The sequence below is a fragment of the Onychomys torridus genome, chromosome 6 (assembly GCF_903995425.1).
Source record: "Onychomys torridus chromosome 6, mOncTor1.1, whole genome shotgun sequence".
NCBI classification, from domain to species: domain Eukaryota; kingdom Metazoa; phylum Chordata; class Mammalia; order Rodentia; family Cricetidae; genus Onychomys; species Onychomys torridus.
In genome coordinates, this window is record NC_050448.1 from 9,711,352 (window position 1) to 9,855,530 (window position 144,179).

Genomic DNA, 144,179 nt, shown 5'->3' on the forward strand with positions numbered 1-144,179 from the left:
CCCTTGCCTACTTGCCCTCACTCTGGTTGGCAAGTCCATTCCTTTGCTGGCATTAGAGCCTACTTCTCCAGGATTTTGGCCTATACTGAAGATCAGCCTGTGGACTGAACAACTACTGGATTCTTGGACTCTCTGTTGGTAAACATCATTGTTGGACCACAGCTTGTAAGCCACTCTAATAAATCTCCTTCTCCCCCTTCCTGTACACAACCCCCCCACTCTGTGTGTGTGTATGTATGTGTATGTGTGTGTTTCAATCTATGAAATCTGTTCCTCTAGAGAACCCTGACTAATACAGATTTTGGTACCAGGGTTGTTCATTGGGTGTTCAAAGCTTGGTGAGCTGTTCTGTGGGCCTTGGAAGATAAGAATGTAATGTATGAGAAATGCAGAGGGTGGAGGCCTCCTGGTTTGTGAAGTTCCAGAGGGAAGTTTGAGAGTCACTGTTGCATATTTTGAATTAAGAATCTATAGTTCTGGTCAGCTGGGGCTGAAGAGTCAGCTGTGACTAACAAGAGATCAGAACCATGAAATGAAACTTTCACTTCATTCATCGAAGTGGGACAGTTGATGGCAGTCACCTGGGGCCGAGAAATTAGCAGGATGAAGAAAAGACCAGCATCATTAGGGTGAAATCGTCTGGAAAGTGTTTCCTCAGAGTCAGCACACAGAAGCTGTGTTCAGAGGTGACCAGGTTTGTACCTCATGCAGGCCGCTGAACTTGGTAGTGTAAGAGTCACTCAGGTGGTGCTGGTTTTGAAGACATGCTGGGGTCATGGAGAGCAAGCAGGTCAGGCTTGGCACCATGAACAGAGGCAAGGAGAGGCTTGGTGAAAGTGCAGCCCACTTGCCACAGAAGACACTAGCATTTTGGAGATGCCTGTACCATGAGATGACCCCCCAAAACAGCAGCCTTCTTGGAGCCAGCTAGGTACTAGAAGACAAGCTGTGTGTGCTGCAGAAGGTGGAGCAGGAGACTTGACCCAAAGCCCTTGGGGGAGCTCAGTAGATTGTGAGTGGATCCTCGACATTGGACATTGGGTAATTCACACAGCTGGAATTTGGTTTTGGTTTGATTTGATTGTGACTGTGGCCTGGTTCTTCCTTCTTGATGTAAGGAAGCATTTATTTTTTATTTTATAAGAGCCCACTGTTGAGAGACATGAGATTATAAAAGACTTTGGATTTTAAAGAGACTGAATTTTTAAGTGTTTAAAATTTTAAAGCCTGTGGGACTTTTTAAGTTTGTAAAATGTTTTATACTGTGATGTCTTTATTTATGTGTGACCTTGGGGATGAAAAAGAAAGGAAAGGTTGTGGTTTAACAGCATTTTGTTTCTGCGTCAAATTGACGAGGGCCTCAGTTGTACTGGCTGTTTTATGTCAGCTTGACACACGCTAGAGTCCTGACTTCCTTTTATGGTGAACTGTGATGGAAGTGTAAGCCAAACGAACTCTTTCCTCCCCAATGTGCTTCGGGCATGGTCTTTAATCACAGCAACTGTAACCCTGACTTTATTTCAGGAAATATGAGACATTGTTCACGATCAGTATGCTTCTTTTTCTGTCAAGAGTAGTAGAGATTTACTTACTTCATGGATCTGTGAAATAAAGTCATATATATGTATGGATGTCTACAAAATCCACTCAGCAGATTAAGACTACTTCGGATACTTATCTTTAATATTTTACAGTTGTACTCAGTTTTTGGCCTTCTTTTTTTTTTGAGACACGGTCTCCGGTTTCATATATCCCAGACTAGCCTTAAACTTTCTATATAACAGCCTAGGATGACTCTGAATTTTTATTTTTCCTGCCTACCCTCTCCACGCCCCACCACACGCGGGTGATGTGGTGCTGCTGGGGACTGAACCTAGGACTTCATGCACGCTCTCTCAACTTCTACATTTCCAGCGCTAAGCAGAACTTTCTCATTTTTGTCGCAGGCCCCGGCCTCAGACAAAGATTCAGAATAGAAACAGGGTGGCCGGGAAGGAACGCTCCCAAGTAGGGAGACGGGGGCCACTTGGCGGGGCTGAGCTGGCGGGAGACAGCTGGCCTCACGTGACCTCAGGCCCCCTGGGCAGCTCGGACCCCGCCCCTCCGCGCTTGCAGGGAGGGGGAGGCGCATGCGCACCCCGCGTTAGTGATGGAGGAGAGAAGATGGCGGAAGCGGAGTGAGTGACTTGCTGGTGACTGATGTCGTAACCGGGGGGCGAGTGAGGGCAGCGACACGTCCCCCTGAGGGAGCTCTCAGGGTCCCGAGGCTGACAGCGCAGGGCCGAGGAGAGGCGGGAGCCGCGGCGTGGTGGAGGAGCCCGGGCAGGGGAGGAGGAGGATGGCAGGTCCCGTCAGCTCCCCTCGGGAGTGCGTGTGGCGCGGTCCGGCCCCGCGGCCCTACCCGCACGGCCACCCCGGGACCCGGGCCTCCGGGGCCTCCCGGGACGCCAGCCCTGGGGCGCTCTTCCGGGGCTGTCACTCCGGCGGCGGGCCCAGCCGAGGTGTGTCGGGCTGGGCGGGCGCCGCCAGGCCTGGGCTCTGGCTCCTGCGGCCCGTCGCCGTCCGTCCGTCCGTCCGTCCGTCTGTCGGGCTGTGCGGCGGGAGCTGCGGGAACCGCGGGGAGGCGTCCGGGCCGCAGCTGCGGCTGGCCGAGGCCCCGGGCCTTTCCTTGCATTGCCCCTCCGGGCTCGGGCTGCAGCGGGCTCGGGCTGCAGCGGGCTCGGGCTGCAGCGGCGTGCCTCCCTCCCTGCAGGGCCGCATTCTTGTGCGACGCTGTGTTGGTATGCTGGGTTAGCGACTTGAAACTTACTGGTTCCCGGGTAGGCCTCTGGCATACCAGAGCTGAACGGTGCTGGTATTTCCATGTCAAGCCCATGCGCTTACCAAAAGAGTTCTTTTGTACCAAGCCTCGAAATGTCTGCGATGATTTTTGGCCAGTTGCACTCACCAGTGTTTAGAATTGATGTCTAGGTTCACTGTGACCATTTTTGGTAGGTCAGAACTCCTTGCCGTCGTCGCATTTGGGCTTGAGAGCACAGCTGAGCAGAATAAGACTTTGAAAGACCAGGGTTTGAGATGGTGTCTTGAATGTCATTAGCACATGGTGCAGAAGTGTTAAGACAGAGGGTAGTTTGGTCAAGATTTTATTTACCTTACTGCTGATTGTGTGCAGTATTGAACAGGTACCATATGACGCTGTGGTTTGGTGATTGGAAGGCAATTAAAAAACAAGCAGTGAAGTGTAAAAATGTTTGATTCACCTTACAGTAAAAGGAGTTAGAGAGAAATCATTCCCTTCCGTTTTTCCTTTCACCTTTTTCCCTTGTAAATTGGGTATAATTCGGATATGGTGGGCTGGAGAATGTGGAGTCTCATTGAGGCCAGCCTGGGCTACATAGTGAAACCCTGTTTTGTTTTAGAAAGAACAGCAATGTTCTCATTACATTCTTGCCAACGATGGGAATGTCAGTTAGTTCAAACTTTATTTCTCAGGAGAAAAAGACAGATAAAGGAAGAGAAACTAGTAAAACTTCGAGTGGTTTCTGACCCTGGAGGACAATACTGTGCTTTTCGTTTGTAACAGCATGGAAGCCTTTGCAATTGACCTCAGAAGTTTGAGTTTATTAACATAAAGATTTCTTACTAGGTGAGACTTTGTGCCGCAACATAAATGACATGAGATTGTAATATTAGAGGGAAGAGATGAGAAAGTTTGATACAAAAATGTACTTTACTTGCTGTATATAGGAAAGTGAGTCAGCTATATTCCACCACCACCCCAAATTTTAGAGCAATTCTCCATGAAAAAAGATTTTTGTAAGGATGTAAGAAGTTGCTTTTATTTGCTGCTTCATTTCCCTAACTTGTTATTAAGCTAAACTCTGTTACTAGAATTAGTAAGGTCAATGTTGTAGACTAATAAAAAAATTAACTTAAAATTTTTATGTGTATGGGTATTTTGCGTTCATATATGTCTCTGCATTACTCCATGGTGTGTGCCTGGCTCCTCAGAGGCCAGAAGAAGGCATCTGATTCTGGGACTCAGTTTCTGAGGGTTATGAGCCTCTGTGTGGGTGCTGGGCATCAAACCCAGACCCTTTTCAAGAACAGCCAGTGGTCTTAACTATTGAACCATCTCTTCATCCTCACTATTTTTAATTTTAATTTTTTTTTTGTTTGTTTTGTTTTTTGAGACAGGGCTACTCTGTGCAGTTTTGGAGCCTGTCCTGGAACTCACTCTGTAGACTGGGCTGACTTCAAACTCACAGAGATCCTCCTGCCTCTTGAGTGCTGGGGTTAGAGGTGTGCATCACCACCGCCTGGCTTAAATTTTTATTTTTAAATTACTTTTTTTTTTTTTTTTTGAAACAGGGTCTTGTAGCCTAGGCTGGCTTCTTACTTATGTAGCTAAGGATGACATCTTTCTCAAAGTGCTGGAATTACATGTGTGTGAGCCACCATACCAGGTTTAATAAGACTTTATTTTTAAATAACCACGTGGCACCTACAGTTAAACTAGTGAATATAAGTCCTTAAGAATCTTCACTAAAGAATAACTTTGAGGGGTAGAGAGATGGCCAGCAGTTAGCAAAGGACCCAGGTTCAATTCCCAGCACCTACACTATGGCTCAGAACTCTTAACTCCCCATATGCATGTATAGGAGTACACAGGCACAAAGATACATATGTTCTTTCCTCCAGACACCCAAGAAGACAGAAATAAGTAAAGAACTCTGATATTGCTTGGTTTCAAATCTGTCTTTTTTGAGGTAGGGTTTCTCTGTGTTGCCTTGGCTGTTCTGGATCTCAGTTTGAAGACCAGACTGTCCTTGAACTCACAGAGATCCACCTGCCTCTTTGCCTCCTGATTATTGGGATCAAAGGTGTGCATTACCACCGTTGGGCTTCAAATTATCTTTTATATTGAAAAAACATTTCACATAATATATTTTGATTAGGGTTTTTTCCTTCCTCAATTCCTCCCAGATTCTCCCTATCTCTCTACCTATCCAACTTTCTGTTCTTTTCCTCTCAGTCTTTTTTAAAGAAACAAACATAAAAACAAAAACAAAACCCCAGAAACAACTGGATGGTGGTGGCTCACGCCTTTAATCTCAGCACATGGGAGGCAGAGGCAGGTGAATCTCTGTGAATTCCAGGACAGCCTGAGCTACACAGAGAAACCCTGCCTCAGGGGATGGGGGAGAAGAAAAAAGAAAAAGAAAACTCCAGAAACACCCCCTCAACCCATAAAAGCAAAAATCAAAATAAATAAGCAAAAGACCAAGTCTAGACAAAAAATTGCCAAAACGAAGCAAAATGAAGCAGAAAGTCCACCACGTTCTTTCTGCATTGGCTAACTACTCCTGGGCCTGGGACCTGCCCTGTAGTGTGCTTGGTAGATAGATCCAGTGAGACTCCATGGAGAAAATTTGTTTTCCATTGCCAATGGGTGTCAATTCAGATAGCGTATGGGTTAGGACTAGGACCCAGTGTCCACTCCTCTATGGAATCTGTCCTTTTTCACTAATGCAAACGGAAACTTCAGTGGAGGTTTTGTCTCTGTTGTTGTTCTGCGTCATTTGAATTCAGTTTAGCAGATACTACCCATCAACTGTTCTGTGTGTGGGGAACTATGTTTCCCTCCTATTTGGTGATTGTGTGCTAGCTTTATTGTATTAAGGCCTCCCTAGACATTTAGGCTCTGAACCAATTCTGTCTTTGTCGTGAGTATTCATTAAGGCTCCCGAGATAGTGCTTTTTACCAGTACTGGTCCTTTGTGTTGTCTACTAGATTTAAGGATCACAGTGCAACTATGGATATCGAACCAAACTCTGGAACATCTTCTGTGTCAACCACAGCCAGTAGCACCACCACCACCACCATCACCACTTCCTCCTCTCGAATGCAGCAACCGCAGATCTCTGTCTACAGTGGTTCAGACCGACATGCTGTTCAGGTACTTCAGCTATATGCTAGGGGGGTGGGGGGTGGGAGGGAGTGGGGTGGGGGTGTGGGGGGCTGTTAAGACTGAAGATGGCAGGCCGCTGTGCCGATGTCAGCTGTATGTGTTGATTCCTATGCTAAGACAGTAGAATTGTAAAAGTTCAGGCTGGGGAAGTAGCTCAGTGGTTGAGGACTTGCTAGTCTGTGTTTGATCTTTAGCACTGCCAAAAATCAAGTTAAAAAAAAAACATTAAGCTTTTAAAAACCAATGAGGTTATTTAATAATTGTACTGTTGAGAGGGCTTACATTTGTCTACATGATGCTTGTAAGATTATGTGTCAGAAAAATTATAATTGAATGTCTCTAAGTGCTGCTGTAAGAGTGAAAATATGACTTATGAGATATTTAGGATAGCTGCTTTTCTGTTTTAATTTTATATTTGAGCCACCATGCCACTTACAGAGAGCTTCTCACATTCAGGTGGTATGAGAGCACTAAGCAGGAGGCCTCTACAGCCTTTTGTGGTACAGAGGGAAGAGAATGTTTAGAAAAATTTTTACATAGTCACTTAATTGAGAAAGTAAAATCGGCCTAGTTGAACTTTAGACCAACAGAGACAATAAAGTATTGTTTAAAAAGACGTGAGTATTGCACCCTGATGGGTTTTCGGTGTGCCCTTGGATCCCAGGAAACAGGAAAATGCGGATGACACTGTGTACTTTTATCAGTTACTGTGAGAGTTAAACAACATCTAGAACTGTGGGGACATTACAGATTTCTAATGAATGACAGTGGCGTCTGTCTATTGAACAGTTTTTATGTGCCAAGTGTAATAAATGCTTTCCTTGTGTGGATTATCTTGTTTAATCCCCACAGACCTCTATACAGGAAGCATTTTACAAATGGGAAGACAAAAATAGGCTAAATAATTCCAAATTCACATTGCTGATAGGTTTTCTACCTTCGGCTCTGCCATTGACTGCTCTGCCTTCTCTGGCCAGGTTCTCGAGGCTTCTGTGTCTCTTGTCTTCATTTTATAGGCTCTTCAGTTGCATTCCTTAAGGCGTTTTAGTTTTGGGGTCAAATGCTCTTTAATAATTGCGTTCTTCCAGTTTGTGCTGTCCTCCTGCCTGAGCTCTTATTCCAAGGTAGATAGAGAACTGTTGGAGACCTAGGCAGCTCAGCAGAAAGTCAACCTTGAACGCACAGTGTGCTTGTAATGCCGCCTTTTTTCTCTGTGGTGAGAGATATATGCAGGGATATTAGAGTGAAGAGCATCCAGATGGTATGATATTTGACCATGCTATTTTTTTCATTCTCACTTAAGCTGGGTATTTATTTATAATGAAATGTTACTAGAGACATTGCTGATGTGTCTCACAGGAAGTCAAACTCTAGCTGTTACAGATCGTTGGATTACCTCATCTAAAGTGTTTTCAAAGCCACTTACATAGTTCTCTTAACTTTCAAGCTTTCTTTTTAGTCATGTGGATTTTCTTCACCCTGCTTCCGTAGAGAAGCAAAGTAAGAATATTGTGCTTTAATTTGTCATTACAGTGTCTGGTGAAGAGACTATGCTGACATAGGGCGTTACTATTCTGAGGAGATTGGGCATCAAGTTGATTATTCACTTGTTATTGAGTGTGAGTTTTTAGAAATTTGATATGGAATTAGAATATCATATATGGATTTACCTGACCAGAGAGAAATATTATAGTTGTGAGTCATTTAGTGTTTTGTTCATAGTTTTCTGCTATGAGGACTCAACTAGGAGTCTGTGAGAAGAGTTCAGAGCAGGAACAGTCTGTAGTTGGAGAGAGATAGGAACACACACAAGTGAACAGTAACTGGTGGAGATCCGAGTGAAGGGATTCATGGCTTTATGTCAGCTCTCCCTGCTTACCCTGAGGCAGTCCTGTGAGACTGCTGGAGTGCTGAGACAGAGCTCCGCTGTTCAGAGTCACGTGGGCTGACGAGGCAGTCTGACTTACCTTTGAACAGAGGAGTTTCCTGTAGTCTTTTTAGAGTACTTGACCTCTGTGTAGGCTCAGACTTTACCCTTGTTAACAAGTACTATAATTAATGGTTTCTCTGAGTTTATTTTTTTAACAAATTTACTCAATTTTATTAAAAACATTGGATATATTTGTGTAAGAGTGTTGTGCCTGCGTGTATGTATGTCCACCAAGTGCATGAAGTACCCAGGAAGGCCTAGAGCCGGAGCTATGGATGGTTGAGAGCCACATGGGTGCTGGGCACTGAATCTGGGTCCTTTGGAAGAACAAGTATTCTCAACAGCTGAGCCATTGCTCCAGCCCTGTACACATTTTTTATGTGTGTTTTGGCCTGCATGTATATACATGTACCTTGTGCGTGCCACTTACCCACCAGAAGGTGGTGTCAGATGCTCTGCAACCACAGTTATAGGCAGTTGTGAACTGCCACTTGGTGCTGGGACCAAACTTGTCCTTAACTGAGCCAACCTTCCAGCTCCAGGAGTTTTTCAAATATTCTTCCACCAGAGTCCCAGGAGCTGGTGAGCTGGTGCAGCAGATAAAGGCATTTGTCTCTAAGCTGGACCTCATGAGTCTGACTCTCGGAGCCCACGTGGTGGAAGGAGGGAGGCAGCTCCTGCAAGTTGTCCTCAGACCTTCACACACATGCCTGGTACACCCATACACAAAGAAATGCACTTTTTAAAAAAGATTAAGACTGTTCCTATGTAGAAATATAAAATTGGATATTTTTTTATAAATTTAAAAATTATTTTCAAAGAGAAATACCTTTTTAATTTTATACATTTTTTTTGTTTTGTTTTGTTTTGTTTTTTGTTTTTTTGAGACTAGGTTTCTCTGTGTAGCTTTGGAGCCTTTCCTGGAACTCACTCTGTAGCCCAGGCTGGCTTAATTTTATACAATGTTTAATATAATTGTAGACTTTGAGACATGTGTAGGAAAGTGTAAATCAGACACTAAAGGTCATCACTAACAACATATTCACCTTTATTATCTCCTTGAGTATTTTAAGACCAAGTGGTATCCTACTCAAATGATTTTCTTTACCTTGTGATGTGTTGGTACTTCATATTATTCTATAATACAGAAGTCACTAGCTATACCTGTAGCAATTGATATTAAAATTAAAATTCAAGTTCAGTTTAAAGTTAAAGCCTACTTTACTCCAGCCATCTTTGTGTCCTCCTGGACGTGCAGCTGGTGGTCATTGCGTGTATCTGTCATGTGTCACTGTTGCTAACGACTGCCTGGTGAAAGCACTCAGCACTCCCGAGACTTAGCAAGTTGTGTACAGAAAGGCTGTGAAGTTGAGACTTACTGCTAGTCTAGGGAGGGTGCTTGCCTGGTCAGCAGCAGTATGCTTTCGGACTAAAAGTAGTAGAGTTCTATATCCCTTTACTAGTGAGGTTTTGGACTACTAATGAGAGTTAAGGTTTCACATATTTGTCCCATTCTACTCTAAGTGAATGATCTGGGTAATTTAACCTAGTGACATGTAACAATAGGTAAATGTGTCAGTAAGCTCAATGACATTGACTATTAAAGTGGTAAAAACTTAAACTGCCACTTTTTATCCTAAAGTTTATGGTTAAGCTGATGGTTGATCTGGAGTTAACAATGGTAGAGCCTGTGCTCAGCATGTATAAAACCTCTGAACTAGAGGGGAAAGACAGAGGTTGAGATGCTGGTTTGACATAGGGTCCTTACCTTATCACAGGTAATTCAACAGGCATTGCATCGCCCCCCCAGCTCGGCTGCTCAGTACCTCCAGCAGATGTATGCGGCTCAGCAACAGCACTTGATGCTGCACACGGCCGCCCTTCAGCAGCAGCATCTAAGCAGCTCCCAGCTCCAGAGCCTTGCTGCTGTTCAGGTGAGAAACTAAGCGGACCACTTATGAGGCCACAGTTTATGCTAGACACAGTGTAACTGAAAATAAGTAGGCAGGTGTTCTGCCGGGCATTCTTAGGTGGCCTGTGATGCTTTCCCCTGGAGGAGATAGGTTGGTAGGCTGACAAATACAAGTTCACTGGAGGAGAATGGGTGGGTTTGTGTGTTGTCTAGTTGCTCTTGACCGAAGCCAGATAAATGTTCTCTCCATTGTGTACTTTTGTCTCTAAAACTTTAGGACGTTGACTCCCTAAGGTTACATGAATTACATTTTTCTTTAGCCAAAAGCACGTTTGTTTTTTTTCTTATGTAGGTAGTTTATATTCATTAGAGAAACATCAAGTGGAGTAAAATTATAAGAGGAAGATGTAGAGGTGCTCATTCCTTCTACACCTATGTCACTCCTGCTCTGCAGAGGTGGTCATGTGACAGTATACAGGTGTGTGCGTGTGTGCGCGTGCGTGCGTGTGTGCATGTGTGCATGTGTGTGTGCGCCTTTCTAAAAAATGAAATCAGTCCTGTCAGTAACTTAATTTTATGATTAAATGTTTGTTTTTTAGAAAACATTTTCATTAATATTGTAGTTTAAAAATTTTGTGAGATTTAGTTGTTAATCTTAAATCTTACCAGAAAATAATCTTAATTCACAGAACCTGAAAAAAAATGTATTTCTGTTATCCATAGGTACCAGCTCTTGCTTCTTTTTAATAGTGTGCTTTTGAATTTTTTTTTTCTTTTCTTTTTTTTGGTTCTTCGAGACAGGGTTTCTCTGTAGCTTTGGAGGCTGTCCTGGAACTCGCTTTGTAGACCAGGCTGGCCTCGAACTCAGAGATCCACCTGCCTCTGCCTCCTGAGTGCTGGGATACAGGCATGCGCCACCACCACCCCCCGGCTTTTTTTCTTTTTTTTTAAAGACAGGGTCTTCTTACTATGTAGTCCGGCTGGCCAAGAAGTCACAATCTAGACCAGGTTGGCCTCAGTCTCACAGAGATCCACCTGCTTCTGCCTCTGAAATGCTGTTATTAGAGATGTGTACCACTAAGCCAGGCTTCAATAGTAGATTTTTTTTTTTTTCCCAAGACAGGGTTTTTCTGTGTAGCAAGTTTTGGAACTTGCTCTGTAGACCAGGCTGGCCTAGAACTCACAGAGATCCATCTACCTCTGCCTCCCGAGTGCTGGGATTAAAGGTATGTGCCACAACCACCAGCTTCAATAGAATTTAAAATAATACTTTAAATAACAGTTATATTTATGATTTAAGAAAATTGAAACCCACAGACTGTTAATATATCTTGAGTTTGAGTTTTTCTCTTCTCTTCTCTTCTCTTCTCTTCTCTTCTCTTCTCTTCTCTTCTCTTCCTTTTCTTCCCTTCCCTTCCCTTCCCTTCCCTTCCTCTTCCTCTTCCTCTTCCTCTTCCTCTTCCTCTTCCTCTTCCTCTTCCTCTTCTCTTTCTTTCTTGACAGGATTTCTCTGGCTGTCCTGGAACTTAACTCTGTAGACCAGGCTGGCCTCGAAATTGGAGATCCACCTGTCTCTTCCTCCTGAGTGTTGGGATTAAAGGCATGCACAAAACTGCCTGGCTTCACTTTCTTTTTTAACAAAATTATTAGTGGTTTTGGTGTGTTGTGTGTGATTACACATGAGTGTGTGATTGTGTGTACCCAAATGTCCGAAGTATGTACCCATGTGTGCACATGGGGAGGCCAGAGCAGGATGCTCTCTCTCTGTAGTTCTCCCATCTGATTGCCTTGAAACAGGGTCTCTCAGGAATCTCACTGTTTCAGCGAGGCTACAGCCTGCAGGATCTCCCTGCCTTTGTTCTTTAGTGCTGGGCTTAAAGGAATCTTTCCCATACCTGGCTTTTTGTGTGAATGCTAGGGGTTCACACTCAGTGTCCTTGGGCTCACAGAGCAAGTGCTCTTACCCACAGAGCCATCTCTGCAGCTGTTAGTGTCTTTGTGATGGAGTAGGGAGCTCAACTAAAGATAACAGAGGAGTGAAATTGATGGTGGCTGTTCTCACAGTCTGAAAAGTGATTGACCACAGTCATGTTGTTTGTTTTAGTTTTGGTTTTTGGTTTTTCAACACAGGGTTTCTCTGTGTAGCCCTGGCTGTCCTGGAACTCACTCTGTACACAGGCTGGCCTTGAACTCACAGAGCTCCACCTGCCTCTGCCTCCCCAGTGCTGGGATTAAAGGCGTGCACCACCACCATCTGGCATATTTTTTGTTTTGAGTGAATCAGCTTATTAAGTAGATAGTAATCGAAAGTAAAAGGTTAGATAAATAGATACAAAGAAAAACATTATCAAATCAGGTGCTCAAAATAGCCAGCAGGGCAAGCCCCACTGAGGCAGTCAGTTGTCGTTCCTAACAGAGTGTCCTGGATGGAGAAGAGTGTCCTTCAGGTGAGGTTCCCAATCAACAGCACAAGCAACAGCAGAGAAGTAATGTCATCAGGTCAGGGGTTTACAAACAGCCAGCCAAAAGAAGCCCAACTAGCTGGAGTTCCCAGTAGACATGCCCAGCTGGAGCAGGGTGTCCTGTTGGGTGAGGCTTCCAAGTAAAAGAATGCGTAGCAGTGTATAGAGATAACATCATTACATTGGTGCTTGCAACCTCCAGCAAAAACCAAAAGAGAAGTGAGGAAGTCGTCCAGAGTTTCCAGATGAGCTTTGTCTGCATAGCTGAGCTCCACCCACACCCCTCCCCTACTTCCAAACTTCCAGCTTTCCTTTCCCTTTTGCTCTATTATTTACTTACTTAAAGATTTTATTATTTATTTATGTGTATGTGTGTGTTTGTATGCACACCTGTGTGCTAGTGCCTGTGGAGGCCAGAAGAGGTCATTGGATCCCCTGGAGTTGCAGTTACAGGCAATTGTGAGCCACTTTTGATGGATGCTAGGACTCCAACTCTGCTCCATCTGCAGGAGTAGCTCTCTTCACTACTGAGCCGTCTTTCCAGCCCAGTGCAGGGCTTTTATTTCATGGGTAGACATAAGAACACTGGATGGGTTTTACTCTGGGGCTGTTTTGCTTCCTTCTCCCCTCATGTCACAGAGTTAGTGAGTCCAGCCCACCCCAGACAAGGGGTCTCAGTAGACACAGACATAATGGACATGCTTGGGGCTGAAGTTTGTGGGGGCAATTCCACTTCTAGTACCAGCTACTCAGTGAGCTCAGACAACGTACACCAGTCTACCAACGCAGTGCACATCATGAGAGTGCAGAGAGGCCTTTGAGATGGCTTAGAGGGTAAAACACCTGCTGCTAAGCTTGGCAACAAGTTTGATGGACTGCGTTTCACACCTGGACCTAGAGGGTGGACGCTGTGTTCTGTGAAGCACATGCATACAAAAACACAAAGTAAATACATACAGAAGTGTGGAAAGAAGACTAGCCAGTGCGGCCTTTGTTTTCACTTTTCAGCTTTGCTTTTTCTTTAAAAAAATGGCCAGGGTCAAGCCATGTTTAATGGAAAATGATTTGTTTCATACATAGACTTGAGCATTTTTATTGTAGTTTTATATTATTGTGGCTCAAGGAAGTGTTTATTTTTTTCCCCCTCAAGGAAGTTTTTAACTTTATGTTTTACAGACATATTACAATAGTTTTATTATTTTAGGCAAGTTTGTCCAGTGGAAGACCACCTACATCCCCCACAGGAAGTGTCACACAACAGTCAAGTATGTCCCAGACATCTGTAAGTATCCTGAAATTTCTCCTGGATTTAAAATGGTTAGTTGTTCTTTTCCAAAAGGAAACTTGTTATTTATGAAGCTGCTATTTAATTAACGAGTACCTGGAGATGGGAGTAAGAAAGTTGGAGATATAACTTTTGAAAATTGGGTTTTTTTTTTTTTTTTTTTTTTTTTAAAGTCTTATTTTGCTGGGCATTGGTGGTGCACACCTTTAATTCCAGCACTCTGAAGGCAGAGGCAGGTGGATCTTTGTGAATTTAAGGCCAGCATGAACTATATAGTAAGTTCTAGGACAGCCAGGGTTACACAGAGAAACCTTGTCTTGAAAAAAAAACAAACAAACGAAAAAGTGTTTTTTTTTTTATTATGATTTTATGTGTGAGGTACTTACAGAAACTATAATTCCAAGTAAATGTACTTTTAAATGATGTAATTAGTGCTACTTGTCCCAAGCCAGACAGCACTGTACCATGGAGTATGCCAAAACTGAGTGGCTGGCTGGGTAAAAGAAGTATGAAGGGGTGGAGGTCAGGTACAAATAACATCATGTGTATTTTGTTCACTGTTCTGAGTAGCTAGCTGTTCCACACGTGATTTGACCAGAAGCACATTACAGTAGCAGAGACACTTAACAAAACTCAGTTCAACAGTAGAGAGACATGTAGTTGGATTTTTTGTCACCAGTTCCCAAATAATGACATGGAGACTTTAATTATGAAAGCTCAGCCTTCGCTTAGGCTTGTCCCACTAGCTTTTATAACTTAAATGAATCCCTTTATATTAATCTACATTTTGCTATGTGGCTTTAACCTTTCTTCCATTCTGTGTGTCCAACTTGTTCCCTAGTGTCTTTCCTGTGCCGAGATTCATCTACTTCCTCTTTCTTCCTCGAAGTCCCACCTATACCTCCTGCCCAGCTATTGGCGGTTCAGCTCTTTATTAAACCAGCCACAGCAATAATCTATCCTTACACAGTGTACAAATATCCCACAGCAGAGACAGGTTGTGGTAACAGAAGTCTCTAGGAAGTAATAATGAGCAATGAATTATTAGGTGGCAGTCTATTCATGTTCTCCTGGTGTCCTCCATCTGTTCTGACTCCTACAATCTTTTCTCCCCTCTTCTCCTTGGTTTCCCAAGATGGGGGTGGAGGCACAACCCGATGGAGACCTCCAATTTAGACACTCCGCATAATGTCTGATGGTAGGTCTCTGCACCCACTCCCATCTGCTACCGGAGAAAGGCTCTATGAAGACTGGACAAGGCACCATTCTATGAGTATAGCAGGAATCATTTCATTGCTTTTTTTTTGGATCAGTCATGTTTGGTTCTTCCCTAGATCTCTGGGCTAGCCAGTCTCCAATTCCTGGCCAGCTAGGCACTGTAGGGTGGGGGCATGCTCTTGTGGCACGGGCCTCAAGTTAAACCAGACATTGGTTGGTCACTCCTGTAAATTCTGAGCCATCATTGCCCCAGTACATCTTGCAGGCATGGCAGGTTGTAGGTGGAGGGTTTTGTGACTGGCTTGGTGTCCAGGTTTTTCTTTCCATAGCCTGCAGAATACCTTCCCATACCAAATAGACTAGAATGTAGGGTGAAGGCTCCATGCAGGCACCAGCTTGACCTCCTATACTCATGAGATGGGAGGTTGTTGTCCTCAGCAACACCCTCCCCGCATCGTTTTTTGGAGATCAGCCCTGTGTCCTAGCGTCTACCTGGGTTGTGGGGGATCGCCATGGGGCCTCATCAGCCTACAACTCAACTGAGAATGCAGTCCAGTTCCACTGGAAGCCTTGCTTGGTTACAGAAGACGGCCAGTTCAGACTGCACATCCTTCATTACTAGGAGTCCTCATTAGCTTCCAGGAAGTTTCCACTGCACTGTGTTTCCACACTGTTCCCTCAAATATCCCCCAATTTCAGCTGTCTCTCCCCACACTCTCTCCTTGATCCCTCCTGCTCCTGTCCCCACCTACCTACCCCCAGTGCACCCTCAAAACCTATTCTATTTCCTCTTCCCAGAGAGATCCATGTGTCTCTCCAGAGCCCTCTTCCTTACCTAACCTCCTTGGGTCTCTGGATTGTAGCTTGATTATCACTTATTTAACAGCTAATGTCCTTTTATAAGTGAGTACATACCATGTTGTCATCTCACTCGGGATGATATTTTTTCTAGTTCCATCATTTGCCTCCAAATTTCATAATGTCATTTTTTTAACAGCTTAATACTCCATTGTGTAAATTTACCCATTTTTCTTTATTTATTCTTCAGTTGAGGGACATCTAGGTTATTTTTAGTTTCTGGCTATTTTGAATAAAGCCACAATGAACATAGTTGAGCAAGTGTTCTTGTGGTAAGGTGGAATGTCATTTGGGAATAGCTGGGTCTTGAGATAGATTGATTCCCAATTCTCTGAGGAAGCAGACTGATTCCCAATTCTCTGAGGAACCACCATATTGGCTTCCATAATGGCTGTACAAGTTTGCACTCCCACCTGCAATGGAGGAGTGTTCCCCCTGCTCCACATTCTCACCAACATGAGCTGTAACTTGTGTTATTGATCTTAGCCATTCTGACAGGTGTAAGATGTGTGGGAGACCAGCTCCCACGTTTATTTACCCCGGGGACTCTTGAGGAGTGAGGGACAAGAGACTTAGGTAGAAATAAAGAGAAACAGAAAACACAGGATAGCCTCAGGTGGGCCTGGATCCTTATCCACTGGCCCAGAACTTTATTCCAAAGGGCTATTTATAACAATGCCAAGGGGAGGGGCAAAGGACCTCCCCCTTGCTAGTTACAGTCAAGTGTAGACCCTTAAAACACCAGGTACTCAGGCCAGTGGTCCAATCAATCTGGTATGCAGTCCTGCATACCAGCCGCTAGGAAACCTAGTGGGCTCCAACAAAGATGCAATCTCAAAGTAGTTTTGATTTGCATTTCCCTGATGGCTAAGGATGTTGAACATTTCTTTGTTTCTCAGCCCTTTGAGATTCCTCTTTTGAGAATTCTGTGTTTAGATCAGTACTCCATTTTTAGTTGGATTATTTGGTTTTTTGATATCTAGTTTCTTGAGTTTTTTATATATTTTGGATATTAGTTCTCTATCAGTTGTGGAGTTGATAAAAAAAAGTTTTCCATTCTGTAGGCTGCCGTTTTGTCCTTTTGACAGTGTCCTTTGCCTTACAGAAGCTTTTCAGTTTCATGAGGACCCATTTATTAATTGTTGATTTTAGTACCTGTGCTATTAGTGTTAAGTGCAGGAAATTGTTTCTGTGATAGTGTATTCAAGGTGATTCCCTACTTTCTCTTCTATCAGGTTCAATGTGTGGTTTTTTTCCAAGACAGGATTTTTCTGTGTAGCCCTGGCTGTTCCTGGAACTTGCTCTATAGACCAGGCTGGCCTTGAACTCATAGAGATCTGCCTGCCTCTGCCTCCCAATGTGTGTCTGGCTTTTATTATGCTGAGGTCTTTTTTTTTTTTTTTTTTTTTTTTGGTTTTTCCAAGACAGGGTTTCTCTGTATAGCTTTGTAGCCTATCCTGGAACTCACATTGTAAATCAGGCTGGCTTTGAACTCACCGAGATCCACCTGCCTCTGCCTCCCAAGTGCTGGGATTAAAGGCATGTGCCACCATCTCCCAGCCTATGCTGAAGTTTTTGGTCATGTTTTTCATCTCTTCCAACTCCTTGTAGACACTATCTGCATCCTTAGCCACTCAACTTTATGTTCTCTCTTTACAAAAAAAAAAAAAAAGCAGAAAAAAACCAACCGTTTGGGGTTGACAAACACCAAAAAATAAAACAAACAAACAAAAAACCCCCCAAAAAACCCCAAACCCCAAAACAAACCCACAAAATGAAAATCAAGCAAACAAAAGACCAAAAATTAAAAAACAAACAAAAAAACAAAAACAAAACAAAAAAAAAAAACCAAAGCAAAATGAAACAAAAAGTCCATAGAAATACTACTGAGTTCCTTTTATGTATGCTGGCTACTCCTGGGCGTGGGGATCTGATGGCTCTGTAGGCACTGCATATACCTGCAATCCTTTCTACCTCCTACATATATACATAATTAAAAAGCAATCTTTTTTTTTAAAAGAAGATTTGGCTTTTGAGAATACCCAGTTATGAAACCTTGAGTGAATGGACATGGGTGTTCATGTTAAACTCTGTAACTGGCCAGTGATGTAACTTAGGGCAAGCAAGCCTTTTAACTTGCCTGCACTCGAAGCTTTTGCAATGTTGTCTATTTAGATTTTCTAGTTTTTCTTCATCCAGATATCCCGAAATTTAGATTAAAGAAAGAAGATTCAGTAAACTGAGATGAACTGAATTGTGTCTTCCCAGAATTCATGTTGAAAACCCAATCCATGTTTCTGTACTAGAAATAGACTCTGTAGTGAATTGATTTAAATGAGGTCTTTAGGGTGGAGCTCTCATCTGAGAGAGTTGCTGTCTGGCAATGAGGAAGGTTGCCAGTGCTCTCTCTGGCGTGGGAGGGTTGAGAAGGTAGCAGGCTGCCAGCTAAGAAGAGAGCCCCTACCGGAAACTTGACGGGCCAGCACTTTGGTTTGGACTCCCATACTCCCACAACAACGAAAAACAAATTTCTTTTTAAAGTTTGTGGTGCTGGGAACTAAATATAGGCCTTCATACATGCCTTATACTGCTCTACCACTGAGCACAATCTCTGTCCTACATTTCTGTTGGTCAAGTTGTCGGGTTATGGTGTTCTCTTATTGTAGACTTAGACCAGGCTTTGGATCTTAAAGTTAGCCAGATAGATCGGTTTTTAAATTTTCAATAATATTGTTTTTGGAGAGAGGATTTCATTAAATAGTTTGAGTACCAGTGATTTAGATGTTAATTCATGATTCTTTCAGGGTTTCTTTTTTTTTTTTTTTTTCCCCGGAGCTAAGGACCGAACCCAGGGCCTTGTACTTGCTAGGCAAGCACTCTGTCACTGAGCTAAATCCCCAGCCCCTCATTCAGGGTTTCTTAAATAGTTTGTCTTAGTGTTCTATTGCTTTGAAGAGACACTATAACCTTGACAACTCTTGTAAAGGAAAACATTTAATTGGGGTTGCTTTACAGTTCAGAGGTTTAGTCCATTATCGTCATGATGGGAAGCATGGTGGTGTGCAGGCATACATGGTGCTAAAGAGGTGGCTGAGAGTTCTACATCTGCATCCACAGGGAACAGGAAGAGAACAAGACACACTAGGCCTGGCTTGAGCTTCTGAGACCTCAAAACCTACCTCCAGTGACACACTTCCTCCAACAAGGCTATACCTCTCAATAGTGCCAATCCTTGTGAGCCTATGGGGCATTTTCATTCAAACTACCACAGTTTACATGTATGATAAAAAAATATGTGTCTATTTCATTGATGGGTGAATGGTAGGAATAATGAGCATAAGCTAGAATATACACTAGATAATTGTAATATAGGCTTTTTATTGTTGCAAGTAGGTTATCTGCAAACAGAATCCTTTTAGGATACAGTCCCATTGTCTGAAATTGGGCAATAGAAGAGGGTCTGATTCTGACCTAGTAATGAGATTTTCAGATGGTGCTTATGGGAAGGCAGCCAATTATCTATTGTTCAGCATTTGATTGGTGCTAGCTGTCTTGGGTATGCACACGAGTTACAGACCCTTCTTTCATGGACAGCAATATTCATTTGAAGAATTATACCTAGACATAGAAAGTATTTAAGTATATAATCAAGTGATAATTGGCTTCCTTTTCTTAACTAGCATGGTGATGAACAGGAAAGATTTGAGGGAATTGTAATACATACATTTGTCTTATATGGGATATTAGTTTTTAGAAAAAAGTTTTCAGAGCTCATTCTGAAACAGCTCAGTTTCAGGTGTCCATTATTATGTTGGATTCTGTGTTAGTCTTCTACACTTAGGAGAAGAATCTGTTCCAGTACTTTGGGGTGTGTGTGCATTCATTCTTGCACATGGAAGACTGAAGTCCACAGAGGGTGTCTGTTGTGATCATATTTCATTTTCATTTTGGAGACAGGGTTGCTATTGAACCTGGAGCTCCTTGCCTGCTTCACAGTAGCCATCAGGCAAGTCCCAGGGATCCTTCTGTCTCTGCCTGTCCAGTGCTGAGATTATAGATGTGTGCCACCTTTTATGTTGGTGCTGGGACCAAACTCAGGTACCAGTCCTTGTGTGAGAAGCACTTTACTGATTGAATTATCTCTCCAGCCTGTGTTTAGTACTTTTTAATGCTGATGTGCTGTCAGGCACAGTATTGAGTACCAAAAATTCAAAAAAACAAAACAAAACAAAACAAAACAAAAACAAAAAACAAACAAACAAAAAACCAAAAAACAAAGATTTTTAGAGCACACTAAAGATACAGACAAGTAGATAGTCAAAGGTCATTATGATGAGCATTATGTTTGGTGGGATGTCTTCTGACATCTTACTTGTAGTGAGCACATTGGTAATAAACTTGAATCCTCAGTATGCCTGAAAATTTCTATTTCATACCTTTTGTAATTATTTTAACAAGAGTGTTGTATTAAGTACTTTTTTTTTTGGGAGCTGAGGATCGAATCCTGGGCCTTGCACTTGGTAGGCAAGCACTCTACCACTGAGCTAAATCCCCAACCCTGTATTAAGTACTTTTTAAAGGAAATTTTAAAACAAGGATGATTGTTTTCAGAATTTTAGTTATTAAGCCTGAAAGTGCAACTTGATCATAGAGTACTTGGCCTGGCATGCAAGGACTGAAAACAAATACCAACTTTATCTACAAACAGAAACAGAAGTAGCAAAGTTCAGACCTGGGGGTAGGCAGGGAAAAGTCCAGGGAGCCGGGACACAGTAGAGGGACAAGTTACCCACTACTGGCCCTAGCAAGATAGATTATGTGAGCCACCTAACAAAGAGTTTCAGGTAGCTGCTTTGAGAAAACTGAAAACTTTGAATACAGAAAACCAACAAATCCAACACAAATCCTGGAACTGAATAATACATTGAAGAAGAGGGAGGGAGGGAGGGAGGGAGAGGAGAGAGAAAAGAAAGAGAGAAAAGAAAGAGAGAAAGAAAAGAAAGAGAAAGAAAAGAAAGAGAGAAAGAAAAGAAAAGAAAGAAAAGAAAGAGAAGAAAGAAAGAAAACCCAAAACCAGCATCAAGAGCAAAAACTAACCAAGCAAAACAGGAATCTATGGACTTCACTGACAGATAACTTGAAAATGTAGTCTGGGCTGATAGCCTGTGGTTTCCAGAAATGGCTTAGCCCTGGACTGTAACCTCTGATCGTTGTGACTGATGCAGCACTGGCCCCAAGTGCTGGCTCCCATCTCTGCTCCTGAGGTTTGTATGCAATTCAAGTCTTTGCAGGCAACTAAATGCCAGTCCACATCACAGAGTTTAAGTCCTATCTAGGGCAAGGGCAGGTTGAAAGATTTAGTCAGTGGGTACCAGCCTAGAATTAGGAGTTGGGAGAGTCTGCTGGGGCTGGGGGAGGGGTAACACAGTAAATATAAAGGGTTCCTTCTCTTCAACAACATCTCTTCTTACTGTGCTGTGACCATCTCCTGTGTGTCTCACCTGGGTCTCATGAAGGGAGTTTCATGTGCAGATACTTCAAGTTGATGTTTTCTCTGGTGGAAGATTTCTGGAGATCCCTGCTTCACCATTTTGTTCCATCAAATGTTAATGTATTGGATTGTGTTAAGGGGCTATGCAGGAAGTGTTTTGGATTTCATGCCCACACATAGTAAACAACTGAAATTTTGATTCTCATAGGTGTCTCCCTCCATCCTTCCAGTATGTCAGGGCATGGATAGCAGCTTCCTAGCTGCTTCTCAGAATATATGAGTGGATCTTTTCACATATTGATCATCCTTTCTCAGGATCTTGTCTCAAATAGGAATTTCACTTCCAGCTTTACCATATAATAGGTTGACGTGTATATTCCATTTTTTGTAGGCTTAATGAACCTAGAGGTACCTTGGTGTCAGCTGTTGCTTACATGTCTGGGTTTGCATTTTTTACGGACTTCTGAGCATTTCCCTTCCCTGCTCCCTTGTATATTTTAACTCCATTCTCATTTCATATCAATTGAGCATTTCCAAGAGTGTCTTTGAGCACATGAATGTGTATTTTCTTCCTGAATCAGAAGTCTAATAAACTATTCGTTAATTTTGTTTTCTACTTTTGGTCCACAAAAAGGATTTAAGTTGGGGTTGAGTTATGTTATTCTCTGAAACTATTTAAAAATGGATGATATAGGCCGGGTGGTGGTGGTGGCGCACGCCTGTAATCCCAGCACTTGGGAGGCAGAGGCAGGCGGATCTCTGAGATGGAGGCCAGCCTGGGCTACAGAGTGAGTTCCAGGACAGCCAGGGCTACACACAGAGAAACTGTTTCCAGGGTTGGGAGGAAAAAAAAAAGAATGGATGATACAAGAGCATGATAGGACTTGGAAAGATGAAAAAGGATGTGTGTATTTCTCTCTTCCCTGTTTCTCCACCTTCCCCTTTCCATTTTCCTTTCTTAGATCCAAGCAAGTTGACAGGTTCTAATGTATTTTCCAGGGATTTATTAGATTGAACACTAATCTTTTCTTTCTCATGCTAGGATCTTGTTATGTAGCTCAGGCTGGCCAGGAGCTTGAAGTGTAGCTTAGCTCAGACTCACCACGAGCTGACAGTCCTCTCCTGCCTCAGCCTTTCTAGTGCTGGAATTACAAGCTTGTGCCACCCATTCAGCTACATGCTACTTTTTTTCTTTTTTCTTTTTTGTTTAGGCCAGATCTCATGTACCCCAGGTTGGCCTGGAGCTTACTTGGTAGCCCAGGGCTGGTCTTTAACCCACAAGCCTCCTACCTTATCCTTGTGAGTGCTGGATTACACGAGTCACTATATCTGCTTCTAATGAATTCTTAAGCGTGACTTTAAACTTGAAAATGTTTATACATTAATTTCGTAGCCAGTATTCAGGATTTTTCCATCTGTTTAACAGATAGCAATTGTATTTTCTTCTGTTTTCAGAGCTTTTAAGTTAAAACATTATAGTAATTATATGTTACCTGCATTTTAAAAAAATATATATATAAATGGATTATTTGTGTTTTAACTTTTGTTTACTTCAGGAGCTTCTAAAAGTGTGACAGTGTGACAAAACAATGTCTTAAAATTAGAATTTTAAAGTCACTTTGTGGAATATTAAAGCAATTGGACATTAGTCCTGATTGTGGGCAGGTGGAAACAATGGCATTTTTAAGATGCTAGAAGTCTTACTGAAGGGTGGATATGTCTGAAAGTTGTTCCAGTTAGTAAGCAGTCTGTGCTATGTGCTTATATGCAGACAGTTGTCCAAAGTGAAGGGGGATTCTGTCAAAGGTCAGAGACTGTCCTTGAGGTTTCTTCCATGGATTGCCTTGCTTCAGCTTGGTAAAGTCAAGAATATGGAGGCAAAACACGGAACATGACCTGTTATGTTTTCTTCTTTAGATCAACCTCTCTACTTCTCCTACACCTGCTCAGTTAATGAATCGTTCCCAGGCTTCCAGTTCTACCAGTGGCAGTATTACCCAACAGACGATGTTACTAGGGAGTACCTCCCCTACATTAACAGCCAGCCAAGCTCAAATGTATCTCCGAGCTCAGATGGTAAGATACAAGACGGCAGCTTTTCAGTGTCTAAGGCACTGGAGACTTCAAATGTTTCTGGATTTGATGCAATAAAGCATTTTTAGTACTTAAGCAGTATTTAACGTGTGTGTGTGTGTGTGTGTGTGTGTGTGTGTGTGTGTGTGTGTGTGTGTTTGTGTGTGCTCAACCTTTGAACACTAATAAAAATGCATAAAAGTTCCACCTTGAATTAATAAGCCTTCTTGGTAACAATATTTTTTAATACTGTTACTGATTTTAAAAACTTTTTTCATATTTTGACATCTTTACAATTGAAAAGCTTTTTCTAACTGTTGCCATCTTACAGTTTTAGTACTTACAGTGATATAGAAATCATTTATTCTGTTGACATTGATGATTTGAGGAAATAGTGGAAACATTAAAAACTTAGTTTTTAACTATAAGTAAGAATTTATGTCCAAGGACCTTCTGAAATCTGGATTGGATCGTTTTCCAAATAATTCATAGCTTTGGTTATTACTGTCTCAAATTCTGTAAGGTGGCATTCTTATGTGTACTTCAACTTTTTTTTTATTAATATAGGAATGTTAATTGATAATTCTATAATTAGGTACCTACTGACTTCCTGATTTAATTGTTGAACTTTAAGGCTTGTAGACATTGGCTGACATAATTTTGTACAGTTAGGCAAATGTTTTAGTACATATATGTAATTATATATGTTTAATTAGTTAATTTTGCAGGACCAGGAATTGAAACCAGGGCTTCATGAACACTAGATAAGCATCCTCTCAATACTCACCATCTTCAGCTTCCTTAATATGCAGATTTTGACCAATGAACTGAATCTGTACTGATCCCTATTGTTCATTGAAAATTGGAAAGAAAGTTATCAGTCATATTTCTGGCAGGAAGTGAGGATGTGACACAGGCTTTAGTCACAAATTGTAAACATCACCTTTTTTTTCTCTTATTACTTCTTCCCATGAAATTGTCCTTAAATGATTTGAACCATTTGAAATATTTTTGTTTTGTTTTGTTTTTGATGATTTTGACCTTGAAAATGGACGATTCATATGGCTCAAACAGGAGTGTCTTCCTTTTTGGGTGGGGTGCTTTCAGGCTGCATGCACCGGAAGTAAGACATTTGTTGGTGAATTTACTTAGAGTCAGTTAATGAGTAAAGAATTAAATGTAAAAGGTCTAGAGGAAAATAAGGGCTCAGGACAGGTGGGGAGGCGGTGGTAAACAGGAGCAGGGGTAGTGGGTATGATTACTCTGTGTGTGCATGCCTGAAAATCACAGTGAAACCCAGTACTGTATAGTTAACACATACCAGTAAAGTTTAAGACGAGAAAAGTCCCCTAATTGATCATTTTAGTTTAAATAGCAGGAAGGTAGTGAGTACTTTTTGAAATGACTTTAAAATAGTATATTTACACACTCCTTAACCTATCATTATTTACTAAATCCAGTTAGATTGAGTAGATTATATTGTCTTAGAAATTAATGGTACTTGTTTAACATTGAAAGTTTGAAACAAGATAGTGATGTATAGATTGCTTTTCTCTTTTGTTGTTGTTTTGCTCTGTTTTAACATTTGAGCATTTACATTTAGAACAAATAGCCCTTTACAAACAGGGTTTAACATCAAGAGCAACCTTACTTTGTTCTACAATCGGTCCCTTGTGGCTGAGAAACATTGTAGTGTAGTATGTGGCACTGTTACTGTGTGGACTGAAGAGACTTTTTGGTATTTCTTTTCCTGTTTCTATATTAATCTGTATGCTAACATAGTTTTATTTTCATTTTCCATCTTAGGAATCATGAGATAGTAGCTTCCATTTGGGACAAAATTTGGTTTGAGGATCTCATCTCACCAAACACATTCTTTTCTTAGAGTAGATTCCCCCTGCCCTCAGAATTGTGAGCTATTTCAAAGCTGTTGATGACTTTTTTGAGCTCTGTGATCACAACTTTGTTGTCGTGTGAAGCCTTTTGCTTAGAAGGTAGTCCTAACTGGCATTGTCTCTCTGTCACAAAGTTGAGTCTCTTGCCTGCTTGCTACACACTGTGTGTGGGACATGTTCTTTAGTCTTAGGGTGTTATTTTTGGTTTTCTGTCTGTACAGCTGATTTTCACACCCGCTACCACTGTGGCTGCTGTGCAGTCTGACATTCCTGTTGTCTCGTCGTCACCGTCACCTTCCTGTCAGTCTGCAGCTGCTCAGGTGAGACTGTCTGTCCCAGTGTGGTGCTGGAGGTCTGGGTCTCAGTGGAAAGATGGCCACTGCATTCTTCAGAGTGCATTGCTGTGTCTTTCAGGTGAAATTCATAAAACACTGAGAACTTCAAGAGCATGCTTGTTTTGTAGAAATGATAATTTAATTAAACATAGATTTAGATTATTAGATGTTCATTCATCAAGGTTAATGAAAGTTTTGTTAATGACACTGTATTTTAGTTTTACTGTATACCAGATTTCTTTCTTATGTGAGATATATTCTTTTTTGTAGATTTCCTTTGCAAGCAGTTACATAACAGATAAGTCAAAGTAGATGGTAATTTTAAGTTTAAAAATGAATTAAATCAGGCAAAACTTGAGTTAAAAACTTAAGCAAAGTATTACTTTATTTGGTACTATGGAAAAAAAATGAACCTTAACTTCTCTCTTATTCACAAAAATAAACTAAAAGTAGAATGTATGCCTAAAGGGAAAAATAAAAAATTTAACTTTCTAGGAGAAAGCGTGACAGCATCTTTGCAAGTCTAGGGTGGGCGAGGCTTCTTAGGGCACAAAAAAGATTAACTAGAAGCAAAAATAGTGATAAGTTAGACTTAATGAAACTAAAAATTATTCTTTAAAGAATCATTACAAAATGAGTATCTAGGCTACATGCTGAGGAAAACTATTCTCAATATATGTGTCTGACCAAAGATTGTACCTAGAATATTAAAAAATGCCTGTAGTTTAATAATTGATCATAAGGCCAGTTACAAATGGAAAAAAAGATTTGAAGAGATAGTTCACAAAAGACACTATATAGGCCAGGTGTGGTGGTGCATGCTTTTAATCCCAGCATTTAGGACGCAGAGGCAAATATCTCTGTGAGTTTGTAGCCAACCTGTTCTATAGAGTGAGTTTCAGGACAGCCAGAAGTACATAGTGAGACTCTGTCTCAACAACAAACAAACAAAAAAAGACAATATATAAAAGGCCAATGAGCTCATGATAAAAATGTTCAACATCATAGATCACTACAAATATGGATCAGAACCATAATGAACATCATCATACGCTCATCTGCGTGGCTGAAATGAAGGCTGACACTATACAATAGTTTATAATAGCTAAATATTCTTTAAATACTGAATGTATAAACAGATGGTGTTACATTAGTACAGTGGAATAGTACTCAAAAGTTAAAAGAACAAATCACTGATACATCCCATAAACATGGCTAGAAAATGAAGCTAGACACAATAAGTACATCCTCTGTGATTCTGTAGTTTTAAAATTCCAGACTAGGGAAAACTCTCCATAGTGAGAAAATTAGGTTAATAGAGGTAGGGGAAATTGACTAGGAGGGATGTTTAGTGTATTGGTTCCAAATTTTTGACCTACTATGGGTTGAAACAGGAGACCAAAACTTAGGAACAGTTGTAGTTTATTGTAAGTGATAGCTCAGTAAATTTCATAAAAATCACTTAGATTGAGTAAACTTTAAAATAATCGAGTAAACTGTTACTTTATGTGATGCTATTTTGTTTTTCATAGTAAATGTTTTGGATTTTATGACAGACACTGTGTTGGGTCATCTTTAGCCTTTTATTAAACATTTTAAAATACCTTTTGTTCATTTGAGGTATATTTTTAATTTCTTTTTTGAGACAGCTTTTTGCTGCTAGCCTTGGATGGCCTGGTACTTGATGTTTGCCCTCCAGACCTTGAATTTGAGGCAATATTCTTGTCTCAGATTTCTCAGTGCTGGAAGTACAGGCATGAGTCACTATGCCTGGTACATTTTAGTTTTCATTTCATATTTCAGCTTTCTGATAAATGTAAGAAATGAGAAAAGTTGGGCGTGGTGGCGCACACCTTTAATCCCAGCACTCGGGAGGAAGAGGCAGGTAGATCTCTGAGTTCCAGGCCAGCCTGCTCTACAAAGTGAGTTCCTAGACAGCCAGGGCTATACAGAGAAACCCTGTCTTGAAAAACAAACAAACAATGATATAGTAATAATTAATATTCTTTGATTTTTTTTTTGTAGAACCTCTGTGTATTGATATATTTAATAATAAGACTAATTTTCATGTATTAGTTATAAAGGTTGTGGTCAGATAAACTCAGAGTTTTCCTAATTGGCCCTTTGCAGCTCCTTAACAGAGTTGGCTGGATAGGGCTCACTAAATGCTAATTTAAAATTATCCTTGCTAAGCTCCAGTTTCTTGACTTTATATTAGAAATGATACCTCAGTTGTTACAAGGGGCAAATGAGGCAATCAGAAGCTACTGAGCACAGTGCCTGCCACATAATGAGATATCATATCTACTGATTACTGTTTTTATTTGACATTGTGTGATGACAAATTACACATTTAGTTTTTGGCTTTCAAGAAGCTAGAAATGAAGAGATAATAAATAACCATTTAAATGTTTGATAGTTTCCATGATAAACCAGCTGCTTAGGAGATAATGTTTTTCTTTAATATGGTCTAGAGCTCAATTTGCTTACTGTTTCTCATGATGAAAACATTCTTATGAGTCTTATGCAATTAATATTGGATGTGACCTGTCTATGGTCTGTGGCTGTGCGGGTCTGGCTTTCAGGGGACTGGAGGGATCTCTCTGTGAACACTGCTTTTGAATGGCAGTGAATGAGGCTGGCAGTGGTAGGGGATGCTGACCAATAAAGACACAACTTTTGGTTCAGGATTGTTGGTTTTGAAAATTGTCTTTTTGTTTTTCAAGACAGAGTTTCTCTGTGTAGCTCTGGCTGTTCTGGAACTCGCTCTGTAGCCCAGGCTGGCCTCAAACTCAGAGATCCACCTGCCTCTGCCTCCTGAGTGCTGGAATAAAGACGTGCCCCACTACTGTCCTTTTTTTAAAAATTAAGTCTGTAGTTTCAAAATTGTGTGTTTTTTAAAATTGAGAGTATCAGATTTGTAGTTTAATGTTCTAATTTAAACTATAAAAGTCAGTATATCAGTTAATTTTTCCTCAGTAAAAAGTCATTTTTTTAGACACAGTCTCATTGTATACTTCTGGCTGACCTAGAAAACTATATATAGATCAGGCTGGCCTCAAACTCACAGAAATCCATCTGCTTCTGCCTCCAAAGTGCTGGGATTAAAGGTGTGTGCCACCATGACTGGCACAAAAAGGATGTTTGTAGAAGATAAGAAATCCTACTTATCAAAGGGCATTCTGGGGAATGCTGATTTGAAGAGCAGTGAGCTCTTTGCATTAAAAAGCTGGGAACTAAAGGTCTACTGTGACCAGCACAAGACTGACCCACCCCCTCACTGCAAAGAGAGGATGCTAGCATCTGAGAATACTTTGGTAGTGATATATTCATAATATATCATAAAATGTTAGAGTGAAGTTTGCAAAACCACCTCATGCGTGATGTCAAAGTTTTCATAAAGTCATAGGCTTGTTTCAGGGGAAATGAAAACTAAAGCTAGGATGGCCATTATTCCTCATCTTAGGATGGGTTTTCTTTCCTCAAAAGTGAAACTATCCTGGGAATCTTAATATGTGGTCTTTCCAATAGGAAGTAAATATTACCTTTGTGCTGTAGTTTCTACATTATAATTGATTTACTTCAGGTTGGTATTTGATCGAAGATGGCAGCAGGTTACCTAAAGTCTACAAGTTCATATAGAACACATCATACTTAACTGTGGAGGCATGTGCATTGTCTTCCAGGATTCCAGAAAAGAGCAAGAGTATTGTGGGAAGAATGGGTGTGGTGTAGGATTAGGGCTCATCTGTCAAATCTTCACTTACTGTTGAGATGCTTTTCATCTGGAAGGGGTCATTCGAGTTTTTCAGATTATTTATTCTTGGTTGTCATTATTATATGGTCTACTGCATGGATCATTTGTGGAAAATGTTCTGTTCTCTATTATGTAGCTCTTCCTGGGAGAGTTTGTTGTTTTACTTATTTGTTTATTTACTTACTTATTTTTAGGGTCAGGTCTTGCTGTGTGGCCAAGACTGTGGTGGAATTAACTATGTATCTTAGACTGGCTTTGAACTTGTTTGTTATCCTCCTGCCTCTGCCTTCTTGTGCTCTGATAATATGCCTGTGCCACTGTCCCTGATAACAGTTTTTTGTTTTTTCTCTTGTCATACTGGATATGGAACTCAGGGCCTTGTACAGACTAGGCAAATGCCCTCCCATCTAGCTACATCCCCATCCTTCCTGAGGTATTTTAATGTGCCTCCACCAAGATTCCTGATGAAGTTTGTTAGTAAATAGGAACAGATTTTAGTGTTAGCAGAAGAGCCGTAAGTGGAACTAAATAACCTTTAAATAGCTATGCGATGTGATCTCAAAATCAGATGTAAGAGAATATCCCAGACTGAGGAAGTGTCCAGTGTTTATAGTTCTGAGTTGCTAGGAGTGCGGAAGTCAATGCTGAGGACTCTACCATTAGCTAGAGTCTCCTCTCAGCATTTCACAGGTGTGTATGTTAGTATCACACGAATAAGCTGGATGTTGTGCTCTAAACTGGTCTCACTCAAATGTCATGGGAACATCCTGGAGTGGAAGGAGGAGATGTCTCACAAAGGACTCCAGGAAGCTCTTCTGAGAGAGGGAAGGGGGTTACTGGACTTGGGATAATGGCTTGAGAAAGACTGATATTCAGGCAAGCAGAGCCAGAACAAAGGGCCCCAAATGAAGGAAGTACATGGTATGTTTATGGAACAGTGAGAACAGTTGGCAGGTGTAAGAATTGTAGACTGGAGAAGAGAAAGCGGGGTCAATGTGGGTTGGGCCTACATTGTGGGCTTTGAGTGGCAACCCAAGGAAACCAGTACATTTTACTTTCTGTATGAAACTTAAATACTAATGGTATCTAATCTGGGTTGACGCACAACAGGAACTGTGCGAGGAGAGTCAGAAAAGGTGCCCCATAGGGCCTCACTAAGAAGGCTTCTAGGGGCTGGGGATTTAGCTCAGTGGTAGAGTGCTTGCCTAGCAAGTGCAAGGCCCTGGGTTTGGTCCTCAGCTCTGGCAAAAAAAACAACAACAAAAAACAACAACAACAACAACAACAAAAACAAAACAAAAAACCAACCAAACAACAACAACAACAAAAACAACAAAAAAACCAAACAAAAAACAGAAGAAGGCTTCCAGTGGTTGTATTAGTCAGTCTTTGTTGCTGTGGCGAATAACCAGAAAGCAATTTAAAGGAGGAGATTTATTTTGGCCTGTGGTTTTGGTTCATGGTGGGCCAGTGCTGTTGTTTTCCTGGGGTCTAGAGGCGGAGTGCCATGGCAGGGAGTGTGCAAAAGAGCTAACTTGCTTACTTCTTGGCAGATAGGCGGAAAGAGTGACAGAGGAAGGGATCAGGGCCCAAGTCTCCTTCAGAGATGTTGCCTTTAGTGACCAACCTTCTCCAGACACTCCCCTCCTCTACAGATCCACCACCTCTTAACAGTCTATTCAGATTGTAAGTCCATTTTCTAGTTAAACCATTGATGAAGGCAGAGTCCTCATCCACCTCTGAGCACTGCTTGTGCTGAGACCAAGCCTTTAGTACATCTGTCTTTTTCAGGGGTGGAATGGGGAGGTACTTCATTTCCACACATGAACAGTAGCTATAGAATTGATTGAAACTTGCCTGACATGACCATTTATTTACCTTCTGTTGACACTGTTTTGGCATTTGGACCGGGAAGTTAGCCTTGAGCAGCAGCTGAGGTGTGTAGTAGAGTCAGCACACTGAAACTAAAGAAGTTAGATTCAAGCAGCATGTCATTAGCTTTGTCCAGCTGGAGCTTCCTTTGATCCTCTGAGGACATTGCTTGCACTAAATGTATTTGGTGCATGTTCCAGATAGCTATGCAGCTTTTGGTGAGGCATGTTCTGCCTTGCTATTTGGAAAGGTATAAGCTCAAGTGAGATGAAGTCTCAGATAATTCTGTCAGTTTAGAATTTTTAGAATGGCCCCAGTTTAGATAGGGCACCACATAGACCCATTTTCAGAGCTATGCATAATGTTTTAGCTCAGAAAAGCCAGTTTTCAAAGGCAATGAGTGGTCAGTAACACAATTTCAACTTTTACAGCTTTCTGAAAACGCTTCTCATGAGTATCACACTGGAGCAGATGATTAGATGAGTCAGTGTCTTACAGTACTGCCCTCTAACATGTTTAGAGCTGGCCGCTTTTAACGTGTGTGTGGCAGAGCCGTTTCCTCACATTTGCTTTGTTTGCCATCAGCCTCCCCCTTAGTACGTGTTTGTTTCCTTTAGTTCCTCATGGTTTTCCCGGCCTCCTGCTCTTCTTTACTCACAACTGACCCATACCACCCTTAGGTCCTTTCCAACCTGCCACATAGTATTTAAGATGTGCTCATGTAGCTTTTTCTTAAGGATTTCCTTAAAGATTAATCAGTTGTCTCAGGAGCGTGGACCTTTGTGTAGGAGGCACAATATTAATTACTGTCATCATTGTAATGATTGCTGTATCAAATAAAGCCATCTGTTTTCATCTTTACTTTTTGTTATGTGGTTCTTAGGTTCAGAATTTAACATTACGCAGCCAGAAGTTGGGTGTCTTATCTAGCTCACAGAATGGCCCACCAAAAAGCGCTGGTCAAACTCAGTCATTGACAATTTGCCATAATAAAACAACTGTGACCAGTTCTAAAATCAGCCAACGAGACCCTTCTCCAGAGAGCAAGAAGGGAGGAAGCCCAAGTCTGGAATCTCGAAGCACAGCGGTCACTCGGACATCAAGCATTCACCAGTTAATAGCACCAGGTGGGATAAATGTTCATCGAAAATAGTTGTCTTTCTTGTTTTCTTAGCAGACAGCAAACAGAAAAGGATGTATGCTACTTGAATAAGAATGCTAGTTTGAAAGCATTTTAAAATGAGAAGTTTTGTCAGCTAAAGAAGACTTCCTAAGTAGCTTGAAAAAAAATCAGAAAACCTAGTGGTTGAAACAAATTCTAACAGATGGTCTTTCATTGTTGTTACTTGGCACTTACCATCTCTATGATGTGCTGGTCTCTTTATATTGATAAAAATCTTTTAGGTTTTAAAAAAGAATTGTCTTAGTTTATTTAGTATGCTTTAGTGGAACCTATTTTTAAACTTTTAGTAAAAAAGTAACTGCATTTTGTTTAAGTCATTAGTGGGAAGAATTTGTTACTTTTTTCAAAACAAAAGATTGGGCAAATGAAGTTTATTTTCCTAGCCTCTGACCCACCACTGCCAGTGTGGGGTTCCATCTGGGAAGTTGTCCAGGAGTCAGTCCTTCCCATCCTCCCTAAAGCCTTAAGGATCTCTTCTCTGCAGGCAGCCAGCCCTGCTCATGGTTTCCAGAGTGAGCTTCCTGTCTCTTGTTCTATACTATGGAGATCTACCTTTCCCTGGACTGGTTTCTCTGTGTGTTTGGTGCTGAGGATTGAATCCAGAGCCTCACACACGTCACACAAGTGCTCTAACACGAAGTCACAGCCCTTTAACTCCTTCTCATATTTCTCCTGTGTTAGGGTTGTCAGTGTTCTTTGCTTCACAAAATCTCAGAATCTTGCCATTGATTCCTCTAAGATGAAATGTCTCTTTACTCTGAACTTTTATAACAGTTCTGTTGCCACACTTCCTGAACTCAAGCTTCTTTATGAGACAGGAAGGACTGAGAGGCGCTGTTTTTAGCATTCTACTTTATTATGTCTTTTCATCTTTTTTCAGATTCGCTTTTCATCTTAATAACACTAAGTTGTGCCTTATATTCATTTGCCTGTAATAGTGGGCACATATTTGGACCAATTGTCCAGTTTCCCACACTTGTACTTTGGAAATTATTAGTCTTTTCCATTTGCATTATTTAGCTACCACATTGTCATGTGGTAGGATTGTCATGAATAAATCTTAGAGACAAGCTATAAACTTTGATGATATAGTTAGATAATGTTTCTTTTTCTTCCCTCTCTCTCTCTCTCTCTCTCTCTCTCTCTCTCTCTCTCTCCCCCTCTCTTTTTAAATAAATATCTATGTCTTGGTTTGCATTGTCTCTAGGCCAGATAACTGCGTTTTTGCTCAGCACTGTCCATAGTATTTGCAGCCTCAAAGTTGCACCTAGCCAGGGTTGTCAGAGTCTGTGTGGAACAGCAGTAGCCTGCTATGCCTGAGGTGACTGGTCAGGGCACAGTATCTAGTGAGACTTGTTATCTTATTCTTTTCCTTAGCTAGAACTATGCCAACAGTCATTTTAAATCGAGAAAACCCTAGACCCTCTACTTGTATTCTAGTGTAGTTGCCTAGTAGTTACTATAGTGGACATGGTTACTGTTTTCTTACATGTAATTTTAGGATCTAAAAGTAACTTGATTTTCTCTATCATTTCTCCTTGAGGATGGAAGCCTTCGCTTGTTAGCAATTCTATTTATTTATTTAGAAGACAGTAGCCCAGCCTGGCCTTGAACTCATGACAACTCTCTTGTCTCAGCCTCCTACCATGCCTGACTGATAACTCCATTTTTAATATATAAAGGCAAAAAGTTTATTTTTAACCACATATCTAGAAATCATGAAGTGTATTTTTTAAGCAGTTTTTAGAGGGCTTTTTGCTTTTTCCTTTTTCTTCTCTAGAAATTATGTAAACATGTAGTGAAAAAATCCTCTACTGGTTTGGTCTGACTGCCTCCAAGAATTGCCATACATACCTTGGAAGTCTCAGGTCAAAGCCTGGCTCTTACCAGTATGTGATGAGGGTTGTCCTTTTGCCTTGTCCTCAGAGGGACTCTCCTGTGAGTACCAGTGAGGGAGGACAGCTTTCGGATAGCCTCTTTAAAGACACTGTTCTGGGGAGGCACTCACTCATTCTGTGTGTAGAGGTGGGCAGGGGCATGAGCACTCCAGAGTCCACTGAGGTCCGAGGACAACTTGTAGGAGTCGGTTCTCTCCCTCTGCCGCGTGGGTTCCAGGCACCGAACTCCGGTCGTCAGGCTTGGCAGGAAGTGCCTTTCCTGTTGGGCCATCTCACCAGCCCTGGTATCTCTTTTTATTGATATACAAATCTCTGCCATGCCAGGGCCTCACTCCCAGGATCCCACGTGACCTTAATTTCCTAGCCTCTCTAACTCTACATATAGCCACTTTGGGGTTATGGTTTCAACATGGTGAATTTGGGAAAGGGGCATAAGTAGTTTATAATGCAGCCCTCAACTCAGGATTTGGGTCTCATTTAGACTCTGTGCTCCTCTTGGATAGGGGATTTCAGTTCATCTGTCATCTATTGCATTAGTTTATGACCATGTCTATTTCATGGGTTGCAGTATTGATATGATACATTATTGTAAATAATAAGAGAAATGATGTCACTTATTAATCTTTCCAATGTTAGGCCACTCTAACAATGATAAAGTGTTCATTAAAGTCAGACAAATGAACCAGTAGGACACAGTTTTGTAGACATAGTCAGCTTTTTTTTGTTTGTTTTTGTTTTTCAAGACAGGGTTTCTCTGTAGCTTTGGAGCCTGTCCTGGACTAGCTCTGTAGCCCAGGCTGGCCTCGAACTCACAGAGATCCACCTGCCTCTGCCTCCCGAGTGCTGGGATTAAAGGCATGCACCACCACCGCCCGGCCATAGTCAGTTTTTCTTGCTCATAGTCCTTGTTGTACATTCTAGGACTTGTTCTTGCACTCTGACTTCTGATCTAGGAAAAATGTAATTGAGATGAAGAATAGACTGCTACTCTACTGAAATGTCAGGTTATTTACCTACGAGAGCACACACAGTTATTCTAGTGGATATATCACCTATGTTCAGGACTAGGATACATGTGGGGCTGGAAAGAAGACTCAGCAGTTAAGAGAGATTATTCTTGCAAGGACTGGAGATCTATCTGTTCCCAGGATCCTTGTTGGATAGTTCACTACCGCCTGTAACTCCCAGCTCAAGGGAATCTTGATGCCCTCTTCAGGCCTTCTCAGGGACCCACACTCATGCACACAACCACACATAGATACATACTTAAAAATGAAATGTATTGAAAAATATAATGAAATTAAAATTAAATTATAACATTCTTTTTTTTTTGGTTTTTCGAGGCAGGGTAGCTTTGTGCCTTTCCTGGAACTCACTCTGTAGCCCAGGCTGGCCTTGAACTCACAGAGATCCGCCTGGCTCTGCCTCCCAGTGCTGGGATTACAGGCGTGTGCCACCACTGCCCGGCCTAACATTCTTTTTTAATGGAGGAGGAGGCAAAAAGATCTATTTCCTTATCTGAAAGAAGAGCTAAAGGCCACTTCACAGCTGTTATATAGCTGTTGATGAGAGAGCCCTGGGAGCGCTTTCGAGAACCCCAGCATTGAGCCACTGCTCTCACACTGTGTGGCAGAGCCACCCACGTCTGTAGGCTCTTACAGTCCTCCCTTGAACTACCAGCCTGTGTGAGAACTTACTTTTAGACTAAATTGTAGACCTCAGTTTCTTTTTTTCAGTGCTGTGTTTGAGCCTATGCCACATGCATGTATTGTACCATTGAGCTTCATTTAAAAATAATTGGTAGATATCTAGTGAAATTTCTAAATACTCTGAGATATTAATGTTAACTTCTTTTCTTTTCCTTTCTTTCTCTCTCTCTTCCTTCCTTCCTTCTCTCCTTTCTCTTTCTTTTGTTTGTGTAACCTCGGCTATTCTGGAACTCACTCTGTAGACTAGGCTGGCCTTGAACTCAGAGACCTACCTGCCTGCCTCTGCTTCCTGAGTTCTGGCATTAAAGGTGTGCAACATTGCCTGGCAGATGTTAATTTCTTTAAAGGATCTCTATAATTTTTAAACATATCATTTTATATGTATGACTTTTGCCTGCATATATATGTACATCACATGTGTGCCTGGTGCCTGAGGAAGCCAGAAGAGGGTATTGGATCCCCTGGGACTGGAGTTATAGATAGTTATGAGCTGCTATGTGGGTGCTAGGAACCAAATTCAGTGCTCTTAACTGCTGAAAGGACTCTTTAGCCTGATCCCTGAATTTTAAATTATAATCAAATGCAAAACTGTTTAAGAAAAATGTTGCTAGAAGTTTGTTTAAGACTGTTGCCATAACTGTGGTTGAATATAAAAGGATGAAAATTGTTATATAACTTTTATATTTACATTGTAAGATAAATTCTGTCTTTAGATTTGATTTAGATAGCTGTTTTTGGGGTGTGTGTGTGTGTGTGTGTGTGTGTGTGTGTGTGTGTGTAGACATTGAGACAGGTTCTCCTTATGATCTTGGCTGGCCTGGAACTTGCTATGTATGCAAATCAGGCTTGCCTCTAACTCGGAGATCCATGTGCTAGGATTAAAGTTGTGCCTACCATGACAGCTTAGATGTGTGTAATTTTTGTGTGACATTAAGCAATCATTTCAGTTTTTCTTCCAGTGCATCAGTTTTCAGTTCTAGTTAGGGAGGATTTCATCAGCTTCTCCCCCTGTAAAGAGGTATCATGGTGGGAACCATTCATAACTTAGGGTGATCCCTGGCTATATATATTTCCAGTGGTGAGCACCTCTGGAGATCTGGTAGGTAGCACTCCTTACAGCTCACTCTGGGGTTTCCATTGAGTGGGAAGGGTTATACAGCATCCCTTATTTAGGTATCATGATCTTATTCCTTCATTCTCTGCAAGAAAACGATTGCTCACTTAGATTTGGAATGGCCCCTACACTACAAAATTCAGCCATGTGTTTTGCTTAATTCAATGGAAGTTTTATGTGATATAGTTTCATTTTGATCAAATAATAAAGACTCCATTCAAGCTAAAACGCTCACTTAGGAAGCTTTCTAGCTAATTGATTTTGCTATTAGTTTAAGACATGTTTTGTCATAGATAGGATGAGATCTTGATCTTGAAGTCACCCTGTGTGTTGTGCTGTTGAGTGCTACTTCCCCCTCAGAGAAGGGGAAGCCTCAAGTGCAGAGACTGAGTGCTAATGAAGCGGTTCTGCCGCCTGGAAGAGCAGAGCATGTGATGCTGGACATATGTGACTTGATTATTTTCCTTTAGTGGTTTACAGCGTAGCTTATTTTATCCAGTGTTCCTAGCCTTGCAAGGAAAACATGTTGTCATAGAATGTCAAATTACTCATACCAAAAAGACGTATAATACCTGCTCGTGACTGTGACTCTCTAATGTGAAAACTCTCCTCCTTTAGAGTTATGTAGAATTCTTTCCTTTTGAAACCAGTACTAATTGTCATTTTTTTCTCTCACAGCGTCATATTCTCCAATTCAGCCTCATTCTCTAATCAAACATCAGCAGATTCCTCTTCATTCACCACCTCCTAAGGTTTCCCATCATCAGCTGATTTTACAACAGCAACAACAGCAAATTCAGCCAATCACCCTTCAGAGTCCAACTCAAGATCCGCCCCCATCCCAGCACTGTATTCCACTTCCCAACCATGGCCTTTCTCCGGCTCCCAGTAATGCCCAGTCACAGCATTGCTCACCACTTCAGAGCCATCCCCCTCCTTTAACTGTGTCTCCTAACCAGGCACAATCTGCACAGCAGTCTGTAGTGGTGTCTCCTCCTCCACCTCATTCCCCAAGTCAGTCTCCTACTATAATTATCCATCCACAAGCACTTATCCAGTCACACCCTCTTGTGTCTTCAGCTCTTCAGACAGGGCCAAATTTGCAGCAGGCTGCTGCTGATCATCAGGTCCAGCCCACAGCACAGCTGAATCTTCCATCCCATCTTCCACTTCCAGCATCCCCTGTTGTACACATTGGCCCAGTCCAACAGTCTGCCTTGGTGTCCCCTGCTCAGCAGATTGTGTCTCCAACATCACACCAGCAGTACTCAACCCTGCAGTCCTCTCCAATTCCAATCGCAACCCCTCCACAGATGTCGACATCTCCTCCAGCTCAGATCCCACCACTGCCCTTGCAGTCTATGCAGTCTTTACAAGTGCAGCCTGAAATTCTATCCCAGGGCCAGGTTTTGGTGCAGAATGCTTTGGTGTCAGAAGAAGAGCTACCTGCTGCAGAAGCTCTGGTCCAGTTGCCATTTCAGACTCTTCCTCCTCCCCAGACTGTTGCGGTAAATCTCCAAGTACAGCCGCCAGCACCTGTTGATCCTCCAGTGGTAAGCCCTTGGCCGCTCTTTGACTTTCTTGCTGAACTGAACGTAAACCTGGTTCTCCCACACTGTGCTGTACTGTTGAGTCTAAATGCCTGTGATTTTTTAAGCTTGCATTTTTCCTGTGTCAGTATTCCCACAATGTATTGTATGGGCAAAGGAAAAAATGTCGTTTGTTGTAGTATGGTTGCATGCTTTACATTTGTGATGGTTATTAAAGTCCCTCGTTAATTTTATTACTATTTAAACAAATCCATCTGCTATCTTTACAGAGTTGATTTTTTTTCCCCAAGGGAATGCATTTGAACCAGTGTCATCTGCACAAAGTTTTTTCTCTTAAGGTGATTATCCTTCATAGATCCCTTCTGTATGTTCTTAAGCGCATGGTTTCTCTAGCTAACCTTTTAGTTGTGTGCATTTGGAAGTCCTGGGCCTTGAGCAGCTTGTCTTTCAAGGAAGAGGTATGATTTTATGATGAAACTTTTTTAATGAAGTTCTGTTTTGTAATCAGAATTGTAAAAACATTTATTCCAGGGTAGAATTCAACTTTGAAAAAAACAAACTACTTTTTAAAATTACTATCTACTAAGAGAAAATATATACTTAAGTTATTTCTCAGTTAAAAGGCTCAAAAGCCTGAGTGTCTGGCTTTGACACCGAGGGTAACAGAAACGCACAGCATGAAGTAAGAATTTTGAGTACTTGTGATTTCAGTGCAGTGTATCAAGATGAACTTCTAGAAAGGGTCACATGAAGCCTAAAAACAAAAATTATCTTGAAAAAATTTTTCTTTTTCAAAATTTTCTCTGAAGGACTTATTAAAATTTATAAAATGGTTTTTGAAAGTTGAAATAAAGTCTTTACGAGTTTAATCAGAATGACCAGATTCAGTTTCTTACCGAGGAAAAGAATTTTTCTAAAAGAAAGTTTTGTGTCAAACTTGGAAAATCTCTGAAAGTCAGACCAGTTTTTGGGAAGCTAGGGCAGGAGGGTCATGAGTCTGGCCATCCTGGACTGTCCAGTGAGCTCAAGAGCAGCCTTGGCTGCATGGTCCCCACAGAGTACTTCTCACTTGAATACTTAGGTATTAAATAGCATGAGTCTCAGCGAGGAAAGGAGTTTGCTCACTTTAGTAGTGGGAGCACTTGACTCTTACCACTCAGTTTCGTAGTCTGTTGTTCTTGTCCTTCTTCTAAGTAATCTTAACAGGCACGGAGCTGCTCAGTTTTACCTGTCACTGCCCTGGAAAGCCAGGAGGCAGGAGAGGCCGGCATTAGATAAGCTTGTCCTCTAATTGTGCCTCTGCCTTGCTTTTCATGGATTGTCAGAGCACTCACAACAGGTTTTGCGTTGAGAAGGTAGTTCAGTGGTAGAGTACCTGTTCAGCATGTACCAGACCCTGGGGCAATCAATCCCTAGTATTGCCAGAACAAAAAGATAAAAAACAAAGGTTTAAGAAAAAATACAGTATCCTCAAAGGAATCAAATTTAATTGAATTTCATTTTCTTAACATTTAATTCAGTGGTTGGTTTTCAATGAATAAACAATAAAATTTCTATATTCCATGTATCTTTTTTTTTTTTTTTTGGTTTTTCAAGACAGGGTTTCTCTGTGTAGCTTTCCTGGAACTCGCTTTGTAGACCAGGCTGGCCTCGAACTCACAGAGATCCTCCTGGCTCTGCCTCCCAAGTGCTGGGATTACAGGTGTGTGCCACCACCGCCCGGCCACATATATCTTTTAAATGCATTTTTCAATAAGAGGACTTTGAGTCAACATAATTAGGGTAGAAGTGCCAAAACTAAACCCTTTAAATGCCGTGTCAAAGATGTTGGCTGTTTTTCTGATTTGGGCTGCTGTCTGAGTACCACCTCTCCCCATTCTTGCATGAGCAGCTCTTTACTAAGGTGCTGTTTGTCCTTGTTGTGACCAGGAGTTTTTCTCCATAAAAACATCTTTTCCACTTTTGATTATTTCAAGTACTTAAATGTAGGTATGTTTCTAGTAAGATGTAAAAATTTGAAAGAAAAAGATGAATTACCAAACTAAATCAGTATGTTTTCAAAAAGAGTTCTATAAAAGGAATAGTTTTTTGTTTTTTTTTTTTAAATCAAGATTTAGGTATAAATAAGGTATGTTGAGGATAGATGATTTAGAACTAGTAAACAAATGTTCCTCAGTCTATTTAGGAAAGGGAGACAGATGGGCATGTGGATTTCACTGCAGTAAGTTTGGCGGTCTTGGTTATTTTTAGAGTAGTCATAGTTGTGAGCTAACTGGAGCTTGTGCGGGCTGTTGGGGTCTTCTGAGCAAAGCCCCGTCACTACCTCAGTGTTTCAGTTGCTGCATTGAGGCTTTTTGTGCTGGTTGTGACAGATTCCTTTTGCCTACTTTATTCACCTGTTAACATGTTTCCTTTTATGTGAGAGATTATGAAGGACTCTCTGTATTTAATCTCATCAGAAGAAAGAAAAGTATTTTATAGTGTTCTTTGATGGATAATTTGAAAAAAATGCTATTTGTGTTATAGCCTTTTCCCTTTTAAAAAATACCTTTCAAAAATCAGAATTCCATGCATGGTGGAGCTCTGATTCCTTAAAAGATACTGTAAGCAGATGCTGCAGCGGCAGGTGGCAGCGGCCAGGATGGAGGGGTTAGCAGCTTAGCAGATGGTGTTCTTGGGAGGGAAGGAGCTGTCTGTGAGGGAGAGTGGTGAATGAAATGGAGCTGGTTAAGAAGCTGGGCTTGCATGACTGCCTTCAGCGAGCTCTCCTGCAACTCCCCTGAGCTCATACTGCATCTTCTAGGTTTATGTGCCAGGCGGCTTTATTTTGTTTTAATTTTGGTTGATGTCTTTTGTTAACTTTTAGGCATTTGGGGCAGTGATGTATTCTGTGCTGAGTATTATCCTCATGTTAAACATTGCTGTCACCATGAACAGACTGTCATGTACACATGTACAGTGGCTGTCAGCTGTGTAGCATACCTAACAATGCCTTGCTTCCACTTGTGATGTGAGGCTCTTAGTGAAACCGTTTTCTAGTTTCTGGGCTGAGGAAAAATATCTTTAAAAAATGTTGCCTACTTAGTACCCAATTTGGGTCATAGTTCAAGGAATCATGTTAAATATAAAATAACTCTAGTGGGATCTTAGATTTTTTTTTTTTTTGTTGTTGTTGTTGTTTTGTTTTTGTTTTTTGAGACAGGGTTTCTCTGTGTAGCCCTGGCTGTCCTGAACTCACTCTGTAGACTAGGCTGGCCTTCAACTCAGAGATTGCCTGCCTTTGCCTCTTGAGTGCTGGAATTAAACATGTGTACCACTACCACCCTCAGAAAATTTACTTCTTAAGCAAAATTCGTGCTTAGTCATTTTTTGCTGTTTGGATGGGCTCTTGTTAGGCTCCTAGGCTGCCCTTGAGCTCAGCGTTCTGTCTCAGCATTGCGAATGCAGGATCACAGGGTTGTGTCACCACTCCTGGATAGATGTTTATGCTAAGTAATGCTTAGAGAGTTTGTTCCTGGTTTTTTTTAAACCAGTATTACTTACGTTATACATATTCTTATAAATAAAACTTTATAGTATTTTACATGGTTTATGCTAGATTCAAAAGTCTTGATTATTTTCATATTAAATTCTAGACACCTCAAATTATCATTTTTTCAATAATTTAACTATAAATAATAATGGATATCACTTAAAGTTAACTTTGTGAATGTTCAGTTTTTTTTAAACTTAAGATTTATTTCAATGTTAATTAGTTAAGAAATCTTAAAAAAAACCTCTCAATCTTTGTAAATTTAACTCTCAATCTTTGCCACATGAAAGGAAATGAGTTGTCTTATAGCTTTGTTAGTAGAGAGGGTCATCTTTCATAAGTAGGAACCAATTAAAGTACACCTATTAATTTCTAGAACCTTATGCTCAATAAAATGTTAGTTGAGTAATTTAATTTAGCTCTAGTTACATGGTTTCTCCTGTGAATTTGATGTCACAATCTTTCAGTAAAACCTTCACTGTTGGATTAAAGGGACTAAATCTTCCCCATGGGAACCAGAGATAGAGCCACGTAGCTTAGGTTGTACATTTGGTTTTAGAGAAAAATGTTTTCTGTATAAATCATACTAGCTTATAAGAATTCATTTGATTTTTGAGTAGAGCAGAAAGGGGATGAAAATGTGATTGCTGACTTTTCTGTAGTTTCATATACAATAATTTTATAATTTAGTCTTCAATAACAGTGATTAATCTTGCATATAACTTTTTTGGTGTTATATTGGCCTGACACATATTATTTTGGAAATTTACTTGGCACCTATTTTGAGTCATGATAGGTAGAAATTAATAGAAGCAATGATGTTTTTAACATAGTTATTTGATTGTGTAAAGCCAAGACCATTTTTTTTTTTTATTCTTGGGAAAGTTTTCAGATATGGTCATTATCATTTGGAAGCCCCGTGACTCCAGGTTACGTACTGGCCCTCAGCATGCTTTCAGTGTGCACTGCTGAGCGGTTTCCAAGTTTTCCCTTCAGCTTGTCAGTATACTCATTTGCCTTGCTTTTAAATTGAATACATTTAGAATGAATTTTTTTAGTTCAGGATACCACATTAAATGTATTTTTGCAACTATTTCAAGGCAGTATGACTTGTCATTGCAGGTTTATCAAGTAGAAGATGTATGTGAGGAGGAAATGCCAGAGGAGTCAGATGAACGTGCCAGGATGGACAGAACACCACCACCCCCAACTCTCTCTCCAGCCGCCGTGACCGTGGGACGAGGAGAGGATTTGACCTCGGAGCAGCCTCTGTTAGGTGAGAAAACACAAAATATAGAAGATTCTTCTTCACAGATGTTAGGAATAGGAAATTTTCTTTTCATTAGAGATGGCATTAAACTAACATTACTGTTAACTGTAGCAAAAGATAGATTATTTTTAAAATTAAAAAAATGCATGAAGAGTATTATTAAAGAATAAGTAAATTTTACTTGTTTTCTTGGGAAATTCTTTAATAGCAGTGGAAAGTTACTGGATTATAAAATGTTTAGCACCCCCCCCCCCCCCCAAATAAAAAGCATGGCGTTTCAAGCATCGTGATTTTTAGTGGCTTACATAGGTGTGTTTCATGTGGCTAGTCACACTCCTGTGTTAGCTATTTCTATCTTAAAAGTTCTATCCAGGGGGCTGGGGAGATGGCTTAGTAGGGAAAGCACTTGCTGCTCAAACGTGAAGACGTGAGTTCAGACCCCCAGAGTCCACATAAAGCTAGGCACAGTGGAGTCCACCTGTAACTCCAGTGTTCCCACAGTTGGATGAGAGCTGGAGACAAGGGAGTGTCCACAAACATGGGGCCAGCTAGCCTGGTGTGTGTATTGGCAAATGACAAAAAAGGCCCTGTCTAAAACCAACAGCCAAGGCGGTTCTCTGACCTTCATACATGCTTTCATGTATGTGCTGGCATGTACACATGTGTGAGCACACACACACATACACACACACTTAGAATTAACAAACTATCAGAAGATTACATTAGGAGCTAGGTGTGTATCAGCCTCAGCTGATAGAGCACTTGTGTAGTATGCACAAACCAAGCCCTGGGTTCAATTCCCAGAACCATATGAGTCCAGTCATGGTGGCAAGTGCCCAGAATCTCAGCATCTTGAAGGTGAAGGAAGGAGGGTTATCTGGGCTGCATTTGAGCCAGCCTATGCTACATGAGGTCTTAACACTACTACCCCCTCCAAAAATGGGGGAAATGGCCCATTGGGTAAAAGTTCTTGTCATGCAAGCCTGGTGACCTGAGTTCAGGTTCTTTTTTTTAGGTTTTTTTTTTTTTTTTTAGACAGGGTTTCTCTGTGTAGCTTTGTGCCTGTCCTGGATCTCACTCTGTAGACCAGGCTGGCCTCGAACTCACGGAGATCCGCCTGGCTCTGCCTCCCAAGTGCTAGGATTAAAGGTATGTGCCACCACTGCCTGGCGAGTTCAGGTTCTTGTAGTCATATAGTGAGCTGGTTGCCATAGGTCACATCTGTAGTCATAGCATTCCTATGGTGAGATGGGAGGTGGAGACCAGAGAATTGCCTGGAGGCTTGTGCTACAAGCGGCCTCGACTAGGTAGCTGCAGAGACAAGGGAGATACTCCCTCAAACAAGGTAGACAGTGAAAGCCAGCTCCTTAACAGTTATCCTCTGATCTCCACATGTGCGCTACACACACACACACACACACACACACACACACACACTCTACACTTTTCAAAATTAAAAGCATTCTGAAGTCATATTCTGACTAAGTGCTTTAAAGGTTTTTTTAACATACATGGTACTTAAGTTCTGATCTAAGTGATTCCAATATTGGCTCAGGCTTAGCTGAGACTTATGTTATTTTGGTGATTTCCTGGCCCTCATGGTTGTTATCAGTTAAGAATGTGCACTGTCATTGGCATGGACGCCAACTCAGTGGCCTGAGGGTCCGATCAAAGCAGTACTTGTTTTCTTCCCTGACCACGCTGCATCCATTTCCAGCCTCTCCGACGCTATTCCCTAAGTGACTGTCCAGGAAGTAGAGAGGAGGAAATCAGCTTTCCTCTCTTTTCTCTTTTGAAAATAGAACGTACGCTGGGCATGAAAGTGCAGGCCTCCAATCCCATCAGTCATGAGGCGGAGGCATCTCTGTTCTAGGCCTGGCTACACAGTGATACATTTTTAAAAAGTCCTAAGGATGATACCAGGTGTGGAGGCACATGCTTGTAATCTTAGAACTTAGGAGGCTGAGGTGGGAGGATCCTGAGTTCCAGGCAAACTGGTTGTCTGAAGCCAGCCTGCACTATACTGGGAGACCTAGCAGCAGTATCAGATATTTCTGTTTTTGTTGTTTTTAAAGACGGGCTTCTTTATGTAGTCTTGGCTGGCCTAGGACTCACAGAGCTCGCACCTGCCTCATGCCTCCAGAGTGCTAGGATTAAAGGTGCACACCATAATACCTAGCTGTTTCTGCTCCCCCCCCCCCCCCTTACTTACTTTTTACTTTTTGGTGGTGCTGAGGATGAAAACCAGGGTTTTTAGGCATACTAGCAAGCTCTACTACTAACCTACATTTTCAGCCAGTATGTGTAGTGTGTTTACTCTGAAAGCATTTGTTGCTGCAGATGTCCTGAAGTTTTGATTCAGAAATAGACTATTGGTGAAATTATTAAACCACTCCAGGTAGTTAAAAGGGAGGTTTATTTTGTGGGTAACTTACAAATGAAGGGATAGGTTGTAGGGTCTGGGAAAGGTATGGCGCAGTCTGGTGGTGTTCCCTGGAGAACTCTATTCGGTCTACCTCCAGCGTCCAGGGTCCTAGAACCAAGAGAAGCCTCTCCTCTCGATCCTGGGTCTTCCGCTTCCTCCCTTAGCCCTGCCTTGTGGGCGTGACCATTACCGAAGCCTCAATGGGGGTTGGAACTTCCAGGCCAAGGCTGGAATGGCTACCCACTACAGTAGACAGTCAGCTTACTTGAATAATAAACTTGATTGTGATTCTGCTTTTATTACAAATTAAGTGTGCTCTTGCTGCTAACACCAGATGGGAAATGTTGGGACACAGGTTTGTCTTCATGATCTTTCCCTTGTGCACTGTCTGAGACCCTTCAAACCTGTCTTTCTGAATGTTGCCAGCTCCGGTGCAGACATTGCAGTCTTGCTGTAATTTACTTCACTCCTCTGTGATATGTGGAAGGGGAAAGGAAGAAAGTGATATTTAGAATAACTTGTCAAATGATGGCACTAACTAACTTACAAAAACAGACTTATTTGGGGCTAGAGAGAGGGTTCAGGGGTTAAGAACATGTATTGCTGTTGTGGGGGCTTGGAGTTTGGGTCCCAGAACGGACATGGAAACACAATTGCTTGTAATTCCAGTTTCAGGGGTCTGATACCTCTCTGATTTCCACTGGCACTGCACATACTTGGCACAGACTCACATATAAATATAAATAAATATTTGCAAATTTATATGTACATATAAATAAACATATATAAATATCAATAAATCCTAAAAAGTAGACTTGTTCCCATCCATGACTCAACTTTCATAAATCTGTAAACATCTTTAGAAGTTTCCACATAAACAAGATAGGACAAATTCACGCCCAGTGTGCACCCGTGAATAATACACACAGTAGCCTGTTCAAGACCCTGAGAGCTGCTGAGAACAGCACAGTAATAGTGTTTCTGGGTGTAAATTGCCAGTATTGTTCATACTTTTGCTTTTTTAACAGCTTCTTAAAAACGGGCAAATAATAGCTATTAATTTTTTAAAAAGACAGTAACTTACAGATAGTTTTTAATACAACTTGAGAAGACTTTATTATATATATGATCTAAAGATTAATTCTTATTATCTCTGATCAGTATTTCCTGGAAAAACTATACTTAATGCCATATCTTAGTCCATTTTGTGGATTTGGGCTGTTTATGGTGTAATGTGCCTGTAGCATCATCACTCAGGAGACTGAGGAAGGAAGAGGTGGAGTTTGAAACCAGCCTAGGCTGCCTAACAGGTACCATCTCAGAAAAAGTAAATAGACCATAGACTTAGGACTTTAGACTAAAGAGAAAAGACTTGGCTGGTGTTTCTGGAGTGTGAGTACTGTATGATGAAGGTGCTGTACCCGGTAAGGAACTTCCTACTGAGCTATTATACTGTGGAAGCATCCTACAGAGTTCCTCCATGATGGAAATGAGTCTTTCTCACCTTCCCTAAAGTTCTACTTCTCAACACTTTCATTGAGGATTAAGTTTCTAACACAGGAATTTTGGAATGTCTGTTTAAACCATAGCATGTAGTAGTTTTATTTTTACTGAGTAAGAAAGTGTCTTTAAATCTATAAGGGCTATTTTGAATTTGATTTTATTTTAGTTCCTCAATTTTTTTTTTTTATATAGAAACATGACTTTCAGCCATATCTCATAGTTTTTGCTTTTTGTCTTTTGTCCCATAGAAGTATATGTGATTTGACACATGGGTAGGGGTACTGTAGTGTTCCTGCTTGATAATACATGTGAACAGTTGTGCTTCTATTCAGAGACATTAGCAAGTTACCATTCTGTGGATGCTTTTCTTGCGCCTTCCTCCCACCCTCCTCCCCCTCTTTATCTTCCTTTCCCTCCTTTCCCAGTGAACTAGATTCTGTAACTTTGGGTTTATTTTGTGCATAGGGGTTTGTTTGTTTTTGATACACGATCTCACTCTGTTGCCCTCACTGGCCTGGAACTCTCAGAGATCTTGCCTGCCTATGTTTCTTAAGTGCTGGGATTAAAGGCATGCACGACCCTACCTGGTCAGTTATGTGGCATTAAACAGGTGTTTCAATATTTTATCTTTGTGAAGATAGGCTACTTTATTATCGCTATAATAGTGTTGGTGAATCCTACAGGACAGTAATTTAGTTTACTAAGGGTGAGTTTTTTTTGTGTTTCCATTTCTTTATTTTGAATTTTAATATGTATTTTATGGTCCCAGGGGTTTCTCTTTGTGCTTGCTACTCATGCATTTCCACTGATCTATAACCCCAGTCCCTACTACACTACTTTATCAGTTGGGCTTTCTGTTCTTTAGGGAGCCTACTCTTTCTTCTGTCCTACCTAAGGTAGCTATATTTTTAGCATCATTAACTGGTGGTGTCAATCTTTTTTTTTTTTTTGAGACAAGGTTTCTCTGTGTAGCCTTAGCTGTCCTAGAACTCATTTGGCTTTGAACTCAGAGAGGTCCTCCTGCCTCTGCCTCTTGAGTGCTGGGATTAAAGGCATGCGCCATCACTACTGGGCTGTCAGTCCTCTTTATACGATTGTGGAGAGGAGTTTCCATGTGCTCTAGCATCATACTGTCTGGGACACGCCCCAGTCTCATCATCTGTTCGTGGTGTGCTGTGAAGGCACATAAATTAGTCTGTCTGTGTCTTAGTTTCCTTATCTGTAAGCTGGAGATGATAACATTGACCACCCATAGGCTACTTGTAGATGAAATGAAGAACAACATGAAAGCACTGACCACGGCACGGGCCACCTGAGTGCTCAGTGTCTTTGCATACATGCCTTGTGTTTTCTTCAGAAGTCTCTTCTCACTAGTATGTCTGGATATAAGCTGCTTCTCCTCTCTGCTGTAGTACTGATAGTCAAGGCTGGTGCTACTGGTGGGCAGTAGCTCCTCCACCCATCAGATTGTCAGCTGACCCTCCTGTGGGCCTGCCAAGTGCTCCAGCATTTCCCCAGTCAGCACACACAAGCTACACTAGTTGAAAGAAAGCAAAATGCCTTTGAGAGATTTGGAGGATCTTCCTGCTTTGAAGTTACATTCTATGACCTGCCTGAATCACTGCAATTCCTACTTTGTGGAGTTTGTGATCTTTTTACATTTTCAAAATGAATATCTGTCCATCTGTATCATGTGGAACAGAGAGGAATGTAAGGTATTTATTATCTGTGTAGCTTAAAAGCAGACAAACTCAACTGACCATTTTTGTAATTACTCTTGAAAATGATATTTAGGGCATTTTAATGTTTTATATGATAATTTTGAGCATGTTAGAGTATGTCTATAGAATGGGGATATTAGCTTCTTCCTTATGTGGGTATTGTGCAGATTAAATGAACCGTAAGTATAATGTTCTTGGGAAACAGCACATCTGAGTGGCCTTCCATCTCTCAGAGCAGACACTAAAGATCCATTCCCTTTTCTTTCAGAGCAAGTGGAGTTGCCTGCTGTGGCCTCAGTCAGTGCTTCTGTGATCAAGTCTCCATCAGACCCCGCTCATGGCTCTGTTCCTCCACCGCCACTCTTGATGCCAGCTGCTGCCACAAGGAGCACCAGCACGCCTGTGGCCAGCAGCACTCCCCACCTAGAAAACAAGCCTCCACAGGCTGTGGTAAAGCCACAGATCTTGACCCACGTAATTGAAGGTTTTGTGATTCAGGAGGGGTTGGAGCCATTTCCTGTAAGTAGAAAGCTTTTTGTGTTTTAAAAACTATTTGTAGCCGTATAACACTATCTTAAAAGTTGTCTACTTTGTTCTCTAAGGAAATACTTATAATCTTATTTTAAAGGTTGATTTTTTTTTTAATATAGAATTTTAACTGTCTAATCTTTTATGTATCCTGTATAGGTTCTGAGACATTTTGTACTAGCCATTTCCAACCTTAATTTTGCTTATCTGCCTGATGGAGATGCTTGTTGGATGTGTGAGAGAGAATTAAACATGCTAGCACTAGTCTCTGCTATGCCTGCAGTTACTGGCCCTAGCTATTATTTATTGTCACCATTGTAGTGACAATTACAGCTTTATTTTTCATGTTATAAAAGTAATATTTGCTTTAAAACTTGAACTATACAGAACAAATACTAATTTCACAGTGCATGTATATTCATATAACCAAGATAATTATTGTATATACAATTCTTTATTTTTTATACTTCATAGACAAGCATTTGTTTCTATATCATTAATAACATTTTTTACATTTTGAAAGGTGACATTTTACATTTTGAAATATTTTACTTTATGGACAACCATAATATACAAAATCCTCTCAAACACTGTTTTTATTTTATCACTGTTTCAATAGTCTAAGACACAGCTTAGTGATAGGTTGTATTTTAGCATGTTTGAGGTGCTTGTTCAGGTCTTCAGCACCCCACCACACACACACAGGACATTATACTTTTGTATGTAAGTTGTCCAGATTTTAAATAGTTTTCTTATCAAAAATTCCTAGAAGTAGTATTATTTTGATACATTATTTTATGGAAAGATTATTTCCTCATCTACTAGAAGTATAGGCCATTAGCAGCATTATGTAATAGAATTACTTTTATACATTTTGCTTGAGGCATATTCAGTTACTGAAATGAATACAAATGTTTTAATTTAAAATTTTGATTCTACTCTTAATAATTTTTTTATTTTGTGGATATGAGAGCTTTGTCTGCATGTATTGCTATGCACCATGTGTGCCTATGGTCCTTGGATGGCAGAAGAGGGTGTTGGACCCTTGGAATTGGAGTTACAGGTGGCTGTGAGCCATCATATGGGTGCTGGGAATCAAACCAGGGTCCTCTGGAAAAAGCAGCCAGTGTACTTAACTGCTGAGCCATCTCTCCAGTCCTTGTAGAAATTTCCAATAAGCTGTGGTTCCCTACCATTCCATAACCAGCATTCTTTCCAGATTAGCTTAGGGCTTGCTTAAAGAATTAGTACATATTCTTGGTTTAAATTTTTCCTGAAAATGTTTCTAAAATTAAGTATTCATGATACTGAACACAGTGACTGTTTTGTTGTTGATGTTAACCTTGTGGTGTTGAGTTTCTGTTTGTTCTATAATTACAGTGGTTAGGTTGCTGAGGGAGTCACAAGACTTGGTGCTAGTCTTGATATTGCTTTATAAAGAAGTAATCTAAACTCTTTGAACATTAGCATCCTTATCTATAAAATATATAAAATATGGACTCAGGGTATAGGTCTTTGGTACTGTCTTGCCTAGTATGTATGTGACTGTGGATTTCATCTCTAGCATTTAAAATGTTCATCTTTGTGTGTGTTGCATTTATATGGAAAAAGTAAAGCTTCTGAAGGAAGAACTTGAAAAAATGCTTAATCAGATTTTTTTTCTTTTTATTTAAAGTAGCTTTTGTCAGGTGGTGGTGGTGAATTCTTTTAATCTCAGCACTTGGGAGGCAGAGGTAGTCAGATCTCTGTGAGTTTGAGGTCAGCCTGGTCTACAGAGCGAGTTCCAGGATAGCCAGGGCCACACAGAGAAACCCTGTCTCAAAAAAAAAAAAAAAACCAACCAAAACCAAAACAGTAGCTTTTATTCTCACACAGTACTCCTAATTATGGTTTTCCCTCCCTCTACTCCTCTGTTTCTCCCCAACTCCTGTCCCAGCTGGATCCGTCCTTTTTCTGTCTCTAATTAGAAAACAAACAGGCTTCTAAAGGATAATAATAAAATAAAATATAATCAGAAAAGATAAAAACTGATAGACTAGAAGAGGAGAAAACAAACAAACAAACAAACAAACAACAACAACAACAACAAAAACAAGGAAAAGAGCCCAAGGAAAGGCACATGAAGCAGATTTGACACAGAGATAAACATTTGTTTGCACACTCAAGAATCTCATAAAGACACTAATCTGGAAGCCATTAATTAATATATATGCAAAGGATTTGTAGAGTAAAAAGATACAGAAAAAATATACATAAATAAATAAAAATAAAAAGATAATTAAAAAAAAGTCCTGATATGACACTATAAGACAAGGAACTTCCAATAATGCTGTTGAATTTGTTTTTGTTGGCCTACAGCCTACATGCAGACTAAAGAGTAGTTTGTTTCTGCAGTGAGACTCCCTTGGAGAAAACTAATTTGCAAGTGGTTATCAGTTGGAGTTCGCTTCTGGGTTGGGGTGAGCACATGTGTTCATTTCTCCTTTCAGCTGTAGGACCCCATCTGGTGCAGACCTGTGCAGGCCCCGTGCATGCTGCCACAGTCTCTGAGTTTGTATGTACATTGATCCTGTTTAGAAGGTTTAGAGGACCTAGCTTTCTGTGTCCTGTTCTCCATCCCCTCTGGCTTACACTCTTTCTGCTGCCTCTTCCACGGGGCTCTCTGAACTCTGAGGGAGGACTTCGATGGAGACCTCCCATTTAGGGTTGAGTGTTCCAAGGTCTCTCTTCTCTGCATAATGTTGGGCTGTGGGTCTCTATATTTATTCTCATTGCTGTAGAAGGAAGCCTCTCTGATGATGACTGAGCTAAGCATTGTAGATCTTTACCCATTTTTTGAGTTATTTGTTTACTTGATGTTTAGTTTTTTGAATTCTTTATATATTTTGGATAGTAGTCCTCTATTGATGAGTAGTTGGTAAAAATCTTTTCCCATTCTGGAGGCTGCTGCTCTGTTGTATTGACGGTGTCCTTTGCTGTGCAGAATCTTCTCAGTTTTATTAGGTCCTATTTATTAATTGTTGATCTTAGTTCCTGTGCTAACAGTATTCTGTTTAGGACGTCATCTGTGCCAGTGAATTCAGGGCTGTTCCCACTTTCTCTGTGAGATTCAGTGTTTTATGTTGAGGTCTGGTCCATTTGGTCTTGAGTTTTGTGGAGGATAAGTATGGATCTATTCAGATTCTTTTACATTCAGTCATGCAGTCTGACGTGCACCATTTGTTGAAGATGCTGTCTTTTTTTCCAGTGTGTATTTCCGGTTTCTTAATAAGACATCAGATGGTCATAGGTGTGTGGGTTTTTCTGGGCCTTCAATTTGTTTCCATCGCTAGACATGTTCTGTATTTCTGCCAATAATATGTTGTTTTCATTACTGTAGTTTTATAGTACACTTTGAGGACGGGGATGGTGATATCTCCAGCAGTTCTTTTATCATCAGGATTGTTTTAACTATCTTGTTTTTTTGTGTTTCCATATGAAGCTGAAATTTTCCTTTCACGATCTGTGAAGAATTATGGTGGAGTTTTGAATGAGATTGCATTGAATCTGCAGATTACTTTTGGTAAAATAGCCATTTTTACTATCTTAATCCTTCTGATTCATGAGCATAGGAGACCTTTCCATCTTCTGATATCTTCTTCGGTTTCTTTTTTTCAAAGACTTGAAGTTTTTGTCATACAAGTCTTTCACTTGTTCGGTTAGAGTTACCCCAAGATATTTTATATTGTTTGTGGCTAAGGTGGAAGGTGTTGTTTCTCAGTCCATTTGTCAGTTGTTTATAGGAGGGCTACTGATGTTTATGACTTAATTTTGTATCTAGCTTCTTTACTGACAGTGTTTATCAACTGTAGGAGTTCATCGGTGGAATATTTAGGGTCACTCATGTATGCTATCCTATTATCTGAAAATAAAGATACTTTGACTTCTCCCTTTCTAATTTGTATCTCCTTGATTTGACTTAAATTTGGTTTTATCATAGAATGTCTTATTTTCTCCATCTATGGAGACTGAAAGTTTTGCTGGGTATAGTAGTCTGGGCTGGCCTCCATAGTCTTCTTAGCGTCAGTAGAACATCTGTCCAGGCCCTTCTGGCTTTAAGAGTCTCCATTTAGAAGCCAGTTGTTTTTTTCTGATAGGTTTACCTTTATATGTTGCTTGGTCTTTTACCTTGCAGCTTTTAATACTTTCTCTTTTCTGTATATTTAGTTTTTGATTATTATGTGCCAATGGGAATTTGTTTTCTGGTCCAGTCTATTTGGTGTTTCTGTATTTTTTAAAAGCCACCAGCAAGATGGTGCAGCAGGTAAAAGCCATGCTAACTTGGCAATCTTGAGCGTGACCCCGGGACCCACATAGAGGTAGAAAGAGCATACTTAACTCCATAAAGTTGTTCTCTGCTGTCCACATATATGCTATGGTATATTCTTTCCCCTTCACATGTCTCTCTGTCTCTTCTCTCTTCTCTCTTCTCTCTTCTCTCTCTCTCTCTCTCTCTCTCTCTCTCTCTCTCACTCACACACACACACACACACACACACACACACACACACACACACACACATTCTTGGGGCATGTGAGCTGTGGAGAAGGCTCAGCTGGTAAAGTATCCCTTGTCCAAGGATGAACATACCCATGACTCTTCCCTGATCTTTACCACTGAATGATAAAATATCTGCAGATACATACAGCCTTGTATTAGAGAGCTAGTCTTGTGTGTTCGAGGCTCTAAGAAAAAGAGTTGCTGAACTGAATAGTACCATGAAAAGTGAGGCTGGACATGGACATTGCATAGGACAAGACAGAGGCTGAGGCAAGAGGAACTGTATAGGGAGAGGCATCTTAAAGACATGCTAAAGAAAACTATAGCTCAGTGCAAGACCTTGGATTCAATCCCCAGAACTGCAAAGTAAATCCATTCAAGCAGCAACCACTTCTCTTTGAATGCTTTCCCATGGTGCAGGATAATCTGATTGTTTCTGTTTTAGTATTATAAATGTAAGGAAGCACTAGATTGAAGACTTGTTTAGGTACTCGCCTAGAGCAGCAGTGTATTTGACAGATACTGCGGTATGTATTCTGCTACTAGCTAGCAGTAAATGCATATGTATAGAACCTTTTACTTGATTTACCCTTAATGATTGGATCTGATCATTGAGTCAGTAAATATCACAGCAACCATTCTTCCAGAGGGTCATTTTAAAAATTAGACTCGCTGGGCGGTGGTGGCGCATGCCTATAATCCCAGCACTCGGAAGGCAGAGGCAGGTGGATCTCTGTGAGTTCAAGGCCAGCCTGGTCTACAAAGCGAGTTCCAGGACAGGATCCAAAGCTACAGAGAAACTCTGTTTCGGAAAAAAAAAAAAAAAAAAAAAAAAATTAGACTCATTTATTTCTGACTAATTTTTAGAGATCATTTCATTCTCTTTTCCATTTGAAGGTGAGTCGTTCATCTTTGCTGATAGAACAACCTGTGAAAAAGAGGCCTCTTTTGGATAATCAGGTGGTAAATTCTGTGTGTGTTCAGCCAGAGCTACAGAATAACACAAAGCATGCAGATAACTCATCTGACACAGAGATGGAAGACATGATTGCTGAAGGTCTGTGGATCTCATCAAATCTTTTCTCTAACTTTGCCTTTTACCACTTGAAATAGGGTGTGGCTTTTTATTCTGCATGGATTTTCACTCGGAAAGAATTCAGTTGTGTACGTACAGTGAGTATGTAAACACTCCATTGACCACTCTTATAACTAAGTAACTAAAAGAGCACTGGCATTGGTGCTGATTTGTACAGTGTTAGCTGGATTTCTAGGTGGAACAAGTTCTATCATACATGAGAGAAAAGTAATTTACATTTTTTGTGAATCAGGACAACTAATTCTTGCTTTTAAAAAGCAGACCTAAGTAACAAATGACTATTTTACTGGATTTACTTCAAAATATAGGGCATCTAGGTGTGTGGTTTTAGATTTGTCCTTTTGTGGTGGATAGAAGCTGGTAGAAGCAGTTACATTCAGGGTGTTGTTCCAAGAGAAAGATACTGTTCCTTACTGCCAGTCCAAGACTCCTTCCCAACTGACTCTATTCTAATACTGAATATCCCTTAGAAGTCAAAATGATCAGAATGCCTGAGGAAAAGCAAACATAGGTAAATGCAGAATTGATGTTCTATGCCTTGAGTTCTTAGTTAAGTCAGCAAATGCTCCTACTTTTTAAAAATGAGGTTCTGAATGTGTGCTTAAAGGAAATAACCAACAAAACAAAACAACCTAGCTGTATTGTATAGGAGAGTCTTCATGAGAGATTGTTCTATCATGTGGTTACCACCCTATAGTGGATGTTGATCACTTTGGCATATTTAGTCAGGGTTTACAATGGTGAGCTCATTAGCGTCTTTGTCTTAGTAATTATCCTTAGGATCTCTAAAATTAATGTGTCAATATTTATTTAGCTAATGTTACTTTATTATGCGTCTCTATACAGTGTTAAATTTACCCAAATGGCGTGTTGGTAAGCAAAATCTACATCCTTCTGACTCTTAAAGGGTGGCACCTGCCATTGGTGGTGCTTTATAAGCTCTTGTGAAGGATTCAACATTTTTTACTTCTTATTTGAATAACCAAACCTGTAATAGTAGAACAGTTGACTTTGACTAACTTTTCCTTATTTTGAGTTCAGTTTTATTCCTTCTGATAAAAGATGGTTCATCATGGAACATTCCGAACAGGTTCAGTTCCAGAGCACTGTGTGCTCCTCCCTCATCGCCGCGTTCAGTGCTGAGTTTCAGCTGCCCTACCACATCACTTTACCTGTCTCGCTTCTTTGCTCTCCCAGACTTCCCTTCACTGCCTGTCTTTCCTGCTCCTCCTCCATCCTTTCCTCCCTCTTTCTTTCTGAAGGTTGTAGTCATTTTAGCTCCCTGATACAGTGTGTATCTCTTAAAAGCAGATATTTTCTTACATAATTAAATAACAGAATTAATAATTCTTTGGTGTAATACCTGATTCATATTCAGATTTCCTCCGTTATCTGAAGCATGTTCTTTCACAGTCATTTGATTAAGATCAGGTTCCAAACAAGGTCATCATGGTGGCTTTCATTGTTAGAATTTAATTTCATTGAATTTCCAAATACATGTTTTCAGTTAGTTGGTTATATATGAGAACATTTCTTATTTGAGATGAAAAGTAGTGAAGACCAATGTTTAGGTTTTCTTTTTTTGCTCATATTTGTAAGCAGTGTATAAATGAAGGTTCTATGCTAAACCGTGTTTATCATGTCATCCTGCTGAACACACAGGAAATCTGGGAAGTTTTGTAACATACTTCATGATATCTGTAGTTTATAAAATGTAATGGGCAATACATAACATTGCTAGTGTGCTGACACATGACGGGTGTACAGAAAGAAGTGAAAACACTGTCTCCTTCCCTTAAGGAACTTTTTGTTGAGTTGAAAACTAGAGAATCCCCATTACAGAGCAGCAAATGTTAGATCTAGAGAGTAAGAACACAGAGCTGGTTGAAGTTATTTACAGCTTGGTGAATTTCTTCTATTTATGAGTTTGAACTATATTTTGTGTTAAAAGAGACAAGGAGGCAAGCATAGATTTAAAATAACAGTCAGGAAAAACAGTTCTGATTAGGATAGGAACAGATGCACAGGGGATGCCTACACACTAAGTAACTGTAGGAGCACATTGAATCAAAAGACACTGAACAGACAGAGTCAGGCCCAGAAGGACCCTGGATGAAGACCTCAGCCTTGAAGGGGCTTGAGAGGCATTACTCAAGTTTTTTTGGCAGTTGTAATAAGCCGAAAGGGGTTTGGCATTTTGTTGGTCACCTCTGTGTTAGAGGTTTGGCATAATAGACAACTATATTTACATAGTGCTAATAACATTTTGCCAGGTGGTGGTAGCACACTCCTTTAAACCCAGCACTCGGGAGGCTGAGGCATGTGGATCTCTATGAGTTTGAGACCAGCTTGGTCTATAGAGCTAGTTCTAGGATAGTCAAGGCTATTAAAGAAACTCTTGTCTCAAAAAACAAAAACAAAAAACAAAACAAACAAAAAAGCTAAGCTAACGTTTTAAGTTCTTTATAGTTTTAACTTTCCAGATCCATTTTATAATTTTAGCATTTTTATTATTGTATACACCAGTGTTCAGGCAATATAATATAGAATAAAATGGTGTGGTCGTTTACTTAGTGGCTGTAGTTTTTGTATATATAGTTTCAGTATAAAAACACTCATTTTTAAGATAGGCAAACTATTAAATTCATGGTACTTATAAATCTTTTTAAAGAATTGTCCAAGTTTGCTTCTCTGTTACTGTGATAAAACCCTGACCAAAACCAGCTTGGCAGGGGAAAGGATTATTTCAGCCCACCATCAAGGGAAGCTGAGGCAGGAACTGAAGCAGAGACCATGAATCAACACTGCTTACTGACTTGCTCCCCATAGCTTGCTCAGCTTGCTGTCTTGTACAAAACCCAAAACCAGGGGTGGCACCATCCACAGTGAGCTGGGCCCTCCCACATCAATCTTTTATTAAAAAAATTGCCCTCCAGACATGCCCACAGGCCAACTAATGGAGGCAACTCCTCATTTAAGTTCCTTCTTCCCAAGTGACTCTTGTTTCTGTCAAGGTGACAAAAACCAGAACAGTTGACCCCTTGGCAACTTCACATTCACTTTTAAACTTTAGCCTTTCCTTTCTTTTTCATCCCAAAATCTCTGTAAATATCACACTATGAAACATAGTCCTACTTTTATGTATATGAGTGGTCTGTCTTCATGCACACCAAAAGAGAGCATTAGATCCCATTATATATAGATGGTTGTGAGCCACCATGTTGTTGCTGGGAATTGAACTCAGGACTTATGGAAGAGAAGCCAGTTTTCTTAACTGTTGAGCCATCTCCCCAGCTGAACATAGTCCAACTTTTAAGGTCCCATAGTCTTTAAACTTTTCAACACTTTAAAAGTTTCAGCTATGGGCTCCTATAAAATCTAAAATGAGTTATACTTTCTTTTTTTTTTTTTTTTTTTCCTTTGTTTTTTCAAGACAGGGTTTCTCTGCCCTAGAACTTATTCTATAGACCAGGCTTGCTTCAAATTTAGAGATCCACCTGCATTGATGATGGTTTCCAGATCATTTCCTCTTTGCTGCCAATCCTCCTGTGATTTCAAGTCATAGGGAAATAAAAACAATTCCTCACTGTGGAAATTTGAATGTAATTAGTCCCCATAATCTCATAGGGAGTGACACCATTTGGAGGTGTGGCTTTGTTGAGTAGGTGTGGTCTTGTTGGAGGAAGTGTGTCACTGTGGAGGCAGGCTTTGAGGCCTCATATTTGCTCCAACCACACCCAGTGTCAATCCACTTCTTATTGCCTGCAAGATGTAGAACTCTCAGCTACCTCTCCAGCACCATGTCTGCCTGCTTGCCACCATGATGATAATGGACTGAACTTCTAAAACTGTAAGCCATCACTTCAGTTTAATGTTTTCCTTTATAAGACTTGCCATGGTCATGGTGTCCTTCATAGCAATAGAAACCCCAATTAAGGCAGAAGTTGGTACCAGGGACTGGGGTATTGCTGTGATAGGCCTGGTCATAATTTTGTTTGGAGGAATTTGGACTTTAGTACTTTGGGTTATGAAAGCTGTGGAATGCTTTAAGCACTGCTCAACGGGCCATTCTAGTAGAAGCATGGAAGACAGGTGCTAAGAATTATTTGAACTGTTGGGGGCTGGCTCAAAAGTTTTAAGAGGAGAATTTTAGTATGTTGCCTGGAGATATTCTTGTGACATTTGGTGAAGAAAGTGACTGCCTTTTGTCCTTGTCTGAGTCTGCCTGAGGCTAAAGTGGAGAGTATTAATTCTGTTGGCAGAGGCAGAGGAAATCTCAAACAGAGTATAGACTCTGTCGTGTGGTTATTAGTGGTATCGCTAATGAAATATCACAAGAACAATCCTGTGCCATTATATGGTGAAAGTATGTGATCTGCTTTTTGGTTTTCTTTTTGTTTGTTTGTTTATTTTATAGGGCATTACAGTTAGATTGCATGAATCTCAGAAGAGACTTTGAACTTTGGACTTTTAAATATTGTTGAGATTGTGATAGACTATGGAGACCTCTGAAATTGGACTAAATGCATTTTGCATTATGATATTATTACAGGCTTATGGGGGCTAGGGAGTGAAATGTGGTAGTTTGAGTGTAATTGGTTCCCATAATCTCATAGGGAGAGGCACTAGTAGAAGGTGTGGCTTTGTTGGAATAGGTGTGGCCTTGCTGTGTCATTGTGGAGGTTGCCTTTGAGGTCTCATATATGCTCAAGCCAATGTCTCAGTCCACTTGTAGTTGTCTGCAAGGTTTAGAACTCTTAGCTACCTTTCAGCACCATGTATGCCTGCAGGCCACCATGTTCCACTATGATGATAATGGACCGAATCTCTGAAATTCATGGACGAGTTTGAAGCAAAACTTTGAGCAACCTGCAGAATGGCCTCTTCGTAGTTACACCAGTGAGTGCTTGAGTGAGTTCTGTCTCTCTGGTACAGGTTTTCCAAGATGTTCAGGTGAAAATGATATTCCTGTGAGTTAGAGCATCAAATTCTAAGGACACAGATAAAGGTTAGGTTTTGGGAAGAGGCATTTTATTTATTTATTTATTTATTTATTTATTTATTTATTTATTTATGTACTTATTTATTTTTTAGAGAGTACATTTTGAACTTATTCTTTGAGAATTCCATACATGCATATAATATGCTTTGATTAAATGTACTCTGTGTTCTCTCCTTCCCCTTTTCCCAGACAGCTTTCCCATCATTTCTTTCTCTCAACTTCGTGTTCCCCCACTCCCAACCCTGAGTTCACTTGGAGATTGGGTATCCTACTAGGAGAAAAAAATGACCCTCCTTCTCCAGAAACTTATCTGCTGATGATAGCTCAACAGCTGGGATCCTAGGAAAGGGGCAATTTTTATTTTACTTATGTTGAGATAATTGTGATTAAATCAGTGACCTTTGCATACATACCAACGTAGTTTTGAGAGTTCCCTTCAAATGGCCACTCTGGTGCTGAAGATGTAGAACATTTGCCTGGGGTGTGAGAAGCCCTAGGCTTGATTCCCTTGCACCACATGTAAAACACAAAGCACCAAAGGCCACTTGTTGGCTTGTAATTTCGTTATTAAAGATGGTGGACTTGGGGCTCTGCAGGGCCAGCTGTGACTCCGCAGTATGTTTGGCAGTAGTTCTTACTTCGTCACTTGATCGAATGCTCTCCTTCTGCTTCTCTAGCACACTCCAGTTTACTGGCTGTGTGCCGGCCATGTCTACTGTGGATCTTTGTCTTCATCCTTTTACTGAGTGTATACACCATCCATATTTACCCAGTCCACCTTCATCTTAACAGACTCTGTAAAAATATAGAAAACGTACATGTGCTGTTCACTGCTGAATGCTTTGTTAGCCCAGTACTTTCTTTTTTCCTTTTCCATTTATTGTGCCTTGGCAGAATATGGTGGCTTTTAGGTTTCGCTGAAATTTTTAAGTACTTATTATGTGTTTTAGTACTCTGAGTTCTTTATATTTTATTTGTTGTTTTCAAGTGTGTGGGTATTTTGCATGCATGCATGTATGTCTGTGTACTACTTGGTGTTTGGTGCCTTCAGAGGCAGAAGAGGGTTTGGGTCCCTTGGAATGGGTGCTATGAATGGATGTGAGCTGCCATTTAGGAGTTGAACCCTAGTCCTCTGGAAGAGCAGCCAGTGTGCTTAACCACTGAGCCATCTCTCTAGCCCCAGTACTTAGTTCTTACGTGGTAACTGTAAGATGGAACAGGCATCCATGTACTAGTTACTTCAGTTCTTTGGGAAAGGTCATGAAGATTGAGCTGTTTGCTTTAGGTGCTGTGCCTGAAGCAAGAGATAGGAATGAAGGAGTTTGGGTTTGGTTTGGGGTTGGGGTTAAGACTAGCATTCTTACTTAGCAGGGAGCACCCTAGAAAATACACCAATAGTCAGGCATTATGAAACTGCTCAAGATTTTAAAAGCAGAATTAATTTTATTTAACATTAAAAGGAACTGTTTTATTAATTGATAATACATATATTTATAAAATTGGTCATACACTGCACATCTCTTAGGTAAATAATTTACATGTTCCATTAAAATCAAACAGACAAACATTTCTCCATTTTGAAGTCATTCTCCTCTCCATTAGGAATTGAAAGGGTTCCTTGCTGTGAATCTTCATAGCCCGGGGTACCAAGTTCATATCCCACATTCTGGTTTTTGAAAATATCCCTTCTAGTGGGCACTCACCTTCATTTCTCAGTGTTTAGAAATCACATATTGTTGTTTGTACATTTTAGACATGCTGGATTCTTAGCAAAACTAACCTATGCTTATTTGTATAAATGTATTTGTTGTATAGAAAAAAGAAACATCATTTTTCTGGAGAAACAAGGAACTAGTAGGAGCCCAGCCAGAGTAGCTCTGGGTCCAAAGGTGAAGTCCTGGTATGACAGTGTTGTATAACTAGAATTAGAAGCTGAACGAAATTTTGACACACTCAGATTTTTGACTTTTTCCTTCTTTTTTAGAGACATTAGAAGAAATGGATAGTGAATTGCTCAAGTGTGAATTCTGTGGAAAAATGGGATATCCTAATGAATTTTTACGGTCAAAACGATTCTGTACTATGTCATGTGCCAAAAGGTATGTTGGTGTTCTTGGATTTGCTTAGGGAGAACCAGTAACTTTTGCAAACTGTCAAGACTCAGTTACAGTTGAGTTTTGGTAGGAGTTAGCTCTGGTAATACAGGGAAGGCTAGCTGCCTCTTACTGTGGGTCTCATTACTAGAATTTGCTAAGTGATAACTGTGCGTAGTTTAATAATACTAATGTGCAGTTTCATAGTATATGCTCATGAAGCAGCAGTCATCTGGTGCAAGGACATGCTGTGGAGAATCTCTCATATAGCATGATAAGTATATGAGAGAATATTAGTTTTGTGTTTTAAAAAAATCATTACCAATTAACTTTCAAAATTAATTAGTAGCTAATTTTAAAATTAATTTGTTTTTATGTAGGATCTTGCTACATAGCTCTGGCTGGCCTGGATTTTTGGTGAATTCCAGGCTGGTCTCCAGCATTCTGTGGTTCTCCTGTTTCTGCTTCCCAGTTCCTGGGATCATAGCCATATACCACCTTGCCCAGATAGAATACCAGTCTATAAAGATTAATACAGGGACTGGAAAGATAGCTCAGCAGCTAGGAAAACCTGGTCCTCTTTCAGAAGACGTAGGTATGTTTTAGGTTGATTATTTTGAAATTTATATTCTTTTAAAAAGCCAGTGAATTTCTTGCTTGAACATAACGTTTTGTGTAGTTGCCACAGAACTACCTTTAGTGAGAATAATCGAAGTAAGTTTCTTTCAAAACAGGCGCATCACTTCAGTGAATTACTCAAATGTTTATTCATGATTAATGGTAGGTCTATAGTAAGATTATGGAGGATTTTTTTTTAAAGATTTATTTATTTATTATGTATACAGTATTCTGTCTGCATGTATGCCTGAAGGCCAGAAGAGGGCACCAGCTCTCATTACAGGTGATTGTGAGCCAACATGTGGTTGCTGGGAATTGAACTCAGAATCTTTGGAAGAGCAGCCAGTGTTCTTAACCACTGAGCCATCTCTCCAGCCTAAGATTATGGAGGATTTATGTTTTAGCTTGAATTTTAGTCTGCATAAAACATGTGACAGAACAGTAGCTCTCTCATGCTGATTAAAAACGCTTGTAAATTTGGGAAATAGTCTGTCTTTCAGGATATTCTAATATAATAACCTCTTGACTATTTAGAATTCTACCAGGACACTTAGAGTCTGCTTCAGTGAGCCTCTTTCGGTCAGGGATGCCAGCACAGGGAAGCCGAAAGAGCAAGGGAGAGAGCCGAGCCAGGTCAGGTCAGGAAAGTGCTGTTGCTGTTGACATGGCTGCTTAGTTAGCATCAGGCTTGGAGCTCTGACTAGACAAGGACTAATCCCAGACTCTAAACTGCTTCTCTCCTTCGTTAGTGTGAGCTTTGTCACCTGACAAGTTAGTTAGGAGTCAAAACTCACCTGCTGAGCCCACAGACAAACCCATGTGAACACAGCAGGACTTCCTGAGCTCTCAGGGACATTTGCAGCTTTAGAGGACAAATAGTCTATTAGTTCTCACAGTATTACTTACTTCCAGCTCTGATAGTTTCATCAAACATAGGTAAGCAAAATTACATGTATTATTCTAGAATAGTTATCAGTAACAAATGTGTGTGTGTGTGTGTGTGTGTGTGTGTGTGTGTGTGTGTGTGTGTATGTGTTGCCTCTAAGAATATATGTGCACTGTGTGTGTGTGCCTGATGTGGAAGCCAGAAGAGGGCATTAGATTCCCTAGAACTGGGGATTCAGGCAGCTGTGAGCTGAGAATCAAACCCTGATCTTCACATGTGTATATGTGTCTGCACATGTATGTGCTCCTGTACCTACACATACATGTCTGCATACTCCTTTCACTAAAAACAATAAGACAAAACAAACCCCAAGTATATTACTTGTAAATAGTTTAATTAAGCATTGGAAATATTTATTACAAAGTATCTCTTCTGTAACCATGAATTTTCTTGCTGCTTGGAAAATTACCTTCTGCATTTTGCAGGTTTCTCATTATTCTTCTATAATAGAAGAAAATACCATTACCTTGTTAAAGGTGTCCAGTATTATGTTGAGAGGTATTTTATGATATACACAGAGGCCATTTTTGACCTGTAGGATAAATAAATCCATTCAGTAAGATTACAGTCCTTAATAATTGTCTAGCACTTACTGTGTCACACGGTCTCACTTTAAAGTTACAGTTGAATTCTAAATGGGGTGTCCCATATATTGCTGAATTTTTCTTTCTTGAATTTTTTAGGTACAACGTTAGCTGTTCTAAAAAATTTGCACTTAGTCGTTGGAATCGTAAGCCTGATAATCAAAGTCTTGGGCATCGGGGCCGTCGTCCAAGTGGCCCTGAAGGGACAGCAAGAGAACATATCCTTAGGCAGGTCTGTAAAAGCTTGCTTCAATGTACAATGTCCTTTTCAGAAAGTCAAGGAAAGTGCAATGCTGTATTTTACTTTACTGCATTTTCCAGCTTCCAATTACTTATCCATCTGCAGAAGAAGACTTGGCTTCTCATGAAGATTCTGTGCCCTCTGCTATGACAACTCGTCTGCGCAGGCAGAGTGAGCGGGAAAGAGAACGTGAGCTTCGAGATGTGAGAATTAGGAAAATGCCTGAGAACAGTGACTTGCTCCCAGGTGCACAGACTGAGCCCTCTATATGGACGGTCGATGATGTCTGGGCCTTCATCCATTCTTTGCCTGGTATGTGACTCACCACACTAGACTGGATGGTTTTCTTGTGCCTTCACAAGAAAATGATGTTAAGTCCATCCACACCTTTGGCATTAAAGGCTAGAGAAACTGTGTGTAAATGAAATGGCATTTGAAATGTGATCTGCTTCCTCTTACTTATTCCTCCACATGACTGTGTACTCTTTCATACTCACAAATCAATACAAATGGACTAGTCCTGCTGTTGCTCTGCCACTCCAGCTGGCTGATGGTGAGGTTCTGTCTTCTCCAGTCTGATTCTTTCAGAGTGAGTCAGATATTTCTCCCCTTCTGCTTCTTTATTTTCTAATAATTTTCCTCTCCATTTCCTTAGCTAACCCTTTTTGAAACGGAAACAAGACAGATCATATTTTGTGTGTGTGTGTGTGTGTGTGTGTGTGTATTTTTGAATGCTAATCAACACTATAGAATAGACAGACTTCTGTTTCTCTCTAAGATGATCCATCCAGTCTAACCCCGAGGATACACTCCTTAAGCCCACCTGCTCTCTAGTACTTCCTCACCAGCTCCAGCCTCTGTTCCCTTTAAGCAACTGTCTTTGTGGTGGCCAGAGATGGTGTGGCCTTTGCTTACAGTGAGATCCACACTAAATGTATGTTTGGACAGTGTATTTCTTTTTAACTTGTAAAACTTTGGCCTTTTGAATCTAGAAAATGAGATTTTAAAAATGTGTTTCTTTCTTGTCTCTTTGTGAGTTGTATCATTCTCTTTCTTCAAGCTTTCTAGAAGAGTGCATCTCACTTGGGTTATTATCAGATACCCCTTTTTAAAACACAATTCTTTATTGATTCTTTGGGAATTTCATGTACTCTGATTCTGCTCATCTCCCAGTCTCTCCATATTGAGCTAGCCATTGCGATGTTGTTGCTCTCTTCCTTTGAAGGTAACCAAAGTTTCAGAAGCAAACTTAGAGTTGAAGGAAATAAATTTAGAAATAGCAATTTAAAAACTGCCACCCTAAATTTTATCTTAGACTGAACTCTGAAATTTTCTTACTGTATCGCAGCTTTTCTAAATGCAACATTTTAACACAAGATATTTTTAACAAATTTATTTTAACAAACTTTTAGCAAAACATTGTTTAAAGGATATATATTTCATATAAATTTGTAAGTACCTGCATGAAAAAACTAAGGTGTATGTTAATAGCTGAGCAGTATGTTTAGACTGCTTTAAACTTGGTCTCTTAGGGGTTAGTGAACCTTCATTTATGATTGTTTTAGTATTGAAGGAAATAGAACTGGATTTTAGTTTTGGACCAGTTCAGCTGTCTTAACGCTGGAGTCCACCAACCCTGATTACCCAGGACAGGCGTTTTGCCCTCCTCAGGAGTCTGGTTTTCTAAGGGGCGTGTAGTATGTCTGTGAGCCTTGGTTCTTCCTAGGGCAGTGGTGTCTTTCCCTTTGGGTAGGGGAGTTGCTGTGTAGCCTAGTGAAATTAGATGTCCCAGATAACCAGCAAATTGTCCTTTCTGCTGAGCTGTGGATTACTCCAGTGTTCTTTCTTTCTTTTTTTTCTTTTATGGCAGTTTCCCCAGCTTTGAGGTGTTGCACTTACTCTGGACTGCTTTATTAGGTCAGAACTTTGCCTTGCTCTTCCTTCACTAGAGTCCAGCATCCATAAACTAAAAACTGGACATTCTTGTCTCGAAAAACAAAAAAAAAACAAAAAAAAAACCAAAAAAAAAAAAAAAAGGAAGAGACAGCCTCGGTTGGTTCTATTTAGTCAGTCCGTCTTTCTGTCCTGATTCCCTCCCTCTTCCTTCCCTCCCTCCCTCCCTCCCTCCGTTCTTCCCTCCTTGCTGATGAAATGGGAGCATTTCTGAATTGCTTTAGCAGACCAAATAATCCTATTTGTGCAAGCAGTTCTTGCCTTTCCGAAAGTTTCCCTCAGAGTAGCTTAGGGTAAATCTTATACTAGAAAAATATTAAATAACTTTCTGAGCTTCTTTAGGCTGTTTCTTTTTCCTGAGTATTTTTACAAGCTTTTCTCATAGTAGGAACAAGCTTATATGTTTTATATTTTGTGATCTCTTACATTTTCTTTCCAGAAAGGATGAGCTTCCTTGTAATCAGGGCACCTGAATTTCTGTTATCTTTGTGTTATCATGTTATTAAATACCCATTGGGACTATGTTAAAGCTTCCAAATAGCAAATTCATATCTCTGAACTGTTATCAGAATGAAAAGTAACAGAACCTGGGGTATATTGGAAGTTCTCCACAAAACACTTCAGGTTTCAACTAAAAGCAGGTTATCTTCTATATTACCCTTTAGTGAACTGCCCTTTTGGAAAGACCATTCTATACTCATCTGTGGACCCATAGATTGAGTTCTCTGTAAAGTAGGAATTATTTCTTTAAAGTATAACTTTATTGTCTTTGGGGACATGTTTATTCTGCAGTATCGAGTGGCACTTGGTGTCTTTCTTACAACTTTAGTGAGGTCAGTTTGTGCATAGAATGTTTTGATTTAGATTTTAAAGTGGGAGAAGTGATTATGGACATTGGAAAGTTCAGGTGGGATAGGAGCATGGCCAGTGCCTTACCTAGAGCTGTGCACTCGGTCAGAGTGAGTGAGGCAGCCAGGCAGCTTGGCTGTGTGTGTTGTACTCAAATGCTTGGCTTCAGGCACTTAAACTCAAAAAAGTCTTGATTTTTCCAGTGAGTGTCTAGATGTGCTCCTGTTTATCCCCTCACCTCCCTCTTTCTAGAAGTCACTTTATTTTCTCATTTCTGTGCTACTGATACTTTTTGTGGTTGGCTTGAGAAAATTGGGATCTAAAAATGATGATAATATATGTTATTTAATCACGCTGTTTCCCAATACACTTTAAAACTATTTTGCCAATGCCTTTACTGTCTGCCTACAAGCAGACATCTGGAAGGGACCCCAGTCAAGAGGAATGAGAGCATCTGATGTTTCCTCCTGGTAGCTCCTTATTTCTATTCCCAAATGTAGCTCTTGTCCTCACTCTCCTTAGTCCTGATTTCTGAATCTAAGTAAGCCTATCCTTTCTCTCTCTTCTTTCCTTCCCTGGTTCTTATAAGTAAGACTGGAGAGAAGAACGTTGTTAGTTCTTCCATAAAAGAAGGATGAAGTCAGTTTTGTTGAGAGCTACCTCTGGGAAAAGAAAAAGGGCTTTTCTATGGTGAGTAATCCTGTTTCATCTATATGGTTTCTTATGTGTGGTACATGGGCAAAGCCATACAAATTTTATACAGGATTTTGAAATATAAATTTTTGAAAGTCTGAGAAGTTACCAAAATAGAGAAATTGAAAAGCTGGCTGCTTTATAAAACCCAGTGAAGAGAGAAATGGCCATCAGTGAGGCACACTGAGGAAAATGATGGCCACACAAGTGAGCACATGAGCAAAACCTTTTACTGCCACGGATAGCTCTCCACAGTGGATGATGCTCTCTAGCCCATCATTTCTCTCCTCGTCCTTATGTAGATGTATGAGTGCTGCACTGTAGTGCTTTGGGGTGCTCCTGGGTCTGTAAGGTGGGCCTTATCTTAATACAAGCTAGAGGATGACATTTACAGTGGAGAGGAGAATCCGCCTAGCAAAATTGTTGGATTCCAAGGTGAAAATTAACCATTTCCTTTTCTCATTATCTGTTTCTGTGATTCCCCTTGAAATACTGATTGACCACAAAAAGGCTGTAAAAATGTTAGATCTTGTTCATGAGCTATCTTTTATAATTTTACTATTGTAAGGAAGCATTCTTGTTCTTGCATTCTCTCCTCTTTGGGCTCCTTAGTTCATTCCCTAACTTAGAGGTCTTTTTCCCATGATAGGGAATGATTGGGTATTTTGGTAGGTCATAGTCGGGTTCAGGTAGCAAGAGTCTGCTTTAGGTTGAGGCAGGAGATTGTCCTGCAGCTTCATGATTTCAGAGACAGCTTGCTTTGTAATGTCTTTTTTTTTTTCCATCAAGATGGTGAGGAGTGTTGAGGGGGTATGGTGACATGTTCAGGAGTAGAGCACTTGCCTGCCATCCCCTAGCACCACTAAAAAAGGGTGGGGGTGCGGTACAGCACTTTGCTGTAATCCCAGTATGTATGTGGGAGAACAGGATAAGTTCAAGACCAGCCTACAGGCTACATAGACTATTACAGAGACAAAATGAAGACTAGAAATGAGTTCAGTGATGCCAAGCTTTGAAGTTGATGTTACAAGTTGAACGGCATGATGTGTGTCAGCAGTCCTGTAACACATTAGTACAATAATCCTGGGGGTTTGTTCTGTCCTGAGGGAACACTAAAAATATTTTAGACATACTTGGAGTTATGTGAATTCAAAGAAAGTATGGGCGATAACAAAAGTTTAATCTGATACTTGAGAAGATATTTCTAGATTATTATTTATGGCAAAACATTTTATTCTACTCTGCCTATATATGAAATTATGTTATGGAAGATGAGTCCATGAGGTGTAAAACCTCAGAATGAAGTACTTTTTGCATGGGAAATACAATGTATTAACTGGTCCCTCTTACCTCTTGCTATTGCTTCTGCAGTGTTCTTAGAGCAAGACTTCCAAATAAGCTCTTTCCTTGGTTTTCACTTCTTTAAGGATGAACCCCAGGCTTACCAGGAGATTGGTTTATCAGCCTCTGTTGCAAGCTCTCAGACCCAGGACAGCAAAGCTGTCACTGTTAGGAGCCCTGTCTAATGTGTGACTCTAACCTTCCTCTCCTGGAATTCCAGGCTGCCAGGATGTTGCAGATGAGTTCAGGGCACAGGAGATTGATGGACAGGCCCTGCTCTTGCTAAAAGAAGACCATCTTATGAGTGCAATGAACATCAAGCTGGGCCCAGCCCTGAAGATCTGTGCACGCATCAACTCTCTGAAGGACTCTTAACAGGAAGGCGAGGCTTTGATGTAATATCATTTTATTCCTCTTAGTAGGTAAAGGTAAAGCCTCATCTGGCTGAGAATCTTACACTGATGGTGGAAGGCCAAGCACACTGGGACTGCCACTTCCAGTGCCGACATTTCTCTTCAGATACCATAACTCATCATACATTTTCATAACTAGCCAACATTGGTGAAGTTAATTTTACCAGTTACATACAACACTGAAAGACTTGTTACAGAGGCCCATATTTTTCAAAGAAATATGTTATACTAGATAATTTTTTAAAGGTAATGTTTATCATTAATATAAAAGAATCCTTTTAAAAATAATTACTGATTTACACTCCCTCTCCTTTGATTCTGTTTTCTTGTACGTTTTTCTACCCTGTTAGTTTTCCAAAGGTTATTATAGAGATATAAGGTAATTTCGGAGCCCATTGACAGAATTGAGTGCAATGAAATATCAGTATGTTTTAAAAACATATCTTCCAGACACATGCTCTGGCTGCGAAGAAGGATTGTGTTCTTGCATAAGCAGTGTTTATGGAGGTCACAGAGTCTGTATTCTAGGCTTCACTCAGATTGGCATGACTGACAGTTTTCCTCTTGGTTTTGTACATTAAGAGCAATAGTTCTCAGTGGAGGTCTCTTTTTGTCCTCCAGGGGGCATTTGGCAACATCTAGACACATTCTGGTTACCTTACCACAGCTTGTGGTTGAGTTTTGGAGAGGGTTGCTACAGGAGTTGAGGAGGTGGTAGTGTCTGCCAGAGGTGTTGCTGAATATCCTTCAGTGCATGGGACTATTACCAAGAATGATATGTTATGGATGCCAGTTGTGCCAAGGTTGAGAAGCCCTGGTGAACAAAGAGTGCTGCATGTTGTTGCTCTTGTTCACCTGCAGGGACACACTTAAAAGATAGGGTATGATGCGGAGTACATGTATAGTGAAGTATTATTAAAATGGCATTGATGTTGTGCTGTAGTATTTTTTTTTACAGTTTTACTGTACACTAGAAAGGGGAAGAAAAATCCATGAAATTGTCTATAAGATGAGGCTGCTTTACAGGACATGTGACTGTGATGTGGCACTAGCCCATGGTCACCTTTTCCTGACTGTTGCTCTGCCCTGATGGTATAAGATGCATCATGCCTATGAGTCTCTTCCAGCAGGGAGAGTTGGCAGTGGAGCTGTGACCCCTTCCCATGTGCTCTGGAAGCAACCCTGACGAGTCTGTTTAGAATGCACATTTCTTTCTCCCTTACTAAGTCCTTGGATTCTTCCCACAAATCATTTAAAGTGATTTCTCTGAATCAGAAGTTCCCACTCAGCAGTTTTCTAGAGTTAGGACATTGAGACAGAATTTCCTGTGAGTGCTCTGAGAGCCTTAAAGTGCTGGGCATCAGAAGAGCTGATGACTTTGTTTGCTTTCTGCACCTTTACTACGTCCTTGAGAAATCTGAGCGGATAACGAAGCCTTGGCCACAGATGTGAGAGACAGCAAGAGTCCGTCCGAGCTGCCTCATTTTCTCGGCTCGTTTCAGAAACTGCTGAGCTAGCAGAAGACTAGAGGGTGTTACAAAGGTTATCACAGATGTTTATCTTTTGGCTTTGTGTACATTAGAAAATGTTGGTTATTTTTATACAAAAATATAGTGGCTAATTTTTTTAATCTTTTAGATGCTTCTTGTTTGAATGTATGCTTTGTGGGATTGTCAGTGTAGTAGTTTAAGAGGTGTTCACTGGTAGTCCTGTGTAGACTCAGAATGTGTAAGTAGTGTGAGACTCATGTTTCAAACCTACAGTAGTATAGTCTGTTACATATTTCTTTGTATTACATTTTCCTATTAATGTTTTGAGAAAGGCAGATACTCTATAGTCCATCTCATTTGTTAGTAATGAGTCATCATGGCAGTTGTTGTAGACTTCCCCTCATTCTCCTAAACAAGGCTAAGCAGCACTAAGATTGCATACTATATGAAGGAGGCAGGAAGGCAAATTTCCTCTGGAATTAAAACAGTAATCCACAGTTAAAACAGAATTGATTGTCCAGTGTAGACCTCCAGCAATAATGCTTCCCTCCTACAAATACTTATATATAGCCTTTAAGGTATTAACTCTACCCTTCTACTAGAATCAGCCCATTGTGCTTATGAGAAACCCTTGGGCCTAGCACTCTCTTCAAGCATCCCTAAGCAGCTTACAAGAGGAGTTTCTATTGGAGATGCCTTCTTGTCCTTGACTGTGTCCAGGTCTTCTGTTGTCTGCGCAACTTAAATTCAACTAGAAAATACACTTTTTTCCTACAAGTGGGTTGTTTGATTTATAAATGGCTTGTTTGCTGTCATTTGGTAGTTCTCCCATTGCTGCAGGAATAGTTCTAGATAATTTAATTATCCTAATTTGAAAGCTTCAGTTACATGTGATGGGGGACACATACCCTGTGTGAACGGCATTAGGCTGTTCAGTATGACATAGATAGAAAGAATGCCATTTTCATTTCCTTTTGTATTACTAAGTGCTTTAAGAACTTTCTTGGAAGGAAAAAAAAAAAACAACAACCAGAAAGGGAACATGGGTTCTTCCTATTTTTGCTACCTGAGTTTGCATTTCCTTACTTTAAACCACTTTTCCACTATGGGACATACTTTTCACATTTTATTTAAGTCCTGTGTTCTTAGGAAAATAAACAGCTGGCTTGTAAAAGTTACTTTATCTGAGAATACTTAGAAGCTTTGTGTAGACATGTGTAAGGCACAGCTACACAGCATCATTATAAATCAGCATAGCCTAGGAATGTTGTCTCCATACTTGAGAGCTTTGGTGGCCTGCAGCTATGATGTCTCGGAGTTCCTTCTGTGAAGTCTGGGTTTAAGCTGTCCCCTGGGAGGAGAGGTGCTGAAGAGAAATGGCATTGAACGAGCTAGAGAGTGGCTGACAGGCAAATGGGACTCCCCACTGGTGTTCACTCCATTATTGCAACGTTGAACACATTTCTGCACTTTTGAAGTTAAAGTTCATGCTTTACTTAAATAGAAGTGATTTTCTGTGTTTTAGGAATCCTGCTACTTTCCTCTTTTTGTTTTTTGTATTGGAAGACTAGTATGTGAGACCATGTCTTTGAATAATTTTTAGTCAACCTTCATATATTAAGTGCAAAATTGTAGTCACTTATCTGTTTACAAATACAAATCTTGAATTGAAGTCTTTTAAGGGACACAATTTCTCACAAAGTTTGTTTAGTTGTGTGCCTCAGAACTCAGAGCCATGTTTTAAGGGGTTCAGTGCTATCCTGGACCAGAGTAGTAGGGAGGAAATAGAGTCATGTAATTTTAGGCTTTGATTTCATGTGTATACGTGATTCTAGAAAGAATAAACTATTACTGATGCATGTGAATGAAGCTGATCTTACAGCTATGTCCAGTGTATGAAATCTGACTGGTAATCCTGTTAAAGCATTTCAAACATGTTTTCAACCTGAGAGGCTGGCTATATGTTGCAGTTTGAAGACTTTCATCCTTTGTGAATGCCAGCAACACTTGCTGCCAACTGGTATTGTTGGTGGCACGAATGGCCTCACCGAATTCACTAAACCCCTTCTACCTGGAACCTTGCCCCAAATACACCACACAGGGCTGGCTTTCTTCCTAGTTCTTGGCTTGGGGTTGGGTAGTATCCTGGCTTGGAAATCTTCAGGATTTTGTACAGGGCTAGACCTTTATAACTTTCCAGGTTGTATTTCAAGGAAAGCTTTATCCACCTATGCAAATCATTCCCTATGTATGTTTCTTGTGCACCATACACCTAACTGTGATTAGTTGTACCCTAAGGGTTTTTTTTTTTTTTTTTTTTTTTAATGTTGTGGGGAGGGCAGATAAGAAGATGACACTGCCAACTAAATGAGACATTTAGCATAATGATGGTCAGCAGCAGCTTGGAATGACTAGTGGTAATGGATGGTTGAACTCCCATTATAGCAGTATAAAGGTCTTAGGATGTCTTGTTCTGTTTGCTGGACTAGGATTGAAGTCAAGGCTTCATACTCCACCTCTGAGCTTACAGACTGTTTTTGGCTTGTTTGCCTAGACTTACCTGGAATTGTGATCCTCTGGCCTTTTCTTAAGTGCTGGAATGAAGGTCTGTGCCACCATGCCAAACTTAGCTCCAGCGGTTTGAATGTCAAGATTTGCTTGTAGTCAAATGAGTTCTTCTTCGTATCACCTGACCCTGCTCTGAGGCTCTGATGTTAATAGTACCACTGGTACCTAAGTGAGTGAGCCTGGATTTCTTAAGAGAACTAGTAAGAGGGAGAGAGTATCTGTCAAAACTTAGAAGTTTGTTGTGATTGAGTGGGCAATTATAGAGGAGTTTCCACATCAGATGCCACAGTTGGCTCAGTTTTGCAGCAGTCATGAGGAGAGACACTGTAAGTGCCTGTTGTGTCTGTCTGAGGTTCGGGGTTGGCTTTTTCTCCTGACTGGGTCCCCCAAGCCTGCCTGTGTTCTTGGTATAAAGCAGAAAGACTCATGACATGAACTGTTTAACTCACAATTATCAATATAAATAACTATGTTTTCTTATTAATACTTAATTTTAACCTGTTGAACCATACATCTTAAGAAATTCTCTGGGACGGTATTTCTCATGTATTAGAAGATTATAAAAATGCATTACCCTATAGTTTATAGTTGAAATAAAAGCTGTTCCTTCAATGTAAAATGTTGAAAATGACATTAACTTTTTAAAAAAAGTTAACCTAAAATGTTAAGACCTTACAAGTTGTGCACATTAGTTCTAGAGTTCAATCTACTTTAAAATTACACCAAAAGAAAACTTTTTTTTTTGAAAGTTACAAGGTACCAGTTAAAATACAATTATTACCATGTTCCAAAGAAGAACATTAGGAGGCCTGCCCTCTTTTGTGATGTGCTCCCAGCTTCCCTAAGGCAGACTCTCAAGTGCACACATACTTGCTGGCAAGTGCCATAGTTATGGGAAATTACTTCCACAGGGTTTTTTATTTTTATTTTTTTCCTTTTGATAGCTTGTGGACATTTTATTTAAAAATACAATTTTAATAAAACGTTAGGTACAAATGAGCTCTAACACCTTATATTTTAGGCAGAGGTCTTCCTGTTGCTTTTCAAGTGTACACCTGCTGCTATCCATCATATTGCTGGTACTGGATATAGAAAGAAAATTTTTAAAGAGGTATATAATGAATGAATATGAATTTTGAAAAAAAATCAGTGTAAATTTAAAACATCATTACACTAGCATGGCATAATTTTAATGAACTAAAAGAGGGATGTAGTTATGTCTTTTTTACTGTCTAAATCAATGCCAATCATCATCTTAGATACTTACAGTACCTAGTGCTTATTGGAATTCGTCAGTGTTAACCTGTGCTTTGTGGACCTTTCTCTGGCAGTGGTCAGAGAGGGGTAGAGATGACATCATCGCTGACACAGGCGTGAGCTACTGTAGAAGGGAGGGACATCTTAAGTCTTGCCTCAAGTGAACTAAATATGTACAGTGTTTAAAGTCCTTGTACATAGTGCCTGTGTTTAATGTTTTGGTAGCACTAAAATGTACAAAATTACTATTTTTTTCAGTAGTGAGTAACATAAATACACTCTCTACTGCATTACCATGCTGAGTGGAGATGAAACATGGTGGCTTTGAGACTTGGTAGATGGCACATTAGCTGTGTATGACACCTTGGGCAATTATTTGGCTTTGAATCTCATCTGAGTGTACAGTGTGATACCTGCACTATTAAATATGTTGAATTTTGGCTTAAGTCATTTTTGAAGAAACGCCCTTCCCCAGCTCTAAAATTAGTCCTGAGTTACATGATTGGTTATTACCACTGGCCTAACTGAATGACAGGTGAATACTATTACTCATGTACTTATTTATCCATTTGTAAACTATTTAACACTTGGGTTGTATTAAAAAACAAACAAACAAACAAACAAATCAAGTCTTCCCAAACAGCCTCACTGAGGCTGAAGCATTCATGCACTTACTCCCAGTTAATGCCGTTGCCTGGGAACTAGGGTTTGATAATACCAGAAGGGTCCAAATCACATCACCACTCTCATACCACCTTCACATACCACTGGCAGCATAAAAGCGCTCCCCGTGACCAACTGTGAGAGTCGTGACAGGCAGCCTCAGGACCAGTCACAAAGATTCATATCCAGTGTTGACAGTGTAGCAGTTTCCAAACAGAAACATCTGAAGAGAGACCAGGAGAACAGGCTGCTGCTGCTGCTGTTTCTAGTATTGATCTGTATTGTGTGTCAGTCAGAAGAGGGTGCATTACGGCCTCATGAAATGCACAACTGGTAACAAAGCAGATCCTGCTGTGCTGGCAAGGATTTGAGTAGTCAAGATGGAGTGAGAATCAGTTGTAATTGGGTCAACTCCTTTGTCACTCTGGGACTCTGTGAATCAGGTTGTAGTTTTTGCTTTAAACATTAACATCAGTTGATACTAACATTCTTTATAAAGATAAAAAAATATATTTTAAAAACTTTTATGTATCATAGCTGTAGCTTTTTAAGGTGGGAAAATGTCAAATAAAGTGTTAGATTATATATATATGATCATATATATATATATATATATATATATATATATATATATATGATAGATGCTTTCAAACAGTTTTTTTTTTTTTTTCTTTTTAAGGTATACTAAATAGCCCAATAATCTGGCCTTTGTAAATTGTTCTATGATGCTGGTTACTTTTAAAGTGTTTTAAGTTCTTTAAAATACACCTGAGTTGTAAAGTACTTCCTGTGCTGTTGATCTCTGTTGCATTAACCCTGTTTTGTAGCTGTATTCCTGGAACTTCAGAATTCAGCTGAGAAGAGAGAGATTGTAATTTTGTGTGTGATTTCTCACATTGATGGACTGCTGATCACCTCACTCAGAAGATGGGTCTTCTTAGTTTCCTTTTTCCAAACTTGAGAAATTCTTGGAAAGTCAGGGTTGTGCTGGAAATGAAGGCTGACTGCTGCAGACAGCTGAGCACAGGGGCAGTGCTGACAGTAGGCAAAGGTACTGCAAGCCGCTTGATTTAGTGAGAATGTTTGTCTTTTTACTGCTTAAAATTTGTTTCACAGGGCAAGTTTCTGTGATTAACTATTTTTTTAATGTTTTAAGCACATAAAAAAAAAACAACAACTTCCTGTTGGTTCTTCCCATTGTTCTAAAATCAAAGTTTGATAATAAAAAGATTTCAAAAGATTCATCAAGGAAAAAAACACCACCAAGGAGTAAAGAAAATGTGTTTTAATCTTAGAGAAAGCAAATATTAAGGTTATAGAAATGTGTCTTACATGAATGTTGTATTAGAGTCCTCGCAGGAAATGACATAGTTCGAGCACCTTAGCATAGACTTCCTAGACTGGTGTTCCTAGCTACAGTTTTACAATGTATAACCTGAAAATGAAGTGAATTTTGCATTATAAGAGCACACCATTATCTATGTAAAAAGTGTTCATTTGATGTATTTTTTTAAGAAAAGAAAAAGCACTTTCACATTAAGTCGCATGTGTATGAACTTTAGACTTCCTGTTTGTGTGTCTATTCAGTGACTAAAATGGAGCATCAGATGTTTGCTGGCAATGGTAACTGCTAATGGAAGCACCTTATACTCTGCTGCTTAAACTTGCTTGGATTGCACCTTTGTTCCCTGCACTTCCACCTAGAGTATTGTGACATGGCTTTGAGTGGGTCTGGGTGGAAGATTAGTGGTGGGCCTACAGGATCTTTTATTTATGTTGTTTATATTACGATAATATATTGTAGACCAGTTGTAACTTCAGTTCTTTACAAATAAAAACCTGACCGGTTATTGAGTTTTTACTTTTTTAAGCTTTTGAGAGCTGGGGAAATCGAAGTAAAGCCTTAATGGAGGGCTGAACTGGTTATAAATTTCCTAGTATAAAATCTACAAGAAGTATACATTAAGTTCAATATAGCTAAGTATGTTTTATTCTCATGGCTAATTGGAAGGTAAAAGAAAAAAAAACAACCCAAAAACAAACAAACAAACAAAAAAAAAAATGGAGAGGAAAACATGTACCAGTGAATTAAAAAGGCCAGCTTCTAACATCTGAACTCAAGTACATGCTGTTGCTCACTGGATCATAGGATCAGGTCTACCAAGCTTTGCTGTTGGTCCAGTGCTTACCTAGCATGCCTGAAGCCCTGGGTTCAATCCCCAGTACCACACAAATCAGACATGGTGGCTTTGGATGTCATTGTATCTATTTGCATTTTAAGAATTTATACCTTCTCTTACCTGTTAATGCCTAAGTTTTGAACATTTTAAATACTGCAGCCTAATGTTTAAGTTCCCTGCCTCCCAGTGTCTCCTTGCAGCAACACTGGTCACAGAGGAGCACATGACTTAAATCAGACCACTCACTCACTGAGGTTTTATATCTGGAAGTGGGCGCTCTAAATTGGCCTAATAAAAGCCTAGGTTATTGGCAGCCAGAAGGTCCTCTGTATTAGTAAATAAAAGTTGATACCTTAAGTTTTTCAGACATTATTGAATATCCCTTATCCAAAAGCGTTTTAGACCAGGAATGCTTGCCCTGTGCTTGCAGCTCACTCAGAACTCCTAATCATCTAGCAGCATGGCCAACTTGTCTCTAGGTGGCTGGTCCTAACCTGAAGACCTGGATGCTCAAGGAAACGGGACCTCAGTTCCTTAAGCTGTCATAGAAACTACGTTTTAAGTAAAAACTATCACAAAAAGCCATTCTCTTGAGAAACCATGAGTGGGACTAATGAATGGGGGACACTAGCTGAGTGAGCTTGGGCAGGCTTCTTCATGCTGTTGCTTGAGTACCCTTCCCTGTGAGAGGAGGATGTAAAGACCCGGCAGTGTTGTCAGGGTGATTAGTACTTACGCAGCGCCAGGCACACAAACCTGTCTGGTTACCTCTGCTCCAAGGCACTTGTTTCAGGATACAACCCATTTGTAGATCATGAACTTCACTCCATAGGTCACAACTACTTTTTAAAACATCTTGCGGGAAGGGAGACTGGATGATCTCCTGTGGCCTAGGCTGACCTTGAATTTCTGGTCTTCCTGCTTACACCGCCCCAGGTACAGGATTGTAGGCACACAGTACTACACTATTTTGTGGTGCTGGGGCTTTGTGTGCTGCTGAGCTGTGGCCTCTCTAAAAGCCACTCACTTTAGAAATTCTAGGGGTGGTTCTTGAAACATATATTAGTATTTGTAAATATCGGCCAAAATATCTATGTACTTAATTCATAAAGTGATTTCAGCTTATTCTGCTTCACTCCAGGGGAGTAGGGGTGGGGAGTTGTGCCCGGGGGGCAGGGGTTGGGAATATGTGGAGACATTTTTTATTGCTTCTGGGGGAGGCGTCACTTGGCATCTATACAATGTGTGGGGCTACCCTACAAGACAGAATTATCTAGCCTTAAATCTCAACAGCCTAGTGCTTTTTGTAGTATATGTTACTAACATATTTATGATCTGATGTACAAATGTTCTAAATGAACATGAAATTGGTGTGTCATGGCAAGAGCCCCCATGGTTCCCAGCTCTGTAAGCTGAACAGCTGGAACTTTCTGGGAATATTTATAATAAAATATTTTAGCTATATTTAAAATGAATTAATCTTCCCCTTAAAGTTTATACCAAATCATTTTATTTTGCTCTAAAGTTGTTAACATATTTAAGTTCAGATTTTAAAGTTGGCAGTGAAATCTTAAATTTATTTAACATTTTGCATCCAGTAGTTTTTTGGAGTAAAACATCAAGCTGGCCACATATTCATGTGTTTATTTTACTTTTGGATTAATACCAAATGCTTACACAATGTTGCTAAACAGGCATAAAAACTTTGGTGTGTTCAGGTGTGCTCAGCACTATTTAATATGCACCACACAGAGGCTGTGCTGAACAGAAGAACATTAGGGGAACATTAGGCTTCAGTTACGTGTCCTGAGCCACCTCTGTCCTGCTCGTAAGATTGATCTTGGTGCTTCTGGATGGAGTTCCTCCCAACACAGCAGCATATTAACAGATGATTATGGACACAGGCCTCTCCACTTGCTTAAGTCTATGGATTGGAACAAAACAGCATTTCCAGTTGACAAAAGGATCTACAGATAATATGCTGCCTCTTAAATAAAGCTTGTGGCAGTTCAACCAACACACTGCAGCAATGAGAAAACTGTTGACAAAGTACAGCCAGGGGACATTCATGTCCATGTACGCTGGGATTTGAACTCTGAGTGAGAGGGTGAGGACCTGAAGTGCTACAAAGGGAAACCAGGTACCAAGAAAGCACACAACAAGCCTGGGCAAGAGTGCTTCTCTAGAGCGCACAGTGTAACCAGAGTGGGATGGGAAAGGAAAGTAGAGGACAGTCTCGTTCATATAGGATACTATCCTCATAGCCTGTACCAAGGCAACAACTTCTGGCCACGAAATCAGAAAAGCCACAAATAAAACCATCAGCATAGACAGTGACAGCCAGTAACTCTGAGTGCTGACATAGGAAGGGCATTGGTACACAGCAGCTATGTGTGTCTGCAGGCTTTGTGAGATTGCTGGCTCTCCCAGAACATAAGCAAAGACTGAAATCCAGGTTAAAGTGACTGTCAAGAGGTAAAAGAACTTTTGCCACTTAGGTGAGTGCTTGGTGGCTCCAGACAGATTCAAAGAGTAATCTATACAAGCTAGTAAGCAAGCTGGATAATGCAAAAAGCCATAAGTGGAAGAGATGATTTGTATGAGCAGACAGATGTGGTATTTTGTAAACCTAATGCCTAGAACTACAAAGTCCCTGAAGTAGGATAGAATGGAAATGTTTACCAACAGCAGAAGATCAACAAAAGCTAGTGAAAAACAGAAATAGTCGATAAAACTCCAGTAGGTGTCTTTCCTTTTCATCCCCAGTATAAGGATATTTAATAATGTTTTCCCAATTATGATCAAGAACAACAGACAATTAATGTCTAGGGGCTGCTTTGACTGAAGTAACAGGTGCTGAAAAGAACAGTTCGCTGTCATTTTAGTTAAATTTCAAGATGATCTGATGAATACATAGGACAAGAAACAGCTTCGCTTTATTTTCTTTCCTGTAAAAAAGAAGAAAAACCTTGATGTTATCATGGTGCTCTCTCTACTGTAAACTTGACATGCTTCTCTACTTGCACCAACTTGTGACTTGTGAGTGGAGTGGAGCAGCATTACCAGTTGACAGGTGGATGCACAGTGATCTCTCTGAATGCTATGAATAGAGATGAGGATCAAAGGTGGTCAGTTTTTGAGCTGTCTTTAAATATTACATGAAAGTGTGACTTCTCTATGAAGTATGGTTTTTAATAACTTGTAAAAGAGATAACTTGCATTTATCTCAGCCAAACCACTAGAAGAAGCAAGCACAAGGTAATTACCAATTGCTCTAGTCAACCTCCCTTTTTGTCCTTTTGATGATGAGATTTAGAGGTTATGTTTAGGGGCCATTTTGAGTAGCCATTTTCACATTTTCTCTCTAGCTTTCTCTAAAGCTCAAAAATACCTGGGTTGAGAATAATGGGAGCCTATGAAAGAGCAGGATTTCTCTTTGGGATTTGCTTGTTTAGATACGGCAACGGGAGAGAACACAGGAAAGAACAGGATTGGGCATGAACATGGGTACCCAAGAACATAATAAATACGAGAGATCAGGGCATGAGCTGAAGCTTGAGTATCAAATGCATGGGCAAGTGGGAAAGAGGTCACAGACGAAGAAGCCAAGAAAGGAAGAAGATTCTAGAAACAGCCTTTCAAGAAAAAAAGATTAGAGGGTAAAGTTCATTGCCTGGAATATGCAAAACCCCTCCTGGGTCTGATCCCTGGCACCCTATCCCCTGCAGAATCCAAACAACTTATATACCAAGTACACATACACACACACACACACACACACACACACACACACACACACACACAAGCAACAAGAACCACCAAATCCTAACAACAATAAATATGAGGAATGTCAACAATTAGATGGTAGGAATATCGTTAAGATGTACTGTATGCAGCCATTAAAAATATCAAGAAAGCTGGGATGTAGCACAGTGGTGGTGCATTTGCTTTGTATGTTCACAACACTGGGTTTGATCCCTTGTATAAAAACAACATTAAAAAGCTCATTCAGATAGGAAGATTTAGTTTTCTAGTGAAAAGCATTCTTCCTATACTTGTTGAAATTTTTCACACGATAAACTTCTACAATATTTTAAGTGAAATGCAGGGTATAGTGGCATGTGGAATCCCAGCTCCCAGGAGGCACAGGCACGTGGATCTCTTGAGTTCAAGGCTAGCCTGGTCTACATAGAAGATCCAGACCAGCTAGGGCAGCAGCTATCTCATATTAATAACTTAATGATATGCTTCAAAACTTTTGAAAAATAAGAACACATACCCAAAGAGAGAAGATAGGAAAAATTAAACTTAGAAGTGAAATTAATGAAATAGAAACAACAAAAATATTCAAAGAATCAATGAAAAGATGAGTTAGTTCTTTAAAAAAAATTAACAGTATTGGCAAACCTTTAACCAAATTAACCAAAAGAGAGGATCCAAATTAATATTAGAGATGAAAATGACATTATAGCAGACACTGAGGAAATTCACAGAATCATAAGTATAGGCTTTTGAAATCTGTATTATACCAAATTGAAAACTTAAATGGGTGAATTTTTCTATGTGTATAACCTATCAAAGTTAAAAATTAAAACAGACCTGCAACATCTAAAGAGATAGAAGCAGTAATTAAAAATCTCTCAACTAAAACAGCCTAAGCCAGATAGTCAGTTTAGAATTTTACCAAACAACTCTCAGAGAAAACACCAATATTCCTCAGGTTATTTCATAAAACAAACTGGAGGGATACCTCCAAACTCTTTATGAAGCTGGTATTTGATACCCAAATGAGACAAAGACCAACTAAGGAAAATTAAAGACCAATATTTCTTATGAGCGTGAATGTAAAGATTCTCAACAAAATACCTGCAAACAGAATCCAAGAACACATCAAAAACTATTATTCACTATGATAAATTTGGCTTCCATGGTGGTTCAATGTAAGTTAATCAATAGATATAATTCTCCACATAAATAGAATAAAGGCCAAAAACCACGTGATCATATCATCAGATGTAGAAAAGGCCTGTGACAAAAACAATATCCCTTTGTGATACATTTTGGAGAAGAAAAAAAAATGGAACAGGAATGATTAAGTGGGGTAGGCTTGGGAGGGCATAATAGAGAACAGAATATGGTGAAGAATAGCCCATACTAAAGGCCTTTTGAGCCAGGCAGTGGTGGTACATGCCTTTAATTCTGGCACTCAAGAGGTGAGACAGGTGGATTTCTGAGTTCGAGGCCAGCCTAGTCTACGGAGTGAGTTCCAGGGCAGCCAAGAGCTACATAGAGAAACGATCTTAAAAAAACAAAAGACCCTTTGAGAGCACACAACTAGATGGAGTTATTCTGGGGGTGGTCTATCTTTTTGAGTTGTTGGTCAATGGTGTCCATAGATCTGCACCCAAACATTACATCCTATTGCCAATGTATTGGTTGCCCTCTAGAAATTGATGGTAAAACCTTATTGCTGAAGATACTACATTTTTGAGTCATAGAACATGAAGAAATATAGCTGGTTCTCAACTGGAAGCTTCACTGCTACTACTGGCTAGCTTTCATATTGTTGGAAGGTACTATGCATGCTACCAGAGGAGAAAAGTAATTGTCTCATCCAACTATGAACTCTGTGAGCTACAATAACAACCTGCCTGGTAATAGTACCATAAATGTTATAAAAGTAACCAATCACTTTTTGATTGGATATTAAGGCCTACTCCACAAGATGGAACCCATACCTGACATCATCAATGAGGTCCAGAACCTGTAGCTAGATAGGTTATAGGCCCTAGGAGGAAACATACTATTATTCTGCTAACTGAAAGAGCAATAAAACTATTCCTAATGACATATTGCTATACCTGAAGATCAGTGCATCATTCAACCCTCATCAGAAGCACTTATTATAATAGCTGCCAATTAACATACAGACCCACAACTGGTCAGCATGAAGAGAGGGAGACTGAAATTCCCAGCCCTAAATGGGATTATCTGTATCTTATCCTTCCTTTCAAGGATCAGAGACCCATGTGGAAGAGGAGGCAGAAAGATTTGAAGAGCCAAAGGTAGTGAATGGCTTCAAGGAGACTTTTCTGTACAGAACAGGACAGATGCACATGAACTCAGAGAGCTTGCGATGGCATGCACAAGACCTGCACAAACTCAAGCCACACTAAATCCCAGAATGAAGGAGGGAATGTGTCACCAAGTCTTGCCCCTAGATGAGAAGCTACTGGCATTTTATTAGTGCCAGGAGAGGGAGAGTCCACTGTCTTTAGTGGAATGACACCTGATGATTGACCATACTCCAGAGTAAGATCCATGTCCAGAACTAGTTGGCCAACACAAACTGGCTTGATGGTTTTTTGAGTAAGAGTGGGGAGTCCAGGGAGAGAAAGGAAGAAGGAAGGAGCAAATGAGTAAGAATATATGAAGTTGGGTAGATAGGGAGATGGATATGATCAAAATGATTCTCAAAGAAAAAAAATATTTAAAACAGCAATACATCAAGTTCATGTGAAATTATGTATTCATAAAATACTAAAACAATAGACAAAATGGTATGATAGTTAACACTAGTAGGTGTTTCTGTCTTTTGTATACTTCACAGAGTAAAGAAAAATGACAGGCCTCAGTTGCCTGATGACCAAATAATTTCAGAGGATTAGTGAGGAGACTGAGGGCGAAGGAGCCAGTGTTGAGGAGGCTATCAGTCTGTTCACAGTGTGGATCATGACTTCCCAGGACCATCAATCTAGTGTGCCACAAACTCATCAAGGGAAATAATTTATTTATATGAAGATGTAAAAATTGTGATAAAAATGCAGTATTTTATAACCACAGCTATAAAAGACACCAAAGAAGCAAGCACTTTTCTTCACTCAAGGTTTTTTTTTTTCCCCCTGTGCACACTCCAGTTTAAATTGATCCATTCTGAAAAAGTCCCATTCCATGACAAAGAAATGTAGCTGTCCGCCTGGCTGACACTGCATGCCTAGATAAGTGGGGGCCTGGATCAGGAAGTCTGGAGGGAAGAACAGACCACATAAAGCCCTCCTTGGACCAAAAGACAAATTGGCTTAAATTTAAACTGCCAATGTTGGCTTAAAGTGAGGGTGAGGGAGGAAAATGCTGAGGGTTCCCACTTATAAAAACCCTGGGCCAAGGACTGGCTGGGTGATAAAGAGCACATACTCCTGTAAATGAGCCGGTTTGGTTCTCAGCACCCACATGGGATGGCTCACAGCTATCTCTAACTCCAGCTCCAGGGGTATCCAATGTCTCTGGTTTCTATGGGCAACTGTATTCATGTGTACACACATAATTAAAACTAAATCATAAAAATCCAGTGCCAGTGAGATGGTTCTTCAGCAGGTGAAGGTGTCTGCTGCCAAGCCCAATGACCTGAGTTGACCCTACAACTCCATGTCCTCTGACCTCCACACATAGGCTGTGGCTCCCCCCAAAGTAAATGAGAATTAACAATTTCTTTAAAATCCAACTTTAAAAGTATATCTTTGGAGTAAAAGAAGCAAGAGAATGCTCTATCTTTAGGGATTCTATTGCTTACATCTTCTCTCCAGACTGGAATTAGCAAAGCCAGAAAGTGCAGGCTAACATCTGGAGGACCCAGTGTTTCCCAGGGGTTCAAAAAGGTGAAGAAAGGATTGGCTCCAGCAGAGAACTTGCTTGGAAGGGTTGGATGAAGAAAAGTCTGAAGCAGAATATGTAAGAGAATCACAACTGGGAGAAAATTCAGGAAGATACACATCTTGAGGTGGTAAGAGCAATTAAAGGGAGCATGCATGAAATGAGGTTTGGGGTCATTTTACGGTGGTTCCTGAATATGGCTACAGAAATCAGAACTTTCTCAGATGAGACATTTCTTAGAGATTTTTATGTATGTAGCCCCTTCTCCCATAACCCACTATAAGTATTCAAAATTCCAATATTTTCTCCTTTCAATAGGCTCCCAGGATGAGGTGAAATCATACTCCACCTGTCCAGAATTTCCCCTTAGAAGTATCCACAGGGATTCAGAGATGTAGAGAATGTGGTCTGTTCCTGTATTCATGTGCCTCAAGTACAACCTAGAGAGCAGACATGGAAGGCCTTTCCCAGACATCTGTGCCTTGGAGACTTGCTTTGAGATCTGGCCCAGCATGGAAGCACTGGCAGGCCTGGCTGGTCCCTTTGGTGCTTTCCTGTCTATAGCACCATGTAGTCCTGGTTGTCCTAGAACCCATTCTGAAGACCAAGCTTCACCTGCCTCTGCTTCCCGAGAGCTGGGTCTACAGGCATGCACCACCAAGCCCAGCTCCTATCTTTAGATTATGCTGTACTTAAAATACTATACTGTACTAACATGCTATAGTTACTATACTGTACTAACAAACATGCTATACTTCCTATACTATACTATACTTACTATACTATACTAATGAACATGCTATAGGTTACTATACTGTACTAACAAACATGCTATAGTTACTATACTATACCAACGAACATGCTATAGTTACTACACTAACATGCTATACTTCCTATACTATACTAACATGCCATACTTACTCTCTTCTTGACTTGAACTTATGGTTTTCATTTTACGTCCTTCAACTGCATTATTGTTGGCTCCTTGTGTGTTGTTTTACTATACCAACACATGTGAGTAACCTCTGTGAAAGGAAACAAAAGTGACCAGCATTAACAGCCATTTTTGTAAACAGTCTATATGTCCCTGTAGAGAAAACAAAGCTTTGGGGAACAGAGGCAGCCCATGTGCTTCCCATCTCAGTTTCTCTGAGCAGCAGGGAGAAGGACCATACTTAGATTGACAGTCACTTGAGATGCTGAGTTGGGTACACCTAACACAGCATCTGTTTAAAGAAATCTTGTAGTATACTGCAGTTTTCCCAGTGTCATACCAATAATTCTTACTATTTGGTTTAAGGATCTCCTAACAGTTTTGGTATAAATAATATTTTTAAATGAAAAAAATCATTATATTTTCCCAAACCAAAAACAACTGAGCAAACTTACATTGTTTCACAACTGCTTTAGTGTCTAGCTTACTATCAGCTAAATTCTCATCACCTGCATTTAATCTGTCTAGCTGTCACACATACCATATCGCTTCTGGAAAATTCTCTGTACATTCATAGGAGTCGGAGAATAAAAAGGGTTAGTAACTGTAAGTATTATTATAATCCAACAGTTGTGCTGCAGAATCTCATTTCTGATCTTAAGTTTAATTCACTGAATACAGCATGGGAAGACAGGTGCAGCTGTGTCTGCACTGGGTCCTGGGTGCAGAAAATGCATCAGCACTACCGATGCCTTTGTGAGCCGGCTGCATGGAAAGAACCTGTGAAGAACTTGTCAGGGTGGGTGTCACATACCTTTAGAGTCCTAAGATCAATTCTAAAAATACAGTGCATAATTATGGCCCAAGCCACAAGTGGAAATGAAAAAAGGGGCCCAATCTATAGAGGAAAGACTCTAGGAACAGGCACCATCCACATGCAAGGGATTCTGTTACTGCTGTTACCCACAGGAGACTGCAATTGGCTGTTGGTTAAGGAAACTCTCACAAAACATAAATGAAATGCTTTTAAGATGTAATTCTTGTTTGATAGTGGTTTTGAAACTTGTTATATATAATAGATAGGTACAAAGCTGAAGTTCCTGAAATATACACAACGAAAATTATCCATTTTATTCAGTCCTTCAATAGCCCATATTGCCCCCATCACAGCTCATATGTGTACACATGTACACATCCCATATACATACACATATACATACACACAAATGCCATACATACACATATCCCTCCACATACACACACATTACATTTCATATATAGTTCCTAGATTCTCACTGTTAGGTTGGCCCACATGGGGATATCCTTCAGTATTCTCTTCCCTGCTACATGCTAGGTGATGCCAGTGTGGGTCCTGACTATAGGGCAAAGCCACTGAGGAGTCACCATTAATGCGTGGTATGAGCAAATCTTTGCTGCATTAAGCCACTGGGATTTTGAGATGACTTGTTACGCCTGCCCTGACTACAGCAATTCCTCAGTGTTCTCTGTGTCCTTTGAAAATGTTGTTAAACCCATACTATCTATTTCACAACAGAAAAGCTACAGAGGAAACTAACTTTGAAAAGCAACAGTACAAATGTAAGAAAATTGGTTAAAATTACTATTCGATTTTAATTCAATTATTCTAGTAGTTTTGGGGGTTTTCTTCTGACTTGTTCAAATAGGAAAAGAATATCTCAACCAAGAAGTGAGAGTGTTGAAGGAAGGCCAGAATAAAGAGCAGCAATCAATGAAATGGAAAGCCAGCACAGGGCTGGGCACGACGGCTCGTCTGTAATCTCAGCACAGCCTGGGCTGCAGCAGACAGCCAGGCGAACACAAGAGTTCATGGGGCACACTGGCTGTTTTGGGAGGGCGGCAGTAATGGTGAGACATTTAAGGAAGGTATTCTAAGCATTAGGAAAGCCAAGTCCTTACTGGAGCTCCTATAATCATTAATAAGATAAATGACTATTTTGAATCATTTTTCCAAAAGTTAAACATTTATGATGAAATAGTTTAAGGATACTACCAAAACTCATTCACAAAAGAGTGCTAAATATCTCTATTAAAGAAACCAACCTCTGGCTGGAGACACGACTCGGCAGATAAAAGTACTCAGCTGCTTTTGCAGAGGACCTGGATTTGGCCCTAGTACCCACATAGTGGCTCACAGCCGTCTGTAACACTAGGTCCGGGGATCCAATACCCTATTCCAGCCTTAGCAGGCACTAGGCACATCTGTGCTGCACGTACGCACATACACAATACAGGCATAAACACTAATACACATAAAAATATTTTAATCTTAATAAAAAGATGTATTTAAAACCTTCCCTCAAAAAGTTTCAACACAGTTGTTTTCATTGACTGATTCCACCAAACATTTAAGAATAAAGTACTAAACTTAGTACAGATCTTAGCTCATGTCACAAGACCAGAATAGTAGTTCAAGAAGTCTATCATAAATCAACATACTTTATGAACATGGGAGCAAAAACTTTTACAAAAACTCTAGCAATGGAGTCTCCCAGCACACAAAGTGCTACCACAAGCAGTGCCAACTAGCGAAGGAATCTAGTAACTACCTCACCATGGTAGCAGAGGGACAGAAGAATCTCAGGATCAACAGAGGGGATGCAGAAAGCGGTTCATAAAACCCAACAGGATACAAACTCACAAGCAATAAACAGGCACTTTCCCGACCAGATAAGACACACCTACACCTCATGCTTAGTGGTCAGAGTAGCAATTTCCCTCTAGATCATGCTGTTGTCCACTCTCATGCCTACTCAATGTTTCACTAGAGAAACTCATCTATGCCATATGCAAGAGCAGGAAATCAAAGGAATATAGACTGGAAAGAAGTAGAACTATCTTTATTTGTGGGTGACATGACCATTTACTTAGGGAAATTTAAGGAAGCCAGAATAAAAGCTTGGCTAATTAACATAGATCAATCATAATTATATCTATGTGTACTACAAAGCCTTAGAAAGGAAGTAAACATACAAGAGCAGGAAATATAAGAAAAACTTAAGGGTGCACTTGACAAAGCACAATATTCTGAAAGCCGAGAATTATTATGGAAGAGAAGTCCTAAATCTGTGAAAGAGAACTAGACTAGAAGACTCAGAAAGCTTATCTTGTGGGATCCAACAAACTCATTCATGCTTTATCTGAAAGACATGTGTCTTGGGAGAATGAAAATAATTTGTATGAACAACTGTATGTAACATTTTATCTAACAATTTATATAACCTGAGTTGAGACTTGTAAAATACAGAAATAAGAACAGCATGGTATTAGCATAAGGTCTTTCTCATAAGTCAATGGTACAGAAAATAATTCAGAAATAGACCCCAAAAGGTATGGTCAACTGACTTTCTGAGGAAGTGCAAGGTGATTCAATACGTGGAGACACCATCTTTCCTGAAGACTAGCCTTTTTTACACAGGCATGTGCATACATACACACAGAGAAAATAAAGAAGATGGCCTTATTTGTGACATTGGAGGACACTGAAGAACCAAATCACTGATTCTTCGTAAATAAGAAAATACTGAGACATGTTTTTGCTACATCTCCTGTACTAACTGCGCCACCTGGGGACAGAACAGCAAAACAAAGGAATGATAAAATCTGCAAAGTATCACCTTCCAGCCCTTGATGTTCAAAATAGAGATAGGCCACTGGTTATCATCTCCCTCAAAGGAGGAGATGAAAGAATCCACTGTACCTACAAAGCAGACTTGTCAAATCAGAAGCCAATGAAACCTTTGAGTTCAATGACAGTTTCTCATACACACAGAGGAGAGAGAAAAAGAACACCCAATGATAACTAGAAGCAGGAAAATGAAGACATGGCCAGCTCTATGGGACTTGTCTCATTGTAAACTATAAACAGTACAAAGAGTAAAAGGCTTAAGATAAAGTATGGATTCCAGTGGGAGGGAAGTGGGGGAGTCTCTGAAAAGATGGGAAAGAGGAAACCATTATCAGAATATATTGTATGAAAAACATCTATTTTCAATAAAAGAAAAATAAATCCACAAAAAGGGGGCTTAAGAGATACAAGTAGATACAGTGTGTAGAACTTACTGGATGAATTAAAGCAAACATGTTTATAGTAAAAAGTTGGGTGCTAACTAGAAATTTTAGGATACTAAGGAGTTTTTAATTTATAACTTCGTTGTGATCTGAACTCTGCTCCCTTCAGATTCAGAAGTTTAAGCCCTAAACAACAGTACCTCAGGATGTGACTGTATTTCTAGAGTCTTTACAGAGGAAATGGAAATTAAGAGTTTTAAATATATATACTGAATAGTTAGTTTACTAGAATTTGCCTCAAAATCTAAAGTGTGTACATGGGGGAGGAATGTATAGTGGGGATGGGTCAGGACTGACCATCAGTGAAGTTCTTCTGTGTATCTGTATAGATGTTAGAGTGCTGGAGATGTAGCTCAGTGGAGTACTTATCTAGCTTGGGTGAGGCCCTGATGAGTTCAATCCCCAGCAACTGCCCAACCCCTGCAAAACCAACCAACCAACCAACCAACCAACCAACCAACCAACCAAACCTATCACCGGTATGGCTTTGAAAACTTTGAAAAGCACTTTGTACTAAAGGCATACATCTTCTAAGATGAAAATCTAGAGGCTGGAAAATGAGTGAAAGTCTAGTAACGACTGAGGACCCTGGTGTAGAAAGTGTGGTACACAGGTGTGTGAGCAGTGGCGTCTCTAAGGAGACTGAAGAACAGACCCCGGGGCTCCCACGGCCTTGCCAGCTGCAGACTAAACAGTTTCTCTCTTCTGCTGTTGCCTGCAGTTTTCCTTGATGTTCCTCATTCCTTGCATGCGACCTTACTGTCACGTTTTCACACACAGCTTCTTCCTAGGGGGACTTGGACCTTGCTACACACGGCCTGGCCTCCCAGGAATTCCTTCAAAATCTGGTGGAAGCCTCTGAGAGCCTGTAACTTCTGTGTCTTGCATGTCTGCAGAACCAGCCTGACGTGTATGACAACAAAGTCTGTCAGCAGCTTGAATCAGTCTCACTGGCGTCTCAGTGTCTGCATAATGAGCAAGGCAAATACCGGCAGGGGACTTGAGAACCCAGAGCCCATATTTGGTTCACAAGGCTTGTGGACATAAGCTTCTGAGTCTGAAAGCTCAGCCTACAAGCCACTGTCACTCGGGAAAGTCTAGAACCATGTCCCTGGTGTCAGAAGCCAAGAGCCACAGTTCTAAGTGCTGTTAACTGTCTGGCTTTGAAGCCCTATCTTGTAAGCTTCTCTCACTCAGCACCTTGAGGCTGCCCACATGTCTTCCCACCAGAGAGGGTTCCTCTGCTGATTGGTGACAACTACCGCCACCCAGTCTTCAAGCTTGAGCTCCTGTACCATTTTGACAAAATGGCTAAAGTTAAATTTCTGTCCTGTTCTCTGTCCTGCAGCTTTCACACAGGCTTGTATGTATGTGTATGTATATATTGTATGTATATGTCTGTTGTATATGCCTCTATGCACCTGAGTGTGGGTATGCTCACCTTTATGTGGTGGCCAGAGGTTGATATCAGGATGTCTTCCCTAACCATTTTTCTACTTTATTCTTTGAGACAGTCTCTCGATGAATCTGGAGCTCACCAGTAAGCCCGATGACCTGAGTTTGATCCCAACAACCTGCGTGATGGAAGGAGAGAACCAATTCCTCCTGCAAGTTGTTGCCTGACTTCCTCATGTATACCATTGTACACGTGCATGTGTACACACACACACACACACACACACACACACACACACACACACACACACAAACCGACAAACGTACTTAAAAATTAGTAACACCTGGAGGCTAAGGCTTATACATGAGCCTTGTTCTGGGGATACTTTACATCTAAACCATAACACTTCTCATGCTCAGGTACAGAGTTTCTAAAATCACGTTGGTCATCATTGCTGAGAAAATGATCCAAGCCAATTGTCTGAAGGAGCTCTTACATCATAACACAGTGGGACAGCATGCCCCATCAGTGCTGGTCTAGTTCCCTGGACCTCTCTCAGCTTGCTCTCCAACCATAAATATGCACCTGTTTTATTCCTATTCCCTCATAGTCCAGGAAGTGTATAGACCTAAAGCTGACTCTGGAAGGTGAACAGAATTTGAGGGGATAAGCAGAACTCTTGAGCCAAACAATTCTCCCTAAATATAAAAAAGTTTGTGTATGGCATTTGTGTGCCTTTCAATATTTTAAAACTGCATTTGGTCATTGTGTGTATGTGGGCAGATGTATGTATACCACAGGCTGTGTATGGTGGTCGGACGACACCGTGTTTGGTTTTCTCCTTCCACCGGGGGGGGTGGGGGGGGGGGGGGGGGGGGGGGGGGGGGTGGGGGGGGGGGGGTGAGGGGTGGGGGGGCTGTGGAGCACCATTCCCCACTGAGAATCCTGTGCGCCTTCCACTGCACTTCTTACCAGATCTCACTGAACAGAATTGACTACTTAGGCTAGACTGCCAGCAAGCCCTGGTTAGAGAGGCTTACACCAAGGTTCCAGAGAAAATCCTGTGTAGTTAGGCAATGTAGCAGAACCAGACTCCTTGCTGTGTGAAATTGTGAAGGTGAAGCAGAGAAGACCTTGGGGGTCTTGGAAATACCAGGAATGTATCATGTCTGCCAAGGTAAGTTACAGGTAATAGGGCTGAAAGAATAGGCCTTCCCAAGCCTGTAGGAAATCATATCATGCCCCTCAAAACCCGCCTCCACAGTGACACACTTCCTCCAACAAGACCACATCTACTCTAACAAGGCCACACCTAATAGTGCAAATCCCTTTGGGGGCCACTTCCTTTCAAACCGCCACAGAGGGTCTTATTTCTTCTGCATCCCAAAGGCTAGCTTTGCTGGGTACAGCAGCTTAGTCCAAAATGATTTTCTCTCAAGACCTGCAGTACCTCACTTCATCCCCTCCTGGCCTGTAGTTTCTGCTGAGGAATCTGGATTGTGACTAGGGCTCTCCTATTTTAAAATAAATTTTACAATCTTTTCTTTGCCACGTACTTCAACACTATGCTTGACTATAGTATTCTGTATTAAAGATCTTTTCTGGTCACATTAGGGTTCTAATATACCTCGTTTACATATATATCTGCATTTTACCCAAGATTTGAATTCTTGTCACATTATTTCATTGAAATTGTGTCCTTAACTTTTTCCTTCAGCTTTGAGTATTCAAAAAAATATACTCTTTGTTCATTTAATGCTGTCCCAGAAGTCCTGAGTACATGTTCTTGCCCTTACTGAGCTTTCAGAAGGCCTGTCTTCAAGTTCAAATATTCTTTTTAAAATTAAAATAAATTAAACTAAAATATAATTACATCATTTATCCCTTCCCTTTCCTCCCTTCAATGCCTCCCATATCCCCTTATTCCCTCTCAAATTTATGGTCTCTTTATTAGCTACACAGCTGCATAAATATATAAATACAACCTGCTGAGTCTAGTTAGTGTTGGTCAGTGACTGACCACTTGTTGCTAGATAACCAATTAGAGGGCTCATCCCTGGGCTCTTTGTCTGGGGGAGGGGAATCATGAGATTTTCAATAGATGTTAGAGTGTCTATTAGCGCTGTCATTGTTCAGGTCTTGTTTAGGACCATACTGTTGAGGTATCTTGGGCATAACTTCCTTTTCACTTCTAGGGGAAACAATCTCACAGCAGACCTGATCTTCAGCCTTTTACAATCTTTCTACCCTCTTCCATTATGTTTTTGAGCCTCAGGTGCAGGAATTGAATTGTAGATGCATCAGCTGGGGATTGGTACCCCGTGGTCAGTTGTTCTCTTCATTTTGACCAATTGTTTTCAGTGATGGTCTGTCTTCCGCAAAGAGGAGTTTCTTTGATAAGAAGTGTGGAGGTCTGAATGAGAATGGCCCTCAGAGGCTAATAGGTTTGAATGCTTGGTCACCAGGGAGTGGCACTATTTGAAAAGATTGGAGGAAGTTTATCACTGGGGTTGGGCTTTGAGGTTTCAAAAGCCCAAGCCAGGCCCAGTCAGTCTCTTTCTCTCTCTTCCTCCAGCCTGTGGATTGGGATAAAAGCTGTCCTACTGTTCTGTACCAAGTCTGCCTGCTGCCAAACTCCCTGCCATGATGGTCATGGCTCAGCTTCTGAAACTATATGTCATGGTGTCTCTCCACAGCAACAGAACAAACACTGATCAAAGCAAAAGGTGAGGACCACACTTAGCAGGCTGGATTGGGGCACAGCATGGGCCAGCCTGGCTGGACCTGGATATGGTATGTCATGGTTGGATGGAATAAAGTCATAAGTTCAGATACTCTTTCTTCTGCTTAATCTAGATTGTCTGTTGAGGCTAGCAACTCTGTTTAATTTACTGAGTTTTTCATCCCAAGATTTCTGTTTGGTTCTTTTTCAATGTATTTCTCTATGGAATTTTACATTCATAATATTTGGTATCTCTTTAATATCTCACTATATTCTCTGGAATCTCACTTTTTAAAATACAACCATTCCTTTATCTTTCAATTGTTTCTTTGCAAATTAGCATAAAGAAGAGTGGGTTTCACTATGACACATTTGTCCTTTACTTGGCTCATATTCACCCCTGCAATGCCTTTTATGCCCTTCTCCACTGGCCCTTCCTCTCCCCAGTAATAATCATTCCTTTTCATTGTTTATTTGGAACTTACTGCCATAGTCAGAGTTTTCTTTGAGAGGATGCCACCTCATCCACTCAGATTCTTTGTGATCCTACACTGGGATCTATGTACCTGGAGTTCAGAAATCTCTATTTTGATGAAATGACCCTCTTAGTAGGCAGATTTCTCCTGAAGATGTACAATAAAGTATTGGTGCAATGTTGGCTCTGATTCTAGATGGCTACCATAGAATAGTTTCCCTAGTTTCCTTGGTTGTGATTAATGACTCTGTACAGTGTGTGCAGTGTGTACCACACCAGTCTGTGGAGCACAGTGATGGGGGTGAGGTACTTCTACAGTGGGAGTGACAGCCCCTCAGACAAAGGTCTTCGGGATCTGCTGATGCCAGCTTTGCTAATAGGAAAGGCTTTGGGCATGGATGGTGGCTCCAGCAGTGGTTCAATCAGTGGTGCAGACTAGACACTCACAGGAAGATGGGAAGTTCAATGTTCACTCGGTGGGGCTTATACCCAGTCTTGACAGCAGCATGTGGTCAGACAGGGTGCATGGGTAGGGCAGCAGAGACTTCCTAGGTGGGGTGGGAGCAGAATCTTGGTGCTCCTTTGTGATTCTTCTATAGAGCACCCAGGTGGACTATATAGCCAGAGCTGAGTTAAGTTCTCTTTGGCTATGTACATCTGGGGACTGGTCAATGCTTGACTCCATGGAATTGCCCCAAAACTCTTCAGCATACTCATGTAGGCAGAGCAGCAAGAATTGCACTATTCTTGCGGATGATAGGCATTTGAGTGTAGTGTACTGGGAATAGGTGGCAGGAACTTTGTAGGCCTTCAGTGAGCCTATATGCATATGGCTGGCCATGCTCCTGATAGCCAGACCTTTTCAAAGGGAAAGCACTCTTATCTCCTGATTCTAGAGGTGACACTGTTCTGTCACAATGCCTGTCCCTTACAGTGTAGGGAAGAGTGAATGTCTGTGGCATCCCAAAGATGGGATACAGATGAGGACTCAGTGCCAGTTTAAGTTCAGATACCTTTTCAAGCTGGCTTTAGTAACAGCACCCTGGGGCGTGGGTAGCAGTCAGTGGAATACAAAGGAGATAATATTTGTACATTTTCAGGTTCCTGACACCAGTGAGCTGCAAGCATGAAGGTTATGCAAACTTCCAGGAGTGAAAATTGCTAACAAACACTGACTGTGTTCTGGGCCTGTTTCCCTCACAGGAGGCTTGTCTTCCTCTAGTTGTGGGTGTGGGGTGGCAGGCACCAAGACTATTTTCCTTACTATGCTGTTGTCTAGGGTCCCAGACTCTCACAGGAGTCCAATCTCTAATTTCCAGGGAGCTCCAATGACCACTCACCTCAGAACACAATTATGCATCTTTAGCTTTTCTTTCTGGAAGAGTTGAGTGATGAGCACCTCTGTCCAGCCATCAGCCAGGAGGCTATCTCTGCAACCTTTAGAGCAGGTAAAAAGAAAACATTCTTTAAAATGTTTTAAAAAGCACAGAAATTGATTAGAAACTCATTAAAATCAAATTCCAGTCATAGAACACCAAAGAGAGAGAAAAAAAAAGGAATATTTGGGAAATCTACTTCCAACACATATCTAATGAATGACATGTGGCCACACTATGTACACAGAGAATTCTGGACTCAGAGCAAAAAGGTGACTCATTGCAGAATTGGCAAAACTGAAAAGACATGTTGAGTAGAAAATGCATAAACAGCCAGCGACATCTAGAAGCTCCCCACATTAGTCATTAGGAAAAGCTAAAACCACAACATCATGCAACTTCACATTCCCCAGAATAGCTGAGTTGAAAATCAGTAATAGCAAACACCAGAAAAGAGGGCCAACTGGCACCGTGTTTCAGGGTTTGAATCTGAACTGTCCCTGAAGGCTCATGTATTAGAGGCCTGGCTGACAGTGGCTGGGACTTTAGGAACTCACTGCCTTCATCAACAGATTAACCCACTGATGGATTGATTCTTCATCCTCTGATGTTGGTACTGGAAGGTGACAGATACTGAGAAAGGTGTGAACTGACTCAAGACACACGGTCACCGGAGATGTGACCTGAAGGGTCTATCTTGTCCTCAGTCTCCTCCTTCTGCTTTCTGGCAGCCATGAGGTGATGAGTTCTGTTCCAGTGTACTCTTCCTCCATGATGGATTTCCTCACCACAGGTCCACAGACAATGCAGCCACTCTATTCATAATAGCTAGCAGATGGAAAAGCCTAAATGTCCTTCAATTGATGAATGGATAATGAAAATTTATACATATACACAACAGAATACTATTCAGCTGTTAAGAAAATGAGATCATGAAATTTACAGGTAGATGGGTGGAGCTAATATACTGAATGAGGTCACTCAGATCCTGAGTGACAAACACTACATGTTCTCTCTCATTTGTGGTCCTAGCTCCAAATATTTAGATGTGAGTATACAATCTGGAATCACTGCAGAAGCCAGGGAGTCAAAATGAACCTTTGGGGTGGAGAAGGCGCTCTAGAGACCAGAATAGCAGGATACAGATGATTTGAAGGGGAGGTGGGAAAGGGAGTCATTAAGTGGGAGGGAATGAGGGAAACATGGCAGGAGGCAGGAGGAGGGCAAGCTGCACTGGGGATGTCTGGAATAGCCACAGGGAGTATTACTTTATGTATAATACATAAGTGGTGGTGGCTTGAAAGAGAATGGTCCCCTAGGTTCACACATTTGAACCTTTTGTCCCTAGTGTGACTGTTTAGGAAGGATTAGGAGGTGTGGTGGTGGGAGTGAGTGTGACCTGAGGAGGTGTGTCACTGGGGGTGGGCTTTGAGGTTTCCTAGTCTCTGTCTGTCTCTTTGCACCCCTCCTTGATTCAGGATGTAAAGCTCTCAGCTGCCGCTCCAGTACTATTACTGTCTGCTTCCTGCCATGATGATAATAGACTGACCTCTGAAATGGAGAAATGCCTTCTTTTCTAAGAGTTACCTTGCTCATGTCTCTTCACAGGGATAGATTAATAACTAAGACAAAGTGTAGGTACACACACACACACACACACACACACACACACACACACACACACACACAAGGTACTATGGTAATGCTCTTCCTGAGAGCCAGACTAGTTAACAAATCCCAGTAGCAGGCATGAGAAACCTCCTTTTGAGCATTGGTCAGGGGAGTCCAAAAGGCCCCCAAACAATACAGGTTATTACTGTTGCCCCTGGCTGTCTCCCAGGAGTTGGAGGCAAGTCCTTACTGCTGAAGACAACAATCACTTTGGCCAATTGACAGGATTCAGAGGGTTCAGGTTGGATCTGACCTGAAGACCTCTTCCCTGAGAACTAGTTTTTCTATTGCTGTGAAAGCTGCCAAGGAAGGAATGCTTATGAACACAATGACAGTAGAGCACGGTTCCCTAAAGGTGCAGCAGTGGCACTTACATCTTGGCAGTAACAAACAGCTGTCTAATTGGATATTAGGTCTGATGATCAGGAAGAAATCATGCCTGCCTGGTACTGGAAACCTAGCCAGCCAGCCATGGCTAGAGACACTGTGGATCTTAGAGGACCTACTCCTGCCCCTTTCTAGACCAGGTGTTCCTAACTGTGTTCCAGACACTTAACCTTAGACCACAGGTAAGGTTGCCTTGCCCCTCCAGCCATCATAGCTTCCTTCTGAAGCAGATGGAAACTATTATAGACGGTGGGGTGCCTGACCCTAGCCCACACATCTACTCCTGCACCTAAGGTCAGGGAATGTCACTGATGTTGGTGCAGAGGACCAGGAAGTCTGCTGCAAGACTGTGTCTTCTACACCTATGAAATCACAGTATGGCTGCTTAAGGCCAGAACAGTGACATCACCGGCTGACATGCCAATGTGGATGAGGAAGTCTCATAGACTACCTCCATCTCTAGATGAAAACTTTAACAACTGCTGAGAGCTGGAGAACTAGCCTTCCTCTGGGATGTGTTTCCTGAACGGTTGTCTAATACTAAGTGGTCAGCCCTAGAACATATGCATACAAGCAACACCAAATCATTCAGCAGACTCCCCTCCTCGTGTGTGTGTGTGTGTGTGTGTGTGTGTGTGTGTGTGTGTGTGTGTGTAACAGTAATAATTAAAAAGAGGCCACAAATTTGAGAAGGCACTGGGAGGAAATTAAAGGGATAGAAGGTGGAGGCAGGGGAATTGATGTAACTATATTTTAATTTAAAAAATTAATGTTTTAAAAAGGACTGGCAAAAGGTTTAGGTAGTCATTTCACCACATAAAATGATTAATAATCAGATGAAAAAGTCCTCCATATCATGTACCTTTAAGAAAATGCCAATTAAAACTAATGTGCTGGAAGAGCCTGACCAACTCAGCTGTCACACTAGCCCAGATATAGTGCTTTGAGTCAGTGAACCCCAACACCTACTCCATCTACAAGCTGCTGGACCATGATGAGGAGCTGGTGCTGCAGAACCAGATCTGGGAGCACGACATCACCAATGAAGATGAAAACCTGAAGCATGGCTGTGATTGAGGAAGTCTCAGCCATGGTCAGGTATTTATGGTGCTTCAGAGACCAGAGTCTTTGATCCAGACCAATGACTTGTGGCAAAGAGTATTTGCATGTAGAGCTGTGTGGGTAAAGATGTACTGAGTAATGTGCTACGGTTTCCAAGGCCACTGGCAGAGGTGGGAAGGATGGATGAACCAAGTGGTGCATACATGGTAGAGAGAGGCCTGAGCTGCTGCCTGAGGCCATGTTGATGTGCTCCCTGAGCTGCTGCCTGAGGCCATGTTGATGACTGTGGTCCATGCTGCCACCAGGGGCCTTGTCTAGGTCTGTAGTGCTGCTGCAGCTAGGGGCTGACTTACTACCCAAGGCCATTCCAATGTCCGTGGTCTGTGCTGCCACCTGAGGCCATGTTGATGTCTGTGGTACATATTGCTGCTGGAGGGCCATGTTGGGGAGGCCAGGTAAATGTGTGTGGGCTGGGCTGCTGCTGGGGATTATGGGTGTCTGTGGTCCGTGGCGTGTACTGATGCTGAAGGCCAGGTGGATGTCTGTGGTCTGTGCTATTGCCAGACACCATGTGGAAGTCTATGATCCATGTTCCTGCTGACTGTAAAGGGTAAGGAAGCTTCTCCTGCAGTGGTATCGATGACATCAGACTCACAGTTGAGAATAAGAGACACAGAAGGCTTCTGTGACAACCTCTACCTCACCACTGAGAGGTTGACCATGTTCCAGTGACTGTAGGACAACACAAATTGAATTTTTTTTTTAATCTTTTTGGGAGAAGGCCACTGGGGAGGGGGTAGACCTAAGACTGGGAAGTAAGGGTGATGGATGTTTTTCTGTCAGCTTAGTGGCTGCACATGAATTAATTATAATCTGGGCCCCAGGGCCTCACAGTCAATACCCCACTGACCACTCAGGCCATGGCCTGGAGGGCCTTCTGGTCCTACATCCGCCATATGTAGGTTTAAACTAAGTCTCTATCATTCTATTTACTAACAAAGACTTGGAAGTCAGGTGTGTGAGTGAAAACCTGCTAGATCAGAAAAGCCAAGAAGCAACCAGCTGACCATGGTTTTTGGCTAGAGACTCAGCAGGAATCATGTCTCTTCACTTGTTCTAAAACCAAAAGGAAGAGCCAAACTCAAGTCCTTGCCCTTTCATTCCTGTGTGTCTTCTCTATCCAAATTGTTTAGAAACTCTATCCAAGTTTCTCTATGGCCAGTTCTAGTCAGCTAGTTGCTAGCTCTGCTCCCTGACTCAAGTTAAACTGTATTTAACAGTCTTGGAGTGTCACAATGCCATCAAAATTCCCACAACAGATGACCAGGGTACATTATGTGAAATTCTCAAATAATCAATAAAAATTATGTTAATAAAAACTGTAATGCTACACTATCACATACTCAAGAGAATGACTGTGTAGTGGTTTGAATAAGAATAGTCACCAGACTAGGCAGTGGTGACTTTAATCCCAGCACTCAGGAGGCAGATGCAGGTGGGTCTCTGTGAGTTTGAGGCCAGCCTGGTCTACAGAGTGAGTTCCAGGATAGCTAGCTGTAACACAGAGAAACCTTGTCTCCAAAACCAAACAAATAAGAAAAGAATAGCCTCCAGAGGCTCATATATTTGAATGTTTGGTCCCCACCTGCTGGAACTTTTTGGAAAGTATTAGGATGGGTGGTCTTGTTGGAGGAGGTATGTCACCAGGAGAGAACTTTGATGTTTCAAAAGCCCAAGCTAGCTCTCTTCTGCCTTGGGGTTGTTGTCTCAACATGCAAGCTCTCCGCTGCTACTCCAGTGTCATGTCTGCCTGCCTGCTACCTTGCTCCCCATTGTAATGGTCATGGACTCACCTTCTGAAACCATAAGTCCCATTAAATGCTTTCTCCCACGAGTTGCCTTGGTTATGGAGTCTCAGCACAGCAGTAGAAAAGTAATGAAGACAGGCTACAATAAAGATGGACAGCACTGGGTGCTGCTGAGGAAGTGGAAAAGTTAAATCCCTCACACACTGTTGCTTAGAGTCTAGCACTGCACAGACACTTGGGAAAATAGTTTGTTAGGTTCTTAAAAAGTTAAACATAAATTTGATTCTACAACTACATTCTTAGAAACTCACCCCAAGACATAAAAATATAATCTATACAAATACATATACACAGTAACATTATGTTCTCAAAAGCATCACTTGTAATAATCAAAAGTGTATAAATAACCAAAACCAAAATAATTGAAACAACTGAAATGCCTATCAGTTCATAAATAAGAAATTATGTTGTTTCATAAAAGCAAATCCTTTAACAATACAAAGGAATGGCCTACATAAATTCTACAACACAGATTAACCTCAAAAATGGATGTTAAGAAGCTAAATCCTGGGGAGATGTTTGTTCTAATAAAGCACTTACTTGTAAGCATGAGCGCCTGAGTGCAGCCCCAGCATCTACAGAAAGTGTCAGGCTTGGTGATGCATATTTGCAATCCAGCTAGAGAGGTGAAGGCAGGGATCTCTAGGCCAATGAAAGAACATATCTCAAAAAACCAAGGTGGACAGTTCCTGAGAAACACCTGAGGTTGTCCTCTGGGCTCCATGAGCACCCACATCCACACACACTCCCCCATCAAAAGAAGCGAAGTCCCCAAACCACATCCTAAGATTCCATTTAGATAAAACTTCTTAGAATGTATAAGACAAAACAGATCACTGGCTGCTCAGGGCTAGCAGCGGACTGCATTGATGTGGCCTCTTTCATGGTATATGTGCTGTGTGTGCCCAGTTTAGACTTTCCTCCCAGTGTCCTGGAGTACAGGAGTAAAATTTACCTACAGTGATTGAAGGTGTGAAGTGACTACTCTGTAATCCCTAATTGAATCACATTTGTAGATCTGGCAGTTCATTTTTTCTTTATTAAAAAAAAAAATCTTAAGACACCTTCCAGAATAAAGTTTACTTAATATGAGCATCTGGTGTTCTATAACCTAGAAGTCTCACAGACTTACAAAGCAAACCCAAGTCTGGTTCCAACCAATCACGTTCTACAGATTTCGGGATTACAGAGTAGTAATTTGTCTACAGACCACCTCATACAGGCCTAAGCTAGCGTGGGGGCATTTTGCACACTCCTGGAGCATATAAAGAGTATTTACAGCCATCATACCTTTGGTCCAATAGCAACATTCTAAGAATTAACTAAAAGGAAGTCAGGAAGGAACAGTGGGACCAGCTCATTCTGGTGTAGTTCCAACAGCCGTAAAATACCCTCCCTGCAAAGAATCAAAACAACCTGTAACAATAGGAGTCTGTCAAATGAACTATGGCACAGTCAGAAGGTGGACGACTTCCTGAAGCCATGAGATACATGCTCTGGGGACAAGAGAACAAACAGGAAAAGACTGTCACACACAATGTTCAGTGACACAAGACCAAGCCATGGGCCTTTTCTAGGCAGGCGTGACAGAATTCCCCTAGACTCTCAGAAAGATACTTGGTAAGGTCATGGCCATGCATACCTGTAGTTTTCAGACTTGAATGTGACAAAATTAAGTGAAGGATCTTTATTCAATATATTTTGAGATTGGCCTAAGAGTCTGCATTCTATCAAGTTTCCAGGTAATGCGCTCCTGCCACATACCTATGATGGCTATCTCCAGGTGAGGAGAACACAGGTACACATTTACTTTTTATACTACTTTACATATTCCATAAGGTAAAATACTTTTGTAATAATGAAGAAAACTTATTCTTCAGGATGTTTGAATCTGTAATTATTTTTAGTTAGGGTTTCTATTGCTGTGAAGAGATACCATGACCATGGCACTTTTTATAAGTGAGAACATTTAATTGGGACTAGCTTACAATTTTAGAGGTTTAGTCTATTATTATCATGGTGGGAAGCAAGGCAGCAGGCAGCAGATATGGTGCTAGAGAAGTAGCTAAGAGTTCTACATCTTGATCTGAGGGCAACAGGAAGTGAACTGTGTGCCACACTGGGAATAGCTTGAGCATCTGAGACCTCAAAGCCCATCCCCACAGAGACACTTCCTCCAACAAAGCCACACCTCCTAATAGTGCCACTCTATATAGGCCATGCATTGAAACACATGAGTCTATAAGGGCCATTCCTATTCAAATCACCACCACAACCATCTTGAATACTGTGAAATGGAATCAAGGGTTTATTACTTTCAATACAGAATAATTTGCAATAAAAATGAGCAATAGGCATAGTTAACTAAATTTTATTTTATTATTATTTATTCTGGGGTTCAAACCCAGTTTACATGCTGAGAAGTGCTCTGCTATGCTGCTATAGCTCCAGCCCTCTAATTTTTAAGAGAATGGTGGAAAATTGATGAAAGGGTATGAAGGTACTACTATTTAAAAAGGCATGGAAAAACAAAATGGTAAACTTTAGTCACAGCATGAAAACTAGGTTAAAATGCTAACACTGTTTTTAAAATGTTAACTATATTAAGTTTAGAAGGAAAGATGAATTACATCTGTAATAGTATTTGCTCTGCCCATGACCTTGGGCTATATGGCCTAAAGGAGATGGTGCATCCTGCCATTGTATGTGACCTCTTATAAGGGATTGGAGAAGGGTCACATGCCCCTTCTCCCTGCTCCTGCCTGTGAGGTGGATTCACTCACAAATATGGAGTAGTAGACAGCAGAAGCTGGTCTGGTCTGTACTGTGAGAGGAGTGATGCGGAGAGGCTAACACAGTAAGCAATGCGGCACTGAGGTGACAGAGACACCAGAACTCAGTCCACACACACCAGAGTCCTTGCTCCGGTCTGGTTTGTCCTGCTTTTGTTCTCAAGCCAACAGCCAGTCAACCCTCTTTTACTTGGCCAAGGAGATGATGGCAGCACACAGTCAAGCCTGAATCCCAGAGTCCCTGAAAGGTTATCAGCCCGCTGGCCTGCCACTGACAAAACACCTGTGTCTCTAAGATGGGGCTGATGTATTTGGGCCTAAGCAGGCATTCCATTTGCAGCCCTTTCAACTAGGAAATGCCTACACTGACAGTCTATCAATGAAGACCTCAAAACAGTCCCACAGGCTCATTTCTGTGGGTGCCCAGGCCTGTGGGACTCGAGGACTCTGGGGAAAGGAAACCACATTCTGAAGAGAACTTCAATGGTGACGAAACTGCACACACAGCAGAAATAAGGACACTGACACCATGGTCCTTAACACAAAGTTTCAAATTGAGGAAATCAAGTCGCCTTAGATTGGACTTGCGGAAGCATCTGGGAGGCTGGGCTGCGGGCAAGTGCCTCAGTTCCTCATCCAAGCCAAGCTTTCTGAGAAGCCATGCCTAAGCAGCATAGAGAAGCAGACTTGCAGTTAACAAGAGTCAGGTGGGCAGAGCAGACTTGGGGAGAAGGTAATTCTCAGCCTCAAGATCCACTTTGCTCCCACGGTGCCCAAGCCCTACCTTCTGACTTCCAAGGAACTTCTGATGGGCTATTTTGGGCACTCCCTTCCCACCCGAGGCCTCCAACACCGACTCCACCTCTGCAAGACTAAAACATCATGTAAACCAGAAAAGCAGAAGAGTGTGAGGAAATGACCACTGTCCCAGTTAGGGCTCTTGATGGGATAAAGACCATGTCCAAAGCCATGTGGGGAGGAAGGGGCTGATTCCAGCTCACAGCTTGTCCATCACCAGGCAAGCAAGGCAGGCACTGAAGCAGAGACCATGGAGGAGTGCCGCCTACTGCCTTGCTCTCCAAAGCTTGCTCAGTTTGCTTCCTTATACACCTCAGGGCTACTAGTCCAGGGTTGGCACCACCCACAGTGAGCTCCCCCACCATCAGTCTACAGTTTACAAGTGCACCGTAGGCTTTCCCACAGCCAATCTGGTGGGGGCATTTTCTCAACTAAGGTTTCTTCTTCCCAAATGGCTTGAGCTTCTGACAAGTTGACAGAAAGCCAGCCAGCACAACCCAACTTGTGTTCTCTTGGTACAGGTGAACACAGTATGAAACACAAGCCCTTTGACATTCTCAGAGGACAAGGACCTGTGCACTTCCCTTTTGTGGGCACTTGATTTTTGTTTTCTAGTACTGGAGGGCTGAGGAGTTGGCTCAGTGGCTACAGTACTATGGAGTGAGAATCAGGAGTTTGAGTCTCCAGAACCCAAGTCAATAACAGGCGGCATGGCAGCCAGCCCGAAGTTCCAGCCTTAGAAGGTGGAGATGGGATCCCCAGAGCAAACTGGCTGGTGACACTAGCCATGCCAGGAATTCTGGGTTTGACCAAGAGACCCTGACTATAAATAAAGTGCCAGAATGATTGAGGATCAATTCTGACATCAGCCTAAGGCCCCCACATGCATGCAAACATATGTGCCAATGTCATTCCACATGTAATCCCCTCACATGTAAAAATGCATACACACACACGTATACCACATGCACATTTATGCAAACAGAAAAATAAAAACATTGTCTCATATTGGAACTCAGAGCCCGGGGGATGCTAGGCAAGTGTTCTACCATTGGCCTATGGCCCCTGCGTGTGTTTGTTTGAGAAAGGGTTTTGCTCTATGGCCCAGTCTGGCCTTGAACTTGATTATGCTTCTGCCTCAGCCTCCAGAGCTGCTGGGATTACAGGCATGTGCTCCACTCTACCAAACTAGTTTTCCTCATATTTATACTGGAGTACACCAATGCGGACAGCCCGGCAACGAACAAGTCACTGGGTCCCGAGTTGTGCCGCAGGTCTCCCTGAGCAGCTCACTACTTTCAGAGCTGTGCGACTGGTCCTGCCCACGTGTCCAACAGACTCCCTGGAAGAGAAGCAAACCCCAGGATATCAAGCACTTAGGGACAGTGGAGAGCCGAGGGCACTAGAACCCTGAGCTTTCCCTAAGAGGAGGCTGCTGCAGTGCTCCTTGTGAACTTCTTAGAAGAAGTTCATGGGAAAAATGCAATTTTGTTTTTTTAAATATCTGTTTTGTGTGTGCATGTGTACATATAAGCATGTGTCATGGTATGTGTGTAGAAGTCAGAGGAAAACATGCAAAAGCAAACTCTCCTACCATGTGACTTCTGGGGACTGAAGTCAGGTTATTGGGTTTGGCCACTTACCTTCTGAGCCATCTCTCAGATCCAAATCTGATGTTCAATGCAGGTTCAGTTTTCTTTTTAACTGTGATGTCCTAATATGACATTTGATGGCTATGACTCATGTCGCCAGTGTGTCACCATGGTGGCGTGGCGAATGAGCTCGTCTGTACTACTGAGCTAGCACCCAGATGGATAGCAGGTGCATAATGGAGATTCTGGAATACTGTGAGGCACTGAAGAGAGGCTGGGAATAATACCACCTTCAGTTTTCACAGAGAAGTTTCCATCTTGGCGCTAATGTAGCAGGCAGTTGGAATCCACTTTTGATAAAAGGCACTGAGACTTGCAGAGCATCTGAATGAAGGGCTGGCTCTGGGCTTGACTCTGCACATGCATGTTACATGCATGTTACTCGAATTTGGGAGCTACCTAGCCTAGCTCATTTCCTTCCAGATGGAAGACATCCAGGGACAGGGAAGCCTCCCAAGGCAGACTACCCTCAAGATGAAGGCAAATCTCTGTTGGGGGATGCCCCCCTGGGATAAGAAGTCATCATCCTGTATTTGTGTATGAACTAATTCACTTACATAATGCTTTTGAGATGTATATATATTATTTAGTATTATATAGTATATAGAGATTTTCCTTTGTATAAACATAATTTGTTAATCTATTAACCTGTTGATGGAACACTGATCTTTCTAGTTTGTGGGTAATTTTAAATAAATTGTCAAGCAGTTTTGTAAAAAAAAAAAAGGGGGGGTGTTATGGGGGAAAAAAAGCCTATTATATATCTATTAAAGAAACAGGTCGCCAGGCAGTGGTGGCGCACGCCTTTAATCCCAGCACTCGGGAGGCAGAGCCAGGCAGATCTCTGTGAGTTCGAGGCCAGCCTGGTCTCCAAAGTGAGTTCCAGGAAAGGCACAAAGTTACACAGAGAAACCCTGTCTCAAAAAAACAACCAAAAAAAAAAAAAAAGGAAAAGAAAAAGAAAAAGAAACAGGTCTATGGACAGAATTGTGACAGGCCTGAAATGGGTGGTAATGTCACCTCACCACAACCCAAACCACTGAAACTCTTCTTTTTAGAGAATGGGGCTCCTTTAAGGGCCCAATTTCCTTAGCCAGGTAACAGAAGGCAGAGACAGTGAGATAACCTGTGGCCTACAGGAAAGAGTAGTTAACTTAGTGTATGGTTAATGTCCATATGCATCGGCCTTTATGTCCAACCCACCCATAAACTGTGAGATGGCCACAAGCAGGGGGGGTGAAAAAAATCACGCACACCTCCCACCTCATTTGGCAAAACTGTAAATGAATCTATCAATTTTGGTTTCCCAAAATGAGGTGGGAGGTGTGTGACTTTATGGGTCTAAGTGCCTGACCACCACTGCATATTTCTTTTATTCATACAATGAAAACTGAACCACATGCCACAAAGATTGTACTGAGGTACTGTGAACCAAGTTCCCAGAAGGAAAAAACAACCCCCCCACCCAACCCATCATACGTATGCACAGTTTAATTGACTAGAACTGTATGGCTGTAGAGAGTCAGAATGTTGTAGCTCTAGAGTCAAGCCAATTTGTGCTGTCTTTAGCCCCTTAACAACCCTACCCAGTTCTAACATCCTGTGACTCCCACGTAAAATCCTTTGGAAGGTATTAACTTAGTACACCACTAACTTCCATCACCCAAGAGCAAAGGACTTATCAGCCAGCCTCTGAGACCTACCGCAGGGCTGTTCCCTCTTTGCTGTGATGGCCTACCTGATGTTTCTGGCAGTGCATATTTTTAAGTGGCTTAATTTATGACTTTTTGTCCTATAAAAAAATCATGAAACCATTTCCACATTAGAACATGTATTTGGGCAGTCTGAACATGTGTTCCTAGGCGTGGTCCTTCATATTTGACTCAAGAATAAACTCATATTTTCCTTTGAGGTGATTTTTCTAACACTTCAGCAATCAATTGTCACAGGCAGAGTTTTATGTGGTGCCTCTTTTCAATCAAAGGAATATTAAATTTAGTTGTAGTGAAGTTACTTCAAATATAGGTTTCTCTTTCTGGAGTCTGCATGCCCTTTCTTTACTGTACTTCAATAGCTTGGAACCTACACTTTCACAATCTGCCAATCGAGTATGGCAAAGCACAGTAAGAATTACAGGATAAAATCTGAGGAAAAAGAATGTAGATGAATGTAACTCTCTCTCCACACAAACGAAAAGAATGGCATGGGCATGCAACACGGGTAGTTACAGGCCGGATGTTTGTTTCTTGATCCTGAAAGCAAAGTGGAGTAACTATGGGAAAAATACAGATCCTTTTCAAGGATTCCCCACTCAGTTATGCTGTCTTCATCATTACAAAAACTACTGACATACAGGATGTTCCAGAAGTGCATACGACCCCAAGTGGACCACAGGCAGTTCCTACTCTAGTCTCTTTTGGGGGGCTGAAGGGTGCTGGAGACCCAACCCAGGCCCCGGAGCATGCCAGGCAAATGCTCTGCTGATGAGCCATACCCAAAGCCCAGGCCCGTTTTTTTCTGCTGAGTATAACTTAGAAGGGATTTGAGCCATTGGAAAAAATGCTAACACATTTGATACAAACCGCCTGACTGGAGGCAGCCTAACCCCCCGGTTTGCTAATGGTGTGTGTTCGGAAAAAGCTGAGCCAGCACCCACCTGCATCAACTTGATCTACTAACAAACACCTGTGCCATCTCCTGTGCAGTGTGTAAGACAGACTATGATCTTTTAAGATCAGTCTGATGAGGCAGTATTCACATCCAGTTTATGAAAAATAATGATATATGAGAGGCTTTGAAACTAGAGTCACCTGTATAGTGCTGAACTTACTTTCTGGGAAAAGAAAAAGAAAAAGAAAAAGAAAGGCAGTGTTGCAACTTTTAAAGGGAAATACCCAAAATGTGCAAAAACAGACACAGTAAAGAATTGCATGCCTAACATCCAGTTTTGGCTGTTAACCTCTCACAGCCCAGTGTACTCCTGCACCCCCAAACTTTGAAGCAAATCTTCAGTGTATATTTCAACTTCAGTCAGAAATCCTAAAAGATCAGATTTTTGTTGTTGTTGTTTTTGAGGCAGGGTTTCTCTGTGTAACTTTGGAACCTGTCCTGGAACTCCTTCTTATGAAGCCAGCAAGATAGTTCAGGGATCTTGCCATTAATCCAGAACACGAGTTCCAACCACGAACACGCGTGGAGAGATTATTCCTGAAACTTGTCCTCTGACCTCCACAGGGAGACAGAACACACACACGTTTAAAAATTTTTAAATGTAATTAATATACCCTTTCTAAAACTAAAAACATTTCCTCAAGTTCCAGAACGTTCCAAAACCAGGGCACAGTCAAGGTCCACAAGTTTGAGGCTAACGTTTTATCTTACAGGTTTCCAATCTCCGCACTTCTCATAGGCGTCAACCCGCAGTAACTTTAAAATCTTGATTCACAAAGAAACGCTAGCCATAGGCCCTGCCAAAGTGTGCTGCATACGTTCGTAAATATAAAGCACTCGCGGAACCACCTTTCGTGTCCTCCATAGCCATGGGTGCTATTTACCTCTGGGATCTGAGCAACAACGCCCGTATCGGATCACTTACACAGCTGGGGACCAAGCGAGCGTGTTTCCTGCCTGCAGCCAGGTGATGCGGACGCCCAACTCCGCAGGAGAGAAGCTGCTGCAGCCCCGCGCTGCAGGGGCGCTCCGCGAGCCCGCCGCCGCGCTCCAGTACCAACCGCCCGGCGGAGCCCAAGGGTCAGTGGCGGAGACCGGGTGCGCCGGGCGTGTGCCGGAAAGCCAGCGAGGAACGAGACACACCCACCTCGGCCCTCGGCCCGCTGCAGAGGGGCCCGGGGGACCCCCGTCCGCTCCGCTGAAGCCCTCCGCTGCGCGGCGTCACCCCGAGTCCCAGGAAGGGACGCCTCCTCGCAACGCGACAGTCAGGGCCCCCGGAGTCGCGCGCTCACCTCAGCTCGCACTGCTCAGCACCCGCGTAGCGCGAGGAGCCCCAAGCCGCCTACCCCCGTGACTGCTCCAGGGGCGGGGCCCCGCCCGCTCACCTCCGCTCGCCCCGCCCACCTCCGCTCCTCTCGCCGCAGGTGAGCCCCAGGAGGCGGAGCCGCGCTTCCTCGCCCCGCCCACCTCCGCTCCTCTCGCCGCAGGTGAGCCCCAGGAGGCGGAGCCGCGCTTCCTCGCCCCGCCCACCTCCGCTCCTCTTGCCTCAGGTGAGCCCCAGGAGGCGGAGCCGCGCGTTCTCCCCTCCGCTCGCCCCGCCCACCCCACCCCTTCCTGTCCTAGGTTATTGCCGGAGTAATCTGGCTGCTCCTTTTTCTTTCAGCCCAGCCAGGCCGGGAGCGCTCCGGGTAAACTGCCTGAGTCTACCGAGATCGCCATCTGGCTCATACTGGAAAAAGCAGGCACTCCCTAGACAGTGCGTAGGACGCCCCCTGCCGGTGAAGCGACCAGAGGCGGCCAAGGCTGCCACCCCGGGACGGCTGGAAAAGAGTTGGCAGAAGGCTGCAGGATTTGGGGTGAAGGATCTTGAGGACCCGAGCCCCGCCTGAGGTGCTCCGAACACCACCTCTTGCTCTACGGCCAGTTTCTCAAGTTTACCCTTGGCGATTGTTTGTAGATGAGGATATTCCCAAGGCGACATGACTTGAGACGCATGTGCCACTAACCAATTACCTTAGTGCACTAAAAATCCTGATTTTTAAAAATCAAAATCTGCAGTAACATATCTTGTGTTTTTTTCCTTTGCTGGCCAGTGTTAATTCTGTAAATATTTGTTGAGAACCTATGACTTGTTATTTATTCAAAACATGACACGATTTTTCCCCACTCCTCTCAAGCAGATCCATGTTTGGGATTGTAGTCTAGGCCTTTCCCCCTCCCAGTTGGGCTGAACTGACCTTGCCAGGAAGTCAGAAGTGGACTGACAGGGTAGCAAAGGCCCCTCGGGTGTTACATGTGGGCTGTAAGGGGAATTGGGTGTGCCTACCTCCCAGCTCAGAGGAGACATCCTGGAAAAAGGAGCGATGAATGAAATCAAGTGAGGCTGTCCAATGCTTCAGCCCAGAGGGGTGTGTTTTCCATCACGTGTCGTTGTGCCGCCCCCCTCCCTTTAAAGAGAAGGTAGAGCACCAGAAATGGCTGGGGGACCCTTTTGCAGAGAGGGAGGGAGGGAGGGCAGGAGGCGTGCAGTCAGAGCATAGGCCTAAGAAAGACAACAGTCACCATCGTGGAGTGTGTACTTTAAAGAGTCATACGTCTCTCTGAACTAGGTTTACAGCAACCTTACATGCTAGGCTAAACAGATCCCGCAGTATGATTCGGAAGGAGAGGTGCCTTGCTAGCATCAGGGCTGGGAGAAGTAGCTCCGAGGAGCAGTCTCCCTTTCATAGTGATGAAATGATCCAGGAGGCAGAATTAGTCTTCAAATGCTCCAAGCATTCCCAAGTATCCCCACATGCCTACTTTCTCCCTCCATTACCAAATTTCTTATCAACACTGTCCTGAAACTGTCCCATCCAGCGGTGTTAGAGTGACTACATTCTAGACTCCTCCCCATAGCAGGGTCCTGTGTGGGGAGCTGGCGGTGGATTGTGACAGACCCATTGCTTCCCAGGTTCTCTCCTCTGGCCTCTTCTGCCTCGCTTGCTACAAAATTCATCCGAAAGGGTCCTGTGATGACTAGCCTTCCTTGCCAACTTGATTGGATGTAGAGTTACCATGGAAACACACCTCTGAGTGTGTCTGGGAGGACATTTTTTCTGAGAAGCTTCACAGAGGTGGGAAGACCCACCTTAAATGTAGGTGACATCATCCATGTGGACTGGGGTCTTAGACTGAATGAAAGGGGGGAAACAAGATGAGCTTTTATCTCTGTTTCCTGACTACACCAACTCCACTCCTGCTACCTTCTTTCCACGCCATGATGCGCTGTATCCTGGAGACTGAGTCAGATAAGCCCTACCTGCTTATTTTGTCACAGGAACAGAGAAATGAACTAAGATAGGTTCCTGAGCTCCTAGAAACCTAGTTCTGAGGCTTCTGTCCCAATTATCTCACCTCTGAATTGTCAGATGTCTACGAGAGACAGATGCTGTCTCAATAATTCCCCACCTCAACTTCTTGGAGAGTCCCACTCTCCTTCAGGGAGACAATTTACAAGCTCAAGTGCAGCCGATGGCATCACTGTGGGGTGGGGCACAGTCGACATGGTTCTAGCTTGGAGATGCAGAAGAAAGTCCCAGCAAGGCTTGCTTTCTTGAGGAAAACGTCCTCTTCTCTCCTCGGGTTTCCTTCCTTCTGTGAGCAGGGGTGGAGCAGTAACCTTAGACAAGAGCAACACTCAACAGAAAAAGGGGCTGTACCCACCCTGACCGCTATGCTCAGGTTTCTCATGACAGGAAAAAATAAACTCCTCCCTTGTTTAGCTCATGGTCAAGATAGTTTCACACAACTGAACACCATAGCAGCAGATAAGTTCTGTCAGAAGACAAGCCTAAAAATCATTCTAGGCACCCTACCTAAAAGGGTGTCAATGCAGAAAGAGGGGCTTTTCCAGCATTGGAAAGACCAGGTTTTAGTTTCAGCTCTGCTCATTATGTTAGCTAATGATCTTGCCTACGTTTGTGAAATAGATTTTGTATTGTAAAATCAAAAGCTATCATTAAAAAATAAAGACCCATGATGATACATAGTGCTTAGCATATAAAAATGATTTATCAGTAATCACTGATAATCTACCCATTTCCAACCCCCACCAAATTTTTCTCTAGCAGAATTCAACATCACCATTTTGTATAAACTGAGGACATGACCTCTCCAAGGTATGGTTGAGGGGAAGGTTATGGTAGATATGAGGGAGAGGACAGCCAGAAGCATCTGGAAGAGTCCAGGGCAGGGAGAGAAAGTAGTAGACTGAGGACAGCAGGCTGGGCCTGGCCAGAAGAGGGGAGGAGAGACAGATAAAGACAGGACGCCAGAAGAGAGAGGGGCAAAAGAGAGGGAGGATAGCCGGAATAGCAGGGTTATAAGGAGAAGAGAGTAGCTGGGGACGGGGGAGTTCCTGTGATGGAGAAGCGCATGGTTGGGGAGGAGGGAGGAGGAGCTAGGCACTGTGATACTGAAGGAGCCTGGAGGCCAGCATGTGGGCACCCTAGATAGATATTTGTCCCTTCTGCCCACTGTTCGAGGGGAACAGGCTTCACAAATTCTTGAGGAGTGCTGGCTTTTGTTTAACCACCAGAATTTGGGGGAGTGGAGTTTCCTTTAGATCTGACAATATTCATTTCCAATTTCATCACTCTTTAGACAATTGCTTATTCAGATCTTAAATGTTTTTGCAATAGCAAGTTTTATTACACAGCACCAATGGCCTAGTACCTTTTAATTATATTTTGTGTCTGTGTCTGCCTCAAGTGTGGATACCTGTGGAAGCCAGAAGAAGGCATCAGATCCTCTGGGGATGTTTAGGCAGTTGTGAGCTGCTTGGTATGGGTGCTGGGTCCACTGGAAGAGCAACAAGTGCTCTTAATCACAGAGCCGTCCCTCTAACCCTTGCCTAGCATTTTGTCCTAGTTAGGGTTTCTATGACTATGATGAAATGCCATGACCAATGCTACTTGGTGTTGTAGGAATTAGCAGAGTCACCACATCTGGGGTGGACATTAGAATGAACAACCATTTTTTAGAAGTACTTCGAAGAATCTTTGTGGAAAACAGTGATTTTTTCTTGTTTTTCTTTCTTTCCTTCCTTCCTTCCTTCCTTCCTTCCTTCCTTCCTTCCTTTCTTTCTTTCATTTTTTTGAAGGGGCTTTGCAGTCATCCTATGACTTTGGTCACACTGATGCCTCAGGCACACCTGAGTCTCTTGTATTATTATGTATTGCACACAATACATAATGAAGAGGCATGTGATGCTCTCCTTCAGTAAGACATGTAAATTAAGATTAGGGACCTTGGTATGAGGAAATACTTTGTGTAACTTTCAATACATATGCCTTTGTAAAGATGTTTGTGGTTGTCCATCACAAAGGCTGGACCATCCTGCTGCTACATAGGCCTTAAAATTTAATCTTGGAGTGCCTTCTTTCTTCAACTGACCCATGCTACATGGTGTACCCCGACAACTTGAATAGGAAAGGGTTCATTTGGCTTATACTTCCACATCACTGTTCATCATCCAAAGGAAGTCAAGACAGGAACTCACACAGGACAGGAACCTGGAGGCAGGAGCTGATACAGAGGCCATGGAGGGGAGCTGCTCACTGGTTTGCTCCCATGACTTGCTCAGTCTGCTTTCTTATAGAACCCAGGACCACCAGCCCAGGGGTGGCCCCATCCATAATGGGCTGGGCCCTCTCCAATCAATCAATAATTAGGAAAATGTCTTATAGGCTTGCATACAGCCTGATCTTTTATAAAGGCATTTCCTCAATTGAAGTTCCCTCCTCTCTGATGACTCAAGCTTGTGTCAAGTTGAAATAAAACTAATCAGGACACATTGTATTTCTTCATATCCTAGACTGATCTACTAAAAACATGTGGTATTTTGGTCACCCATGAATTATTACTAGCTTAACAGGTAAACTGCAAATTTCTATTTGACTCCTGGTTCTTTTTTTAAAGTGTGTGTGTGTGTGTGTGTGTGTGTGTGTGTGTGTGTGTGTGTTTGTGTGTGATATGTGTGAGTTCTGCCACCCATGCATGTACATCTGGAGGCCAGAGGTGGATGGTGGGAGTCCTACTTCGTCACTCTCTGCCCTACCCTGGAGCTTGCCAGTTTTTTCTAGCTAAACTTCGTGGCCAGTGAGCTCCAGGGCTGGGGTTTCAGGGTAAGCAGCCTTGCCTGGCTTTTTATGTGAGTGCCAGGATCTGAACTCAGTTCTTCATGCCTGTGGAGCAAGCACCTCTACTAGCTGAGCCTTCTCCAAGCTTGCTCTTTCTTCTTTCTTTTTTGTTGTTGTTGCTGTGGGTTTTGTTTGTTTGTTTGTTTATTTTTTTGTTTTTGTTTTCAAGACAAGCCCTGGCTGTACTGGAATTCACTTTGTAGACCAGGCTGGCCTCTGCCTCTCAAGTGCTAGGATTAAAGACAAGGCATGTGTCACCACTGTAGCTCTTACTTAAGTCTGAAACTCTAACATCAGTACTTATAGGTTTGTATTTTTTCATTGCCAAAGATATTTTAGTGGCCTAGAAACATTTTTTATTTGAGCTGAATAGCATTAAAAATTTATGTGATTCACTTTGCTTTTTTGTTGTTGTTGGCATGGTTGCAGAACTGACTCTGCCCCTCACCTGAAGGGAGCGGTCCCAAGGAGGCCCAAAGACTCACTACTCAGCTACCACCCAGGCCCACATCCAGTGTTTTGAGTTGGCACCCCATAACAACTACCCCATCTATGACCAACTGGGGCATGTGAAGGGACTGGTCCTGTGGAACTAGAGCTGCAGGATCTTCTGACTTGGGGCAACAGAAAGATATCTGAGAGGAGTTCTGGTGAGGGGCCAAAACTGATGGTGTACCAAAAGCTAGAGGCCTTAAGCCAGACCAACAACTCATTGCAATGAACAATTGCAACTAAAGCTGTATGGACAAAAGTGTATACTGTGTGACACATTGCAGCTCCCAGAGCCACAAAGACAAATGACAAGGTGATAGAGAAGCAGGAAGGATGGAGGAGAGAAGTTTCTTTTTTAATATTTTAATTTGGGGGAGGCTGCTGCCAGGGTGAAGGGTGAACAGGGAGGGACTGGGAAATGTGTGGGATTGGGGTGTGTGATGGGAAATTCCCAAAGGATCAATAAAAATTACGTTAAAAAATACATGAAGTATTCTGACCCACAACTCTGGCAGAAGACTTCTGCTTTATCAGAGGCCAGGTCCATGCAAGGGACCCCAGGTAAGACACCACCCACTGCCCGCTAATACTCCTTAAAACCTACCTAACAGCCAAAAACTGTACCCCTCAGCTGGGCTCCATATCCCAGCCCACAACTGTAGTGATATATTGTGTACCCCAATAAAGCTTGCCTGAGGATCAGAAGACAGAGCCAGCCACTAAATTAGATGTAGTGGTCAGGCAGTGGTGGCACACGCCTTTAATTCTATCACTCGAGAGGCAGAGATCCGTCTAGATCTCTATGAGTTCAGTCACACTGGACTACATGAGAGAAACAGAGTCAGGCAGTCATGACACATGCCTTTAATGCCAGGAAGTAATATGGCAGGGCAGAGAAAGGTATATAAGGCATGAGGAAACAGGAACTCTCTCTCTCTTTAGACTGAGAATTTCATAGAGGTAAGAGCTAGTGGCTGGCTGTCCTCTGATCCTCAGGCAAGCTTTATTGGGGTGTACAATATATCCACCACACACAACTTTGGCAGAAGACTTCTGCTTTATTGGAGGCCACCATACTAGGAACCCCAGAGGCCAAGCAGGTACCCAGAGGTCACATAGGTACTTGGAACCCCAGAGGCAATGATGGCACCCAAAACCCCAGAGGTTACACAGGACACAAAAATTTCAGTGAAGACACCCTCCTAGACCAGAAAACTTCCTGGTTACTGGAACCCTAGGCCACTCAGAACAGAAGATCAGAGAGGAAACAGAAAACATCCACCTAATAAGATAAAATCAGAAATCAGCACCCTAAACCCAGATGACCAGAGGCCAGTGTAAGAACACAACAATAACTAGGGGAATATGGCACCACCAGAGCCCAGCTACCCTACCAGAGCAAGTCCTGAACATTCCAACACAGCTGAAGCACAGAAAGATGACCTTAAAACCAATCTTATGAAGATGATAGAGGCCCTTAAAGAGGAAATGAAAAATCTCTTAAAGAAATTCACCTGCCCAAAACAGGTGAAATAAATGAATAAAACAGTTCAATACCTGAAAATGGAAATAGAAGTAATAAAGACACACAGACTGAGGGAACTCCGGAAGTGGAAAATCTGGGTAAATGAACAGGAACTACAAAGTCAAGTATCACCAACAGAATATAAGAGATGGAAGAGACAATCTCAGGCATTGAAGATACAATAGAAGAAATTGATACATTAATCAAAGAAAATGTTAAATGTTAAATTTTAAAAGTTCCTAACATAAAAACATCCAGGATATCTGGGACACTGTGAAAAGACCAAACCTAAGAATATTAGAAATAGAAAAAGAAGAAGATTCCCAGCTCAAAGGCCCAGAAAATACTTTCAACAAAATCACAGAAGAAAATTTCCCTAATCTAAAAAAAAAAAAGATGCCTATCAAGGTACAAGAAGCATACAGAACACCAAATATATAGGACTAGAAAAGAAAGTTCCCTCACCACATAATAATTGAAACACTAAACACACAGAATAAAGAAAGAATATTAAAAGCTGCAAGGGAAAAAGGCCAAGTAGCCTATAAAGGCAGACATAATAGAATTACACCTGACTTCTCAATGTGGACTCTATAAGCCAGATAGACAGATGTATTGCAGACTCTAAGAGACCGTACATGTCAGCCCACACTACTATACCCAGCAAAACTTTTAATCACAATGGATGGAGAAAACAAGATATTCCATGACAAACCCAAATTTAAATAATTTCTACCCACAAATCCAGCCCTACAGAAGATCCTAGAAGGAAAATTCCAACCCAGAGAAGATAACTACACCCAAGAAAACAGAGGAAATAAGTAATTTCACACCAGCAAAACCAAAAGAAGGGAAGGAGCGCACACTACTACTACTACTACTACTACTACTACTACTACTACTACTACCACTGCTACTACTACTACCACCACTATCAAAGTGACTGGAATCAACAATCATTGCTTATTAATATCTCTCAACATCAATGGACTCAACTCCCCAATAAAAAGACACAGGCTTACAGAATGGATCCATAAACAAGACCCATCATTTTGCTGCATACAAGAAACACAGCTCAACATCAAAGATAAATATTATCTTGAATAAAGTGTTAGAAAAAGATTTTCTAAGCAAATGGACCTAAGAAGCAAGCTGGTATATCCATTCTAATACCTAATAAAATAGACTTCCAACCAAATTAATCAAAAGAGATGGGGAAGCACATACTCATCAAAGGAAAAATCCACCACAATGATGTCTCAATTCTGAACATATATGTCCCAAATGCAAGGGCACCCACATTTGTAAAAGACATATTAATAAAGCTTAAATCAAACATTGAAATACACATATTAATAATGGGAGACTTTAACACCCAACTCTCACTAGTGAACAGTGAACAGTGAACAGACAGAAACTAAAAAGAGAAATAATGGAACTAACAGATGTTATGACTCTAATGGGACCTAACAGATATCTACAGAACATTTTACCCAAACACAAAAGAATTTACCTTCTTCTCAGCACCTCATGGAACCTTATCCAAAATTGACCATATACTTGGTCAAAAAGCAAGTCTCAACAGATACAAGAAAATTGAAGTAACCCCCTGTATTTTATCAGATAGCACCATGTATTAAAGCTGGATTTCAACAACAACAGAAACAACATAAAGCCTAAAAACTCATGAAAACTGAACAACTCTCTCCTGAATAACCACTGGGTCAAAAAAGAAATTAAAGACTTCCTAGGATTACATGAAAATCAATACACAACATACCCAATTATGAGACACAATGAAATCAGTGCTAAGAGGAAAGTTCATAGCATTAAGTTCCTTCATAAAGAAATTAGAGTGATTTTGTAGTAGTAGGGACTTAACAACACATCTGAAAGCTCTAGAACAAAAAGAAGCAAACATACCCAAGAGGTGTGGACAGCAAATTCAGGGCTGAAATCAATAAACATAGAAACGAAGTGAACAATAAAAGGAATCAATGAAACAGAGTTGGTTCTTTGGGAAAATCCTTGTCCAAACTAACTAAAGGGCAGAGAGAGGATATAAATCAGGACATGGGAGTATGGGACCAGGTAAGGTAAGGAATGTAATCAATGAGGTTCACTTAAGACACTGAACAAGGCCGAAACACTGCCAATGATGCAGCTGCTGCTGTCCTGCCATTCTGTGCAAGAGAGATGGAAGCAAACTGCAAGCCTCCCTTCTCTGCTGCTCCTCACCACCTATGACCTGCCCAAGAGAGAGCTTGATCCTTCTCCCACAGATTCTTAAAGGGTCACTGCCTTCAGAGAAGACCACACCCACTGGGCCAAACCGTTCCAATTGGTCATTGGACTGAATGACAGAATTCCCACAACATTTCCCCCTTTTTGTCTAAAATAAAAAGCAAGGTTCTAATCCTAACATAATAAAAACTATATACAATAAGAACAATTATCAAGTCCAGAAAGAGGAAAAAATAATAATCTTAACAAGGAATGAAACTACATACAACAAGAACAATAACCAAGAAAGAAATACATCCTAGGCATCTAGACCATAGGTAAGAGGCAATTTTTAAGAAATTACTCCAATAGTTGTCCTTTCCTGAAGGATCTAAGTTTTATACCTAATATGTCCTTAGCTAAGATTTGGGAGGATTATAACTGTAACTCTGAAGTCTTAAACCCCATCAAAGACCTCAGAAGGAAAATAATATTACCTGAGTAAACAAGAAATTCAAGCAAATGACTTCCAAAAAATGCAAAGAATGACAGAAACATCTGGCTGCCTGGACAGTCACATAAGGTTTCTCTGAAACATTGGGGCATCCAACTTTGGCTTATAGGCCTAGAATATCTGACAGACTTTTTACAAAAGCAGGAAAATTTGAAGGACTGTCCTACCCTGTCTTGCCCAAGTTTGGCAGTCACTTTTCTTTATATCCTGCTTGTCCAGACTGGAAAGCATGCTTATTGTCAACAGTCGAGGCAAGGGCAGTTTCTTGCCCAACAGGCCTGTTTTGCCAAGAAGAAAAGCAAACTCCATATGGAGTGTCTTTGGTGCCCATCATGGTCTATCATGACTTATTATTAACCCCTTACCAATGACAATTATCCATAACCCTGAGAAAAATCCAAAATCCACCCACCTCACCTATTGTTTGAAACAAAGATTCCTCCAACTGGATGTCCCTCCCTTTTACTTCCTGTATATGTGTCTCTCTGTTTCCTCCTGACTTTTTCTTACTCTCTGTGGTTATTTCCTGTCAACTGGTTGCTTGCTCTGCCTCTTGGCCTGTGGTTGATTTTATTTAATCCTGTTTACAATATTCAAGCAAAACACACTTGGATTATAGGTGTGTGCTAGGGCTGAGCCACACCACACCTAGAAGCAGGTTTTTTTTTCCAGTAAATAACACAGTCTTGGGGTTCACAGTGTGATTAAATATCCTGCAACAGTTCCCTCTTTTTGTCTAAAAAAAAAAGAGAAAGGTTTTAACTCTAACACAGTAAAACAACTTACAATAATTAGGCTATTTCTCCCAAGCTTTCCACAATGTCCAGCTTGATTGTATTTGGCAGCTTTTGGATTAAGTATTTCTGAGTTTAAAGTTCTTTAAAATGTTCATGTCAGTCTCAAATGAACTCAGCAATTTGAATGTCCTGAGCAGCTTATAGTTGGAAGCTGATCTTTCAGTGGTGTTTGTTAGCTTAGCGGCATTACCATAATCTAGGTGGATTTGTCATTGCAGAGCTCCATCATCTTCTTGGAGTACTCAAAGGTTATCTTTTTCCTGGGACATCTTCTCCCAACAATTCATCCCTTTTCTTCAGACCTGTCCCATGGTCTCTGGATTCTGTAGCTGGATGCTTTTATTCTCCTGGAAAGATGGTAGCAAAAGCCTGCCCCAACCCTAACTCTGGGGGTTTCTTTTTTGTCAGGTTATATTTTTGCTAGGGCAAAATATTTTTGGCAACAGAAAAAACTTTATCTTTCATTTAAAAATTCTTTTTGAAAAATTGAAACTTTTATATAGCTTAAATATAGCTTAGTTTGGTGGATAAATACACTTATATTCCCCTTTCTTTTTATATATAAATTCAAGGTTAAAGTATACTTATTTTTAGACCACAAAGAACATTTCCTTTAAATTTTGGCTTGCCTTTGGCAAGTGGCTTTTAAATTTAAGTCACTATAAATCTTATGTGCCTGCTTCTGCCTCCCAAGTGCTGGGATTAAAGGTGTGAACCGTTACCTGGCTGTGGATTCCTTATAATAGTTATTTTTCATAGGGTTGTCCTGGTTTAATTTGGTTCTCCATTTCTCCTTATTTTTTAGTGTTAGAAGTAAACTTTCAAGATTTTTGAATGTGTAATCTACCATTCTTGTTGACTTATTCTGAATTTGTTCCCTGGAAAATTTCAATATTCTAGTCTTAATTAAACATGATGCCTATTTGTCCACTATTTCATTATTTTCAGACATTTTGTCTTTCTTGCCTGTATAAACTGCATAAAATTTAATGTCTTTGCTAAATTTTACTAGGTTTTGCCATTTCTATTCATGCCTCCTATGACCAGGTATCTTTGCCATTTATTTGCCAGTTAGTGGTTTTCCATTTTGATGACTATATAGCTTTACCATTGCGCGCGCGCGCGCACACACACACACACACACACACACACACACACACACACACACCATGAACTGGAGAAGATAGAGATTTTCTTCTTGCCTTCCTTATGTTTGTCTTGTAGCCAATAGTGCTGCTGTTACTTCAGTGTGTTGTGCTGATTTGGTGGTTCCTTCCTCAGGAATAGCCATTAGTTTTCCTTCCATCAGTGGTTGATGAACCGTCAGCAAACCGTGCCTTAGCTACCATTCCATTGCTCCCCACTCTGCAATGGTACCTCTTTTGGGGGAGGGGAAGTGGTTTAGGGGTGGAGATTATGGGAAACTTGTCTATTTCTTCAGTACAGTAAGGCACTGACCCCTTTGCTACCACATCCTGGTCATGAAGGAATTCAGATAGGTGCTAGTTTCATCGTAATACCTTTCCTTCCATGGATAAGCCTGTGAAGAACTCTGTCTTCAAGCTGAGCCAAGCCATCATTGTAAGGGGTACTCTTATGACCATGGGGTGGTTGACAATGACTGAGTATAAGGTTTTCCCTACCTCATAAAATGTCCAGATATGTTTCTCAAGGAGAGAGTATTTATTCTTCAGATATGCAAAGCACTTGCAATACAAGCCAACAGAAAAGTGTTGGTGGACTCCTTTCTGCCTTATTCAGAGTCCCCTGTTGCCAATTCACCAATAAATATGATATTCATAATTAGAGTATCATCTGGTTCAATATTGGTCAGGGTTGCATGCATGGAGAAGAGCTTACTGGCAGTTGCAAAAGTTGCTCTTTGTTCCTGTCCCCATTGGAAATCAGATGCCTTTCTAGTAACCTGTAGAGCGTTTTTATAACAATCTGTAAATATGGTATGTGATTTCTCTAGTATTCAAGCATATCAATTAGGAGCTGTATCTGAATCTTGTCCCTAGGTGGTGGGATTAAATGCATGCAAACCACCTTGTTCACTGTCGCTCTAGAATTTAGAAAACAACTAACTCATAGAGGTCCTCCTATTTCTTCTGGGATTAAAGGCATGGGCTACCACCACCCTGCTCAAATATTTTATTTTTGCTCTAAAACACTCCAACTCTTAGAGATTTAGTAAGCAAGTTTAAACTGTAGTAACCCTTTGAATTTACTTAAAACATTTTGAATATCTTTTTTTTTTTTTTTTTTTTTTTAAGCAGGATTTCTTTAGTAGTCCTGGCTGTTCTGGAACTAGCTCTGTAGACCAGGTTGGCTTGAAACTCACAGAGATCTGCCTGCCTCTGCCTCCCAAGTGCTGGAATTAAAGGTGTGCATCACCACCACCTGGCCATTTTAAATATCTTAACTGTGTTTTTAACAGACAACAAAATTATCCTTTTTATTTAGGAAGAAAACTCAAAAAGCTTATGTCCAAGATGGTGTGGGCCATTTGGAAATCTACAGTCTAATATTCTAACACGGAATTAAGATGCATGGTTTAAGAAAATCCATTTTTTTCTTTCATGCTAGTAAGGCAAGTGTACCTTTGGTAAATTATCATTCAAAAATATTGTTATTTTTTATTTTTATTTTTTTCATGCGTGATCAGATAGAAGGCATTTGTTAGTCTTTGTAAGTTAGTTTGGACTGACTGCACAGCTGTCTGATGAACTATTGCCTCTCCTTACTCAGGAGATCACTCCTGTTTGAATCCAATCTTTATGAATCTTGATGGTATCCGTAGCATTTCTTCTCCTGTGGAAACAAAAGCAAAACCTCTTCCCCAATGTAACACATCTCCTAGTTCCCATTCTGAGGTCAACATATCTTTAAAATATACAGGCTGATTTAATTTGAAGGTGGCAGGCAAAAGCACCTTAGTCTAAGTACTTCCATTTTGACTTCAGACTCTATTACCTGTATGATGAAACAAAGTTCAGGTTCCTAAGACCTAGGGGAGCTGAGAACTTTCCAATGGCTGACCTACTCCTCCTTAAATCATAGAAATAGTCATTATGCATCTTTAGTTCTCTAGAAACATTACAGATGTTCTCAACAACAGAAAGAACAAATGAGTCTGATTGGTTGGACTGAAAGGCTTGCATTGTATATTGGTTGATAATGATGGAATACACAAGGAAAGTCCCTAATCTCTAAATCCTGATTGGTGAAAATTGTAAGTGTAATTTGGCAAAAAATGTTTGTGATTTTTGTGCTTATAAATCCTGATTCTCCTCCTGCTCAGGGCTGTCAGGAGGAAAAGGGCTCCTGAGTCCTTGTCCTGCAGCCCTGATTGATCAGTGATTTGCTTCTGTGATGAGTTATTAAAATCTTTGGAACCCACATGTGTTGTCTCTCTCTTTTCTTGTGGTGCATAATGGGCTAGGTGTAATCGATTTTTTTTTTTACTATCCAATGTCTCTCAGCAGCTTTTGTTCCTTTCTCATTAGCATTAAAAAATGTAAAGTTAATAAAGCACTGTGTAATCTCCGGGGATCTTTATTACACCTTTTTGTTTATTAAGTATATCTTTTAAAGTGTGATTAGTATGTTCTGTAACTGCTTGTCCTATAGGGTTTTGGTATACTTGTAGTATGTTTTATGTTACAATATGCAAAAATTGTTTCGTTTTACTAGAGACACATGCTAGAGCATCATCAGTCTTACTTTGTACAGGTATCCCTACACTAGCCATACCTTCTAATAAATGTGTGATTACAGAATCAACCTTTTCAGAATTTAAAGCAGTTGCCCATTGAAATACTGAATATGTGTCTATGGTATGGTGCACATACTTTAATTTTCCAAACTCTGCAAAATGAAACACATCCATTAGACACATGTCATTTCAATGATAATACTGGGAAATTGGTATATGAACATTTGAAGACAGGTTAAGTTAGCTCCTCACCTCTATTACAACAAGCCACAATTATCTCTTAGTAAGTTAAGCTATATTTCCCCATATTAGGTGCCCTTAGCCTTTAGTTCAATTACTGGAACAATGTCCTCATTATTTTCTGTGTGTTTATTTACCCTTTAGAGAAGGCAATACTGTAGTGTCAAGTCAACCAGCAGATATAATTTCGACACTCTCTCCTCATTGTTTTTGACTGCAGTTATCAAAATAACTTATCAATATTCATAAACTTACATTTCCTTACTAAATTCAGGCAATTATTTCAGCCATTAAATATCTCTACATGATGTTTGATAACGTGTAGGAAGATGTTCTCTCTTAACTGTTTTCATTACTGATATTTTTAAAATGCAAAAAAACTAGTATCCTAAGGCCCCATGTTCCCCTTCTGCAGTTCCAGCAGTTAACTCACCACCTGGCTCCTTTCAGTCCCTGCCACCCACTTCCTCCTTGTACTTATTCTGAAGCCAGTCCCACTACAGACTGCAGTATGTGTCTCTAAAAGATAAAGACTTTTCAGGGGCCAAGTGTTTTGTCAAGCATTTCCTGGAACTAGTTTGTGGGGACATCTGCCGAGAAATGGCTATGGTGTTCATAAGAAGCTGCACTTTGGGGAGTGGGCAGAACTGGAGACAGTAACGTTGAGTGGAGAAGGCAGACGTAGAAGGTAGAAATGACATTTCTCAATAGCTGAAGTGCTTGTGGTGGGAGCGCGTACCCCGGGGGCAGCTTTGGCTCGGGTTCAGGTCCTGAGACAGGAAAGGAGCGTCAGCACAAGGAAACCTTCTGACCACCAAGTAGATTGCTCTCAAGTGGCCCCAAATAGCTCGGACCATCTTTATTTATACTTAAACAGAGTTTTCTTACAAGGGTTATGAACAGCTTTATCATCAGCTTCCATTTTTGACTTTAAGAAATACATCCTAATTTAAGGAATACATTGTGATCATTATGAAAGCCCCCATTGTTCCCCTTTATGCTTCCTAAAATACACCTTCCATCCCTTGCACAACTTTATTCTAGACATAGAGGTCAGCATTTTTGCAGGCTTCACTAAAAATCTAGCCAGACACATCCGGCTCTCACAGCACTTAAGTCAGCTGGCAGCTACTGTGGTTACAGAGTTAAAAAGTAATAGACCTGGGCACAATGCTTTAAGGACAATATTCAAACCCAGACATTTTTTTATGTCTGCAAGATATATTTTTATATAGTTCCTTTTTCAACAAGAGGGTCCCATGTCTCAATCTCTCTATAAAAGGCAGATTTCAATAAGGCACTCTTTTCCCATCTCACTATACCACACTTCCTCCACCAATATAAGCTCCTGTGTATGGTAAAGATGGATCTATCCATCCCACATTTTACATTGCATTTTTTCCTCTTGGAGCATACCAGATCCTACCAATGACTCTGTGCTTGGTGTCCAGGGAACTTACTCTCAACAGCTGGCACCATGTGTATTCCTGAGGATTTCTCCCTAGTCAGTGTATGTATGCCTTGCTCTCTTTTCCAAAACTGTTAGACATGGTAATTATTCCAAGCGTTATTGTCTCATATGTACCTAACTACCTCCATTGAGTCAGAAAAGTTCCCAGGGTTGGGAGTTGTAGTTAGTAATTCAAAATAAGAGATTAAAGAAGCATTAGCCCCCTGTTGAATCTTAGGGGAAAATATTCAAGGAGCAGAATTCCAGGGAAAATTACAGCTATTGCATGTGTGACTGACAAAGTAAAAACTAAAAACCACCCAAAGAATCACCAATATGATGGGAGAGAAGAGAGCCTGTAAGCTGCATGCATTTTGCAAATTCCTACACTGTTCCATGGACCACGGTTCCAGGCCAACTGAGAGTCCATTTCCACAGGAGCCTTGCGCTGAGGAAACCCATTGGACAGGTAGTCCTATGCTGATCTGAGACTAGGCTGCATGGCTCCCAACACATGAAGACCTGAGTGTGAGCCCCAGAATGCATGTTTAAAAAGCTGAGTATGGTGGCACACACTTGAAATGCCAGTGGTGAAGCGGTGTAGACAAGTGGATTCTTGGTGTATGTAGGCTGCTGTGTGAGTTTCAGATCAGTGAGAAACCCTGTTTCAAAACATAAAGTGAAATGTGTCTGAGGAATGACACCTGATATTGACCTCAGACTTTCAAATGTATACAGACACACATGCATGCACATATGCACACATACACAAGCATGTGCAGATATACTTACACATACATAAACAAACAACAAGAAAGTAAAAGTGGGACTATTTGGGTGAAGAAGGGGAAGAGCAGAAGGTGCGTATGGGGACAGAAGAGGGCAATGAAGGGTGAATAGGAACAAAATAGATGATATATGTGTATGCAAATGTCCTTATATATAAGTACGTGCGAATTATAATTTAAACAAATAAAACAAGCAAGTAAGCTTCATTTGTCCTTGGAGTGGAGGGTAGTGGAGGCTAGAGGAGGCTAGAGGTGATGGTGAATTCCACAGAAAGCTTTTGGGTGAGGGTAGAGAGGCCTCTGCAGCCTCAGCAGCTACTTGGGGGAAAGAATGGCAGTCTTGCTCTTGGTGAAAAGCAAAGGTTGGAACCTTTGGATGCAATTGTATGCAATCCCTCTGTGTGAGCATTACCCATGTTTGCTGACTGTCCTCATATAGTCAGTGTTCTAATGATCCCATGGTAGGAAGTCAGCAAAGGTCAGGGTTCTCTAAAGGAACAGAACTGATAGAATAAATACGTAGGATTAGAGTGGGTCACAGGCTGTGGTCCAAATAGTCTAACAGTAGATATGTATTAGCTAGGGTTCTGTAGAGTAAGAGAACTTATGGAACGAATCTCTCTATATATAGAAAGGGGATTTATTAGAATGACTTACAGGCTGTGGTCCAGCTAATCTAACAATGGCTGTCTATGAATGGAAGGTCCAAGAACCCAGTAGTAGTTCAGTCCATGAGGCCAGATGGCTCAGCTGGCCTTCAGAATATATTGGAATCCCAAAGATGTAGGCTCTAATTCCAGTGAAGGAATGGAATTGCTACTGAGGCAAGAACAAGCAGCAAAGAGCAAAAGCTTCCTTCTTCCATGTCCTTACATAGGCTTCTAGCAGAAGGCATGACCCACATTAAAGGTTGGTTTTCCCAGCTCAAAAGATCTGGATTAAAGGCATGTCATCCCATTTCAAGATCTTCCCATTTCAAATTAAGCAAAAATCCCTCACAGGTGTGCCTCATCTATTTGGGGATCTTAGTTAATTCCAGATGTAGTCAAATTGACAGTCAAAAATAGCCATCAAAGGATGTCTCTTGATGGAAAGGCAGAGGATCCAGTGGCTGTTCAGTTCATAATGCTAGATGTTGCAACCATCCTGATCTGGTGCTGGAGTCCCAAGGAAGTCCTAGAGAGCTGCTGGTCTTTGGTCTTAGAATCCTGAAGAAACAGGTTCTAATACCAGCAAAGGAATGCCTTAGGAACAGGATAGATGAACTTGCCAGCAAGAGTGAGGGCAAGCAGGCAAAATGAAAAAAGCTTCTTTCTTCCATGTCCTTTCTATGTAGGATGTTATCCCAAAGTATGGCCCAGGGTTAGGCTGGGTCTTCTGACCTCAAATGACCTAGATTTAGGGTGGGTCTTCCCATTTTAAATGATCCAGTCAGGAAAATCCCTCAAGTATGCATAGCTGCTTGGGTTTTGGTTGATTCCAGATGTAGTCAAATTAATAACCAAGATTAGCATCACAGCATTGTGACTGCCACGTTTACAATGTCCCTTCACAAAGGCTGGCTCATTTTTTATTTGGACTTCTATCAAGGAAATCCTGGGAAACTGGTTGTAGGTCCCTTGACAGTAGAGTTTGGATACATGGCTATATCCCTACATTCCTAGCTTAGCAGTCAGCCCACAGAATGGGTGCTCAGAAAGTGGTCATTGAATGGATGACAAGATAGAAAGAAGAGGGGGGTGGAGAATGGTTAAGAGCACTGGCTGCTTTTCCAGAGGACCTGAATTCAATTCCCAGCAACCACACGGTGATTCTTTAACAACAACAACAACAACAACAACAACAACAAAAGACTGGACTATAGGCAGGCCTGTAGGGCATTTTAAAAAAAAGATTGAAGGAGGAAAGAACAAATGCTAAATGAATTAAGTCCAGAGTTTTATGAGGGGCTAAGTATAACAATAAACACATATAGTAAAGGAGAAAAAAAAAATCAGTGATGGGTAGATTAATGTTTTACCCAAAGTTGGCCACATTCTGGCCCCAAGAACCCTCTAGAATGTCTGTCACTTTATAGTGTGGATGTGAAAAGTTAATGGCTTTGTGCTGAGTAACTATCATGGATTATCCTGATAAGTTCATGATCCTCACACAGTGCTCATAATTGAGGGAGGGAGGCAGGAGAACCAGAGCAGTAGTTATGAGGATGGAGGTTATTGATAGAGTGATGCTAGTGCCAGCTTTGAAGACAGAGGAAAGGGGCCATGAGCCAGGGATGTGGAAGGCTCTAGATTCTTCTTTAGAACCTCTAGAAACTAGCACACAACATCTAGCTTGATCTTATCTCCACAACATACATTTCCCACTTTTGACCTTGAATATTTTAGAATTGTGGATATTAAATATTTAAAAATACATAGCTCAATAAATAAAGCCATTGATCTAGTGCTAATATGTTATAGCAGGCTGACAGTTTGGGCAGTGTTGCTTAGTTTCTTTGCAAGGTAAAGGTGAAATGTCACAAACACAGGTATGGGAGAGTCTACTGAAAACAATGTTTCTAAAACAACCCTGTATTGTGAAAAATATTTTTGTACACTGTGAAGATGTGTCTTTGCCAAGGTGCCTTCTGATTGGTTTAATAAAGATCTGAATGGCCAATAGCTAGGCAGGAAAATGGAACTTCCACACAGAGAAAGAGGAGGGAATGAATTGAGGTGTGGGAGAGACAGCAGAAGACAGAGAGAGGAAACAGGAGGTGCAATATGGAAGAGAGGTAAAAAGCCATGAGACAACACACAGATTAATATAAATGGGTTAAATTAAGTTATAAGAGCTAGTGGGACAAGCCTAAGTTATAGGCTGAGCTTTCATAATTAATAATATTTCTCCATGTTGATATTTTGTGAGCTGGTATCCCAAAGAAAAATCCATCTACATATGGAGCCCAACATGGGACTTGAATATCCAAACATAGGGCCTGAGAAAGCTAAGAAAAGTTCTGGACAAGGAACCAGACAGCTTCCTAGTCCTGCAGTTTCTCAGCGGGCGGGTGCTGGGCATCATTCAGAGGCAGCGGCTGCTCCTGCTTGCTGGAGCCAGCCACCAGTGCCACATTCCAGTGCCATGCACTAAGCTGAGTGTTCAGTGGCTGACATGGCAGTTTATGATTTGTCTCATGTGATCAGAGAATGCTGCAGGTATTCAGGAAAGACAGTTATACATGAAAAAACACCTCTAAATAAGTTGAAGTATGTTTAAAAAATGTATGTAGGCTTAAAAAAGAAAAGAAAATGGGTATAGACAGTCATAGAAAAATAGTTTATAAATAAAATAAAGTCTGTAAAGAGAAAGTAAAATAATATAAAAAAGTAAACCATGTAAAGATGGAAAATACACAGGGAGTTTGGATCCTGTATGGAGTCTGTTGACTTTGAATTTTTTGATTGCTGATGAGAGAATGGCAGCTGCTGAGAGATATGGGATTGTAAGAAGAACTCCTGAATTAAACCAGCTTAGATACTTTATGAATGTGGTAACTTTAAAATGAAAGTCAGAAAATGTATTGCTTTGGGGAAGAGGTTATGCTTTTATTTCCACAGAAAATGAGAGGCTGTGGATTCATTCAAGGTTGATAGAGATCAGGTTTGATTGGGTGAAACCCCCTGAAAATCTTGACAACAGACATAAAGAAATAAACCTAGATAAATCACAAGACAGGTGATGTCTGCTCAAACATAAAACAAAAAATCATCTTTGGCTGGCTTGTGTACAACACACAGTCCACACTTGTGTGTTTCCTTTGAAAGTCTGTGTTTTCAGAGCAAGGGGACTACACATCAATGAAAATGAGTGGCCTAGGTGATCTAGCCTCTCAGAGTGCCTCTGTTGCAGTTTCCTCAGAGTTCTGCATCCAGAACATCTTCAAGGCTGCTGGTTGAGGTATTCCAGCCCCATAGACTATTTTAACCAGGTCTACAGATAAGGTTTGCACTTTCCCATTGCACAGAGACTGGACAACAAATGTTATGGCAGTTTCCCAGGACTTGGTCATTATCTCAATTTTCTCAGGTTCCCTAAAGTTGCCATTTCCCACAGACAGTAGGAAGCAGTCTAGAGAACACAACACCCACATTCCCAAGAGGTGGGGTGGGTGGTGTTTGGTTATTCCATGGGTTATGGATGTTTGTAGTCATTTACGGAGGTTGATTACAAATTGTTACTGGTCTTGGTCAGGGAGAAAGCTAAACAAAGGATATTGGATTCAGGGGTCTTTTCCTGAAGAGAAAATGGGGGATATAGTTAGTATAGAAAAGATGGGATAAAGAGTAGATTGTTGAGTTTATTTTTAAATAACCACTAGTCTCAAATATTTTACATTGGTATGGATTTTTGTATATTGATACAAATTTAAGGTTATTTTTGTTATACTGTATATGTGTTTTGCTCTTGTTTCAAGTATTGTACCTATGTAGCTCATTTAAAAATGCAATGTAAAGTTTTAGACAAAGCTAATATTACAAACTATTTGGGATAATAAAGAAAGACAGGTTAGTAGTTAGCCACCTATAAAAATCAAACTTATAGCCATGTTAGGTATGTTTTCAAGGTCAAACAGATATATTTTAAATAGATAGGTGGCCTCTAAACACTTCAAAGACCAACAGAATATGGCATTTAAAATGTTTTAATAACATAAAGCTTTTCATGACAGTGAGATATGTCTGCTCCTGGCAGCACCAATTTACTTCAAAAGAGGATGATGGCACCAAAGAAACTCCATATGAAGTTTGCTTTCTTTTGTGGCAAAGTTAGTTACTGGGCAAAGAAATTTCCCTTGCCTCACTGCTGACAGATTGCTGTCCAAACTGGACAAGCAGGACACAAAAGAAGACAATTTCCAAACTTTGCTAAGACAAAGTAGGACAGTTCTTCAAAATTCATGCTTTACAGGAAAGTCTGTCAGATATTTTAGATCTATAGGCCAAAGATGGATGCCCCAATTTTACAGAGGAACCTTAGGTGACTGTCCAGGCAACCAGACGTTTCTGTCATTTCTATAGTTTTGGAAGTTGTTTGTTCTGCACTTACTGTTTACTCATGTAATATTATATCCTTCTTTGGTCTCTGGTAGAGTTAAAGATGAGATGTTATAGTTACAGTTTTCTTTGTTATCAAATTCAAAAAAGAAAACTCACAAAAGAAGTATAAAATGTATAAGGTTGAGAGATGTAAAAACTTAAATTGTCAATCAAAAAATGTTTTGGGGTCTAGAAAGATAGTTTTAAGATGGTAATACAAGTTATGATAAAAATGGTTTAGATGTAAAACTTTAAATTTATCAAGGTAAGATAGATAATAGAGTATTTTCTCTGAATATGCCAAATACAAATGAACTGGACACTGAATATAATTCTTACCTTGATAATTGTTCTTATTGTATATAGTTTTACTATGTTAGGGTTAAAAACTTCCCTTTTTATTTAGACAATACCTGATAATTCTTCTTATTGTATATAGCCTTACTGTGTTGAGTTAACACCTTTTTTTTATTTAGATAAAAAAATGGGGAAATAATGTGGAATAATCTTTTTTATATACTGTCAAGATGTGTCTTTGCCATGGTGCCTTCTGATTGGTTTAATAACAACTTGAATGGCCAATAGCTAGCAGGAATAGGTTAGGCAGGATTTCTGGGCAGAGAGAGAGAAGAGGAGATGAACTGAGATGCAGGAGAGACAGCAGAGGACATGGAGGTGCAAGATGGAAGGTAAAAAGCCACCTGACAAAACACAAATTAATACAAATGGGTTGATTTAAGTTATAAGAGCTAGTGGGACAAGCCTAAGCTATAGGCCAAGCTTTCATGATTAATAATAAGTGTCCATGTTATTTTTTGTGTGCTGGCAGCCCAAAGAAAAATCTGTCTGCAATTCTGCTATCTCTACAGGACACTGAAAAATGAAGAGATTGACAAAAACTTTTATAATTTGATTCAGAGATTTCAATGTTGTCCTCAGAAGTTTTCTCTTCATGACCTTTCTTGTGTCTGCCCTTCTGTGAGTTGGCTTAATGCTCAGTCCTACACTTGGCAAGATGATTGCCAGGATCTAGAAGGCTACAGCTTATATGAGGAAGAGCTCCCATATCACTCTTGGATTTCACATGGGTAAATTTGAGAATAACCTGGAAGAAGAGGCATCTGAACTGTAACTGAAAGATAGCAAGGGCATTGTGGATGATAGATCCTCGGCTAAGAGCTGGCCAAATTTTGTGGGTTTGTTGATCCAAAACTCTAACTTGTGTGGTGAGATTTCATGTTAAATCTGCATAAATTTGCTCAATAACTTTCCTCCTAAAGTACTACCTCATCTGTAATTGTTCTTATGCCTTGAAAACTCACCATACAGTTGTGGGTGTCCACTAGAAAAGACTACTGAGACATGGTATTAAACCAGTAGAAAGTCTTTATTAGCTGGCCAGAGACTACAAGGAGTGTTTGAGATCTCAGTGTAGCCCTGAGTCTTTCTCAGGGTGAGCTTTTAAGCAAAAAAAAAAAAAAAAAAAACCAAAACATATTTTGAGTCGACAGACTTCAGTTAACAAGAACAGTTAGTCAGAAGGAAAGCAACAGAAGCCAAAGAAAGCAAGGTTAGTACATGTAGTGACTTTCTCAGAACTATGTACTTTGATGGATTAGGTCTTTGTTTTGGTTTTGGTTGGTAGTGTTATTTATGTGCTGAGTTTTTGGACCAAATGGTATTTCCATCATGGAGTCAGTTGTGCTAATGTCTGGGGGCCTACAAAGGTCTGAGACACTGCTACAACATAAACTGCAAAACTTTAGTGAATGAAATTCTATTCCTGGAATTACCATCAAAACCAATTCTTTGGGAAAGGCCCATGATTACTTACAATCAAAATCCCAGGTCCATTTTGAGAATAGTGTTACTGGAAACTCCCAACTTGTCGGAAGGACATGGAGATGCTGATGACCATTAAACTAATAAGACATTGGCTGGTTTAACTTTGATATCTCTAGAAACAGGCTCTACAATAAGGAATCAAGTGCATGCAGCATATCAAACAGTGACCTCAGAGAAGCATCAAGTTGGTATTGGGAGGTGAGGCAAGGAAGAGGTTATGGGCTTTCATATGAATCCTTTGCCCAAACTCCTAGGCTGATGTTCTGACCCCAGGACCTCAGATAGGATCTTATTTGGAAAGAAGATCACTGCAGATGTATTTAATTAGGATGAGATGACACTGGAGTAGGATGGGCCTCTGATTCAGTGTGATTAGTGTCATCATAGAAAGGGAAATTAGGGCTCAGATTTTCATATGAAGGGACACTATGAGAAGAGGAAGGTGAAGAGTGGGTTAATCCTTCTACTGAGCAAGGAATGCCACAAAGTGCCAGAAAATAATGAGATCAAGGAGAGGCATGGAACAGATGTCCCTTGCAGCTCTCAGAAGGACCCATTCTACTGATTCTGATCTCAGGCTTTAGACAGATGCTGTAGAGTTTTAGGGTTTAGACCCCTCATTGGTGGCACTTTGTTACAATAGTCTTTTAAAACCAATGCAGCTGGTGAAATGACAAGAGCAGGTGTCATCAAGCAAGCTATCAGTGAGCAAACTGAGTGTAATCCCACCAGTGAACCTCGAGAGGTGGCACAGTGCACACATCTCAAAAAGTGAACCGGTTGGCTGCACTATTAACCAGCACCATACAATGTGAAGATTTGCATGTTTGTTTTGTTTTCCAAAGGAGATAACGTAAGTGGGCAGTAAGTTCAAGATTGACACAGGTTGTATCATTCATCCTTAAAGAAATGCAAATCAAAACCACAACCAGAAATTATTTCACATCTATTGTATAATGAGAAGATAATTTCAAAAAAGATGGTGCTTCTGGGTGTGGTGGCACACAATTTTAATCCTAGCACTTAGGAGGCAGAGATAGATGGATTTCACTGAGTTCCAGGCTAGCCAGGACTACATATGGAGACCTTGTCTTAAAGCAAGCAAGCAAGCAAGCAAGCAAGCAAGCAAGAAAGAAAGAAAGAAAGAAAGAAAGGAAAGAAAGAAAGAAAGAAAGAAAGAAAGAAAGAAAAGAAAGAAAGAAAGAAGGAAAGAAAAGAAAGAAAGAAAGGAAAGAAAGAAAGAAGGAAAGAAAGAAAGAAAGAAAAGAAAGAAAGAAGGAAAGAAAGAAAGGAAGAAGGAAAGAAAGAAGGAAAGAAAGAAAGAAGGAAGGAAGGAAAGAAGGAAAGAAAGAAAGGAAAGAAAAGGGAAGAAAAAGTATGATATGTGAAGTATTGGTGAGAATATCGAAGAACTAGAACTCTCATTTATTTCTGGCAGTAATGAAAAATGCACAGCTTTTTTGGAGAACAGTTTTCTGTAGTATGAATCTTAAAAGGACTTATTAATAAAATCAAACCTGAGCCAGGTATTGGGGTGAATGCTGGAAGACCAGAGAAGCAGAACAAGCCACAGCTACCTCACCTTGCCATTTCCTCAGCTTATCCTGTTCCCTCAGACTGGATGCCTCTCAGCTGAACTGTGCTGCTCCAAAGCCTAAAAGCTTAACCAGCCAAAAGCTTCTAATTTCTGGTCTTCACGCCTCATATACCTTTCTGCTTTCTGTCATCACTTTTTGGGATTAAAGGTGTGTGTCACCATGCCTGGCTGTTTCCAATGTGGCCTTGAACTCACAGATCCAGAGGGATTTCTGCCTCTGGAATGCTAGGATTAAAGGTGTGAGTGCCACCATTTTCTAGCCTCTGCATCTAGTGGCTGTCCTGTTCTCTGACCCCACATAAGTTTATTAGGGTGCACAATATTTTGGGGAACACAATACCACCACAGTTTTCCCATTCTCAGAAAGCTAAACAGAGACCTACCCTGTGGCCTGGCAATCTCACCTAATTATATACATACCTGATAGAACTGGAGAAGTGTGCTCACACAAAAACATATATATGAATGTTCATGGCAATATTACTTAGAGTTACCAGAAGTGGGAAACTCCAAAAGTCCATGAGTTGATGAGTAAACAAAGTGTGAATCATCCACATCTTGAAATGTAATTCAATGGTACAAAGGAAGGGATTCCTGATGCACGATATAATAAATTAGACAGAAGACATCATGGTAAGTGAAGTATGCAAAATGCCACACCATACACGGTTCTGTTTATGACATTTCCAGCATAGACAAACCCATCCAAAATACAGCAGCTGCGTCTGTGGGCAGATGGCAGAGGGCTTTGTTGTTGTTTGCTTGTTCATAGTGATAATAAACATATAATTGTGTGAATATGTATTAAAACATTGAGGTCCACACTTTGAAGTAAGTTTTAAGATAAAAATATTTTTGAGAATAACTCTCCTAGAGGAGAAGAGCTGGGGCATTTCTCCATCATCAGCTCCCAGCAGTTTGGGTTCCAGACTCTCCCCAGGATATATTAATAACCCAGGGCTTGTGACTAGATTTGGGTGTGGACTCTAGGTGCTAGGATTTGCAGTAGGGCTCGGATACAATCAGAATTTACTCATTTCAAGTGTGGTCACTTTCCTATGGTTTGTAGGCTTGTGCCTTTTGTGGTTATACAATATTGACTTCTTGATGTTCTGTCCTCATGTCAAAATGTCGTTCCTTGACTAAAAAAAAATATGTGATGGTTCTATGGTGTCATGCTCCTGGGGCACCAGTGTCTGCTGAGGGCTGTGCAGAGGAGTCGGCTCCAGTCGACAGTGCATAACTATACCATACTCCTGTGGGTTGCCTTACAAGAAAACTGGGTGAGTCACAGAACATAAAGATGTGAAAACTGGAAGCGGAATTCCTGGGAGAAGGGAGGGTTAGTATTAAGTGGTAAGAGAATGGGAGGCAAGTGTGACCAGACTGCATTGTGTGTGTGTGTGTGTGTGTGTGTGTGTGTGTGTGTGTGTGTATGAAACTGTCAAAGAACAAATTTAATTCTTCCCCAAAGTTGAAGTGTTGTAAACAATGGTGGGGTGTGTTACCTGAAAGGTTTAAAATTTAGTTATGTTGAGGTGATCCACAATCATTTTAGCTACAAAGAGTGGAAATCAACCCCGGCTGGGATGGTTGTAATAAAGAGTGTGGAGAAAAGAAGCACTTGTGAGGACATGGGAGGGGCTTGAGCCTCACCCACTTCAGTAAGACGGGATTTCTCTCTCTCTCCTCTCTCTCTCTCTCTCTCTCTCTCTCTCTCTCTCTCTCTCTCTCTCACACACACACACACACACACACACACACACACACACACATGCACTCACATTATATATACACATACATACACAGAAGATGAATCAAGAAGGAAACCTGTTTCTGGAAACCGGTGATATAAGTCCTGAGGATATAGTTCCCCAGGACCAGTCCCTTCATGAGCTCCAGCAGGTCCTAGATGTTGTAGACACTAGGGTGGCTGTTGGCCTGGTTGGTAACTGAGCTAGTCAGTCTGGGCTACTGGGGGAGCTCCTCTCAGGTGAGGGGCAGAACCTGATGCCCATGGCATCAGGGTCAGCTCTTCTCTGAGGGTTGGGGCCAGTTCTCTTGCTGTAGTGTCCAGCCAGAGGCAAGGCCAGCTTTCCCAGGGCCAGTGAAACAGCCTCAATTTCTGACACTTCTTTTGTTTCTACATGGCTCTGTGCAGCACCAGACCCTCATTGTAAGTTGGCTTCACTAAAGAACTTTCCATGATACGCCATTCTACAATAGCAGTACTTACGTGCCATAGTCATATGCTTCCCTAAACTGCTCTTCAGAACTACTGAAAACGGGCCTGGGGAGATGGCTCAGTTGGCAGTGCACCTGATACATGAGTGAAAAGACTTGAATCTGGATCCTAGCCATCCATAAAAAAGCTGGGCATGGTGGTGCACTCCTACACAAGGTGGCTGTCCTCTCCAGAATGACAGGGTTATTTCTATGAACTGTAATCTCCAGAACCCTGAATTAAAACAAACTTTTGCCTTTACAAGTTAGTTGTAGTAGGTATTTCATTATGCCATGCAAAGCTGATGTTAGTAACTAATGGAAATGACTTTCACTTTCTTTGTGACATATAATGGGGATATCTTTCCTGTGCTTACTTTGCTGTCCTTACATCCTGTTTGCTGAGATGTCTATTTTTTTTTTTTTTTGTACTGTCCCTTTGTAAGGGTTCTTTGTCTACTTTGGATACAAGCCCTTCATCAGATGGCACTTGGCAAATATTTTCTCCCAGGCTATGGCTTGGGTTCTCATTCTCTAACAGTGGCTTTCTGCAGGGCAGTTTGGTTGTGAATGAAGCCCACTGTAATAGTTAATACCAACAGTCGGCTTGAAAGAACCTAGGCTGCAAACTTCTTGGCAAGTTTGTGAGGACATTTCTAGACTGAACTGAGGTGGGAAGGCCCACCCTCACTGTGGGCACGCGCTATGGCACAGGTTGGGGTCCTGGGATGAATGGAGAGAAATGAGCTTAGGACCAGTGTTCACTTCTCTGCTTTCTGACTGCAGACGGAGTGTGACCAGCTGCCTGATGCTGCCGCTCTCATGACTCCCCACCACAGAGGTCTGTACGCAAAAACGTGAGCCAGGGCAAGCCCTTTCTTGTCAGGTATTCTGTAACACAAGGGGAGAGTAACCAGTACATCCACCTTACCAAACTTGTCTCTTGAGGATGGTGCCTCCCAGCTTCAGACAGTTTAAAGACTGCACTCACCCCATTCCTGTTTACTCCTCATGACCCCACTGTGAAAAAACATTCTTCAAGTGCCATGGACAATTGTGAAAATGATCAGACTTAAGAAGGACTCAGACATCTTCTGACCTCTGACATGTAACACTTTTTTTTTTTTTTACCACTGAGCCTCAAACACTCTTGTTATCAATCTTTGTAGCCAAAGATTGTTGAATCAAAATATAATTATGCAACCCTCCACATTTTACTTAAAAAAATCTGCCCTTGTAGCAACTTCTTTGGACATGCTCAGAGTTTATTATGGTACAGGTATTCCTGTGGCAACTCTCTGCTACTCTCAATGAGTGTGCTAGCACTTGAAGAGCTTTCCTGAGTGTTTAGATGACACCTCCATCATAGCAGGGCCCATTGCACTTTCTGTGGCATCTGATTGCACTGTTTATTACCTTATCCTTGTCTTCTACATTCCTTGCTCAGCTTCTACCCTCAGGAGCTTCTCCTCAGAGCCTCTAGATGGGTACCTCCTCTGCCTGTTCTGACACAGTGATCAACCTCAGCTCATGGGTCTTTGTTTTCTGTCTGTTCCTGGTTGTCAATCTCAACCCTTCATGATTTTATCTACCAACAGATAGTTGAGTGAATGACTATAAAACTGGGATCTCCAAATCTCTCCTTTTTCCTCACCTGTTATTATTATACAATAATTGCCTAGACATTTCAATCCAGATGTCCCATTTCAAATAGGGTATGGTCAAAACTGAATGAACTATCTTGATCTATCTTTCCAACCAGATGTTCTTCTGAAGTCCCAGTTTTCTTTTGGCTTTTCTGGTTGGTTGGGCCAGAAACCTGGAATCCTTTCTTATTATATTCTTATTCTGTCTCTATCTCGCTCCATCTTTGTATCCTTTATCTTCTTCGTCATCTACTCCACCTCAGTTCTTCACACCATCACTCTCATCAAGAGACAATACAGCATTGAGCTAATCAGGAAGCAGCATGATAGAGTCATGTGACATTAAATATCTTCTAAGTGAAGGAATGGTTCTGAAGCAGTTGGAATAAAATTAGTGGCCAATGTACTCTACTACTTTCCTCCATCTTAGACTGTCTAGGGCCCCAAACCAGAAAGTGGTGCTGCTTACTTTCAGACTAGGTCTTCCCACATCAATGGGGATCAAGACGGTCCCCCCACAGACATGTCCACATAGCCAACCTACTCTAGACTATCCTCTTCCCAGGTGATTCTAGGTTGTATAAAACCAACAATTAACCTTGCCTGCTCTTCCTCTTGGCTCCAGGGAGAGAGACCAGAGTATAACTCAGGTTTAGGCAGATGACTCCTCTCACTGAGGATCTTGACTCTTTTGCAAAGAGTTAGGGCAGCCAGGTCAACTTATACCGACGTGCTCTGGGAGGGTTCAATTATTGCAGAATATTTGTTTATACTGTAAAGATGTGTCTTGCCTAAGGTGCCTTCTGATTGGTTAAATAAAGAGCTAAAGGGTCAATAGCTAGGCAGGACTTCCAGGCAGAGAGAGAAACTGGGGAGAGGAATCTAGGTGGGTGATTTCACCAGCAAACTAGGAGCAAGTTGGATGTGCCATACTAGAAGAGGTAACCAAATCATGTGGCAGAATGTAGATTAAAAAATAAATATGGGTTAATTAAGTTATAAGAGCTAGTTGGGAAAAAGCCTAAGCAAAGGGCAAGTTTTCACTTCCGAAGGTGACATTCAGCTGGTAGTTTGAGGAGATGGTCCTTCCACCCTAGACCATGGCCAAGTTCGTCCATAACTTCACGGAGAAGTCACTAATAACCACTGCAGTGACTTACTCAAAGCCTTGTTTGACCCCGCTGAACTCCCTGCAGCTATTCTGAGTGAGAAAAAAATAATTCAAAGTGCTAAAACCGTTAAGGAAGCTGTGCTGAATGGTTTGGTGGCCACTGAGGTGTGGATGTGGTTTTATGTTGCAGAGATCATAGGCAAACATGGCATCGTTGACTATGATGTTTGAAGACTGATCTTTAACATCTGATTTTATTTGAGTTCCTATTTGAATGTTCTTGGGCTACATGTAATGAGACTGCTATCTGAATAAAATACAAGCTGTTGAAAAAAAGGCCAAGCTTTTATAGTTAATAATAAGTCTCTGGGTCATTATTTCAGAGCTGGCAGTCCAATGATATTCTGACAAGAAAGCTTGCTACATACTAAATGGTCATGAAGACCTGATGAAGGTCTGGGGCTGAGTCTTAGGATTCCAGATATTTCTTTCTTCTGTTCTATATTCTATGTTCATGTTCCTAGCCTGCTATTCAATATTGGGAATAATTCAATGCCCCTCTATGTGGCTAGAGTTTTCCTGCCTGGCCCACAGTCAGGATAAATCTCTCTCACCCGCCAGTCCCACAGTTGCTCAGAACCAACCAAGTAAACACATAGAAACTTACATTATTTACAAACTATATGGCCGTGGCAGGCTTCTTGTTATCTACTTCTTCTATCTTAAATTAACTCATTTCTATTAATCTATACTTTGCCATGTGGCTTGTGGCTTACCATTACCTTACATCTTCCTTGTCATGGCGGCGGCTGGAAGTATCTCTCTACCCTTCCATTTGCCACAATTCTCCTCTTCCTTGTCCCACCTACCCTATCCTTCCTGCCTGGATACTGGCCAATTAGCACTTTATTTATTTTAACCAATCAGAGCAACATATTTGACATACAGAACATCCCACAGCACCTCTACATGAATCCCCTTTCTTCTTCCTCTAGACAGAGTGGGTTCCGTTGTTTGAAACAAGTACAAAGTATCTCGACAGGAATATTTTCAGAAGAATATCAGGTCCAAAATCTAGCTTACACTTAAATTACAGTGGAGAATAAGAATTCTTCAAAAGAGGGGTGGGGAGATGGGCCAGGGCCAGTGGTTAGGCACTTTTGCCACACAAACATGAGGACCAGAGTTCAGATTCATAGAGCTCATGTAAATGCCAGATGAGTCATATTGACCTGCTTGTAATTCCAACCCTGGGAGGTAGAGATAGTGGATCCCCAGGGCAAGTTACTAGCAAAAGCAATCACACCGACAAGCTTTGGGCTTGACTGTGAGATCCTGCTTTGAAGAATAACATCTCTAGATGCATGTGCACCTATGTGTATACACTCTTGTGCACACAGGTGATCACATGCAAATATGCCTAAAAACATATGCATATCACACACTTGAAAATGAAAAAAGAAAAAAGATCATTATTCAAAAGAAATGTAAACTGATACTCTACTAAGAAGCAAGGCTGGTGGAACTTAGCTGTTGGGAGAGGGCATCCAAATGTTCTAGAAGCTGAGAATGGGTGCAGATTTCCTTTCTCAGCTTGACATTTGAGTTCTCCTCTATGACTTACACCTGACTTTCCGGGCCAGCCACAGTATTTCCTCTGATTAAGGCAAACTGCATATTCATTATTATCTACAAATGCCTGACTGTCTATTTTGTATACTTGTTTGTTTGTTTGTTTTGTTTTTGAAACAGGTGATATATAGTGCAGGCTAGTCTTGAATTCACAATCCACCTAGCTCAGCCTCCTAAATGTTGGCGTCACACATGTGTCACCACATCCTTACTCTATAGGTTTTACTAAGGATATAGCTTTGTCCTAGATTATGTCCACAGATCAATCTATTAATTGCCTTGGTCCTCTACAGCCTAAACACCACCTCTAAGTTTTTCTGATACCACAAATGAGTCAAGTTTCTGCTGGCTTTAAAATTCTCAAACTACTTTGTATCTCCCTTATCATTTCTAATTAGATTGTGCCCTTGAGTAACCTGTGTAGGGGACTTACTACTATCTTTTAATCTGAGCTTCCTTCTACTTAGCAGCACTCACACAGACAAGAATGCACACAGAGGGCTCAGTACCTGGTTGAACTCACAGCGACAAGCACAGAAACATTCTCCACAGGGCTGAGGTAGAATGATTAGGGTTTTCTGGAAATTACTCTTCCAGGCAGGAACACACCCTCAGTAGACAATGGTGGCTCCGTGCACTCTTATGGATTGGGAAGATAAGGAAATGGAGGTTTAAGTGGAGCCCCAGTCTGTGAGGACTCTCTGTATACCCATCTGTATAGTTCTCTCTCATCCAGAAGTGATAATCATCTGTACCAAGATAATGAAGGAAAGGCTTCCACACACAGTATAGAGTTTACAATGTTGAAAGTCAAAAGTGTGCAAAAGGGCTGGGAAGGGTAGTTAAACAGTACAGTGCCTGACAAGAAACCCTGCATTCCCTAGGTCCAGTCTTGTAGAGGAGGGGGAGGAAAGGGTGGGATGCAGCTCAGGGCACATTATGTACAAGTCATTGGGTTCAGGCTCTAGCACCACAAAACCAAAACCAAACAAGAGCAAAAGTACACGAAGTTTTACTTAAAATAATCCCACTTGCACCAAGTTCAAACAGAGGCCAATCTAATTCATGACTTCAAAGGTCGGTGTGGTGGGGAGGGGACAGGGGGGAGACTGGGAGGGCTTGGGGCAGACTGATGTGTTTGTGATAACTCATTGAAACTCTATTATTTGTGCATGTTTTTCTAAGTTTGCTGAACTTATTCTAAGGGTTTCTTTAGAGCCAGGGATGTGATGGCTCTGTGGACAGAGGTGCTTGCAGACAAGCCTGGAAACCCAATCTCATTCCCTGGAACCCACATAGGAAGAGAACTGACTCCTGAAAGTTGTCCTCTGACTACCATGCACATGCCTTAGCATGTGCACACCCCTCTTCAAATAAATAAATCAACAAATATAAGAATTTTAAAAAGCTTATTTAAAATAAGTAGTATATGTGTCATGTACTAAGAAGATTATAGCAGAAAATGAAAATCAATTTGGTGTTTCAAATGCTTAACTTTTAACAAAATAAAATCAGTACCACACAAATATTAA

General features: G+C 41.2%; 2 protein-coding genes and 1 pseudogene across 13 annotated transcripts; 2 read left to right on the forward strand and 1 right to left on the reverse strand.

The window, feature by feature from the left end:
- Window positions 1-2,122: 2,122 nt before the first annotated feature.
- Window positions 2,123-74,539, forward strand: Phc3 (polyhomeotic homolog 3). Of its 7 annotated transcripts, XR_004945167.1 has the most exons (17): window positions 2,123-2,177; window positions 5,795-5,960; window positions 9,681-9,836; window positions 13,481-13,558; window positions 23,046-23,204; window positions 25,318-25,416; window positions 31,944-32,187; window positions 37,643-38,517; window positions 38,805-38,852; window positions 43,169-43,322; window positions 49,234-49,484; window positions 54,931-55,090; window positions 62,116-62,230; window positions 64,472-64,604; window positions 64,694-64,925; window positions 68,009-68,105; window positions 69,670-69,731. XR_004945167.1 is itself a non-coding variant. In XM_036189489.1 (16 exons), exons 1-16 carry the CDS (start codon window positions 2,164-2,166, stop codon window positions 69,822-69,824), a joined length of 3,039 nt encoding a protein of 1,012 aa, XP_036045382.1. In that variant the 5' UTR covers window positions 2,123-2,163; the 3' UTR covers window positions 69,825-74,539. The 7 variants fall into 7 exon arrangements, 6 of the variants coding, with proteins under 6 accessions (XP_036045382.1, XP_036045383.1, XP_036045384.1 ...); XM_036189489.1 differs by lacking the exon at window positions 68,009-68,105 and having other exon boundaries at window positions 69,670-74,539; XM_036189490.1 differs by lacking the exons at window positions 38,805-38,852; window positions 68,009-68,105 and having other exon boundaries at window positions 69,670-74,539.
- Window positions 74,540-79,525: 4,986 nt separating this feature from the next.
- On the reverse strand, window positions 79,526-110,923 carry Gpr160 (G protein-coupled receptor 160). Of its 6 annotated transcripts, none has more exons than XM_036191248.1 (4): window positions 110,731-110,923; window positions 96,648-96,744; window positions 86,592-86,695; window positions 79,526-80,968 (listed from the first exon to the last, which is right to left on the reverse strand). In XM_036191248.1, the coding sequence occupies exon 4, from the start codon at window positions 80,898-80,900 to the stop codon at window positions 79,902-79,904; it is 999 nt and encodes a 332-aa protein (XP_036047141.1). In that variant the 5' UTR covers window positions 80,901-80,968; window positions 86,592-86,695; window positions 96,648-96,744; window positions 110,731-110,923; the 3' UTR covers window positions 79,526-79,901. The 6 variants fall into 6 exon arrangements, 5 of the variants coding, with proteins under 5 accessions (XP_036047141.1, XP_036047143.1, XP_036047142.1 ...); XM_036191250.1 differs by having other exon boundaries at window positions 110,876-110,906; XM_036191249.1 differs by lacking the exon at window positions 110,731-110,923 and adding an exon at window positions 110,509-110,722.
- Window positions 110,924-141,004: 30,081 nt separating this feature from the next.
- Window positions 141,005-141,246, forward strand: LOC118585315 (annotated as a pseudogene).
- The last annotated feature ends 2,933 nt before the right edge of the window (window positions 141,247-144,179 follow it).

Excerpts from the sequence above, each read along its gene's own strand:
- Phc3 (XM_036189489.1), top strand. Across the intron at positions 38,853-43,168 it reads ACAAAGTTTTTTCTCTTAAG|GTTTATCAAGTAGAAGATGT; the intron begins GTGATTATCCTT and ends TTGTCATTGCAG. Across the intron at positions 62,231-64,471 it reads ACTATGTCATGTGCCAAAAG|GTACAACGTTAGCTGTTCTA; the intron begins GTATGTTGGTGT and ends TGAATTTTTTAG.
- Gpr160 (XM_036191251.1), bottom strand. The coding sequence starts at position 80,900 with ATGACAGCGAACTGTTCTTTTCAGCACCTGTTACTTCAGTCAAAGCAG.